This window comes from Delphinus delphis, chromosome 10 (assembly GCF_949987515.2).
Source record: "Delphinus delphis chromosome 10, mDelDel1.2, whole genome shotgun sequence".
Taxonomy (NCBI): domain Eukaryota; kingdom Metazoa; phylum Chordata; class Mammalia; order Artiodactyla; family Delphinidae; genus Delphinus; species Delphinus delphis.
The window spans coordinates 39933633-40077811 of NC_082692.2; the positions used below are offsets into that span (position 1 = coordinate 39933633).

Sequence of the window (144179 nt, forward strand, 5' to 3'; positions counted from 1 at the left end):
CAGCCAACATCTGACTGCAACCTTATGAGAGACACCACACCAGAACCACTCAGCCAAGCCACTCCAGGATTCTTACCCCATAGAAACCATGAGAAATTAGAAATGATTCATGTTTTAAGCTACTACATTTTGGGGAGCAAAAGGTAACAAATACAAAAGCAAAGATCAGAAACAGAAGGTGCTCCTGGGGGACTTAATGGGATGGACAAGGTAGTCCTGGGAGGCGGGAGGAGTGAGAGGCATGTTAAGGGAGCAGGGTGGAGTAAGGAATCTGTGAAAACCAGTTTTCTGTTTTATTTGCCATTTCATCCAGGATTGGCTCTAAAAAGTTGCTACAGATGATCTCCAAAATGTGTAATCAGGAGAATGCTGTGTGATCTTCATTCAGAAGACTGATTTTAGGTGTGTCATAGGGGATATTCCTATAGACAGGTGAGTGTCATTCCATACTGGGCAAGTGACTGAGCTCTCTACTAAAGGTCAGGTTCTAGAAGGGCAACAGCTGTTCTTCCATTAACAATTTTGTTTTTTTTTTGAGATGTGTCTGTGTCAGGTCCTGGGATAACTGCTGAGCAAGATAAGCAATGATAGGTGAGACACAGACCCTGCCTTCAAGAAATCTGAAATATGAGATTGGCAAGAAAACAATGACAACAGTATGTGACAAATAATGTAACAAAGCAGGACAAACCTAGACCAGTAGGAAGCATAAAGGCAGTTAGGAGGGCTTTTAACCTGCGTTCTGAAGAATATAAATAAATATAATTTGGTCTCTGGGTGGGAGTAGAGGGACAATGGAATGTGTGAGGGTTTTGGAAGACGAGTCCTCCAGACAGCAAGGAAGCATGTTCAAAAACTTGCAAGGTTGTCTGGAGGTTCAAGAAACCATAGTTAGTTCAAAAAAAAAAAAAAAAAAGAAACCACAGGTAGTTCAGAATGACTATAGAGTAAGGTCGGCAGGGGCCAGCTCTTGCAGGGTCTTGTATTTCCTGGTAGAATTTGGATTTTATCTTCTTCAGATCACTGAGGAGCAACTGTAGGTGTTTCTTTTTTTGTTTGGTTGGTTTTTTTTGGCCTTGCCACATGGCTTGAGGGATCTTATTTCCCTGAACAGGGATAGAACCCATGTCCCCTGCAGTGGAAGCGTGGAATCCAAACCACTGGACCACCAAGGAATTCCCCAAAATAGACTTTTTTTTCCTTATTTTATTTGTTTATTTTTTGGCCGCACTGCGCGGCTTGCAAATGTAGGTGTTTAATCAAGGCCATGACTTACTCAGATCTTCATTTGGGAAGGATTCCTCTTGCTGCAGTGGGTGAATGGGGCTGAACAGGGCTGGATGGGAGCCACGAAGAACACTGTTTAAGCAAGAGGGAGAGTCCTAATGAAGTAATGGCAGAGGGCAAAGAGGGAAGGGGTTGAGGATGTCCAGAAGGCAGAAGCATTGGAGTTTATTATCAATGGGATGGAAGGTAGGAGTTATATTGACTCCCAGCTTTCTGGCTTAGGCACCTGAAGAGTTACCTTACTCTTTACTATGGTCATAGTGAAACAAGCAACATTTTACATATTAATTTTTTCTTATAGGACTTTCAGAGAAGAATTTAACTGGAATAACGTTAATAAGTACAATTATTTTATGAATTTAAATCTAGTATTTACCCATTATCTTCCAGGAAAGGGTGCAATTCTTTGGTTAATGTTTCCTTTTTTTTTTAAATTAATTAATTTTATTTTTGGCTGCACTGGGTCTTCGTTGCGGTGCGCGAGCTTCTCATTGCAATGGCTTCTCTTGTTGCAGAGGACGGACTCTAGGTGCACAGGCTTCAGTAGTTGTGGCGTGAGGGCTCAGTAGTTGTGGCACACAGGCTTAGTTGCTCCACGGCATGTGGAACCTTCCTGGACCAGGGCTCGAACCTGTGTCCCCTGCATTGGCAGGAGGATTCTTAACCACTGTGCCACCAGGGAAGTCCTGGTTAATGTTTCCTGAATGAAGAAAAATTAATTATTACTATTAAGGATCTGGGAGCAATCTAGTGAGTTCTTGCAACTAAAGAGGCCCACAAAAGGTGGAGAAGGAATTAGAAACCAACAGAAAACCTCCATCCATCTAGTCAATCAACATTTACTGAGCTCTTATTGTGGACAAAGCCCTGTGCTAGGAGGTGGAGATATCCAGGTAAATGAGACACAGTGCCTGCCTTCAAAGATGTGACAATTTAACTTGCTTATTATCTTTACTCTGGTGTGCTGAAACCTGGAATGCCATTTGCAATTCTGCTCTCTACCTTATGAAAGTGGCAGACGGTATGGTGTAGCTCTCTAGCCACTGGTGTAATTGTACTCATACAACTTTTCTGGGAAGCCTTTGACGAAAAGCAGCAAGAGCCATAAGTGTGTTCCTACCCCCTTATCCGCCTCTGGGAAATTATCTTGAGGAACTATCTGAGTCAGAGACAAGAATTTATGTGCAGGGATGTTTGTTGCTGTTCTAATGAAACAGAGGATACAACCTAAGCTTCTAACAGGAGGGAAATGGTAAAATTGATGGTTCATCCCTATGATGGACTATTGGATAGTAATTAGAAATGGTATTTAAAAAAAACCCCTTAATGACATGGAAAAGACCAGAAAAAAAGCAGGATACAAATCTCTACAGAATGTGCTCAAAGATGTCCATAATTTAGGTTTTTTTTTTAAGTCAAGTGTCATTCCCCTCACATACCCCCCCATAAGTTAGTTTTTTTTAATTAAAAAAATACTATGGGGACTTCCCTGGTGGTGCAGTGATTAAGAATCTGCCTGCCAATTCAGGGGACATGGGTTTGATCCCTGATCTGGGAAGATCCCACATGCCACGGAGCAACTAAGCCTGTGCGCCACAACTACTGAGCCTGCGCTCTAGATCCCGTGAGCCACAACTACTGAAGCCTGCCCGCCTAGACCCCGTGCTCTGCAACAAGAGAAGCCACCACAATGAGAAGCCTGCACACTGCAACGAAGAGTAGCTCCTGCTTGCCTCAACGAGAGAAAGCCCACGCGCAGTAACAGAAACCCAGTGCAGCCAAAAATAAATAAAATAAAATAAAAATACTATGTTTTTTTCAAATTTTTGACAGTGGGCATGTTACAGTATTTCTACAATCAGAACTTTGGGCTTTATCTTTCTTTTTTTAAAATTAGAGACATATGGCAGAGAAGGCTAGAAAGACAAGCAAAATGACCAAGATTTTTGGAATTCTGTCGCATGAAGATTGACTAAAACTAACTGAAATTCCATATCTTATGTGTCAAGGGCTTAGTGAAATGTCAATAACATTACAGGCATACCTTGAAGATATTGCTGGTTCAGTTCCAGACCATGCAATAAAGCAAATATTGCAATAAAGCAGGTCACAGGAATTTTTGGTTTCCTATGGCATGTGTTTATACTATACTGTAATCTATTAAGTGTGCGATAGCATTATGTCTAAAAAAAATGTATATATCAATTTTAAAATACTTCATTACTAAAAAATGCTAACCATCTTCTGAGCCTTCAGCAAGTTGTGGTAGTAACTTCAAAGATCACTGCTCATAGGATAATGAAAAAGTTTGAAATATTTCAAGAATTACCAAAATGTGACACAGAGACAAGAAGTGAGCAAATACTGTTGGAAAAATTGCAATTGGATAAAAGTTGCTCAGTGCAGGGTTGCCACAGACCTTCAATTTGTAAAAAACAAAGCAAAGCACAATAAATTGAGGTATGCCTTTAGTTACAATGTATCGAGTGAGTACTATGTGCCAGGTGCAAAGTGAGTTTATTATCTCTATTTTACAGGGGTAAATAAATTATGTAAATGAGATTCCAACCTAGGTTTGTTTGGTTTCAAATCCTGATCTTTTCTGACTATGCTAAATATAAGCAAATTCAAAAAAGGATAATAAGCAATTCACAGACAAATCCTGCACTTGATTTTCAGCATGTCCAGGACATCGGCATGGTACTAGGTTTGGTCTGGGCTGCTGAGAACTTTCACAAGTCATACTCCCTTTTCCTTGCTGGAGGGCATCTGGCTGTATATCCTTCCCTGGAGAATGTTTGACACCACAATATATCCTCCTCCTTTACTGCCCAAAATGATGATGCCTTATGATTTGCATTGTGTGTACACACACATACTCTCTCACTCTTTTCTGGCCCTCCTGTATACCTAAAGAGGAAGCATTTGCTTTTTTGCACCAATAAAGGAATGCAGGATAAACATCTGTTCTTTCAATGTACTACATGCCCCAGCCCATAAGACGTCCAGAGCTTCTGGATGTCAATGCACACACACACACACCCCCGCCCCGTTTCCCTGCAGTGCTTAATCCAGGCATCTCAGGTTGCGCTCTCCGTTGCGTTTAACTGCATCCCACCTTTACCTCTAGACCTTCCCCCTCACCCGCTCCCAAATGGATGGGCAAAGCCAAGGCCCGGGCGCCGTGACCCTGGGCAAATCCTCGCTTCCCCCTCCTCAGCGGAGCTGGGCGGCCCTGTACCCGCATCCCTTTTCCCCCGGCTGTCTTCAAGCGCGCCTCACCGTCCCCACCTCTACGCTATTGGCGTAAAAGCCACCTCCAATCGCGCGGCCCCCTCATTCCATACGCTCGTTTACGCTGCGCGGAATGGGAGGGCGCGATTCCCGAACGCGGCCTGCGCTGCGAGCGCGCGGCCGTCCGGCAGGCCGGCGCGGCTTTACGCCCCTGACGTAGCGCGCCCAAGATGGCGACGCAGTCGTCGTCCGGGGTGGCGGCGGCAGAGGGGGCGGCGGCCGTGGCGGCAACGGCGACGGCAGCCGTGACAGCGGCGACGGCGCGGGGCCTGGGCTGGGGGAAATGAGGCGGCCGCGGCGGGCCAGCGGCGGAGCCGTGTAGCTGAGAAGCGGCACCCCTTCCCTGCTTCCCTTGGCCGAGCCGGGGGCGCGCGCGCGCGCGGCCGTCTGGAGCGGACTCCCCACCCTCGACTCCAGCGACCCGCACCTCACCCCCACCGGGCCCGGAGGATGATGAAGCTCAAGTCGAACCAGACCCGCACCTATGACGGCGACGGCTACAAGAAGCGGGCCGCGTGCCTATGTTTCCGTAGCGAGAGTGAGGAGGAGGTGAGGCGCCGGGCCGGGCGGGCCTGGGGTCCCCGGGGTCGGTGGCCGCCCCGGGCCGAGGCGCGGGGGGCGCGGCCGCTGGAGAGGGTTTGCCCGGGCCCCGGGTTGGGCCGCTCCTCTCGGCCCCAATGAAGTTCCGACGGAATTTCCTGAGGCGAGGAAGAGGAAGAAGGAAAGAGGACGGTGGGCGGAGGGGAAGTGTGTCTGATCGTGGCCATGCGGCACGGGCCGGGCGGGCGGGCGGCTGGGGCACTTCGGAGCGGGCCGCCTGTCATTGGGGAGAGTGGCGGCGGGTAGAAGGCAGTGGGTGGGAAGAGCGTGTGGCTTTCGGTCCAGGCCTGCAGCTTTGGATCCAGAAAGGGCAGCTCCGCACTTGTCAGACCAGCACATGTGTGTAGAGGCCTCCGTGCACGAGGCGCGGGCCGGCCCTTTGTGACAGAGAAAGAGTCCACTTCATTGGCAGGTTGGGGGTTTGCCGAGGGATTATGTGCGTCTGTGAGCCGGAGTGGGGGTGTCTTAGGATTTAGGGCGTTGTGCAAAAGCCAAAGCCAGTTGTTTATTTTACACTGCTCTGGGCAGCCCTTAGGGTGTAGCCTGAGAAGAAAGGACATTTGATTAGATAATCTTTGTGTGTTGAAAATTTTTCATTTTAATTGGGAAGGCCAAAAGCGGTATTTAAGATCTTTGCCCTGACATTCCTCCACTGCCCTATAGGAAGGCCTTTAGGATTAAATTTGCTTGCAGAAGAGAAATGCTTAAAATCAGTTTCTTTTTGCATAGGGTACTTAAAAAAATCTCAGCTCCTCACAGCCGTTTCTGTGGTGATAAAGGGAATTCAGAGAAGGCAAATGTTTTGTAAATCCTCACAGAATAGCTGCTTCGGAAATTCATAAGATGCCTGTGGGAACGCGTTTCTCTCGTGTGTATGCTGGTAAAATGGCAGTTAAACTGGAAACAATAAAGGACAGTGAAATTCAATATGCTGTATTCCGGCATTCAGCAGTGGGCTATCGTGGCAGGGCTGCAAGTACAGTACATCGTGTTGAAATGGGGAGAAAAGAACTTGACCCGTTAGTTATGAAAAGAAGTTGTGATGAAAGACACAGATGGGTTGCCAGAAGTTGCTGTCCAAAGATATTTAGGAGGAAGTGGGAATTTATTGCCTGAAAAAAAAAAACTTAAAAGCACTGTAATTGTGCTGTTGAGAGATTTTGTGTGTTCCCTTTCAGCAAAACAGTAGGAAACTGCATTTGGAAATGTATACTTGTGTCCTAGAATATATTGTAAAAGTCCTCAAAACAGATGCATTGTAATAGCCTGTTAAGCAGGGCCTTGCTGTAAATTATGTACTTGTTTTGGAATATATGCTTGAGTTAAGTAGAATTATTGGCGATGTTTACTGCTCCAGAGGCTTTGTTCTCTTCATTGTCATATCATATTATGGGAAATCAGATGAGATGACAGGCTGTTAACTAGAGGGAAAACTAATTAGCATAATAGCATGTCTTACTATAACACTATGGTTAAATCTGTGAGCACCCCAATTATAAGTAGAAGGGTGTATAATTTACTTGTATGAATGATGCAAGACTTTGTTAAAAAATCATACTAGAAATTGAGAACACATGAGTATTTTGGGTAAGTTGGAAACCCTTTATAGATCATAAGCAAAGTAATGAAGACTTGATTTTCCATTTTCTGTTAAAGTTTTATGTACTGGTACAAGCAGCATCATTGTTAAAACACTTGACTGATCATGGAGTTTGCTGAATTTCTTTTTGAACATTGGTTAATGAGCAGAAGATTGATGCAGATCTTTCATTCAAATTCAGTAGATGTTACAGCTAAAGCCTAGGAAGAATAAGAAAATAATGAAATGGAACCTATTTTAGATTTGTTCAGTTAAGCAAATATGTATTAAGAGCCTACTGTATAGGCTCTTTTGTGTGTTCCTATACAGAATGCTGTATAGGTGCAGCATTCTGTAATGTGGGATTTAAAGATTTACATCCCTCCCTGCCCCCAAAAGTTGAGTAGTTATCGATTGGAACCCTTAATTGGGAGGGATTTTGGACCACAAAATAATCTCTAGGGTGCCATTCAACTCTCAGATTATATAATTGTGTTGGAAGGGAAGTAATTTGTTAGTTCCCGGAGAACTTTTATGTTCTCAATAGTAGTGCTAGAAACTGGAAGTATTAGCTGCCACACATTGTGGGAATGTGAAATTGAAACTCAATAGGACATTCAACCCAATTTTATTTTTTAATGAGCACTAATGGCTTTAATCAAGATAGAATAGGTTACAGAATACTATTAGCATTAATACAACAATAATGTAAGTATGAATAGGACCCTGATTTATAAATTTAGTTAACCAATGTCAGGAAACGTACTTACAATGTAAAGAAAAAGAGATGGAAAGTATTAGCAGATAACAGACCATGAGTCAAACCTTCTAACATTCCATTTTTCCAGCCCCAGAAAATTTTATTTATAGGCCAGCAGTGATAGCAGCTATAATACTGATCCAGGTTAGGGTGTGTGAACATATCCAGCAAGTTTACTGAGCAAGTTTATTGAGCACTCACCAAGTGTCAGGTTCTGTGATACAGTTAAAAGGAGACAGACAGTGAGGGAGCTTAGAGGCTAGTGGGACAGACTAAACAACATGATGAAAATGAGTTCCCTTTCCTTCAAACCTCTGGCTGCTTTTCCTGTTGATAAGCAAGCATCAACTGCAGGAAAATCCCCCTCCTTAGATGTTTTACTAATTATGGTGACACATTTTGATAAATTAATATCTTTAGGTTGGGGCAATCCTGATAACATTTCTTTTTTTTGTTGTTAAATAAGTTTATTTATTTATTTATGGCTGTGTTGGGTCTTTGTTGCACGGGCTTTCTCTAGTTGTGGCGAGTGGGGGCTACTCTTCGTTGTGGTACATGGGCTTCTCATTGCGGTGGCTTCTCTTGTTGCGGAGCACGGGCTCTAGGCGCGCACGCTTCAGTAGTTGTGGCTCGCGGGCTCTAGAGCGCAGGCTCAGTAGTTGTGGTGCACGGGCTTAGTTGCTCCGCAGCATGTGGGATCTTCCCGGGCCAGGGCTCGAACCCGTGTCCCCTGCATTGGCAGGTGGGTTCTTAACCACTACGCCACCAGGGAAGTCCAACTAACATTTCTTACAGTGCTTTGAACCTGATGTACTGTGGACAGTCTCTTGCCCAGCCTCTGTTTTAACCACTTGGTGCCCTGAACACTTGCTTTTACTCTGTAAGCTGCTGGGCCTGACAGGCCCCGGAGCATGTGGCCTGCCAGCCAATCATGTGCTTACAAAGACTCAGTTATAGTTATCCCTATATCTGTTTATGTTCGTTGTACTTGTTATTGTAGTTATGCAGTGTAATTAAATATGACGTCAGCTGGTGAAATTTGAGTTCAAAAAGAATGGTTTTGTGAGAAGTGTTTCAAATGCTTTGGAATGGTTTTGTGAAAAGTATTTCAAATGTTTTGGAATAATTTCAAGTCACTAAAAAAATTGCTGCTCAATTAATATGGATTAGTATACTGAAAAAGATGGAGAGGGAAGGAGTCTTAAAAGTCTAGAAGGACTCTGCACATAGATAACTTCATGAATGTTTTCAGGTTTTTCTTTTTTAAAAAATATTTATTTATTTATTTGGTTGCGTTGGGTCTTAGTTGCGGCACGTGGGCTCCTTAGTTGTGGCATGTGAATTCTTAGTCGTGGCATGCATGTGGGATGCAGTTCCTGGACCAGGGATTGAACCTGGGTCCCTTGCATTGGGAGCGCGGAGTCTTAACCACTGTACCACGAGGGAAGTCCCAGGTTTTTTTTTTTCTTCATAGAAACTAAGTTGGGTGATACGACATTCATCTTTGTCATGTTATTCACCTTGGGCCTTCCTAAAGCACTTCCAGTGAAATTTTCCCTCTTCCTCCATTCCTTTCCTTTGGAGCCTCCGTGCTTACAGAAAGTGAGAGATACTAGGGGTGGGATTGCTTGTACTCTGTGTGCCCTCCCTGGACTGGGGGTAGGGGAGGTAACACAGGCATTTTTGACAGTTGGAGTATCTAGCAATGTGCAGTACTCTTAGAAAGTCTGGTGGTACTGACTGTACATTGGATGGCATCACAGTGCCTGGGAAAGTTGAAGTTGCTCCTAAGGGGTCTGTGTTTACTGAGGGAGAAAAGTGAGTACTGATAGGATCATCTCAGTTAGATTTCCCTGTGCATTACAACTGTTTCTAAAAGGAGAGGACAAGTGTCCTTAAAGGTCTTAGTTTTGCTTGTTGAGCTTTTCCATCAGGAGCCCTGCATCTCTTGGCATGGGGCTCCTGGTTCTCATTTTCTCAGATCCTTAAGCTCACTAGGTTGGATGAGAAGATGATTGACATCGAAGATCCTCAGTGAGTGGAGTCTCTGGTGGCCTGAGTGTCAGTAAAAATGCCCAGAGGAGCAGGTGGAAGGACGTCTCTGCTGAGTATACCTTCCCCCGGGCTCTAGAGTGGGGAGTAAGGCTCAGGTGGCAATCCCAGGGGCGAAAACCATGACGAAGGGCTTCTAGTGGATCCCAGGCTGGTTGGGGAGTCATTTTTCAGCATATCTTGGTCGTGTACAGTATTACATTGTTCTAGGATCACCATGTGTGCATGGATCCAGTCATCTGACTGGACACTTCTGATCCTCATTTCTTTAAATCTTTTCTGGGCTTTGTGTGCGTGCGTGCACACGCGTGCACACACACACACGCCCTTTCCCTTGTGTCTGCCTAATAAATATGGGTTAGTCAGATGTTTTTCCCATTACCTCCTTTTCTACCTACTTCCCAAGATGTGAATTCTGGTCTGAAATTGTACTGCAGTCTTCATTCTTCTTTTCCACTCCTTGCCCCAATCTTTTGCTTTTGGGTGATTCTCATTTCTCAATAAACAGAGTGTTATGTATATACTGGGTGTGAAGCAGTCTATATTCTTTTTCATAAAATAGTACAAAAAGGAAGGGCTCTTGTTCAAGAATGCATTTGTTTATTCATTCCTTCAGCACACTTTTTTTTCTTTTTTGGCTGCACAGCTTCCGGGGTCTTAGTTCCCCAACCAGCGATGGAACTCGTGCCGCCTGCAGTGGAAGCGTGGCGTCCTAACCACTGGACTGCCAGGGAAGTCCCTCCACTGTACTATTTTAGCCTAACCCATTATTGCCTCTTTCCTGGATTATTGCTTTATCTTCCTAACTTGTCTCCCTGCTTCTGCCCTTACCCCTCTAGTCTTCACTACTACAGCTGGTGGAGTGATTCTTCTGACACAGAAGTCAGGTCATGTCACTCCTCTGCTCCAGTGGTGTTCTGTCTCAGTAAATCCAAAGTCTTAACCATGATCTTCAGCACTCTGGATGGTCTGGTCCCCTGCCATAGCTCTGACCTCATCTCTCACCACTCTCCCTCTTACTCATCCCTCTCTTCCAGCCCACTGGCTTCTGTGCTGTTTCTCCCCCATATTATCTGCATGGCTCGCTCCTTCACTTTAGGTCTTTGTTTAATTTTCATCTTATCAGACAGGTCTTTAATGATCACCACATATAAGATAACACCAGTCCACTGTGCATCTCTTATGCTTTTTTTCTTGGCATCACATGTCACCATCAAGACATGCTATGCATTCAGCTATATATTGTCTGTTTCCTTTCAAGTGAATGCAAGCTAGTCCCTGAGGATAGGAATTTTTGTCTCTTTTGTCTGTTTTATTCACTTCCGTGTCCTCAGTGGTTAGAACAGTAGTAGATGCTCAATATTATTTGTTGACTGTGTGAATGAATGAATGAACACATAGTCCCTACTTTGAAGAAGCTTGCAGTCTAGTGGAGGAACTGAAAATAACCAAAATATACCGAATGCTAGTGTCTACCAATAATGTGTTGGTATGTAGGTTTCAGAGAAGTCTCCCAGTTCTTTTCTTATTTCCAGTCTTAGTGACAGGGTGTCTGATAATCTTGAGTATCAGCGCATCGAACGTATGTGTGTATTTGGTTGTAAATACTTTCAGAATCTTATTGGATCATCCCATCATAGGGCATTTAGGATTTCTTTCAGATGCTGAACTTGAGAGTCTGTGCCATCTCACAGGATTTGTGTTGGCTAACTGATATAATGTGCTGATCCCCAGCCCTAGTGGTGCAGTACCCGAGGGAAAAGGATTTTCATTTTGCTCATAGCCTGGAACCCTTTATTAATAAGTAAATAAATGCACCAACAGACTACAATCAAGTAGTGGATACTGTTTTAATGACTTGTTGGTAGTGGTTCATAGTCAACAATGTATGTCAAATCGGTATTCTAAAGTTTAGTTAATATTAACGTAATTAATTTGAAGATGAAGGTTGATAGGGATGCCCATTAAATTTTCCTGTCATTATTGCTTTGTTCTTTATGTAGGTCAGAGTAAGAGAAACACAATGTAAAGTTTATGGGTGCTGAGTCTAAAGCATTTGATTGATGGTGGTTAACGTGAAACAGAACAAAGAAACCATCATAGGCAAAAAAGATAATAAGATGTTATGCGGTTAAAAGAAGAATAAAGAATTGAATTTGGAAATAAGGTTCAAACTTAAAATTTAGTAATAAAACATATGCACCTGAGTTTCTGAGTAAAATCCTCGTAACACCCAAGAAAACTTCTTGAATCCAGTTTGAGAATTTCTGCCTTAAAGTAACATGGGTGCTCGAGTGTTCACAATGTTTTTCCAAGCCTTCTTGAAGCCTTTGCTTCCTCACCCTTTGAATAGGGAAAAGTGTTTATTCTTATATTCATTCATTCATTTACTCATTTGTTCTACAGACTTTTACTGAGTGCCTACTTCCAGGTTTGACACTGTTCTGGGGACACAGTGATGAACAAGGTGGAATGGAAGTCATTGCTTTTGTGAAGCATCTGATATAAATGCCAGGAGACAGTAAATGAGCAAAAATATCAGTGAACTTGATGATTTTAGGCAGTGGCGGGTGCTGAGCAGAAAGTAAGTGTAGGATGTGGCTGAGATTGGTGTGTGTGGGGGGGAATTGGCAAATTTTGATAGGGTGGTCCCTGAAAGGCAAGGTAGATGGAAGAGCAATTACAGAGGCCCCAAGTGGAGAATGAGCTTGGGAAGGAGGAAGAACTGGAAGCCAGCCAGTATAGCTGGAGATGTTAGAGAGGTGGGAGGGAACCAGATCCTGTGGGGCCTTTGTCACCTTTCCAGTTTTCCTGGCTCTCCTTTACCCCGTTCTGCAAAGCCAGCCAGCAAACAAACCAGTAACATCCCGTGAAACCACCTTCCTTCCTTTGAATATGAGGTGTAAAGTGAATAGCATGGTAAAAGAGTTTATGAGAAAAAGCTGTATTTAAGTAATATCCAGGTGGAGATAAAATAAAGTACTGTAATCTTTTCAAGAGATAAGTCTGAAAGGACACGAAGTAGAGACCCTAAAGTTTCTTTACACTCTTTTCAGGGTAGTTTACTCAGAAAGACTATCTTGAATAGGTAATATATATGCACACACTACAAAATTCAGAAGGTACAAAGGATATGGAGTGAAAGGTAAATCTTCCCACCCGTCTTCTGTAGCCACACCGTTTCTCACCCTCAGTTCTTCTTTCAGAGGTTGTGTGTGTGTGTGTGTGTAGTAGGCAGTTGCACACAAGTCAGGTAGTTAGCTTATAAAAGTTAGTACTGCAATGCATTGCTAATAAAAGGTTGGAGGACATTTTTTGTTTAATAGAACAAAGGCTTGCCAGTTTTTCTTAGAAATGTATTTGAACCCAGGCCACTCGAGTATGTATGACTTTTCAACACTTACCTAGTCTTATTGAGGGTTTGGTTACCTTAAGTGCCAGGGATTCTTCTAGAGTGGGGAACTGCTGGGAATGGAGTGGTGTGTGTGTGTGTGGGGGGGGGGTTCAGTTCTTGCGAGGCTGGGGATGTGTTGGCAGTGGGCTGTGTGTGTTAGGAGAGTGCTGTCACGGGGAAGCTACTTGCCTTCAAGCTCCTGAAAAGCAGCTGAGCAGTCGTCCGAGTCAGACTGGGTTTACTGATTTCTGAACTCTCATCGTTTAGACTACTCAGAGTTGATTAAGCCATAGTACCTTCCTTCTCAAGGTAATGTATGAGCCTAAATATAGGGTGCTGTTCGCTTTAGCCATGTGCCTTTGTCCCCAACTGTGGAATGGGGAGCAAGTAGAATTCTGAATGGAATTGTGGCTTTTCAGCTCTTCTTGAGACAGGCTGTGAGATAACAGAAAATATATATTGATCTCTGTCCCCGGTTCCTGGCATAGAGCTCCTTAAACCCTTGTAATTTCCTAAGTGACAAGAACAGTTAGGAGTGTCTCTTAATCTAATATTAGTCTTTGACCTCTGTTCCTGACACAGGGCTCCTGAAACTCTTGTAATTTCCTGGGTGATAGGAGTGTCTTTTGTTCTGACGAGGCAACTCTGGGTGGGCACCTGGATGGCTCCTGGATGAGGACTGGTCACTGGAAAGACCAAGCCATGATTAGAAGCTTGGAATTTTCAGCCCTACCCCCCATTCTCTTGAGAAGGGAGATAAGCTGAAAATGGAGTTAATGATTGATCATGCCTATGTAATGAAGCCTCTGTGGGGTTCGGTGAACTTCCAGTGGGCAAACACATCCACACTGGGAGGGTGGTGTACCCAAACTCCATGGGAACAGAAGCTCCTGCACTTCAGGGTCCTTCCTGACCTCACCCTATGTATCTCTTCATCTAGCTGTTCATCTGTATCCTTTAATAAACTGGTAAATGTAAGCAAGTGTTCCCTGAGTTCTGTGAGCCGCTCTGGCAAATTAATGGAACCCAAGGAGTGGGGGTGATTGGAACTTTCGAGCTATAGCTGGTTGGTCAGAAGCACCTGGGCTTGTGACTGGCGTCTGAAGGGGGAGAGGGACAGTCCTGTAGGACTGAGCCCTTAATCTGTGGGATCTTCAGGTAGACACTTCCTCTGGGTAGATAGTGACAAAATTGAGTTAAATTGTAGGACACCCAGCTGGTGTTGCAGAGACTTGCTTGGTGTGGAAAACCCCACACGTATTTGGTAATCAGAAGTCTTAGAAGTCAAGCATTCTTTTTTTTTTTTTTTTTTTGGCTGTGTTGGGTCTTTGTTGCTGCACGCGGGCTTTCTTTAGTTGCCGCGAGCAGGGGCTACTCTTCACTGTGGTGCACAGGCTTCTCATTGCAGTGGCTTCTCTTGTTGTGGAGCGCGGGCTGAGCAGTTCTGGCTCGTGGGCTCTAGAGCACAGGCTCAGTAGTTGTGGCTCATGGGCTTAATTGCTCCACGGCATGTGGGATCTTCCTGGACCAGGGCTTGAACCCATGTCCCCTGCATTGGCAGGCGGATTCTTAACCTCTGTGCCACCAAGGAAGTCCCAGAAGTGAAGCATTCTGTGTGAGTAGTAAAGGAGACTCACAGGGAAGAAATACACAGCAGGGAAGAACTAGGTTCTTCCCTACTCAAGAAGGAAGAAAACTGGATTTTTTTCCTTCTCATAGACCATGCCTTAAACTTCTTTTCTCTCTCTTCCTAACACTCCCCACAAAGTGCCAACCCAGAGCTGGGTATGGGAGGACTTGACAGAAAAAGGTCATCACAGTGCAACCTCCTGATTTAATTGGAAGTAAAAACAAGTTACTGAATGATACACCTATATTCAAATGTAAGCACCAAAAGTATTTCAGAGCAAACATGAGTGGGTTTTTTCCTTTTTTTTTGGACATCTTATCGTTTATTTATTTTATTATTTTTTAAAATTTATATTTTTGTTTATTATTTTTTTTTTTGGCTGTGTTGGGTCTTCGTGTTGCACGCAGGCTTTCTCTAGTTGCAGAGAGCGGGGACCACTCTTTGTTGCAGTGCACAGGCTGCTCATAGCGGTGGCTTCTCTTGTTGCGGAGCATGGGCTGTAGGCGTGCAGGCTTCAGTAGTTGTGGCTTACTGGCTCTAGAGCGCAGGCTCAGTAGTTGTGGCGCATGGGCTTAGCTGCTCTGCGGCATGTGGGATCTTCCCGGACCAGGGCTCATACCGGTGTCCCCTGCATTGGCAGGCGGATTCTTAACCACTGCGCCACCAGGGAAGCCCTGACATCTTATTTTTAAATTGTGTTCTGCTGCTGCTTTCTTAGTGTAACCAGATTCGTAGAAACAGTCCACTTTTGGTTAGGTATCCGAGGCAGGGTAAGAGCATGGTTTTTGTGTGCTTTGTCCAAATATACTTTAAAAAATTGGTAAGCAGTGTAGGATGCTTTTTAACTCCTTTTAAAGTGGAAAATTAGTAACTCAAGTGTCATAAAGCATTATCTTATGGGGAGGGTGGGAGGAAGGGTGATGCAGGAGGGAGGAGATGTGGGGACATATGTATATGTATAACTGATTCACTTTGTTATAAAGCAGAAACTGACACACCATTGTAAAGCAATTATACTCTAATAAAGATGTTAAAAAAAGCATTATCTTATGTTGTGGTAAGTATTTTGTGAGCACTTCCAAAAGGAGATAAAGACAGTGAATTTCTACTCCATATTAAAAAATTATTACAAAAAGAATAAAAATTTAAAGCAAGTAGAAACAAAATGTTGTAAAGAGAAGAAGAGTAACATAAACAAAAAAGAAATGATCCCTTAGGTAGACTTTCTTTGTATACAGTTAGTTGATGTCTTTGTTCATAAAAGGGTAAAGTCCTTTTAAAGAACTGCCTGGAGGGCTTCCCTGGTGGTGCAGTGGTTGAGAGTCCGCCTGCCAGTGCAGGGGACACGGGTTCGTGTCCTGGTCAAGGAAGATCCTACATGCCGCGGAGCGGCTGGGCCCGTGAGCCATGGCCGCTGAGCCTGCGCATCCGGAGCCTGTGCTCCGCAACGGGAGAGGCCACAACAGTGAGAGGCCCGTGTACCGCAAAAAAAAAAAAAAAAAAAAGAACTGCCTGGAAAATCTTTTTTGAGTCTGTTATTTAACACTTCTCTCATTTGCTTTATGAGAGCAGCTTAGCAATGATGAACAGAAATGGATGTGAACTTAGACATACAGTGCTTCTACTTCTATAAGAAGGAGGAAGGCTGGTGATGTTTCTTTGAATATTTAAGAATCCTAGTAAAATATGCTAAAAGAAAAGTTATATGCTTTTATAAAACACTTTTTATAGTGAGTAGTATGAACTAATATATTTTAAGTAATGGGAACTTTTGATTATTTAATTTTTCATTTTCTTCTTTGCAGAAATGACTCATTTACTAGACTTATATTCAGTCATCATTTACTGAGTGTGTGGAGCCCTGACTCAGGGTTTTTATACCTATCACTGCAATGCTTATTTCTTCCCAGTAGGTTTTGTAGTTTGAGTAGACTGCCTTTAATAATTATAAGACGAGGGACTTCCCTGGTGGTCCAGTGGCTAAGACTCCACGCTCCCAATGCAGGGGGCACGGGTTTGATCCTTGGTCAGGAAGTTAGATCCCGAATGCCACAACGAAGATCCCGAGTGCTGCAATTAAGAGCCGGCGCAGCCAATCAATCAATCAATAAATAAAATTAAATAAATAAATAAAATAATAAGACGGAACCTTTATATATATATATATTTTTTATTTTTATTTTTTTTGCGGTATGCAGGCCTCTCACTGTTGTGGCCTCTCCCGTTGCGGAGCAACAGGCTCCGGATGCGCAGGCTCAGCGGCCATGGCTCACAGGCCCAGCCGCTCCGCGGCATGTGGGATCTTCCCTGACCAGGGCGCAAACCTGTGTCCCCTGCATCGGCAGGCGGACTCTCAACCACTGTGCCACCAGGGAAGCCCAAGACGGAACCTTTAGATTTCATTGGTAAAATGAGTTAGGAGGTCTCTGTATGTAATAACTATATTTCTGTGGTATTGTCATGGTGTTGACACTGTTTAATAAGGAGCAAGCTTAGTATCATCCTTCAGCCAGGCACTCTGAGTGACTTTTTCTTTCAAAAAGGAATTTTTTTGTTTAGTACAAAAGTAATTGTATCTATAAAGAATACTTCAAACTGAGGGGTTTAAGATGTGTAGAATACAGAATCCGAGCTCTTGAGGAGCTTTAAACTTTTGCAAGATGCAGTTTAGATTATAAAATGTAAAATACAAAAGTGATGGAGAGGAATTTGAAGGAGTCTGTGAAGATGAGATGGAATATTAGGGACAATTTTATGGGGTGTGTGGCACCACACCTAAATGTCTTGGTTGGATTTGAGTACCTGACAAAGAATATTCCAGGTGGGAGACATGGGGCCAGGTAGGCCATGGAAAGTCAGAGGCCTGGATATATAGCCCTTGAAAGCCTGTTTGTCCTAAAGTGTTGTGAGGACCACAGATTGTTGGCTTGTGGCTGTGTTTGGGCTGCAAGATGATTAAAGAATTTTTTTTTTTTTTTTTTTTTTTTTTTTTTTTGGCAGTACACGGGCCTCTCACTGTTGTGGCCTCTCCCGTTGCGGAGCACAGGCTCCGGACGCGCAGCCTCGGCGGCCATGGCTCACGGGCCCAGCCGCTCCGCGGCATGTGGGATCCTCCTGGACCGGGGCACGAACCCGTGTCCCCTGCATCGGCAGGCATACTCTCAACCACTGCGCCACCAGGGAAGCCCAAGAATTTTAAAAAATTAGTAGCCAACATACTAATATTGAAAAATTTCAAATAAGAAATCTGGTCTTTAGGGTTTTCTTGAAAAATCAGAAGATCCAGCAGCACGGGGCTAGCATTCCTATGTGAGGACTATGGCCAGAGCTGAGTGGTGGCTGCTCTTTGGACTCTCCGCCCCCTTCAGTTGGCCAACAGCCCTTATCCCATTCCCTGTGGTCTCTGTGATACCAGGGCCCAGGGTCAGCTGCCATTTATTGTGGTGGCTGAGATGTTCTTGCCTTCTGAAGGTAGAGTTCAGAGGAAGGTCAAATATTTCTCGTACCCTTGTAAATTTCTCTCAAAAGTGGGAAGATGGAAGATAAAAAAGGCTACATGTTTAAAGAAAAATGGGAGAGTGCTGATTTCTTTGTGGAGGTGAAAATATTCTTCTTACCTCTTTACTTTGGAAACATGATGTGTCTCTGTGAGAATAATCTGATGGACTTCACACACTTATACCCTGCCCAGGCCCCATATGGTGGCATTTGAGTTTTGGTGTCTGTGGTGGTGAAGAGCTTGGGCCCTGGAGTCAGTCAGGGAGGGAGCCCTGGCTCTTACACTCACTAGTCTGTGATCTTGAGCCAATTACTTTACATCTCTACATGTCATTTCCTCCCGTGTAATAATAGTACCTTCCTATTTCATTGTAGTGTGGGAAAATGAAGTGAAATTATTTATTATATAGAACACTTAGTCCAGGGGCTGGCACAAGTTAATATTCAGTGTTAGCTATGTAAATATAAAACCAAGAAAAAGGCAATTTCTACTTCTAACTTGGGGTTGTAGTAAATTGTGATAAGAAAATGGTTTGGGGAGTTTCTGAACCTCAGTTGTTTGTATTTGTTTGTTAATTTAGCTAGTGCTTCTTGAGCTGTAGGCACTGTTCTGTGTTCAGTGAACAAGGCCCCGACCTTCACATTGTTTACAATCTGACAGTGGAGATAGATAAGCCAGCAATCGCAATATAGTGCGGTATTTGGAGTAGAAGATCTTACAGTAAGTTCAGTGATCCTCTGGTTTCATCTTTTGTGGCAATTTTAGTGTTAGAAAAGGTACCAGACAGGGCAGACAGAGTACTTGGTGATGGTGAGCCCTGTTCATAGGAGCATGGCACTGCAAGTGGTCCACCATCTTTCCTTCTTCACTTAGATCATCATTTATGGAGCAGCTACCATTGATAAGGCAGAAAAAAGGGAAAGAGAAGCCTTTCTCTGGATAAAGAAAGCTCTTATCCTCTGCCTGCCTCCCTGCTCTGCCCCCAGTCTGTGCTGGGAGAGAGAGAAGTTAAGAGGGACCAACCCAACCAATATCTGGGGTGGGGGGAAAGATACTTTTCCTCCTCATCCCCACGGACTTGAAAACAAAAAGCTCAGCAGAGAACCCTACCAGTTTTGAACTTTGGAGCCGCTGCTGGAACCAGGAAAATCTTTCAAAATTTAACTTATTTTTATTTCATGATGTTAATACGATGTACCATTAAAAATTAGTACTTTGTTGCATGTCTAAGAAATAATTTTAAATGCATGAAAGAAAACCAATGTGACAACTTATATTTATTTAAAATAATTCCTGTGGATTGCTTTGCTTTTATAATTAAACTTTTTTTTTTTTAAGTAGAAATACAGTGCTGTGGGAGAAAGAAGAAGGGAGATGAATTCTTCTTGGGTTTGAGAAGGTGTGTGGCTTGGAAGGACTTGGCAGAGAACTTGATCAGGAGACTTGGGGGAGAGTATGCTGTGGTCAGACTGAGCAGAAGAGGCCAAGGGCAGTTGAGGCAATGGCATACACTGGAGAGCCTCTGGAGAAGAGTTTGGGGCTATGGTGCAGGGATTTGGAGTGTACTGAATGATTGATTTTTCTGGCAGAAAATCAGAGAGCATAGAATAATGTTTCTGGAGTCGTTCTGTGAATAACTTTGGAAGTGGGTGCGTCTCTGGAGAGAGGGGTAAGTGTTTATTATTTCTAGGGTCTCTGGCCCACTCTTCCTTCCTCAGAGCATTCTCTGCTTTTTGGAGAAAGCCCCTCTTGGAGAGGAAGAAGAGCCCACTTACCACCCCAGAAACCAAATGGGCCGGTGTGCTAGCTCCCTTCTCTGATGGGCCTGTGTGGGTATAGGATTCAGGCTCCACTAGTTGGCTGCTCAGTGCTTGGAGGCTGGGTTCTGAGGAGGCTACTGGAGGGCGAGTGGAGGGCAATGGCTGTATGCTGACCAGATGTCTGTGTTGTAGACCCAGGCTGTGCCTCTTGCTGCCAGCCCTGGAGTGCCCGTGGTATGGGCCCATCTTCCAAACCTGGCCCTATAGTCCCTGCCACTCCAGTTTTCTGAGCCTTTGATGTTTCTTCCACTACATTCCTTTTGGCTACAGACAGCCAGACTTGGTTTCTGTTCTAGCAACCCAAGAACCCTGTCTAATATACCCCCTGGGTCGTTTTTTAAGGTAACCTCCTTACTAATCCAGTGTACCAGACAGATGTCTGTGTCTTGAGTCAGAATTTTCATTTATTTGTTTTTCTGGGAGAGCTTTTCCGTTTTATTTATGGAGCAGACTTTAACATCCCCCCTCCCTTTTTTGTGGTAAAAATTTTTTCATGCTAAAGTTTGTAAAATTTAAATGGCCAAAAAATAATCCAGTCAAATTAGAGCAAATGTAACTAACACTGACCTGAACTGATATTTTTATGAAACGCTTACCAGCATCATACCCTCCTACCCTTGATGCTTATGGTTTCTCTTTTTAGAGTTGACCTATAGAATATTTGGGAATGTGTGATTTTTTTTTTTTTTTTTTGTGGTACGCGGGCCTCTCACTGTTGTGGCCTCTCCCGCTGCAGAGCACAGGCTCCAGACGCGCAGACTCAGTGGCCATGGCTCACGGGCCCAGCCGCTCCGCGGCATGTGGGATCTTCCCGGACCGGGGCACAAACCCGTGTCCAGTCGGCAGGCAGACTCTCAACCACTGCGCCACCAGGGAAGCCCCATGAGAATGTGTGAATTTTTAATATTTTAAAACTTATGGGTGTCAAGGTTCAGATAAAAAATGAATTTTAAAAATGCAAGCTTATGAAAACTGTAGGATGCTTCTTTTTTATTTTTTAATAAATTTATTTATTTGCAGCTGCGTTGGGTCTTCATTGCTGCGCACGGGCTTTCTCTAGCTGCAGTGAGCTGGGGCTATTCTTTGTTGTGGTATGCGGGCTTCTCATTGCCATGGCTTCTCTTGTGGAGCACGGGCTCTAGGGCGCGTGGGCTTCAGTAGTTGTGGGTCGTGGGCTCTAGAGTGCAGGCTCAGTAGTTGTGGCACACGGGTCCAGTTGCTTTGCAGCATGTGGGATCTTCCCAGACCAGGGCTCAAACCTGTGTCCCCTGCATTGGCAGGAGGATTCTTAACCACTGCGCCACCAGGGAAGCCCTGTAGGATGCTTCTTAAAATGCACATCGTAACCAAGTTCTATATTGGTTAACAAGAATTTATTGAGTCCTTACTTTATACAAAGCACTATTCTAGGTGCAGTGATGATTTTTAAAACTGTGGACATGTTCCCTAGTCTCCAGGAAGATACTTTTCTAAACTGATGAATTAAATTTCCTTTAGCCATTTCAGTACAGTTGAACATGTGGCTACTGTGGGTCTTGTGTGGGGTCAGATAGAAAAATTGAAAAGGCAAGACTTAACAGTACTTGGAGCAAATAGAAAAATATGTAGGAAATTCCCTGGTGGTCTAGTGGTTAGGACTTGGCGCTTTCACTGCTGGGGCCCAGGTTCAATCCCTGGTTGGGGAACTAAGATCCCACAAGCTGCGAGGTACCTCCAAAAAAAAAAAAAAGAGCTGTGTTTTGGAGGTACATCAGGTTGGAGGCAAAATACTGAAAGAGTCAATCTTGGGCTTTAAGAAATGGATGGAATTTAGATAGGAAGGAGGGGAAAGGGTATGTTAGGAGAAGGGGGCTCACTATGATTGGGGTTGGGAATGAGCTTGTTGCATGCTCGAGACTGAGCTCCTGAGCCTGGGGTGGGGCTAGTGGTGTGGCAGGGTGAAGGGGGAGGTTTATGGTGTAGAACCTTGATTTCAGAGGATGAGGACTTTGGTTTGATCCCACAGTGGGGAACCATAATTGTCCTTCAAAGGGTTGTTGTGGAAAGGCTTGGGATTGGAATGTAGGATAAACGCTGGGCTTTTCACCACAAGGAACTGTTGGGAGAATGCTACTCTGTGCTAGAATTGAGAGCCATAGCAGCAGGGGAATGAAGTGAAGGACTGAAGTAGGAGGAGTTGCAATCAAAGGAATGGACAGATTTAGTGAAGGATGGTATGTTAAAGATGAAGGGGGGTTTGTTTTTGTTTTTAATATTTATTTATTATTGGCTGTGTCAGGTCCTAGCTGCGGCATGCGGGATCCTTCGCTGTGGTGTGCGGGCTCCAGAGCGTACAGGCTCTCTGGTTGTGGCGCACGGTCTTAGTAGTTGAGGCAAGTGGGCTTAGTTGCCCCGTGGCATGTGGGATCCTAGTTCCCCGATCAGGGATCGAACCTGTGTGCCCTGCATTGGAAGGCAGATTCTCAACCACTGGGCCACCAGGGAAATCCCTGAAGGGGGTTTTGGTTAAAGATGACTTTAAAATTTTGATCCTGGGTGACAGGAAAAATGGAAATTTAGAAGAGAGGTTGGTTTTGGAGAGAAGATGAGACTTTGGTTTTTGTCATGTCAAATTGGAAGTAATGCAGTGAACTGATGTTGTGGGATTAGAGGAGTGAGAAGTCAAGACTATGGGTAGAGAGTTGAGTGTCAGGGACTTAGATGGGGAGAATGGAGAGTTAACATAAGAGAAAATGCACAAGGAGAAAAGCTGAGGGCAGGGCCTGAGCTTGGGGCCCCATAGCAGCCAGAGAGGGAAGAGAACATTTCAGAAGGGAATGGTGGACGATAGTGTCAGACCTAGAGCAGTCAAATAGTGTGAACGTGAGATGGAGTAATGGAATGAACGATGGCTCTCGAAAGCTGTTCCAGTAAAATGGTAAGATGGACTCATAGATTTGGGTTGATTAGGACAGGTTTTAGGAAAGAAATGCACTTTCTACTGAGACTGGAGGGTGGATAAAAGAAAAAAACCTAGGGACCTCCCTGGTGGTCCAGTGGCTAAGCCTCTGGACTCCCAATGCAGGGGGCCTGGGCTTGATCCCTGGTCAGGGAACTAGATCCCGCGTGCTGCAATTAAGAGTTTGCATGCTGCAAGTAAAGATCCCGCATGCCGCAGCTAAAGATCCTCCACTCAGCAACAAAGATCCCATGTGCCTCAACTAAAAAGACCCAGTGCGGCCAAATAAATAAAGGAAAAGAAAAAGAAAAGAAAAAAGGAAACAAACCTAGAGCCTGAATTATACTGATGCGAATTTGAGAAAACTCCTTCCAGATGACCCCATCCTTCTGAGAAAGAGAAGTGAAGTATATTTACTGGAAGTGGTCTGGTGATAGGAATTTGAGAGGCAAGAAGTCTGGCAGAGTTGCAGTGGTTTGGTTGGGATTGAAATGATAGTTTCTAAGGTTGGGGGTTGAATGGTATGTATCCTTAGAAACAGTTGTGGGCCTACTGTGTATAGAGCACCATGGAGGGTAAACTATGAGCAGGAGAGACACTTGTAGAACTCTGGTAACTTATAATCTATTGGGCTCAAAAGAGGATAGAGTTGATGGTGTTTAACTTTTGTATGTTTCCTTATCCCTTTTCACATAGGAGCTGGAGAGGGGAAGGGGAACAGTGGAGATGTTCCAAGGTCTGGGACTGATTTGGGAGTATCGTGTAAGATCAGAAGAGTGGGAGGCTTAGAGTCAGTTTTTTCATCTGTGAAATGGGAATAAGTCGTGCCTAATTCCTATAGTTGCTATGAAACCTGAGTGAAGAAAGATAGATAAAGTGCCTCCCGGTCCATCTTGAGCACTCAGGAATTGTTAGCCATTGTTACTAAGGCCTGAATCACAATGGTCAACAGATAGTTGTAAGTATTGTAAGAAAACCCTTTCCCGAAGGCTTTAGGCTACAGAGGAGTGACTAGTGCTGAATTGGGAAGTTGGAAACAGCGGGAAAGAAGTAAATCTGGGTATTGAAGGGTGAGTAGAATTTTGTTGTCATTACATTAATGCAAATTGTGCAGGCATAAAAAAAGTCAGATCCTGATCATGACAGCCTAACACAGCTGCACAAAGATAGACTTCGGTGTGGACTGTGATCCAAAAATATAGGAACTGGGAAAGAAAGGACTTAATGCATAAATGGAGCTGTGTGGGTTTACTTTGAAAGGGCTTTATATGGAAGGAGGTAGGACCTAAGTTTATAGAATCTTTAAATTTGTAGAAGTAAACTAAGACATGGTCTTTCTAGTCACTTCAGGGAGATAAGGGACCTGAAACCAGAAGGGTGTTCATACCCGTCTACTGTGATATTTCTGGTAAAATAATGTACAGAGGTAGAAAGAATATAAATTTCTTTTGACAGATCCACAAAAGGAGTTAAATGAGTGGAATGGAGAAATTTGAATAAAGATATGTTTCTAAAACTGACTCCCCACACTAGCATTCAAAACAAAACACAACAAAGCAGGTGGAATGAGAGGCTGTGATACAATTATAGGAGCATAATCTGTACCAACTTCAGCAGCATCTGTTGCTCATTGTCACCCTTAGCTGCAGCTGATCATGCATCCAGAGGTAGCATGTGTGTATTGTGGGAAGAAGTTGAATTTATCAGAAACATGGATTTTTTGGGCATATTTTGAATACCAAAGCGAAATATTTTTGAAGGCAGTTTTATTAGTTTTCTTCCATTATAAAGATATTTCACACTCACTGTAGCAAATGTGGGAAAAACACCCCCTCTTTTGAGCCCACTAGATTATAAATTACCAGAGTTCTAATGTGTCTCTCATAGTTTATTCTCCATGGTGCTCTTCACATAGTAGGCCCACAGTTGTTGTGCGGATAAATACCATTCAACCTCCAAATAATTTCTTCTAAAACATAAGGAGGAAATTCTTTTCTTTAATCATTATGGTTTTTTAGTTTTTATAACTTTGTGATTTATTTAAATACAATTTTATAATCTGTTTTTTCCTGTATAATAAACATTTTTTATAATCTGAACTCTGCATACACATTTTAATGTTTATGTACCCATTGAGTGGATGAAAAATTTACTTAAATGTTCCACTCTTGTTGTAAATGACATTGTTAAATCACAAAAGAAGATAATATTTGGCAACTTTAATAATTATTGGCTTATCTTTCTCCAGTCTCATGAAGTACACATTTTTTTGGAATATGGCAACCAACCATCTTAAAGAATTACCACCCTCCGTTTACCACCCTCTTCCCCTAGTGCTCATTAATAAGAAGCAAATGTGAGATTAGTGAAAAGAGTGGTGGTATTTTACAGGTTTTACAAATCTCTTTAATGTCTGAATTAATTGAAGATAGCTGGGTTTTCATTACTGCATTCAGAATCTTTCAATATAAGTATCTGAAGAAAATTGAGTCTCACACAGAGTATGTAGTGAGTTATTTTGCAGAATGTTCCTTAACTTGTGTCTAATGGTGGTTTCTCATGATTAAATTGAGGTCATGCATTTTTGGCAATAATATCACAGAAGTGATGTGCCCTTGTCATTGCATCATATCAAAGGGTACATGATGGGGACTTCCCTGATGGGACAGTGGTTAAGAATCCACCTGCCAATGCGGGGGACATGGGTTCGATCCCTGGTCTGGGAAGATCCCACATGCTGCAGAGCAACTAAGCCAGTGTGCCACAACTACTGAGCCCACAGGCCACAACTACTGAAGCCCGCGCGCCTAGAGCCCATGCTCTGCAACAAGAGAGGCCACTGCAAGGAAAAGCCCGTGCACCGCAGCGAAGAGTAGCCCCCGCTCGCTGCAACTAGAGAAAGTCTGTGCGCAGCAATGAAGACCCAACACAGCCAAAAATAAATAAATAAATAAAAATAAATCAATAAAAGACAAAACCACCATAAAAAAAAAGGGTACATGATGTCAGTGTGTCTTATTACTGGTGATATTAACCTTGATTGCTTGGTTAAGGTGAAGTCTTTCTGGTTTCTGCACTGTAGCATGTTTTTTCTTGTGATGAGCACTTTTAAGATTTACTCTCTTAGAAACTTTCAAATATATAATACAATATTGTTAACTGTAGTCACCATCCTGTACATTACATCCCTAGAACTTATTGATATTTCTCTTAAAACTGAAAGTTTGGGGAGTTCCCTGTTGCCTAGTGGTTAGCCACGTAGTTCCCTGGTAGCTTTCACTGCTGTGGTCTGGGTTCAATCCCTGGTCGGTGAACCGAGATCCCACAAGCCATGCAGCGTGGCAAAAAACCCCCCCAAAATCCGAAAGTTTGTACCTTTTGACCATGGGCACACCACCCCACCCCCACCTTTGTCAGCCACCAATCTGTTCTCTGTTTTTATGAGTTCAGTTTTTTTAGATTTCACCTATAATCGAGATCATACAGTATTTGTCTCTCTCTGTCTTATTTCACAAAGCATAATTCCCTGAGGTTCCATCAGTGTTACAAAGAGCAGGGTTTCCTTTTAATGGCTGAATAATATTGCATTGTGTGTGGGGGTGTGTATCACATTTTTTTTTCTCGTTCATCCATTCATGGACTCTTAGTTTGTTTCTATGTCTTGGCCATTGTAAATAATGCTGCATTGAACACGGGTGTGCAGGTATCTCTCAAGATAGTGATTTTGTTTGCGTGGGATATATACCCAGAAATGGGATTGTTGGGTCATATGGTAGTTCTATCTTTAATTTTTTGAGGAACCTCCATACTGTTTTCCATAGTGGTTAAACCAATTTACATTCCCACCAGCAGTGCACAAAGTTCCCTTTTCTCCATATCCAGTACTTGTTATCTCTTGTCTTTTTAATGACAGCCATTCTGACAGGTCTGAACTGATATCTCATTGTGGTTTTGACTTGCATTTCCCTGATAATTAGTGATTAGTGATGTTTTCTTGATGATTAGCACCTTTTCACGTACCTGTTGGCCATTTGGATGTCACCTTGAAAAAAATGTTTATTTAGTTCCTCTTCCTGTTTTTAAAATCAGATCTTTTATTGCTGTTGAGTTGTATGACTTCTTTATATATTTTGGATATTACCCCTTATCAGATATATGATTTTTTAAAAATATTTATTTGGCTGCACTGGGTCTTAGTTGTTGCATGGGGGACCTAGTTCCCTGACCAGGGATTGAACCTGGGCCCGCTGCATTGGGAGCGTGGAGTCTTAACCATTGGACCACCAGGGAAGTCCCCAGATACATGATTTACAAGTATTTTCTCCCATTGAATAGATCACCTTTTCATTTTGTTGATGATTTCTTTTGCTGTGCAGAAGCTTTTTAGTTTGATATAGTCCCATTTGTTTATTTTTGCATTTGTTGCCTTTATTTTTGGTATCTAATCTAAAAAATCATCACTAAGATTGATGCGAAGGAGCTACCCCCTATGTTTTCTTCTAGGAGTTTTATGGTTTCAGATCTTATGTTCAAATCTTTAATCCATTTTGAGTTGATTTTTGTGTATGGGGTAAGATGGTAGCCCAGTTTTATTCTTTTGCATGTGGCTGTCCAGTTTTCTCAACACCATTTATTGAAGAGACTATCCTTACCCCATTGTATATTCTTGGCTCCTTTGTCATTAATTGGCCATAAATGCAGGGGTTTATTTCTGTACTTTGTATTCTTTCCTGTTGATCTGTGTCTGTTTTGATGCCAGTACCATATTCTTTTGATTACTATAGCTTTGTAATATAGTTTGAAATTGGAAGCATGATGCCTCCAGCTTTGTTCTTCTTTCTCAAGATTGCTTTGGCTATTTGGAGTCTTTTGTGGTTTCATACACATTTTAGGATTGTTGTTTTCTATTGCTGTGAAAAGTGCCATTGGAATTTTAATAGGCATTGCATTGAATCTGTAGATTGCTTTGGGTAATATGGACATTTTAACAATATTCTTCTAATCCTTGAGCATGGAATAACTGTCCATTTATTTGGGTCTTCTTCAGTTTCTTTCTCTTTTTTTTTTTGGCTGCATTGGTTCTTCATTGCTGCACTCAGGCTTTCTCTAGTTGTGGTGAATGGGGGCTAGTCTTTATTGTGGTGTACAGCCTTCTCATTGCAGTGGCTTCTCTTGTTGCAGAGCATGGGTTCTAGGTGTGTGGGCTTCAGTAGTTGTGGCACACAGACTCAGTAGTTGTGGCTCACAGGCTCTAGAGCGCAGGTTCAGTAGTTGTGCACAGGCTTAGTTGCTCCGTGGCATGTGGGATCTTCCTGGACTAGGGCTTGAACCCATATTCCCTGCATCAGCAGGCGGATTCTTAACCACTGTGCCACCAGAGAAGCCCTTCTTCAGTTTCTTATAGTTTTTATCTCCTTAGTTAAATTATTCCTAGGTATTTTATTCTTTTTGATGCAGTCATAAATGGGATTTTTTTCTTAATTTCTCTTTCTGATAGTTCATTGTTAGTGTATAGAAATGCAACTGATTTTTATATATTGATTTTGGACCCTACAACTTTACTGAATTTGTTTAACTTTGGTGGATAGAGTGTTCTGTAAGGTCATGTCATCTGCAAATAGTGACAGTTTTTCTTCTTCCTTTCCGACTTGGATGCTTTTTATTTCTTTTTCTTGCCTAATTGCTCTGGCTAGGATTCCCAGTACTATGTTGAAAATAAGTGGTGAGAGTAGGCATCCTTGTCTTGTTTCTGATCTTAAAATAAAAGCTTTCAGTTTTTTGGCCTTCAGTATGATGTTACCTGTGAGTTTGTCATATGTGTCCTTTATTATGTTGAGGTATGTTTCCTCTATACCCACTAAGTTGAGCTTTTTTTTTTTTTTTTTTTTTTTGCGGTATGCAGGCCTCTCACTGTTGTGGCCTCTCACGTTGCAGAGCACAGGCTCCGGATGCACAGGCTCAGCAGCCATGGCTCACGGGCCCAGCTGCTCCACGGCACGTGGAATCTTCCCGGACCGGGGCACGAAGCTGTGTCCCCTGCCTCAGCAGGTGGACTCTCAACCACTGCGCCACCAGGGAAGCCCCTCATTGAGCATTTTTATCATAAATGATGTTGAATTTTGTCAGAAGCTTTTTCTGCATCTATTGAGATGATTATATAAATTTTTATCCTTCATTTTGTTAATGTGATGTATCGCATTCATCGATATGCAGACGTTGAACTATCCTTGCATCCTTGGAATAAATCCTGCTTAATCACTGTGTATGAAATATTATTTTTTAAAAAACTTTGAGGGACTTCCCTGGCAGTCCAGTGGTTAAGACTCTGCCTTCCAGTGTAGGGGGTGCAGGTTCAATCCCTGGTCAGAGAGCTAAGGTCCCACATGCCTTGGGGCCAAAAAACCAAAAAACATAAAACAGTAGCAATATTGTAACAAATTCAATAAAGACTTTTTAAGTGGCCCACATCAAAAAATCTAAAATAAATAAATAGCAGTAAAACAAACAAACAAAACAAAAAAAACTTTGAAATGATTAGCCTCAGAATGGTACCTCAGTAATAATATTAGAAAATGTCATTGCGTAAGACACAATAAGGTAAATAATTAACATCATCAAGCCATCATATTTTTGTTTCTTATTTCAGTTTCATCCAGTTTTCTTGGCATAGACTCCTCTTTCATGAATCAGACAACTCCCTGCTATGGTCAGTTTCATCTTTTTCATCATCTTTTGACGTGGATGGTACAGCTGTGGTTTGAGAAATCATGTCTTCTAACCTTCCTTTTTTAAGGAAACAATTCATTTTTAAATCTAAAAAAGTTATTATAGACACATTTTCTTTTATTTGGGAATAAAATGTTGTTACAGGCATAAAATGTTAAAATAGCAGTTTTAGATAAAATTTTAAAATTTAGAAAAGTTTAAAAAATTTAAAAACATTGCAAAATAAAACAAAATGTACTGCTTGTGTTTTTGTGTAGGCATAAGCAAAGCTTCAGAATTGAAGTTATCGATATGTATATTAGACAATATTCAGTTTATAGGAATAGCATGTGTAAGTGATGATAGCTGGTAAGAGTGCAGAACTGAGATGAAACTGAGTTAATCTCTGAAAAACGTATTTGTACCCTAAACCTGTTATCTTAGAAAATTCCAGATAACACAAGACTATACAAGCACACATTCCATTAGTTGTCAGAGTGATGGCATGTAGCCTCTGGAAAACTCCACTGTATACACCTGAGAGAATAAGAGTGGAAAAGGCAGATAACATCTTAGTATTAATATGAAAATAGTACCGGCCCCTCAGAGGCCTGTGGCCCTTCAGGAGTCTTTGAGAACTGCTGCACTAAGTGACTGTAACTGCAGCCGGATGTGAAACTCTGATGGGAGGAAGGGCATTGTTATTAGTCAAGTGCTTTTTTGCCTGGTACTGTGTTAGGAGCTTTACAAGATATAATCTCGTTTAATCAGAGTCTTTATAAGGACTTTGGCAGTGAAATATGAGGATGTGGATCTGGAGTGAGATGGGGAGTCATTAGAGGGTTTTGAGCAGAAGAAGGATATGATCTGAGTTTTTTTTTTTTTTTTTTTTTTTGTGGTACACGGGCCTCTCACTGTTGTGGCCTCTCCCGTCGCGGAGCACAGGCTTCGGACACGCAGGCTCAGCGGCCATGGCTTACGGGCCCAGCCGCTCCGCGGCATGTGGGATCTTCCCGGACCGGGGCACGAACCCGTGTCCCCTGCATCGGCAGGCGGACTCTCAACCACTGCGCCACCAGGGAAGCCCATGATCTGAGTTTAAAAGGGGTTTCCCTTCTTTCTGTGTTGAGAATAGCCTATGTCAGCAAAGGGGCAATGATGGGAGCAGAGAGACCAGTTAGGGAGCTGCTACTTTAATCAAAGTAAGAGCTAAGAATTGCTTAGATCAGGATGCTGGCAGAGGAGGTGGTATGAGGTCACAATTGGATTATATTTGAAGGTGAGATTTTGTTAATTGGTTGAGTGTGAAATGGGAGTTGGGTCAAGGATGGCCCTAAGGTTTTTGACCAAAGTAACTGGAAGGGTGGAGCTGCCATTTCCTGGGATGGAGAAGACTACTGAAGGAGCAGGTTTGGGATGGGGAGAAATAGCTGTACATAGAAATTGGTGTTCAGGGGAGAAGTATGGGTTAGAGATATAAATTTGGAAGTTGTCAGCCTGTCAGTGGTATTTTAAGTCACAAGCCTGGACAAGATCACAAAGAGAGTGTAGGTATAGAAGAGAAGACAACTTGAGGACCAAGTCCCTCAGCACTGCATGATTTAGAGGCAAGGAGTTAAAGAAAGAGTAGCACGCAAGGGGGCAACAAAACCAGAAGAGTATGTGTCTTGGAAGCCAAGGAAAGATTGATTCAACGCAGAGTGAATGTCACCATGACAAGGCTACTGATGCGTCAAGTGGGATGAAGATTGAGAGTTGACCATTGGAGGTCATTAATTGGTGACCTTGATAAGGGAATGAAATTCTGTTTGTGGTGGGTTCAGGAGAGAATGGGTAAAGGAGAATATACATCGGTTATTGTAGACAATTTTATTGAATAACTTTGCTATAAAGAGGAGCAGTAGATAGACGGGGGATGTAGAGTCGAGAGGGTTTTGTTTTTTCTTAAGGGAGAAATTAAAGCATGTTTTATGATGATGGAAATGATTTGATCTGGGAGAAAGGTAAAATGTTATGGTGCAGAAGAGGGGGGGAGAATTGTTGGAGCAATGTCCTTAAGTAGGGCAGAGAGAAGATCTAATGCACAGGTGGAGGGTTTGATTTTCACCTGGAGCACAGATAGTGCCTCTGTAGTACCAGAAGGAGAGGCAGGGTATGTGGGTGTGGATGTAGGTGGGTAGGTGAATGTAGAGATGGAAACATGTGGGTGTTCTATATTCTCAGCAAAACAAAAACCAAGAGATTGAGGGTGGGGCAATTAAGGGTAATACACAATGTCAAATACAGCTGTGAAAATGGCAAAGAAGCTGCAAAAGGACAGTCTGGGGTAATGTAATATAGCAACAAATTAGCCTACTTGTGAGTTTCACATCTGGTTATCTCAAGTGAATTCTAGGATTAACCATTACAGAACTTCCCATTTTGGTTCAAGGTTCTCACTAAATGAGGTATACTTAAATTTATTTTTTTTTAATTTATTTTATTTTTGGCTGCGTTGGGTCTTCATCGTGGTGCGCACGCTTCTCATTGCAGTGGCTTCTCTTGTTGCGGAGCACAGGCTCTAGGCGCACAGGCTTCAGTAGTTGTGGCTCGCGGGCTCTAGATTGCAGGCTCAATAGTTGTGGCTCTCAGGCTCTAGAGTGCAGGCTCAGTAGTTGTGGTGCACGGGGCTTAGTTGCTCCGCAGCATGTGGGATCTTTCCGGACCAGGGCTTGAACCCATGTCCCCTGCATTGGCAGGCGGATTCTTATCCACTGTGCTACATGGGAAGCCCTTAAATTTCTTTAAGTTTATTTAAATTTATAACATCTTATCCTCCATGTCAAGGAATATTTTTAAGTGTACTGTCTGATTAGGGTGCAATGTTTTATATGTGCTCCAATGATTAGCTTTCACAGTCAGGTTTTACCCTAGAATTATCCTTGTTTTAATGGTCATATTATAACTTACAGGTTTTTTTATAGGTAATGTATAAAAATGTTAGAAAAATTTATTAATAGGAAATCAAAAGGGTAAAAACAGTTGATTAATCAGGTCTGTTTTATATGCTAATAACACTAATGAACACAACCATCAGTTATATAAAATATGTTTATTAACTTTTTAAAAAATATTTAAATATGTATTTGGCTGCGCTGGGTCTTAGTTGCTGCTTGCAGGATCTTCGTTGCTGTGTGCAAGATCTTCGTTGGTGGCACGCGGGATCTTTAGTTGCAGGATGCGGGATCTAGTTCCCTGACCAGGGATGGAACCCGGGCTCCCGGTGCACGGAGTCTTAATCACTGGACCACCAGGGAAGTCCATAAATGTGTTTATTAACTTTGATATAAAACGCAGATCTGTAAAACCAGTGGCCAAATGATTTCTTTTTTTTTTTTGGCCATGCCCCGCAGTTTGTGGGATCTCAGTTCCTGACCAGGGATCGAACCCAGGACACGGCAGTGAAAGCGCCGAATACTAACCGCTAGACCACCGGGAACTCCCCCAAATGATTCCTAATGAAGGAAGAAATGCAAACAGATTCATAACTCACATTTTTGTCAAGTCATCCATTCCTAGAACTGTTTAAGGACTTCGCCTAATCAATGATTTTTTTATGCATTTGAAAGTATGTTGCTTAATATTTACTCTTTTGAATGAAATCCAAATTTAGGTTCATTATTAAAGTGTATAATCAAAGTCAAAGCCTTTAAACAGTTAACTTTAGGAGAAGCAGCAAAATAAACAAAAACCAGTGCTGCCTCTTCCATGCTTTTGCAGTTCTTTCTTTGCTCTTGATCCTTAGCATGTCATATATTATCACGGTTTTTTTGTGTTTAAAAATGATGTTGTAGACTGGTGTTATTTCATATGTAAGTTTGAAAAGACAATACATAGATGATTACCCCTTTTTTCTTTTTTCTTTCTTTTTTTTTTTTTTTTTGCGGTACGCGGACCTCTCACTCCTGTGGCCTCTCCCGTTGCAAGCACAGGCTCCGGATGCGCAGGCTCAGCGGCCATGGCTCACGGGCCGAGCCGCTCCGCGGCATGTGGGATCTTCCCGGACCAGGGCACGAACCCGTGTCCCCTGTATCGTCAGGCGGACTCTCAACCACTGCGCCACCAGGGAAGCCCCCTTTTTTCTTATTTGGAGAGAATTTTACTGTCTGGCTGAGACCAGGATTTATGGATCTCGTCTTGGTTGGTGTCACCTCTTAAAGGTAGCACAGTGACCATGCTAGGAAAGAGCTGGCTATCCCTGCTGAAGTGATCAGGCTGATCAGCTTACTGTTGCAGTTGTTTCCCTGCCTGCCCCAGCTGTTACATTGTTGTAGGTTGAGTTCTAGTGTCCTTATTAACCTGTTTCTTTTGCATTCTGGATTGATGATCTAGGAGCTTCTTGATAATGATAATTGTCTTGGTTGTGCTCAGGAAGATCACAGCCCTTTCTGCAGAATTGGCACTATATTTTGGACTGAGTAATTCTGAAGCTGGCTGGGGTTAAAGCTCAGACTTCACAGAAAGAGAAAAACAAATATTGTATATTAACGCATATATGTGGAATCTGAAAAAATTGGTGTAGACGATCTTATTTACAAAGCAGAAATAGAGACACAGACCTAGACGCAGACGTACTAGGTATAAAATAGATAACTAATGAGAACTACTGTATACCACAGGGAAGTCTACTCAGTGCTCTGTAGTGAACTAAATGAGAGGGAAATCCAAAAAAGAGGGGATATAGGGACTTCTCTGGTGGTGCAGTGGTTAAGAATCCACCTGCCAATGCAGGGGTCATGGGTTCGAGCCCTGGTCCAGGAAGATCCCACATGCCGCGGAGCAACTAAGCCCATGCGCCACAACTACTGACCCTGTGCGCTAGAGCCCGTGAGCCACAACTACTGAAGCCCACGTGCCTAGAGCCTGTGCTCTGCAACAAGAGAAGCCACTGCAATGAGAAGCCCGTGTACTATAACAAAGAGTAGCCCCTGCTCACCGCAACTAGAGAAAGCCCGCATGCAGCAACAAAGACCCAACGCAGCCAAAAATAAATAAAATAAAATAATTTAAAAAAACAAGAGGGGATATATGTATACGTATAGCTGATTCACTTTGCTGTACAGTGTAAACTAACACAATATTGTAAAGCAACTATACTCCAATAAAAAAAAAAAGCTCAAACTTTACCAGAAGAATCATGTGTACAGGCAAAGCTTTTCCCTGGTTCCCTGGGAGTTCAGAACTGGAAGCTGTCATCTAATTCCACCCATAGGCATTATGCTGACAGACAAAGAAATAGAAGACTGATTAAAAAAAAATGTCTATACACATTTTAAGATATGGCAGGCAAATTGTATTGATACAATGAATTTGACACCAAGTTCTCTACCAAAGAAGTTAGCTCTGTGGAGTGATAGACATGAACAGCCTTCTCAAGGGCTCTGATACTTGAGGCTGGTGTAGACACACTGAATGGCTTACTTAAACATTTGGTCAGTGCCACCATGCATACAATTAATTGGCAGTACAGGATACCTAAGTCTTCTAGTAACTACCAGAGGAAGAGCCACAGAAGAGGGATTACTTAATAAGTGGTCTGGTATATGTAAGCAGGTTACTCAACATCCAGTAAACACCAGAATGGGACTAATGATAGCAGGGGGAGTTAGTTAAATACAAGGGCAAACATCTGACACCAGTGACAATCAGCAAATAAACACTGTAATAGGCTATTAAGTCTTTCCTTAAAGATGGGCTCCATCTGTCTAAAATTGAAATGCAGCCTTACCTGCAGGAAGAGAATGATCTAGTTTTCAGAAGGTTTCTCCTCTAGCACTGGTTTTATAATTAGCAAATGATAAAGCAGTCTTAACTCTCCTTTCTAGATAAAAAGATAATTTCTGTTAAACTTTTTTTATTTACTGAACTTGGCAAAAAAGTTTTTAAAAATGCATGAAGGTCTTTAAGTACCCTTATTCAGCTTTTGAGTAGACAGTCTTATTCTTATAATTTTAGTAATTATTTATTTAGCTGTGCCGTGCAGCATGCAGGATCTTAGTCCCCCGACCAGGGATTGAACCCATGCCCCCTGTAGTGGAAGCGCGGAGTCTTAACCACTGGACCTCCAGGGATGTCCTGGTAATTACTTAATTTATGAAGAATGGTTGCCTCAAAGAAATTCCTTAAGAGGAATTCTAAAATTTGCTTACTTTCCTGCTCTGGTGTTAGAAGCCAATTTTGTGTTCAAAAATATGATTTAAAAGTATAATGGGACCTCTTTTTTTTTTTAAAAGAACCTTCTTAATTCAGATTTATCTACCAGTAATAATGCCAGTTAGCAGTTTGAACAACATATTGTGGAGCTTTCTTGATTCACAGATACATATTTACATAGCATTAGAGTGTTCCCTGTCAGCGGGGTGGGGGGGGGGGGGTCCTCCCTGTTTAGCCTTACCTGACAAGAGTGATTTGTAGTTAACACGGATTATTTTCATATGAACAAGTACTTGAGGATGTTCACATTTTTTTTTTTGACTCTACTGTTGATTTACTTCATAGGTCATAGATAGACTAAAGTTAAATTTTTACTTGGTTCCTCAATTATAAATTTGGATTAATGATGTCTGAATTAATTCATGAAGCCTGTGCCAGATGCTTCATGTGCTTTTTTGTCTAGAAGATATTTTGATAAATTTAGTCTCCTTGCTGGCCATTTATTTCTTAGGGTCTTAATGGCCCTGTAGTTCTAAGAAATATTGAATTAATGTTCAGGATGTCACTCTCTAGTTACATGAATTGTTACACTGAATGTTAACATGATAAAATAAAATCATTTAAATCAGATTTAGTTTCTAGCTTCTGTTTTATGCCTGTCTCCTAGAAGTTTTGATAAAATGAAAAGATAAGCCCTTTTAATGTCAATTTACCACATGATACAAAGTAAATGGCCCTGTGATGATGCCTGGAATATATTGCAGAAGGAGTGTTAGTGGTAATCACAAGGGAAGCAGAACGGAGCGAAGTCCTGGGGCCTCTGCTGAAGCATCCCTAAGGGATATCTGCTTGCCAGCCATCTGGAGCAGGAACTGAAAGGAAGTTTCTGGGGTCTGTTAGGGAATTTATCTGCAAGTGTCTTCTAGTCCTTTGATGTTGATTTGGGTGAGGGAGGAGGAGAAGCAACTATGAAGAAGAGTGAGACAAGACCAGGGTGTGGATTTGTGTGGTTATTTTTGGTTGGTAATCATGATACTTCCATCACAGGAATGTTGAGTACTCCAATATCTCAAAGGAAAGACTCTCCAAAGGGAATAAATAAGAACGATTTCTCTGTAGCAACTTGAGGGAAACTGAGACCAAAATAACAAATAATTTTTTATAAATTTAGAATGTGTTTTGTTATAAAAATTTGAAAGCGATTCCCTTGGTAGTCTTAGATAGTAATCATTCAACAACCACTTTTAAAGTGCTGGCTCTCTTCCAGGTCCTGTGCTAAATGCTTAGTATTCACTGATAAGCAAAAATACAGACTCCGCTCTTATGAAGTTTACAGTTAACCACATTCAGAAATATTTGCTCACAAACTGAGGTGACATTGTCTAGGAAAAAGGAACATCAATTAATAGCACCATTTGACAAAAGACCTTGATATGGACATAGTGGGCAGGGGTGTCTCAGGGAGGCTGCCCTGATCTCTGAGTAGGAGTTAATGAAAGCGTTCCAGATAGAGGGAACAGCATGTGCAAACACTCTGTAGTAAGAAGGAGCTTAGAGCAGTTGAAGAATGAAATTAGGCCAGTGCTGCAGAGGTGCAGAGTACAAGCATGAAGTGAGGTAGGTGGGACCAGACCATGGAATCCTTGTCAGCCATGGTCTTTCTTTGTTTTTTTGGTTGTTCATTATTTTTAAACTTTTTATTGTGGAAAATTTCAAACATATACAGAAGAGAGACACTCAGCGTACTTATCATCTAGCTTTCATCAGTACTTGGTCAATCTTGTTTCATCTGATTATAGTTGTGATTTTAAAAGTAATGGAAGGCATTTGAAGGGTTTTAATAAAAGCAGGAGTAGGTGGGAAACTTGAGTTTTGTTTTGAAAGATAATTTGGACTGCAGAGAGTGAGTAGACTGGAGCGGGGAGAGTACATATATTGGGAGACGAGTTAGGCAGTCACTATAGTAATTCTGTTCAGGTAAATGCCTTGAATCAAGTTAGTGGCAGAGGAGCTGAGAGAAGTGGACAGATTTCAGAGATGTAGAGAGGAAGATCCCAGAATTGGTAACAGGTCGGATATGAGAGGTCAAGGAGAGGGAGAAGTTGACTCTGGTGACTCCTAGGTTTCTGACTTGAATCTAGGATGGCTGAAGGATCCTGAACTTGAAGGATGGTTGGTGGTATCACAGTGTGAAGACCAAGCACAGGAAGAAGGAAGGCAGCCAGTTTCACCATCTTACCAACTCCTTAAACTTCAAATTCTGTGCCTTTCTCCAGGTTACGTGACAGCATGGTTTCTCACACTGAGGCCAAAGAACTAAGCTGAATTGGAACTGTGCTCTCTTAACCCTCTTCAGAGCAAAGGATATGGTCATGTTTGGGTTCAGAGAACATCCCGAAGATGTCTTGTAGAATGGGGCCAGGAAGGCAGCAAAGCAAAGTCTGTCCTTATGGACAGGTGCAAGTAGTCAGAAACATTTTCTTTGGACTTTGAGTAACATTTGCCATGTTCTTTGAGGAGTCATCAATTCTTTAAAATAAACCAGAAAAAAATGTAACACTTTCTAAATATTGTTTCAGGGTCTTATTCAACAATTTCCTTTCTTTTTAATCTTTCAGGTAATAGACTTATAATAAACTGCCTCTAGGAAATCTTGGCTTTGTCTCCAAGATTATGAGTATTACATGTCTTAGCAGAGGCACTTGTGTTAGTCCTTTTAGGGAGAAGTCAGGATTAGTCTCCTGTCTCTGGAGTCTCTACCAGCTAGCTGCTTGTGCTGCTTACGGTTCCTGAGAAGACCCTCTTGGCCCCTGCTCAGCTCATGGCTAGCTGTAATCGTCTGTAGAAATTTTTAAAAAATCTCTTCACCATCCTGGGGTGGCATGTGATAAACAAATGATTTTAAGTAAAAGATGAATCACTTTAGATCAATTTATTGGTTTTTCTCAGAGAGGTCTTCCCTGGCTCTCTTTAACATAGCTCTCCAAGTCACACACTGTCACATCATGCTCTTTCATCTTCTTCCTAGCACCTATCACTGTCTAATATTACCATATTTCCCCTTTACATGGCTCCCTCCCTTAACACTGAGTCCGCGACAGCAGCAGTCTCCTCTGTCTTGCTTACCAGTGTAGCCCAGTGCCTAGACAAGACAAATACACATTCCCAAGAGATAGTTTTTGAATGAATCAGTGAATGTCAATATATATTTCTACCTTTCTCATTCACATAGTTTAAAATAATCACATAAGAGAAGTGATTTGTCAACAGGTAAATTGTTTAGTACTTAATGCATATTAAAACGCACAGTGAGATGTAGCTGTGCATTATGGTTTACAAAACAGACAAAAGTTGCTAACATGAAGTTTGGAATTTTTACCATTAAATTAAACTACTAGTTTATTTCATTATTTTAGAATAATTTTATTTCTAACTGATGAAAAATGAGAGATTTCAGGATGCTTTTTGCAAGTACAGTATCTTTCAGTATATAACATTGAAGGTGTGAGTAACCTTTAATTCCCACTAGTAAAAAGTCAAGATGGAGATATTACTCATCATTATATTTTTTCTTTTGCTATTAGCTTTTGAAGTATGGGGACATATTCATGTCACATACAGATTTTGATCCGTTGAATGCAACTTACAGATCTCGTAGAAATAATTTTGAAAGAAATTTACATAAATATATTTATGTTCCTTGTAAACTTACATTTTTATACTAGTGTTCCTTCTCTATCCTGTATTCAACTATAATAGATTCAATGATCTATTATAGGTTGTGACATGATAATCATTTGTTTTGATAGTATCTCAAAGGATGGGTAGGATTTACATATTGATTTTTTTGTTGTTTAGATTTAGGTGCTGTCATCAATTTCGAAATTGTTGTTAGTAAAAATACATATTTAAAAATATAAGCATTTTTAAAAAAGCTTCTCCAGAAGGGAAACAACAGGTTAAACTCTTGTTGGAAACATTGAAAATGATGCAGGAGTCTTTTCAGTGCTAGAGAACAAAAGGCTTGAGCTTCTATGTGAGAGCAAAACCTTAGTTCATTTAAATTTAGTTATATTTGCAGTGACTGACAATAAGGACAACTTAAGAGCTATTACAATTTCCTATGCCAGTCTTGTTTTCTGACTTTTTACAATCATCTAAACATGTTTCTTGATGTCCAACAGAGGTAGATAAAAACAGTCTTCGTAATATTGTAATTTGACAGCAGTAGAAAATACCAGCAGAGAAATTTGTGACCTGAAACAAAGTGTGGTCAAGTTTGAGAACTTAACTCAATCTGGTTAGTTAGCAAATGGATTCCTTGTGTAGCTTCCCAAGGATGAAGCTGGGAACAGATATTGGGAGACAACCAGGAGTCTCTGCCACATTTCTCTTCTTCCTGCTTTCCCTAGGCTGCCACACCATCACCCCCACCCACAAATCAAGCATGGAGGGTAGAGGAAGTTCCTTTTGACTGGAGGCAGGGGTGCAGGGTGAGTAAAGGTGAATGGTGGGAGTGACAGTTGTAACTGTCAAGATGGGTTACAAGGTTCCATCCAGCGCAGCGGCAGAATCAGTGCTGGGCTTTGACTACATGATTTTTTCCTTTGTGAGGATGCCTGTGGAGTAGGAATCATTTTTCTGGCATTTCAAGAGACTGATAGCTAGACTAATTTTGAACTGGACATGTGAAAGTTATAAATGTGCAATTACTAAAAATATGTGCTGATCGGAACTCTCACCTAGTGGTGTTTAATACGTCTATTTTGGGCCCACTTCCCACTGCCAAGACTCCCTAATCTCCCACAGCTGCTGAGTTTGCTACCTACCCTTAAATGAGAAGCCTGCTTCCCTCCCTCCTTTTAATGGGCTAGGATAAAAATTCAGTTATTTATCAATGCTGCAGGTGAATGAGGAGTTAAGTCTGCCCTTTGTGTTTTTATTTCTCTTGTTTGTCACTTCTGCTAATATATTTTGCATAGCTACCTTCCTCTAGTGGAAGTGACTAAAAGCCAGTACTTGTTAACTTGCAAAGGGACCTAAGTAACCCCTTATCCTTCTTGAGGTGAGTGTGTGAATCTGGAGGACTCCCAAGCTCTGCTGGCTTGGAACCGAAGGAACCTTGGCACGCCTGCTAGTGTATAATACAGCCTCACAGATCATAAACCAGTTATAAACATCTGTTGGCTTTTGGTTACCCAGAAAAGTGGAGAGGAAGATGATATTCTTGCTAGCTTTGAGTGTTGTGATTGTTACTGTATATGCTGAGCATGTTTTGCAAATTTAAACCACTTGCTGTAGAACTGAAGCTGCAACAAGTGTTATTTGCCCTTTATTCAGCTGCAGACTCCCAGGACTCTCACGAGTGTTAGCTAATGGATAGTGCTACAGCCGTCAAATGGAGTCGGGTGTGGAGGAAAGAACATGTTTTTTGTTTGTTTTTTTAATTTTTAATTTTTTTTAATTGGAGTAAAATTGCTTTACAATGTTGTGTTAGTTTCTGCTGTACAATGAAGTGAATCAGCTATATGTATACCTATATCCCCTCCCTCTTGGACCTCCCCCGCTCCGCCGCCATCTAGGTCATAACATAGCACTGAGCTGAGCTCCCTGTGCTATACAGCAGGTTCCCACTAGCTATGTATTTTACACATGGCAATGTATTTATGTCAAACCTAATCTCCCAATTCGGCCCACCCTCCCCTTCCCCCGCCGTGTCCACATGTCTGTTCTCTACGTCTGCGTTTCTATTCCTGCCCCACAAATAGGTTCATCTGTACCATTTTTCTAGATTCCACATATATGAGTTAATAGACGATATTTGCTTTTCTCTTTCTGGCTTACTTCACTCTGTATGACAGACTCTGGGTCCATCCACATCTCTACAAATGACCCAATTTCGTTCCTTTTTATGGCTGAGTAATATTCCATTGTATATATGTATCACATCTTCTTTATCCATTCATCTGTCATTGGACATTTAAGTTGTTTCCATGTCCTGACTATTGTGAATAGTGCTGCAATGAACACTGGGGTACGTGTCCTTTTTTTTTTTTTTTTGGCCGTATGCGGGCCTCTTACTGCTGTGGCCTCTCCCGTTGCGGAGCACAGGCTCCGGACACACAGGCTCAGCGGCCATGGCTCACGGGCCCAGCCGCTCCGCGGCATGTGGGATCTTCCCGGACCGGGGTACAAACCCATGTCCCCTGCATCAGCAGGCGGACTCTCAACCACTGTGCCACCAGGGAAGCCCACATGTGTCCTTTTGAATTATGGTTTTCTCAGGGTATATGCCCAGTTGTGGCATATACTATGGTCATATGGTAGTTCTATTTTTAGTTTATTAAGGAACCCCCATAGTGGCTGTATCAATTTACATTCCCACTAACAGTGCAGAAGGGTTCCCTTTTCTCCACACCCTCTCCAGCACTTATTGTTTGTAGATTTTTTGATGATGGCCATTCTGCCCTGTATGAGGTGATACCTCATTGTAGTTTTGATTTGCATTTCTCTAATAATTAGTGATGTTGAGCATCTTTTCATGTGCCTCTTGACCATCTGTATATCTTCTTTGGTGAAATGTCTATTTAGTTCTTCCGCCCATTTTTTAATTGAATTGTTTGTTTTTTTGATGTTGAGCTCCATGAGCTGTTTGTATATTTTGGAGTTTTATCCTTTGTCAGTTGCTTCATTTGCAAATATTTTCTCCCATTCTGAGGGCTGTCTTTTCATCCTGTTTATGGTTTTCTTTGCTGTGCAAAAGCTTGTAAGTTTCATTAGGTCCCATTTGTTTATTTTTGGTTTTATTTTCATTACTCTAGGAGGTGGGTCAAAAAAGATCTTGCTGTAGTTTGTGTCAAAGAGTGTTTTTCCTCTAAGAGTTCTATAGTATCTGGTCTTACATTTAGGTCTTTAATCCATCTGGAGTTTATTTTTGTGTATGGTGTTAGATAGTGTTCTGATTTCATTCTTTTACATGTAGCTGTCCAGTTTTCCCAGCACCATTTATTGAAGAGGCTTCCTTTTCTCCATTGTATATTCTTGCCTCCTTTGTCAAAGGTAAGGTGACCATATATTCGTGGGTTTATCTCTGGGCTTTCTATCCTGTTACATTGATCTGTATTTCTGTTTTTGTGCCAGTACCACACCGTCTTGATTACTGTAGTCATGTGTGTACTTCAGGTTTGTACCCTCTTGAAACCACAGTTTCTTCAAGTGTAAAATAGAAATATGTCCACTAACATCATCTCATTCCTAGGGTCATTGTGAGAATTAAGTTAGATTATATTTACATGCATAGCACTTGGGACATTCTAAATTGCTATAAAAATGTTAGTTACAACTGTTACTAATAATCCTGTGAGTTCAGATTGAGCCTTTACTAGTCCTTTAAAGGAATCCAGCAATAACTTTTAAAAATATATTCAATACCTTTAAAAAAATATTTTAATACTTTTTTTTTTTTTGGCCACACCGCACAGCATGTGGGGTCTTGGTTCCCCAACCAGGGATCACACCCGTGCCCCCTGCAGTGGAAGCACAGAGTCTTAACCACTGGACCACCAGGGAAGTCCCTAATACTTTTTTTTTTAATAGACTTTATTTTCTAGAGCAATTTTAGGTTCACAGCAAAACTGAGTGGAAGTACAGAGTACTCATATATGTCCTCTGCCCCCACGCACTTATAACCTTCCCCACTATCAACATCACCCACCAGAGTGATGCGTGTGTTACGATCAGTGATTCCACATTGATATGTCATTATCACCCAAAGTTCATAGTTTATATTAGGATTCACTTTTGGTGTTGTATGTACATCCTGTGGATTTTGACAAATGTGTAATGACATGTGTCTGTCATTAGAGTATCATACAGAATAGTTTCACTGCCCTAAAAATGTTCCATGCTCTGCCTATTCATCTCTCCCTTCCTGTAGTCCCTGGTAGCCACTGATCTTTTTTACCGTCTCCATAGTTTTGCCTTTTCTAAAATGTCATAGTTGGAATCATACAGTATGTAGCTTTTTCAGATTGGCTTCTTTCCTTTAGTAGTATGCATTTAAGGTTCCTCCATGTCTTTTCATGGCTTAATAGTTAGCACTGAATAATATTCCGTTGTCTGGATATTTATCCATTAACCTGCTGAAGGACACCTGGTTGCTTCCAAGTTTTGGTAATCATGAATAAAGCTGCTATAAATGTTTGTGTATAGGTTTTTGTATGGACACAAGTTTTCAACTCCTTTGGGTAAACACAAAGGAGCATGATTGCTGAACCCTTTGGTAAGAGTATGTTTAGTTTTGTAAGAAACCACCAAACTGTCTTCCAAAGTAGCTGTACAATTTACATTCCCACCAGCAGTGAATGAGAATTCCTGTTGCTCTGCATTCTTACCAGCCTTTGGTGTTTTCGTGTTCTGGATTTTGGCCATTCTAATAGGTGTGTAACGGTATCGCCTTTTTTTTTTTTTTTTTTTTAATTTGCAATTCCCTAATGCCAAATGAGGTTGAGCATCTTTTCATATGTTTATTTACCATCTGTATATCTTCTTTGGTGAGGTGACTGTTCAGGTCTTTTACCTGTTTTTTAATTAGGTTGGTCATTTTCTTATTGTGAGGTTTTTTGGTTTTTGGTGTTTTTTTTGCTGTACGTGGGCCTCTCACTGTTGTGACCTCTCCCGTTGCGGAGCACAGGCTCCCGACGCGCAGGCTCAGCGGCCACGGCTCACGGGCCCAGCCGCTCCGCTGCATGTGGGATCTTCCCCGACCAGGGCATTCGCGCATCCCCTGCATCGGCAGGCGGACTCTCAACCACTGCGCCACCAGGGAAGACCTCTTATTGTGAGTTTTAAGAGTTCTTTGTATATTTTGGATAAGTTCTTTATTGGATATGTCTTTTGCAAGTGTTATCTCCCAGTCTGTGCCTTGTCTTCTCATTCTCCTGATATCCGGTAAATTTTTACTTTCTGGGAGAAAGAGTCTAGTTAGTTGAGGTTTTTCTTGGGGTTAAGGGGGGAATAAGAGTTTACTATTTACCATTCTTACTGGTCAGGCATTCTACCTTCCTTCAGAAGTTAAGTAATTATTAGGACATTCTTTTTTTTTTTTTTTTTTTGCGGTAGGCGGGCCTCTCACTGTTGTGGCCTCTCCCGTTGCGGAGCACAGGCTCCGGACGCACAGGCTCAGCGGCCATGGCTCATGGGCCCAGCCGCTCTGCGGTATGTGGGATCTTCCCGGACCGGGACACGAACCTGTGTCCCCTGCATCAGCAGGCGGACTCTCAACCACTGCGCCACCAGGGAAGCCCTAGGACATTCTTAAAACTAATTTTACCACCTCACACCCACTTTAAGAAAGTGGAAAATAACAAGTCTTAGGATGTGGAGAAATTGGATACCTGTATGCTGTTGATGTGAAAGTAAAACGGTTCAGTCGCTATGGAAATAGTTTGGTGGTTCTTGAAAGTTAAACAGAATTATGTTTGATCCTGCAATTCCACTCCTGGATATATATGGAAAACAATTGAAAACAGGTATTCAAATATTTGTATACAGTGTTCAACACTATTCATGATAGCCAAAGGTAGAAACAACCAAATGTCCATCAATAAATGAATAGATAAAACAATTGTAATATATGCATAAAATGGACTGTTATTAGCCATAAAAAGGAATGAAGTACTGATACATGCTACATTGTGGATGAACCTCAGAAACATGCTGAGTAAATGAAGCCAGACCCTTTGATCACATGTTGTATGATTCCATTTATATGAAATATGCAAAATAGGCAAATCCATACGTGCAGAAAACAGATTGATGGTTACCAGGGGCTGGAGGTCTGGGGTCTGGAATGAGGAGTAACTAACTGTTTAATGGTTATGAGGTTTTATTTTGGGGTGACAAGAGTGTTTTGGAGCTAGAGGTGGTGGTTTCACAGCATTGTAAATGTACTAAATTCCACCTAATTATTCACTTTAAAATGGTTAATTTTGTTATATGTACTTCACCTCAATTTTTTTAAAAAGCTGTTTTTTTAAAAGCAATTTTTTTAAGACTGTAGTAACTTAAAAGTATTCTCTTAAAAATTTTCCTTTTAGAGTGGTCTGTTTTAAATAGCAGTTTATAATTTCATGGGTAAAAAGGCTTTGTTTTCTGCATACTTCATTGGGTGGGTGTTGTGAGGCCATTTCATTCTCCAAATGCTTTGAAGTATAATTGAAAGACGAATTTTGCATCAAATTGTTAAAGTTTTAGAGGCACTGCAAAAATATGTTCAGAAGTGCTTTTCCAGAGTAGGGTAGAGTAATTATTGACTTGGCCTTTTGGTGGTTGAAAAAAAGACTGTCAAGGTTAATTTATTTATTTTTTTATTTTTTATTTTTTTGTGGTATGTGGGCCTCTCACTGTTGTGGCCTCTCCCGTTGCGGAGCCCAGGCTCCGGATGCGCAGGCTCAGCAGCCATGGCTCCCGGGCCCAGCCTCTCCGCGGCATGTGGAATCTTCCTGGACCAGGGCACGAACCCGTGTCCCCTGCATCGGCAGGTGGACTCTCAACCACTGCGCCACCAGGGAAGCCCTAATTTATAATTTTGATATTCTTTACTTTAAGAAAAAGATTTGAGAGAGCTTGCATTAAAAATATATGAAACAGGGACTTCCCCGGCAGTCCAGCGGTTAAGACTCTGCGCTTCCGCTGCAGAGGGCGTGGGTTTGATCCCTGGTTGGGGAACTAAGATCCTGCATGCCCTGTGGTGTGGCCAAAAAAATTAAAAAAATAATAAATAAAAAATATATGAAACAGATCAGCTAAAAATTAAGAAAGATCTGTGGAAGAGATGTTCCAAGAATGAACAGTTGTCTGCTAAATCTAGTTCTCCCATGCATTAGCTAAAAAGAAAGAAGAAAAGATGATAGGAGTAATGGCTTTTTAATGTCTGATAAAAGAACACATACAAGTTAATATAGAAATAGACTTTTCCTGACATTACATTTTAAGATGCATTATAGAGCAAATTATCATATGTAGGGAATTTGAACATATGATAATGCCTTTAAATGTGGTTTGTACCACAATGAGGTATCACCTCACACCAGTCAGAATGGCCATCATCAAAAAATCTACAAACAATAAATGCTGGAGAGGGTGTGGAGGAAAGGGAACCCTCCTGCACTGTTGGTGGGAATGTAAATTGATACAGCCACTATGGAGAACAGTATGGACGTTCCTTAAAAAACTAAAAATAGAGCTACCATATGACCCAGCAATCCCACTACTGGGCGTATACCCTGAGAAAACCATAATTCAAAAAGAATCATGTACCACAGTGTTCACTGCAGCACTATTTACAATAGCCAGGACATGGAAGCAACCCAAATGTCTATCAACAGATGAATGGATAAAGAAGATGTGGTACCTATATACAATGGAATATTACTCGGCCATAAAATGGAATGAAATTGAGTTATTTGTAGTGAGGTGGTTGGACCCAGAGTCTGTCATACCGAGTGAAGTAAGTCAGGAAGAGAAAAACAAATACCATATGCTAACGCATATATATGGAATTATAAAAAGCGGTACTGATGAACCTAGTAGCAGGGCAGGAATAAAGACGCAGATGTAGAGAATGGACTTGAGGGCACGGGGTTGGGGGGCGGAGAAGAAGCTGGGATGAAGTGAGAGAGAGCACTGACATATATACACTACCAAATGTAAAATGGATGGCTAGTGGGAAGCTGCTGCATAGCACAGGGAGATCAGCTCCGTGTTTTGTGACAACCTAGAGGGATGGGATAGGGAGGGTGGGAGGGAGGGGATATGGGGATATATGTATACATATAGCTGATTCACTTTGTTATACAGCAGAAACTAACACAACGTTGTAAAGCATTTATACTCCAATAAAGATGTGAAAAAAAAATGTGGTTCGTAGAAGATTCAGAATTGTTCTTCATTTGGTCATTTATAATGTTTAATGAGCTCTTAAGTTAAATTTACTTTTGAATAGGCAGTACATTTACATGGTTCAAAATTTAAAAGGCACAAGTGGGATACAGTGAAAATTCTCCCTTCCATACTATTCCCCCAGTTACCCAGTTTCTTTCCGCATAAGACAACCTGTGTTATCAGTTTCTTGTGACTCTTACAGTAGTTGTTTAATTATATAAGATTTATTTAGGGCTTTCCTGGTGGCGCAGTGGTTGAGCGTCCGCCTGCCGATGCAGGGGACACGGGTTTGTGCCCCGGTCTGGGAAGATCCCACATGCCGAGGAGCGGCTGGGCCTGTGAGCCATGGCCGCTGAGCCTATGCGACCGGAGCCTGTGCTCCGCAACGGGAGAGGCCACAACAGTGAGAGGCCTGCGCACTGCAAAAAAAAAGATTTATTAATACTCATTTTCTATGGATTTGGAGTAATTAAAACATCTTGGGTCTGTAATAAACCCCCTCTTCCTACATTTACTTCTGTCTATTCTGAGTCTTAGAGCACTGGATTGTCTTCAAGTAAAGAACTCTTAGCCAAGAATTCTCAATCTTAATGCAGTTGCTACCTAGTTTTCTTCTGTGATTTCTAGTGATACTCCCCCATCTTCCTTTCTATGTTGTTGTTCTTATTTTATTTACTTAGTTTTTTATAGATCTTTATTGGAGTATAATTGCTTCACAATACCGTGTTAGTTTCTGTTGTACAACAAAGTGAATCAGCCATATGCATACATATATCCCCATGTCCCCTCCTTTTTGAGCCTCCCGCATCTTCCTAAATAGAGTAAATAAAGTGTAATTTGAGGTAAAATGAAAGTTTGACAGTTAAATTTAGTTCAGTTAGGAACACAAAAATTTGTGAAATATAGTACTTGAAATTACATAAAACTGTTTTCCTTTTTAAAACTATCTTTCTATCTTAACTCTTGTATAGTTAAATGTTTGTTTTGTTCCTGGTGCACATGTATATCTGGCCCAGTTTTTGTTCTTATTTTTTGTAAGAACGGTAAGCTGGAGTTCACACACATGTGGTCAGAATTGCAAAAGAACAGTTGTTTATGACCTGCCTGCCCCTGCTTATTGCTCTTCTGGCCCCACCATAAGGCCTGCCTTTCCTGTACATCTGGTTGTGTCTATCTATATCTGATCAATATAGTTTAGCTGGGCAAACTATAGCCATGAAATAAACCGTCATGGTTTAGAATACACTGGTGTAAAGTAAAAATTTCTTTTTTGCTTTTAAAAATAATTTCTCTTAGTCCTGTGATTGTGCTTATGTATGGAATTAAGATTATTTAATAGTAAAAATTTGTTATGACTTCTTTTAAATAATAAGCAATAGGATAGAGTTATATCAGTAACAAAAAACAGTAAACTTAAGAAATGGGCGAGATCTGTGCAAAGGAAACTTTAAAAATGTTATTGAGAGGACTTGAACATAAAGGTAGTTTATGGATGTCAGGAATGCTGTTCCTGTGGCATTGTTTTAATGACCTGAAGAAACTTGAGCATTCTGAATATTTCATTCACTCCGTTTGGCTTTCAGAAATTTCCTAGGGAATAATGCTTGGCATTCTTCTTGCTCAATTATAAAAGTCCGAAATGCTTGTTCTAAAATATTCAAGCTATACACAAGGTTTTAAAGTGAAATGCCTCCTCCTCCTCAGTGCCACCAATTGCACTGTACAGAGGCAACCACTGTTTCTTGGGTGAATGCTTTCAAATGGACGTTTAAATTGAGATTTTAGAAGTTCCCATAATATACGGAAAGTGTAGGAAACTTAAGTTTTCCTGTAGTATCTCAAACTGTTTTTTCCTTTCCCACCTGCTTCTCTCCTGTATTTCTCTCTCTTGAGAAATGGATATCTCTGTCCACCTACTGACCCCAGTTAGAAGACATAGCCTCTGCATCCCTTTCACGGCGCCCTAATTTCTGTTTAATTACCAGTTCCTATCATTGCTGTCTCCTAAATATGACTTGAATCCACTTGCTGCTCCCCTTCTCCAGGGACGCGGATTACATCCAGCTCCCTTATCCTCTCTAACTGAACTCTGTCCTACCTCCCACCCATCACTCATTCAGCCTCCAGATTCAAGCTTCTGAAACACAGGTGAGATAGCCTTCTTCCTCCTCAGAAACCAAGGAGGATTCCCAGTTGCCTTCAGTTGCCATAACTCTTTGATGTACTTATATGAACTTTTTATACTGGTCTCAGTTAATTTATCAGCTCCTCTGTTGCCCTCTTCTTCCTTCCCATCATGTACCCTTCACCATATCAAACTACTTGAATTTCTCAGCATTCTCTGGATGTAATATACTGTTTCCTGCATCTGTGGCTTTGTGTTTGCAGTGCCTCTTGCCTGAACACCTCTCCTTTCTGGGCTCAGTAAATTTCTCCTCTAGGCCCAACTCAAATGTTCCCTCTTGAGAGGTATTCTGGGACCCTCTCAGAATCTTCTTTCCTTCATAATAGTCCTTATCAACATGATGTTGTGGCTGCTTGGGCCCTTCATTAGATCAAGGGTTGGCAAACTTTTTCCATAAAGGATTAGATAGTAAATATTTTTGATCTCTGTGAGGACTACTCAGCTTTGCCATTGTAGCTTGAAAGTAGCCGTAGACTGTTGGTAAATGAATGAGCATGGATGTGTTTTAATAAACTTTATCTATGGACACTGAAACTTGAATTTCATATCAGGTCACATGTCACAATATTCTTCTTATGATTTTTTTCAACCTTTTGAAAATGTAAAAACCATTCTTAAGTCATGGGCCATACAGAAACAGGTGGTAGGCTAGATTTGACCCAGGGGCCATAGTTTGCATTAGGGGGTGGGCCGTTCAAGGGTAGGCTTTGTATATTTTTGTACATCACCCCCACCCCAACCCCCCATGCCTCAATTCATTTCTAAGCAAGTAATGACTGAATAGCATTTTTTTGTGGAATAAATGCTTAAGTAAAGAATCACTTGAGATATGTAGTTTCTTTTTTTTCCAATATTTTTTAACTTGAAGTATAGTTGATTTACAATGTTGTGCCAGTCTCTGCTGTGCAGCAAAGTTACTCAGTTATACACATATATATATTCTTTTTTTATGTAGTTTCTAAACAAATGTGAAGATTAATGGAACTTCACATTGAGAATTACTAGTCATTTTTTATATTTATTAATAAACATTTTCAGAAAAGAAAGTGTTAAAAAGTTGCATAATATAGAGGAGCTCGTAGTGCCTCTCTATGTAGAAGACAGCTCTGGCCAGGAAAGATATAATAAGTAAGCAAATAGTCTCTGTTCACAGAAGAGAATAGTGGAAAGTGCTCCAAATTCTTGATTTGAATCAGAGATTAGATTAAAATACCTTCTCCATCCTTTCCTTGTACCTGGCCCGGAGAAAATCATGTCATGGCTTTTACCCAGTGGTGGCTAAGTTTTCAGAAGGTTTTTCATATGCTGCTAGCTACATCATGGATGTAACAGGCTCTCAGTCGTCTGGCTGTCAGTCAGACCTATAGCCTGTGGTTTGAATCCTGGCTCAGTGCTATCCTTTCTATGTCCTTCACCACATCACCAAATCATCTAAGGCTTGGTTTCCTCATCAGTATAATGGCAAGAATTACATAATGCCTGGTTTGTATGATTGTTTGAAAATTAGGGATAGTATATTAAAAACACATGTAAAACGGCAGCACCTAGCACAAAGTAGGCACTGAATAAATACTACCTGCTGTTGTTTTTGTTTGTTTCCCCCAGTATTAGTCTTTTTTTTGTTGTTGTCTTTTTTTTTTGGTCTTTTTTTTCATTATTTACAAGAGTTGTGGGAGGGAGTTAAGGTTTACAGGAACAACTCAATCGTTCCAGTAAGTTATGTTCAGACAGTGTGATCCAGCAACTTTAAGTCTTTGTTTTTATTTTTATATAACCTGCAAATACAGCCAAGTTTACTGGGTTTCTTTTCTTTTTCAAGATTTTTTTTTGATATGGACCATTTTTAAAGTCTTTATTGAATTTATTATAATATTGCTTCTGTTTCATGTTTTGGTTTTTTGGCCGTGAGGCATGTGGGATCTTAGCTCCCCGACCAGGGATTGAACCCTCACCCCCTGCACTGGAAGGTGAAGTCCTAACCACTGGACTGCCAGGGAAGTCCCTTTACTGGGTTTCTTTAGTCGTCTTTTTAGAAATTAAAAAAGTCATTGAATACCAGGTAATATAAAGTGCTGTGTGTGGTTATCTTAACATTTGGACGTTCATTTGGAAAGACAGGGCAGGACACTCAATCACATAGACCTCTAGCAGTTTACGCCATACCCTGGGATATCTGTTCTTAAAATACCTTGTTCCTCCCAAAGTGAAAACTGTGCAGAATATCTGGTCATATCACAGTCTGTGTACTAGGCAGAGAATTTCCTCTTTTGTTAAATAAACAACCTGATTAGCTAGATAAAATGAAGGGATTTTGTAAACTGTTTATGTCTACTTGTTCCTCCTTTTTAGCAGTATTCTGAGCTCCTGTGTAGGGAAAAAAAATAGCTAAAGGGTAAAATGGCTTTAAAACTCTAAGAACTGAAACTGCTATTGGTTGGCCCTGTGATAATTTATTGATTTAATTTGAACAAGTTATTTCACCTCATACTCAGCATTATTCATCTTTTAGACATTTTATAGGGTCCTTGTGTCCAAGAACTTGTGGCAGCTGTTCTTTAAAACATTCTGTAAAAAATGGTAAATTTGGGGAATTCCCTGGCAGTCCAGTGGTTAGGACTCCACGCTTCCACTGCAAGGGACACGGGTTCGATCCCTGGTTGGAGAGCTAAGATCCCACGAGCCAGAGAACGCAGCCAAAAAAAAAGGTAAATTTATCTGGAATCCAAACAAGTGCAGATAATTATTCACTATTATGGATCTGTTTTTTTAAAGTAATTAATTAATTAATTAATTTTTTGGCTGTGTTGGGTCTTCATTGCTGAGCGTGGGCTTTCTCTAGTTGCGGCAAGCGGGGGCTACTCTTCGTTGCAGTGCGTGAGCTTCTCTTGTTGTGGAGCACGGGCTCTAGGCACGCGGGCTCAGTAGTTGTGGTGCACGGGCTTAGTTGCTCCGCAACATGTAGGATATTCCCGGACCAGGGCTCGAACCCGTGGCCCCTGCATTGGCAGGAGGATTCTTAACCACTGAGCCACCAGGGAAGTCTTCTTGTTTTTAAGAAGGGACACATAAACGGTTAGAATGGGCTTAACTGTAAAAGCAGTTTGCAGAGCATGTCACAGATCTGATAGGGTACAGCCCTTGTGCCATCTGGGCTACCAGCAGAGCTATCTGGCAGTAATGGCATTGTTAAGGGGCTGTCGAATGCCAGGGGCATTGTGTTGTTGGAAATGAGATTATGTTAGGTGCGTTACTGCCTGCAATTTTCTGGAAATTAGTAATGTGTCTAAGATATATAGCTTGCTAATCAGGATTTTCCATGTTGTAGATTATCACCATAGATAATTGATTTTTTAAGAAAAATATTTCCAGAACTTTAACTTGGAATACCTAGAATATATCTACCCCTACTATACTGTTGGCAGTTGAGATTGGAAACTTGCTGGACACCACAGGGAGTGGAGGGTAAGTAGGGGGAATGGGGATAACTCCTCCAGCTAGAGCTTTGCAAATGCACATTTTCTCCCTTGTGTTTGTCTCTTCCCCTCTTTTTAGTGCCTGTCCAACATTTATATGATTATCTACTAGAAATATCCGTTAGACATCTTATTGAACTCTCAAATTCATATGTTCGGGGACAGCTTCCCTGTGGTTCCTTCCTCCCCCCACCCTTCCACATTCTTCTTGGAGGGCAGCTTCACCATTGACCTGGCCTACATCCTGTCAGTCACCTGGTCCTGTGGACTTTTCCCTTCTGTATATCTGGAAATCTGTCCCTTCCTTCCAACTCCCACTTTTGTCCTCGTTCTTTCTCTGAATCAACTGCAGAAATGTATTTCTGCAGGTCTGCCCATATCCATCCCAAGTCAGAGTGACCTTTCTAAAACCCAAATTGGGTTATGTCATTTCTTCTGACAACCTCAGTGACTTACCCATTGCCTTCAGGTTTCGATCCAAACTCTTTATAATTGGACCTCTGCCTTTTTGTTCAACTTCCCTCATTAACCTTGTCTATTTGCTCTCTGCATTCCTTTTTTAAAATAGTTTCTTCCCTCAGTCAATGGTCCATTCTTTCATTTGCTCATCAAACATTTATTGGCCACCTATATGGGTCAGGCACTAAGCTTAAGTATGAGGCAATCAACGGAACCAATCCTTAGACCTTTCACTGATCTTTCACACTCTTAATCAGGATCAACTAGGTTATATTGCCGTGACATTTATCCTGAAATCTCACTGTTTTAACACAACAGAGTTTTATTATTTGTGATGATGCTTATCAGTCATGGGTTTTCAGAGGCTCTGCTCCACACAGGAACTCTCTTCCATTCAAGGGGTTCAGGCTTGTAGCTACACCAGCTGGAACTCACAATGTTCTTGGGCACTGTAACAGAGGAGGAAGGAGACTGGATGGGCTTCTCCCTGTCTCAGCCCAAAAGTGACACGTGTCCCTTCTGCTCATATTTCATTACGCAAAACTAGTCAAATGGTCCCACCTAACAGCAAGGGGAGGCTGGGTACCGTAGGCAAGAGCATGCAATATCTAGTGAGCATTGTGGTCTGTAGCACAGTCACTGAAATATAATTGGTCACCTGACTTATTGTCAATCTCATCCATTGAACTTTATTTATTGGCTGAGTTGGGTCTTCATTGCTGCATGCAGGCTTTCTCTAGTTGCAGCGAGCAGGGGCTATTCTTTGTTGTGGTGCGCGGGCTTCTCATTGCAGTGGCTTCTCTTGGGGAGCACGGGCTCTAGGCACGCGGGCTTCAGTAGTTGCAGCATGCGGGCTCAGTAGTTGTGGCTCGCGGGCTCTAGAGCGCAGCCTCAGTAGTTGTGGTGCTTGGGCTTAGTTGCTCCACGGCATGTGGATCTTCCTGGACCAGGGATCGAACCCACGTCCCCTGCATTGGCAGGCAGATTCTTAACCACTGTGCCACCAGGGAAGTCCCTCATCCGTTGAACTTTAAGTTTCTCAAGAGCTGAGGCTGTATCTGCCTTGCTTTGTATCCTAAGCACAGGGTCATACAGTAGGCTTCTGATGATTTTTTTGTTGAATGAGTGTCCTTGAACTTGGATTCAACTCACGTCACTTCCTTTAAGAAACCTTCCCTTACCATCCCCCCTGCCAACCTGGGTTAGGTGTCTCTTCCCATTGTCATTGTGGTATCCTGTGCATACCTCAGCCATAGCACTCCTCACCCTGTATTAGTACTTTTTTTTTTTTTTCTCCTCTGTCCACTAGATAATCAGTTTCTCTAGGTCAGGGACTATGGCTTTCTTTTAGAAATTCATATTTCTAAAAGAAATATGAATTTTATATTCTTTTGAAAATTCGTATTAAACAATTTTAAAGCAATTTTTTAAAACCTAAAAAATAAAACATTGGGCTTCCCTAGTGGTGGGAAGTGGTGGAATCTGGGAAGATTCCACATGCCACAGAGCAGCTAAGCCTGTGCGCCACAACTACTGAGCCTGCGCTCTAGAGCCCGTGAGCCACAACCACTGAGCCCACTGCCACAACTACTGAAGCCCGTGAGCCTAGAGCCTGTGCTCTGCAACAAGAGAAGCCACCGCAACGAGACGCCCACGCACTGCAACGAAGAGTAGCCCCTGCTCGCTGCAACTAGAGAAAAGCCCGTGCACAGCAACAAAGGCCCAACGCAGCCTAATTAATTAATTAATTAATTAATTAAAAAATTACTGAGAATTCCCTGGCGGTCCAGTGGTTATGACTCAGTGCTTTCACTGCAGTGGCCTGGGTTCAATCCCTGGTCGGGGGACTAAGATCTGGCAAGCTGCGTGGTGCAGGCAAAAAAAAGAAAAAGAAAAAAGAAATAAAATATTACTGTTTTAGCTGAAGCCCTTTATGTAAATCTCCCCACATTTCTTTATTTTTTCACTACACCCTTGTCCCTAATCAATATAATGATTTTTCTGTGTCCATGAGGATATTAAGTTGTCCGAGGAGGACCACCTAATGTCATGAATCCAAGAGTTCATATATGAATGGGTGTGTTCTGTGGGTTCGTTTCTCCATCTCTGCAGGGATATCACCTATCTTGATGAAAAGAGCTTCACAAGAGGTCTGATACACTTGGTTGGCTAGTCCCCCAGTTTGATCTGCCTCAAAATTGCAGAGGTTCTAACCTCTGCATCTCCTGTTCCTGGCTCATTGTAATGCCTAATGAATATTTGTTGAATAAATGACAAAATTTTTTTTCTTAGTGTGTCATTTTCAGAATCTCTTAGGAGCTTTGCCATTTATTTCTTTTTAGATAATTTGTATTTAAAAATCAAGCTTCAGAATAAGAATTTACTGACCAGAACACCACTTACTGTTTTGTAAGGTAGGAGGGAGTAAACCCTCTGGCTAAAATAAAGAATATTTTGTTTTGGTTTTTGCAGTAAATTTTCAATGGGTTGTCAAGGAAACTTACTGAGGAGAAGAACTATTTGCTGGTAATAGTGTTTGCTTTGAAGTATGACTACAAAGTAATGCAGCTCTCTTCCTCCAGCTGCAGTGTTATATGTAGTCTTACCTCATATAGTCATGCTTTGAATGTACAAAGCAATAACACTGGCTAGATTTACTCATTAATATTGCACATTTACTGATATTTAGAAATTAAATTATACTCTGTGGTACAAGTTTGCTTTTCTTTGCTTTAGCTTTGAAATGTCCCTTTAAAGGTCTTTCATTTGGACTATAACCTAATTGGATGGCCCTAGTCAGGCTTTGAAGCAAATGCTTAGGTTTAGAATGGCTGGTAAACACTTTGCCAAGAAGTGGGAAATCTCTAGGAAGAAAGACTACATGTGTTATTTATATAACAAATCAGTGAAGGATTAACCCATTTTTCTACTTTTTCTTCTTGAATCTCCCTTACAGATTAGATAGATATGACTTAAATGCCATTGTCTAGAGAGTCTTTGGAGGACTTTTTAAAAACTTTTTGGCTTGAATTAACAAAGATGGTTATATTTGGGTTTATTTTTCTTTTGATAAGGAATTTTTGAAAATGTAAAATTGGCCACAGTTATCGAGGAGAATGGATATGGCAGTGATCCCCTTTTTCCTTTATGGAAATGATTTAATATAGTAAAACTAAGGGTAACCTGAGAGGCCACTCCTCTGGAGTGTAGACTCTGAAGAAGATAGTGATGACACTGACTACTTTAGCTTTTAAAAAATTACTGTGATCTTAAAACTAGTTTTATTTTATTGAGCTGAAGTTCACATAACATTAACCATTTTAAAGTAAGTCTGTGGCATTTAGCAACCACCACTTATGTCTAGTTTCAAAACACTTTTCATCATTCCAAAATAAAACCTGTATCCATTAAGCAGTTACTCCCTATTCTTCCCTTCCTCCAGTCCCTGGCAACCACCAATCTCCTTTCTGTCTCTATGGATTTACCTATTCTGCATATTTTATATAAGTGGAATTATACAACATGTGACTTTTTGAGTCTGGCTTTCACTTACCGTAATGTTCTCAAGCGTAACATTTATGTTCCTTTTTATGGCTGAAAACTAATCCTTGTATGTATATGCCATGTTTTGTTTATCCATTCATCCATTGTTGGACATTTGAATTATTTCTGCTTTTTGGTTATTGTGAATAATACTTCTAGGAGCATTTGTGTCCAAGTGTTAGAGTACCCGTTTTCAATTCTTTGGGGTATGGCGTATACCTGGGAGTGGAATTGCTAGATCATATGGTAATTTTATGTTTAACTTTTTGAGGAACAGCCTAACTTCCACAGTGCCTAAACTATTTTACATTCCTACCAGCAGTGTATGAAGGTTCCTGTTTCTCTACATTCTTGTCAGTACTTATTATTTAAAAAATTGTAACCATTCTAGTGGGTGTTAAGTGGTATCTCGTGGTGGTTTTACTTTATACTTCTCTAGTGACTAATGGTGTTGATCATCTTTTCATGTGCCTGTTGGCTATTTGTATATCTTGTTTGGAGAAATGCTGTTTGTCATTTTGTCCTTGAGTTGTATGAGTTCTTTATATATTTTGGATACTAGACCCTTATCAGATGATTTGCAAATATTTTCTCCCATTCTGTAGGTTGTCTTTTCACATCCTTGATAATGCCCTTCGATGCACAGAAGATTTTAATTTTGATGAAGTCTAATTTATCAAAAATTTTTTGGTTTTGTTTCTCAGGCTTTTGTTGTCATGTCTAAGAATTTGGCCTATGTTACCAAATCCAGGGTCATTAAGATTTACCGCTGTTTATTGTTTTAGCTCTTACGTTTAGGTTGTTGGTCCACTATGAGTTAATTTTTGTATATGGCATGAAGTAGGAGTCCAACAAAGACTCTTATTTAAAAGCATAATTTCATGAAACCTCCACATTGTACTTTTTAAAAATTAATTATTTGGCCGCACCCTGTGGCTTGCGGGCTCTTAGTTCCTCAGCCAGGGATTGAACCCAGGCCATTGCAGTGAAAGTGCCGAGTCCTAACCACTGGACCGCCAGGGAATTCCCTCACATGGTACTTTTAATATCCCTTGATTAAATATATATACACACCAACCTAAAACTACTGTGGATTTTATATTATTTTAAGCTATTCCATGTTCTATTAATCAAAGCAGAGTTTATATATATTTTTTAAAAATAGTGCTTGTAAGTTTAAGACATTATTTTCTCAGTCCATGGGCTATATATTGGTGACTGTATATGGATTCATGGATTTCCTTCTTATATCTTTTTTTTTTTTTCGGTACGCGGGCCTCTCACTGTTGTGGCCTCTCCTGTTGCGGAGCACAGGCTCCGGACGCGCAGGCTCAGCGGCCATGGCTCACGGGCACAGCCGCTCCGTGGCGTGTGGGATCCTCCCAGACCGGGGCACGAACCCGTGTCCCCTGCATCGGCAGGCGGACTCTCAACCACTGCGCCACCAGGATGGCCCACCTTCTTATATGTTGTGGTCCCCTCTAAGTCTGCAGATCATAGATTTTGTAGAAGAGCATCAGGAGAATCTATCATGGCAAGAAGAAAAGGGATTAAAGATGAAGAAAAAGGTAGAATTTGCAAGGGCTCATAGTTGCAGAGACCTTAAGTGGGAGAGAGAATACTGGAAGGTAGGTAACTGGAAGTTAGTGGTGGGATCTGTGAGTGCCAGAGAGGAAGGAGTGATTTCTTTCAGGCAACAAAGATGACTGCAGAGTAGAAGTTAAGTGCTGGGGAGTGGAGGGGTGGGTGGGGAATACGGTTTGGAATAGGGCCTGAAGCCCAAAAGACATCATCAGAAAGTGATTGTTTAGGGAGCAATTGAGGATTCCTTTAGTTTTGGAAATAATGCCAACCCAATGCTACCTCCGAATTAGGAGTAAAGCTAACTTTATTTAACATCTGTCCTAGGGAGGGTTAAGGAAAAGAAACTAAGGAAATTCTAGATTTTATTTCAACCATGACTCCAGTACTGGTTAAGTTTGAATTAGTAACCTATATTCTGTATCAATATTTTGTGTTTGTTTGGTTTCTTTTCATTTCTTTTTTTAAAATTAATTTTATTGCAGTATAGTTGCTTTACAATGTTGTGTTAATTTCTGCTGTACAGCAAAGTGACTCAGTTATATATATATTCTTTTTCATATTCTTTTTCATTATGGTTTATCACATGATATTGAATATGGTTCTCTGTGCTATACAGTAGGACCTTGTTGTTTATCCATCCTATATATACTAGTTTTCATCTGCTAGTCCCAAACTCCCAATCCTTCCCTCTGCCACTGCTCCCCCCCACCCTGCCCTTGGCAACCACAAGTCTGTTCTCTGTGTCTGTGAGTCTGTTTCTGTTTCATAGATATGTTCAGTTGTGTCATATTTTAGATTCCACATATAGGTGATATCATACGGTATTTGTCTTTCTTTCTGACTTACTTCGCTAAGTATGATAATCTCTAGGTCCATCCATGTTGCTGCAAATAGCATTATTTCATTCTTTTTTATGGCTGAGTAGTATTCCATTGTATATATATGTACCACCTCTTCTTTATCCATTCATCTGTTGATGGACATTTAGATTGTTTCCTTGTTTTGGCTATTGCAAATAGTGCTGCTGTGAACATAGGGGTGCATGTATCCTTTTGGTTTTGTCTGGGTATATGTCCAGGAGTGGGATTGCTGGATCATATGGCAACACTATTTTTAGTTTTTTGAAGAACCTCCATACTGTTTTCCATAGTGGCTGCACCAATTTACATTCCCACCAACAGTTTAAGAGGGTTCCCTTCTCTCCACATCCTCTCCAGCATTATTATTTGTAGACATTTTAATCATGGCCATTAAATGTCATTTCTTGATAAAGTTTCCTAGTAAAGGAATTCCAGGTTTATCTCAGCTGAAAGAATGACGAAAAGAAATCTTTCTAGTCCTCATGTCAGTGAGAGAGTTAGGTTCTCAGCACATACTTAGAGCTTAGGGTGATGTGTAGTATTGGCCTATGGCCATCTAATGGAGCAGGAACTGGGGCACACAGGAGTGAGAACCTTGGAGGGAAAGTTGTGACTGTGGTGCCAACTAGGGCCAAGGCCAGCTCTTCATAGCACTCACAGGCTCATCAGTGACAATCTTTGTTTTTTGTGTTTTTTTGAGTGTCTTTGTCAGCTGTGTGTTCAAAGGGCTTTAGAGAAACGAACAAAGGAGAGGATAGATTGGACAACTGAGTGAGAGTCCGAGGGGGGAACACATAATGGCCACTGGTTCAGATGCCCTTCTGCTTTTACTAGGCAGATTGTCTGCTTTTTCATACAGAAATGAAAGCTACTTTTCAAGAAGTGATTTGGAGAGGTATCAACAAAGAATGGATCTTAGGTATTTTTTTGTGGTGTTTAAACTCTGAATTTGTATGAATGTGTCTTTTTGAGTTTTTAACTACCCATGTGACCTCTGTGACTTTCAGGTGCTACTCGTGAGCAGTAGTCGCCATCCAGACCGATGGATTGTCCCTGGAGGAGGCATGGAGCCCGAGGAGGAGCCAAGTGTGGCAGCAGTCCGTGAAGTCTGTGAGGAGGTGTGCACTGCAAACAAAGGGCGTGGCTGTACCTTGTCATCATGAACCTGTCATGTCTGTGTAGTTCATTAATTTATCACCACTCACTGAATGAACAGACTCATGATCACAGAAAGAAAGCACTTAACAGTTACCACATGCCTCCTTGATTAAAGGGGCAGTCAGGTTGTGACATGGTGATGTTTATCAGGCACTCTGTGCAAGGGGAGGGCTCATAGTAGTGACCGTATGTGATTATACCAGACAGGCCTTTGTGATTTCCTATGGATCTCTTCCCACACTGTCTCTGTTACCTGTGGCAGAAGATCAAGAATCAAATAGTTCATCAGCCCATAGAAATAAGAGGAGTAAGCAGTATTGGTATTAATGGCTTATTCTCATTAACCTTTGGGTGAGGAGGAGGCAGCCCTTGTTCTCCTGTGCTCCTTGGGTCCTGGCAATAGAGCAGTGGCTAAAGCAATACTTCTGTTAGCCAGAAGTTGTTAATGGTGCACCTTGAGAGACAATAGTATCTTCTTTTTTATTTGGTCACATGATATTCAACATATATATATTGAGTTCTTGGGCCATGCCCAGTATATCTTACTAGATACTCTAGAATAAACAGTCAGAAGTCAAATCTCTTGGTTCCCTTACTTCAAGGGCTTACAATTTCGTTGGGGAAACTGAGAAACAAATTGCAATTCAAAACCAGGAGGAAGGAACTAGTGTTTCTCCATAGCCTCTTGTGGCAATACCACGCTCTGCTCTGCTTATGCTAATCTCCTTTAGGAGTCCTAACTCAGTGGTGTGAGTTTTACCACCTCCATTTACTTGCCTTGACTACATAGTGCTTTTTAGATCCATTTCCTTGTTCCAGAAGGGACTTAAGACTGATTCTAAGGACATAAAGTAGAGTTTAGAAAAAGTCTAAATTCTGCATTTCTTTTGGGTCAAGCCCTTGCTGAAGTCTTCTTCGACTAATTTTACTTTGGAATACCCAAGGAATTCTTTCCTTGCTCTGAAGTCCTGCAAACTTGTGTTGACTTGTGCCACTCTCATTTTATCATATATCTGTGTATCTATAACTAGATTGTAACCTCTAAGGGCAAAGATTATATTGCCCATTTTAAATCCTCCCTTCTTGTGCCTAGTACACAGCTGGGTGAATAGAAAGTAATTAATACATGCTTCTATGACAGATGGAACATAAAAGTCCTGAAGAAATACCCCAATTGGAAATTATCAGAGTTCTATCTGGAGGATCTCAAAGGTTTGACTGTTCAAATAAGTGTGGTAGGGCCAATTGGTGGACCTAAGCTACATAATTTTGATTTCAATCCAGTTGGCTTCTGTGAGTTCTGAGGCACCTAAGGCAAAAGTGATGTTTGACAGTTATTGCGGCTCTGTGGATTCAGACAGGTTGTTGGAAGACCTGAAATAGACTGATGGTTCTAGAATAGAGAGGAAGGAAAAAATTCAGAGATCTTTGGGCAAAACTTGCTGCCTGGTTTAGAAGTTTTGGGTGAAGTGTGACAGCTTTACCTCTGCAGAGCACATTTGGATTTGGCATCTGTCTCAGGAAAACTTATACCCGTTGTTGTTACTATTGTTTCGTTGAGTGCTACAGTCGAATTGTCCTTGGGTTATATAAGTGCAACTAAGATGTAGAAAACTAGATGATTGCAATAGGAAGTACGTGAGGGAGTTGAAAAGGATATAGGGTTACCCTTTTGTTTCCTGGAAATTACATACCATCCTTCAGTAGGTAAAAGGGGGAATAAAGTGGAGAATAAAGTGGAGTTGGGACATGAGAAGGTGAACAATGCAGCACAAATAATTAAAGTATGCTTTTCATATGGTCAGTATCTTACCTACCTCCTGTCTTAAAGGGAATCCCAAGCTTGAAATTAAATGCTGCCTGCCATTCTCAGCCCTGAAGAATCCTGCCTGACTTTGAGCAGATTTTTTACTCTCCAGTCAAGAGTGATATCATACCCTGTTCTTTATTCCAGCATTATTGAGAGGATAAAGAATAAGGTACCAAATAAACCAAATATTCGTACAAACACTATAAATTAGAGAAATGTGTCATTATAAAGACAGACATTTCCATGGCTTACATCAAAATAAAATGGAGGGGGTGGCTTTTCTAATTCCACGTCTATCAAGAGAGAATAAGACTTGAATCAGAGAGGATGTAGGTAGATGTTTTTTATTACCCTTGAAGGGTAGCTTTTGTAAGCAGAAACCACTGTTCAGGGGTTTATTTAGTTTTCAAAATGTTATGACTTTTTAAAAGCACACATTCAAAAACTTTGTTCTTTCCTAATGCTTGCAGATCTGATTGCTATATTTATAAGCATAGGAGATTTTTAAGGGGCCTTTGGATAATGTCATTTTTAAGGGGCCTTTGGATAATGCTTAGGCCAGTTCATTGAAGACTTTTAGATGTTTCAAATTACATTTATAAATTTAATTAATTTGATTGCTTTTTAAAGAACGTCAGTTGTCTGACTTTAAAAAAATGAAAACCTTATGAGGCTCTTCAGCAAAAAGTCCTGTGAATGTCATGTATTAAACTTATAAATCAGATGAATCTTAAATATTCCCATAGTGTATATAAACTTACTGAGATTTCCAACTTAAAATCACAAGTCAGAAATAAGTTATTCAGTTATACTTTCAAAGTTGAGGTTACCGTCTAATAGGCCAAATTCTTTTAAACATTAGAAAATCATAAAATATGTCTGGTCTCCTTCATCTTTCCTGTTAAATGAGGCCAGGACTCAGGGGTGGCCTGTTAGGAAAGGTCGATCCAGTTCACTGCAGCTCAGTCAAGACTATAACTTCACAAGGCTGACTAGCGGTCATGGAATCCACGTGGGTGGTGATGGGTACTGAGTGAGCCATCTGTAGTATCTGGCATACTAGGCTAACTTTGTGCTTCACCCTGAAGGTCTCTTCCTCCATGCAGTCTTCATGATTCCTCCCTGTAGTCTTCATGATTCCTCCCTGCAGACTTGTTCTCCGTATGTGTTTCCATTGCAGTCTGTACTTCTAGCATCGTATTTATCATGTTTTATTCATATCGCTTGTCTAGTTGTCTTCTGTGCTAGACTTTACACTCTGTGTAGCCAGGTACCATTCTTTCTTGCTCACTGTTGAATCCCCAATGCTTAACTCATAACAAGTGCTGAACAAAATAAGTGCTGCAGTTTTTGGCGTGACCGCTAGAGCGGCCACATAAATGCAATTGAGGTAGGCCCTTTTGGGTTGTCAGGAGTAGACATAACATCTACAGGCCCCTCAGTTAATTGAGGGAGAAGAATATGGCAGTATCACAGCAGCTGTCCAGCCAGGCTGTGCAGAACTGGAAACTTAGGTCACAGAGCACAGGCAGGCCTTGCTCGCAGTGGGTGGATGGATGTGGGAACGCACTGTAGCTCAAGAGCCTGGTCACCATACCAGAGGCCCAGCGCCTCTCTTCCACTGTGGAGCGCTGCCTTTCTAATGTCTTCTTAGCCTCCCAGCTTCTGCTTACCACTTTTTTTTTTTTAATTTATATTATTTATTTATTTTTGGCTGCGTTGGGTCTTCATTGCTGCAAGCGGGGTTTCTCTAGTTGCAGTGAGTGGGGGCTACTCTTCGTGGCGGTGCACGGGCTTCGCATTGCGGTGGCTTCTCTTGTTGCAGAGCACGGGCTCTAGGTGCGAGGGCCCAGTAGTTGTAGCACGTGGGCTCGGTAGTTGTGGCTCGCGGTCTCTAGAGCGCAGGCTCAGTAGTTGTGGCGCACGGACTTAGTTGCTCCGCGGCATGTGGGGTCTTCCCGGCCAGGGCTCAAACCCATGTCCCCTGCATTGGCAGGCGGATTCTCAACCACTGCGCCACCAGGGAAGTCCCAGCTTACTACTTTTTGTTTGGTGTTTTTCATCCCTTGTGCATCACTAACCTGTCTGTTGACTCACTCTGTCTGTGTATCTCACATTCAGCCTTCCTGAGAGAGGACTTGATCGGTTTTGCCTACTTACAACCTTCAGAGCTGCCAGGCCACATCAGTTTCTAGCCATTTTGAAGATGTCTGCTTTACCTTTGCATCAGTTGCTGATTTCTTATTCCTCTAACTGAGCTCGGAGTGGCAAGGTCATGTGCTATAAAACATGACAGCCTGGGGCTTCCCTGGTGGCTCAGTGGTTGAGAGTCTGCCAGCCCACGCAGGGGACACGGGTTCGTGCCCCAGTCCGGGAAGATCCGACATGCCGCGGAGCGGCTGGGCCCGTGAACCATGACCGCTGAGCCTGTGCGTCCGGAGCCTGTGCTCCGCAACGAGAGAGGCCACAACAGTGAGAGGCCCATGTACCGCAAAAAAAAACACAAAAAAAACCATGACAGCCTGTGCTTAAGTACTGCCTGCAGCAGCTGTACCAATGGTATGTAGTAAAAAGATATTTAATAACACAGGGAAATATTTGTAGCACATTCCTAAGTGATCAAAGCAGGTTATGAAACAATATTTATGATAGAAAACCATTTAGTGGGGAAGAAGTATGTGTGTCTATTTGTACAGAAAGAATAGATAACACTACTTGTACACTTACTATGTGCCAAGCTGTGTTTAAGGGTTTTGCATATGTCGCCTCATTTCCTCACCAGATCCAATAAGGTAGGAACTGTTATTATCTACATTTTACAGGTTGAGATTCAATGAGATCAAGTAATTTGTCCTGGCACACCAGGACAAATTGTGCCCAGCTAAATGTGCTCAAGTGCTCAAGGTAAGATTTGAATCCAGAACATCTAGTCTTAGCACCCACACTCCTAATGCCTTGAAAGAATGCCCATCAGATGTTCACAGTGGTTATCTTTGGGTTAGCTCTTAGATTATCAAGTTTTCTACATTGAACATATATTTGTTACTATAAAAATTTTCTGTATAAACGTGAATGGAATGAGGTTATTAAGTAGTTTATCATGGCATTGTCAGTCCTAGATACCATAAAACTCAACCTGTTCTGAAGCTTTGTTCAACCCAGCTTAAAACTTTTAGCATATTGGCTGAATCTCAGAAACAGATAAATCTGTAGCACTTGAAACATTACCAGTCACATTTAAAGGGCTGAACTTCCGTGGCAGTCCAGTGGTTAAGACTTCACCTTCCAATGCAGGGGGTGCAGTTCTTCCCTAGTCAGGGAGCTAAGATCCCACGTGCCTCTCAGCCAAAAAACCAAAACATAAAACAGAAACAATATTGTAACAAATTCAGTAAAGACTTTAAAAAAGGTCCACATTAAAGAAAAAAAAAACCAAAATCTTTAAAGGGCTGAAATATTCCCTTTTGGAAACTAGCTTCCATTTTTTAGCTGCTTCTAGTTAAAGTCCTATTGTAGTGACCCCTCAAAGGGATGAGGCTTTCTCCCAGGACTGACCATGGGCCTTGGTAACAGTGCATCTCTAGCAAAGGCTAGTATGAGCCAGCCATGTGATGCTCTCTCTGTAATAAAAAAGAAAAGCACTTCTTTGTGAGGTTTTCAGAGCTATTCTTTCTTGCTAATTCAATGGGAAAGGTAAAACTGCTGGCTGACAGGGAAGAAGAGACGCTGGATCTGAAACTGTTCTGTCCTCTGTTCAGCTGTTATGTTTCCATTTCTTTCATCCATTCTGACCTCAGCCAAACCAGGAATGTTATCACAAAGATACAGTACATCTGAAAACAGAAACAGGAAAATATTATGTGCAAACTTCAGCTGCATTCTCTTCAAGGGTGACAAAGATGGGTACCTTCTGCCTTTAGAGAAATGTAGCCAGTGATAACTGAGAGTGTGGCCAAATGCCAGTTCCTTTTATCTGCTGCCTCATGTCTGGACAAGGTCCATATCCATATCCATTTCTAGCATATAAATTATAAAGATTTTGTAGGCAGACTGATAATTAACCTGTGACATAGGCCTAGCTTTAAAAAAAAAAAAAAAAGGAACTTGTTCTCTGACTTCCTCACTTGTGTCCTAATATCACACTTCTCTGCTGCTCCTTTGTCTCCTACCACCTGTTGCTTTGCCACATAAATTCACCATCATGGAAATTTTTTCAAGTCAGTGATGTCGCCTTAAACTTCCCTGTACCTTGCTGCCCTCCCTCAAGTTTTTGGGTTTTTTTGTTTTGTTTTGGCCTCACCGCACAGCTCATGGCTTATATTTCCTCGACCAGGGATCGAACCTGCACTGCCTGCAGTGGAAGCATGGTGTCTTAACCATTGGACCGCCAGGGGAGAATTCCGTTAAGTTTTTGATACACTGTCTTATGTAAACATTTCACAGCATGTTTGACTGAATTCACCTTCATTTAAGATAGTTTTTTGAACATCTAGATGCTTTAATATAGTATCAAGGATCTGGTTGCCTTGAGCCCAGAGCTGCTTCCTGATTATCTCTAGCCTTACTAATCTTATTTATGTCAGCCTATCAAGAATTTATTGTAACCCTTCTTGATCTCATTTGTATTTTCAGATAAGACCAGGGAAAATGCCATAGTGAACTTTATTTTTAAAATCTATATCTTCTTATCCCAATTCCTGTACTATGTGTTCCCTGTCCCTGCAAAAAAAAAAAGGTTGTACTCTCTTTTTTATGTAACATAGCAACCAGAAGGCTCCCGTTGGTATCTCAGAACTGTCTCTGACAGGGAAGCAGTGTTTCATGTCTCTTGTTATATGCAAGTAGAACATTTGAAAAGCCTGTGACTACTGGGGAATAATTTGAAATACAGTTTTGTCAGCCTTTTTCTTAGCTCATAGTGTTAGACTCTGTTTGGAGTGGAGAAAAAAGTGAAGGCTCTGGGGCTTCCCTGGTGGCGCAGTGGTTAAGAGTCCGCCTGCCGATGCAGGGGACACAGGTTCGTGCCCCGGTCTGGGAAGATCCCACATGCCGCAGAGCGGCTGGGCCCGTGAGCCATGGCCGCTGAGCCTGCGCGTCCGGAGCCTGTGCTCCGCAATGGGAGAGGCCACAACAGTGAGAGGCCCGCGTACTGCAAAAAAAAAAAAAAAAAAAAAAAGTGAAAGCTCTGTGTGACTGTGTTGTATTTTCATCTTTACTTTTTGGCCCAGCCTAAACAGTTATGAATGGAAGATGGGGATAGTGTATCACAGAATTTATTAGGGAAATAAGTTAATTTTTTTTTATTTAGAACTTTAACCACAAAATATATATCATAATATATTAAGAATAATTTCAGTCATTTCAACATGATAAATAAAACAGGGGGAAGTAATGTAGACCAGGGGTCTCCAGCTCATAAGCTTGTAGGGAAGCAGTCAGGCAGTTGACGGTGGGTGTAGCTCTGGTAAAGTGGGGAGAGCCTACCCTAGACCAGAGACGGTCCTCTTCAGGCCCAGCCGGTAGTTTTCATGTGGCAGTTAAGACGCAGTGTGACTCTGCTGTTTTAAGAGAAGCATGAAAGCTGGATTTATTTTTTAATATATATATATATTTATAAATTTATTTTATTTTTGGCTGCATTGGGTCTTCGTTGCTACACGCGGGCTTTCTCTACTTGCGGCGAGCGGGGGCCACTCTTTGTTGCAGTGAGCGGGCTTCTCACTGCGGTGGCTTCTCGTTGCGGAGCACAGGGTCTAGGCCCGTGGGCTTCAGTAGCTGTGGCTCGTGGGCTGTAGAGCGCAGACTCAGTAGTTGTGGCACACGGGCTTAGTTGCTCCGCGGCATGTGGGATCTTCCCGGACCAGGGCTCGAACCCGTGTGCCCTGCATTGGCAGGGGGATTCTTAACCACTGCACCACCAGGGAAGCCCCAAAAACTGGATTCTTATGTGAGATCTCCTGATCTTTCAACATAAGCAACTAATTTTTTAAAATTCATTTTTAAAATGTCAATCAAATAATATACACATAGTAGATTAAAACAACAGCAGTAGTAGTACTAAAAGGCTCATAATGGAAAACAACCAAAAGATGTGTTCTTAATTAGGTGGATGATCTGTTTTGCAGATTTTTACTTTATTTTGAACTGTAAACTGAGAAGCTCCAAGCTCTTGGAAGAAGGTAGTTTTATTTTTTAGTCTCCTAAATGATAAATGAAGGCAAATAAAGGTTTTTAACCTTGGGAATACTGCATTGTTTAATAGAAATGTTAATATGAGAAAATATATCCAGATGTAAATTACTGTAAATCAAGAGAGATCACAAACCAACCCCATTTGTTTGTTGAAAAGCAGGCTTTATTTAGGTAGCATTTTCTGAATTTCTGTTATTTAATTTTTAATTTTAAAAACCACATGAAAATGAATTATTAATAATGATGTACATGTATGTTATATGCACCTATAGATTTATCTTTAAAATTGATTTAAGGGAATTCCCTGGTGGTCCAGTGATTTGAATTCTGTGCTTCCACTGCAGGGGACCCAGGTTCGATACCAGCCAGGGAACTAGAACCCCACAAGCCACGTGCCAAAAAATTAATAATAATAAATTTAAAAAATTTTTTTCAAAAGTAGGCAAAGGATTTTTCTATGGTTGAAATTTTTCAAAATAAAAAGTTCGGAAGAAAATAAGCTTAAACACTTATCATTTGCCACCTACACTCAAAGTCTTCAGGTGGAAACCACGAAATACAACAATGATGGATGCTACTTTCCCCAAGAAAAATTGTGTTTTTATAAGTACTACCATGTCTTTAGTTTTACTTGGTAAAAAGATATTTTTAGCTTCTTTGGTCAAAGCATTATAAAATGTAAGAGTCATGTCTCTTAATGCATTATATTTAATTATCTTATCCTGGTAATTTATTCTTTTTTAAGAATTTAATGGGAAATGTGCCTCAGTGGTAAAACATTTCAGGAAAACCTTTGTTCACCTAACATGGGGATATATGTTTGTGTGTGGCAACATGTTTATTCCGTGGTCCTAGAAAAGCATATACACAGAAATATAGCAAAAGAAGTTAAGAGCTTTTCCTTAGAAAAAGTCATTTTGAATATATAAAATGATCAGGGAAAACATACCATGTCTTAGGTGGAAAACCGTTGGTGTGAGGCCGTTTTATGTTAGAGTACAGATTGAATCCCGCGGATCTCTGGCAAAGGCCCTTAAGTAAATCCGTATTGAATCTCCTGTTTCTGGCAGCTGAGAACTTAGAAAGGGCCTTTCCTCTCAGTTACAGTTCAGGGATGAAAGGAGACCTTGGCATAGACACTGCCTCCAGTGAAGGGCTTGGCTGAGGCAGCTGTGATAATCCCTGTGCTCAGTTTTTGCTCTGTGCTCACATGACCGAGAATGTAATTCAACTCTGGCCCCAGAGCAAGGGAGGCCTCTTTCTCCTTTCAGAGGAGGACTCCTCTCTGCTCCTAGGCTGCCTCGAAATGGTAAATGGCTACTCCTAGGTTACTTCCACGATGACTTCTGGACTCAACCTTAAAATGATTGAGAATTTTTAGTGACTGTCATTTTGGCTTTTGTAAAAATACTTAATGGATACTCTTGGCTTTATGAAAAGTGTTATTCAAAATGTTATTACATATTTGTGTTACTGACCTTGTTTAAATACACAGGTGCTTTTTTTTTAAAGTTTATTATTTATTTATTTTATTTTTGGCTGTGTTGGGTCTTCGTTGCTGCACACGGGGTTTCCTTAGTTGCGGTGAGAGGGGGCTACCCTTCGTTGCAGTACGTGGGCTTCTCATTACAGTGGCCTCTCTTGTTGCGGAGCACAGGCTCTAGGCGCGTGGGCTTCAGTAGTTGTGGCGTGTGGGCTCAGTTGTGGTGCATGGGCTTAGTTGCTCCGCGGCATGTGGGATCTTCCTGGACCAGGGATTGAACCCGTGTCCCCTGCATTGGCAGGTGGCACTGCACCACCAGGGAAGTCCTACACAGCTGTTTTTGACTAGGAATTTCCATTAGAGCTATTTGTAAAAATTTTAATATTAAGAATAGAAACAATATAATCTGAACAGGACTGTTATTCTGAGGGCTTTTAAGTGCTCACTCTAGCATTTAGTGATGCAATTAGTGTAGCCAGTTTGATTACTTAAGTAATTAAGCTGGTGACTACTTCAGCTCACCATTTTTCTGGTTATAAAAGTAATACATGCTCCTAGCAGAATGAAAAGCCAGACAGTGCAAAGATGATGGTATGTTACCATAGTTCCTTGGCTGATTAGTTTTTCTCCAACTGTTTAATTAAGAAATTTTACAAACACGTAAGTAATATTTTAAAAGAGTGAAACAAACACTGTATATCTTCTTCTAGGTATAATATCTGTTGACTTGTTGTATATTTGCTTTATCTCTCTGTGTTTATATCCATACCCTTTTTTTGGCCATTCCGTTTGAAAATAAGTTGTAGCTATCATGGCACATTACCTCTAAGTTCTGTTCTTTATTTAGCATGCATCTCTTTAGAATAAGGCCAGTCCCCTACATAACTATATACCATTGTCACACCTAAGAAAATTCATAATAATTCCATAACATCATCTAATATTTACTCCGTATTCAAATGTCCCCAACTATCATGAAATGTCTATTATATCTGTTTGTTTCCTCACACATTACAATTGGAGGTATGTCGTTTCAGGCTAAATGATATAGATATATTTATACAATAAATAGAACCATAATCTCAGCCTTTTCACACCCTGATCACTATGATGCTGACTTTTTAAAAGAGTCCAGGATCATTGTCTGATAGAATGTCTCATATTATGGTTTTGTTTGATTGTTTCTACCAGGTGTCTTTTAACTTATTTCCTTATCCTCTGTACTTCCAGCAACTTAGTCTAGAGCAGTGTTGTCCAGTGGAATATTCTGAAATGATGGAAGTGTTCTATATCTGTGGTGTTCAGTGTGGTAGCCACTAGCCATATATGCCTATTTAAATGAATGAAAATTAAATAAAATTTAAAATTCAGTTCCTTAGTCACACTAGGCATATTTTAAGTTCAGTAGCTACATTTTGAATAGCACACGTCTAGAGGCTTGATTAGATTTAGGGTAAGCATTTTTGACAAGTTGCTGCATAGGTGATGTCAAGTACTTCCTAATACTTAATGTCATGAGGCACATAATGTCAGGTTGCCTTGCCATTCGTGATAAAACGTTTGATCAGGTTATAACTGACAGTCTCTCCATTGTAGAAGTACATTTCTCCTTATGTAGCAAAATTGGTAAGTAATCTGTTGAACAGTTCTTCCAGGCTATATGAATCTCTTGTCTCCCAACAACCCAACATTTTTTTTTTAATTTATTTATTTTTGGCTGTGTTGAGTCTTTGTTGCTACACGTGCGGGCTCTCTCTAAGTTGCAGAGAGCAGGGGCTACTCTTCATGGCGGTGCACCAGCTTCTCACCTCAGAAGCTTCTCTTGTTGCGGAGCACGGGCTCTAGGCACGCGGGCTTCAGTAGTTGTGGCACGCAGGCTCAGTAGTTGTGGCTTGCGGGCTGTAGAGCGCAGGCTTAGTAGTGGCACACGGGCTTATGTGGCACATGTTGCTCCGCGGCATGTGGGATCTTCCCGGACCAGAGCTTGAACCCGTGTCCCCTGCATTGGCAGGCGGATTCTTAACCACTGAACCACCAGGGAAGCCCCCAGCAGTCTTTCAACTAACAGTTTTAGCATCTACTGCTGAACCTTACCAAATCAGATAAAAGAGCAGACTGAAGAACAGTGACTTTCTAATTCTTTTTTTTTTTTAAGCTGAAATTCTTCTTTAAAAGAAAGCCCTCTTCCTCCTCCCTCCCCACCCCCCTTTTTCCTTATTTTAAATAACCCCACTGGAGTAATGGATTGGTTGGTTAGGACTCCACACTTCCACTGCAGGGACACGCGTTCAGTCCCTGGTCGGGGAACTGAAATCCCATGTGCTGTGTGGCACGGCCAAAAATATATAAATAAATAAAGTCATTGGAGAGAGAGTGATCATATAAGTAAATAAATAAGTAAATAAATAGCCTTGGGGGAACGAAGTTGGACTGGAAGGAAGCCCCTGGGAAATTTTATCTAAATTTTTTTTAGTTTTTTACAACCCCAGAGTCTGGGCAGAAACGTGAAGAGATCAAGCAGTTGAAAAAGTCAGTATTTAAAGTGCTTAATGGCATAGCCATAATCCCCCAAGGAATTCTAAGGGGATATATTTGGGTTCGGAAAGATCAAAATTAGCATTGCTGAAATTTTGTTCTGTGTTGTCTTCTTGGGTGCAAGGAAATGAAAGCAAAGCCATCGCTGGGGGCAGATGACAAAGCTTCAGTTACATTTTTTGTTTTTATTTTTGCTTTTTTTTTAGGCTTGAGACTTGATCTTGTTCTTCAAAGAATTTTTTTTTTTAATTTAAGTTAGAATGATTGATGAAGATAATGTTATTGGGGCAAGGGATGGTTCACATGGAGATCATCAAGACAGTTTACTGTTTCCAGATGACTAGATTAATCCTTAAAGGAGTATGAATAGAAGTAATCCATGAAGAATCGTCAAATGTGCTAATCTCCCTGAGAACTAAAGACTATTGCAGTTGGATAGATTTATGTGAACTCTTTTATTGGTGATGCTGACACAGTTGTGTATTTAGAAACAGTTATTGCTGCCTCACAAAACCTAAAACAAGAATAATCATGTTATCTCATAGTTTCTGTGAGACATGAATTCAGACAGCATGCAGCAGGGATGGCTTGTCCATGATGTCTGGCGCCTCAGCGGGAAGAATCAAAGACTGGGAACAGAATACTGTTGAGAAAAAAGCTTGAATAACTTTTTCTACTAGGCTTCCAGGACTCAACACTTTTCTGATTTTTCCCCTCCATCTGAGTTGTCTGCTGATTCCTCCCTGAAGGCTGAATGTCCTGAAGTTCAGTTCTTTGTCTTTTCTTTCCTTGTCTCTCATCTGCTCCTTGGTGGTCTCATCCAATCTCAAGGATTTAAATATAGTAGGTGGGTAGTTGGGTTAGTGGGTAGGTAGGTTGGTGGATGGGTGGATGGATGACCCATCCATCCCCAACCACAGCTCTCCTTAACCTGCCTATTTGGTATTTCCATTGGGATGTCCAGTAGGCATCTGAAACTTAAGATGTATAAAACTAAACTTGTGATCCCATTATCTTCTCCCAAGACTGCTGCTCCTCCAGCAGTCTTCTCCATCTCAGTAAATGTCACCTCCATCCTTCCAGTTGCTTAACTCAAAAAACTAAGAGTCATCCCTGATTTCTTTCTTTTCTCACACCTAGTATTTAGTTCATCAGCCAATTCTGTTGGGTCTGCCTTCAAAATACATATATGCAGAATCTAACCACTTCTCACTATCTCTGTCCTTACCACCTTGGTCCAAGCCACTATCACCTCTCACCTCAATTCCTCTGCTCCCCCCTGTACTCTTACCCCTTTAGGTTTATTTTCAGCACAGCAGGCAGAATGATCCTATTTTAAAAACCTGGTCAGATGATGTCACTAGAAGGCCTTCTAAGCCTTAGAGTGGCCTGTGATCTGGCTTCCTCTGGCACCTCATCTCTCACTCCTCTCTCTTGATCACTGTGCTTCACCCACCATGGTAGCACCCTTGCTGCTCCTCCAGCAACAGATTTGCTGTTCCTTCTGCCTGTAATCACCGTGGTATATACAGTCTTAGACATTGAATCTAGAGTAGAGAGCCTCCATCCTGCTGGTTTTTCCAAATGGTTTATATAGTAATTGCCCTTTATTGGTGAAGAAATACCATAGTATTGAAGATGGGAAATAAACAGTTTCAAAAAACAGATACAATGTGTTTGTACTATACCCAGCAGGTCTACACATTTACACCTGTGCCAAATGAAATACCTTTTCCACCTATCTACCTGCCATTCTTGCTCATTTAGAGCTCTTCCATACTAAACAATCCAGATGAGGTGGCAGTTGTTCATTTCATTTGGCTTGATTTTTCTTTCTCTTTACTCCCTTTTGGGGTTGAGGAGTGACTTGAGGACATAAATGGGCTGTCTAGGATGCCATCTGAACAGCCAGTTTTATCAGTTTAGAGATTTGGTAGGGTTCCATGTCAGGCCCTAGAACAGATATGGTTTTGGTTTCAAAGTAAGTCATAAAAACACTAAAAAGGGCTGAGCTTTTGAAGTAGATTTTTAGAGTGGAGAGGGAGGCAGTTAAAGAAGGGAAGAGTATCATTTTCAACCAAGAGCTCCTCCATGACATGGTTTCACTGAGATTTATGAGAGCTGAAAAAAAGACGATCAACTATTTATGCCTGTATGACCAGCAAAGTTCTGGGTGCGAAACTGAATGAGGACCTTGCTGAGAAGATCTGTAGACAGCGGGTGTGCCTGTCTATATAAGGACTATGATGTTAAGTGGAATTTATTTTTATAGGGTTATGGAAGCACGTTGTTGAAAAGGACATCAAGAGGTTATCTGGTTTAAATCTACACTTTTAGTCAAGCATAGCTAACATTCAAGCCTTCATTTTTTTCTTTTGAATATGTATGTTTGAAATATACTAACTCTTGTACATTATCTTAATGAGTTAACCTTTAATGCCATCCAGCAATGAAACAACCACTACACACCTATTAGAATGGCTAAAATTTTTAAATGCATGCCATTCAACAGCAGATGGAGAGTAAGAAATGCAATTATAGTTTCTTGCTGCTTTCAAATAAACTGTTCATCCCTGTTGAGTGAATTAAATATATGCAGTTTTAAATGTTTCAGAAATAGCAAGATCACCTTTACAGTGATACTTGGCAACATGAAGTTTTTTGTCATTTCAAACTGAAATTGCCAGTTCTGCCTTTAAAATAAAACCTAGATTATTGGTAAGAAAATTGAGGGGCCTATCAGGTAAAGAACACCAGAATCACTTAAAATTGCTAGACCAGCTTCTCTTAAGCCCCTCCTTTTTAAAATTGATCCTCATACTATTTTTTCAGATTCTCAGGTAGTCTAGAGGGCAGATTTATGTAATACACCCTCAGTTATTGCAAACTCAAAAAATTTAAGATTTCCGTTTATATAACGGAAGATTTAAGATTCCGTTTTTAAGATTTAAAATTCCGTTTAAGATTCCGTTTCTATAAGATAACGTTTATATAATTTTGCCTGCCCTCCAGAAGGTGTCCTAATTTATTCTCTCAGCAGCAGAGATGAGGAGGGCATTGGTATGGTTGGTAGGTACACGGACTGTGGAATCAAAAGACCCCTACGTCCAAATCCTGGTGCTGCCGCGTAACTGCGTGGCATTGGCAAATTATTTATCATCTCTAAGCATCGGTTTTCTTTTCTGGAACATAGGAATCATGATAATACCTGCTTCATAGGTAGACATTTAGTAAGAACTCAAATACTAGTTGTTATTATTATTGGAAAAGATGAATGATTTGACCTGAATCACACAGCAAAGCATGACTTGACCACTCAGGTGTATTTGATTCCAAAGCCTGTACACATACCAACCATATTAAAGCCCTCATCTCCCCCACTCCCATTCCCGATACCCTCATCAGGAGGATGCTAGTGAGATTATTGAACTATATGAGCATTTTAGGTTGCTTTGAATATATATTTAGGAAAGAAAATTGATTTATATTTTTGGCATTGGGTTTATTTAAATTGTTTTATTGTTGCATTTTTTAAAATGCTCATATGATTGGCAAAAATGCTGCCACCACCACCTTTTAGAGTTTTCTGTAGCATATTTTGTGAAGTGTCAAAAAGATTGAAGTGCAAAGGGGGATACTTTATTTTTCGATTTTAAAATGATTTTTTGTCCTGTAATTTTTCAAGATTGAAAATTTTTCCAGTATTTTATTATAAAAATTTTCAGACATATTGCCACACAGAAAAAATTTCATTGTAAACGTCCATATAACTCACTACCTAGATTCTATCTACCATTAGCACTTTACTGTACTTGCTTTATCACTTAACTTACATCTGTTATTGAAACCTTAAGAAATAACCAATACACAACAACAAAAAGTCATTTATATTTCCATCACCTAAAGACAACCTTTGTTAACATTTTAGTAATTTCATACATGCTTACACATCTAAAAATATGTGTATTTCTTTTTAAAAATAATACGGGAATTTAGCCATTTCATTAGCTCATTATATTGTGGACATCCTTTTGTGGTAATAGGCTTACATGTGAATGATTATTTTGAAAGACTATATAATAGTCCATGTTTAAATATACCATAGTTTGCTTGATCATTTTTTGTTGAGCATTTAGTTTGATTGTAATTTTTCATTATTCTAGACTTTATCCTAGTACTTCCAATAAAATGTTGAAGAGGAATCATGGGAGGGGACATCCTTGCCTTGTTCTTGATCTCAGTGGGAAAGCTTTTTTAGATTCTCACCATTCATTTTGATGTTAACTGTAGATTTTTTTTTTTAGATGTTCTTTACCAAGTTTTATCAAGTTCTAGTCTTTGTTTACTGAGAGGTTTTTTTTATCATAAATAGGTGAACTTTTTCATGTGGTTTTTCTGCAACTATTCATATGATCATGTGATTTTTCTTCCTTAGCCTGTTGATGTGATGGATTATATTAATTGATTTTTATATGGAACCAGCCTTGCATACATGGGATAAATCCCACTTGCTTGTGGTGTATACTTTTTTTAATATCAGTACATTGTTGGATTCAACTTGCTAACATTTAGTTGAGGATTTTTACATCTGTGTTCATGAGAGACATTACCTATAGTTTTCTTTTCTTGTAATGTCTTTGTCTGGTTTTGGTATTAGGGTAATGATGGCTTCATAGAATGAGTTTGGAAGTATTTTCTCTGCTTCTATCTTCTGGAAGAGATTATAGAGAATTGGTATGATTTCTTCCTTAAATGTTTGGTAGAATTCATCAGTGTACCCATCTGGGCCTGATGCTTTTCTGTTTTGGAAGATTATTAATTATTGATTCAATTTCTTTAATAGACATAGGCCTATTTAGGTTGTCCTTTGTGTGAGTTTTGGCAGATTGTATCTTTCAAGGGCTTGGTCTGTTTCATCTAGGTTATTGAATTGTGGATATAGTATTCCTTGGTTTATTTTATTCCTTTATTATCCTTTTGATGTCCATGGGATTTGTAGTGATGTCCTCTCTTTAATTTCTGATATTAGTAATTTGTGTCTTCTTTTTTCCTTGGTTTGCCCTGTTAGAAACTTGGTTGTATTGATCTTTCCAAAGAATCAGCTTTTAGTTTTTTTGTTTTTTCTCTGTTGATCTTCTGTTTTGAAATTCATTGATTTCTACCGAATTTTATTGCTTATTTTCTTTTGCTTTCTTTGGATTTAATTTGCTCTTCATTTTCTAAAGTGGAAGCTTAGATTATTGGTTTTAGATTTTTTTTTTTACCTAATATATGCATTCAGTGCTATAAATTTACCTTTAAGCACTGTTACTTGTTGCCTCCCACAAATTTTGGTAAGCTGTGTGTTTATGTTCATTTAATTCAGAGTGTTTTAAAATTTCCCTGCGATTTCTTCTTTGACCTATGTGTTTTTTAGAATTGTGTCGTTTAATTTCCAAGTATTTTGGATTTTCCAGCTACCTTTCCTGTTAAAGATTTCTCACATAATCCCATTGTGACCTGAAAACATATATTGTATGATTTCCATACTTTTTAATTTGTTAAGGTGTCATTTATGGCCCATAATGCTGTCTATCTTGGTGACTGTGCCATGTGAAATTGAGAAGAATGTGTATTCTGCTGTTATTGGATTAAGTAGTCTATAAATATCAATTATATCTGATTGCCTGTCTGCCTGCTGATCTGTCCATTTCTGGTAGAGGAGTGTTGAAGTCACCCAACAGTACTAGTGGATTCATCTGCTTCTCCTTGCAGTTCTGTCAGTTTTTGCCTCACATATTTTGATGCTCTGTTGTTAGATGCATGTACTTTTAAGGATCATTATGCTCTTTTGCTGGAGAATCGACCCCTTATGTAACACTCTTATGAAGCATTATGTAAATACTCTTTATCCTTGATAATTTTCCTTGCTCTGAAATCTGCTCTCTCTGAAATTAATATACTTATGTTTTCCTTAGATTTGTGTTAGCATGGTATATCTTTCTCCATCCCTTTACTTTTAATCTATATGTGTTTTTATATTTAAAGTGGGTTTCTTGGAGACAACAGATTATTTTTTTGTCCCCCCTGACAATCTGTCTTTTAATTGATATATTTAGGTCATTGATGCTTAAAGTGATTATTGATATACTTGAATTAATAGCTACCATGTTTGATACTGTTTTCTATTTGTTACCCTTATTTTTTGTTTCTGTTTTTGTCTTCCACCCTTTTCTGCCTTTTGTGTGTATTATAAAGTTGAGTACTTTAGAATAAATTATTCCATTTTCTCACCTTTCTTAACATAACAGTTATGCTTCTTTTTTAGTGATTGCCCTAGAGCTTGCAATATACATTTACAACTGATCCAAGTCCACTTTCAAATAACACTATACCACTTTACAGGTTATGCAAGTACCTTATAATACAAAATAGTCCTAATGCTTCCCTCCCCTCCCTTCTGTCGTTGCTGTCATTCATTTCACTTATCCTCATGCATATGTCTGTGCATACATAGTTGAATACAGTGTTGCTGTTATTTTTTTTAATTATTTATTTTTTGACTGTGTCAGGTCTTAGTTGCAACACATGGGATCTTTCGTTGCAGCATTGCCGGCTCTTTGTTGCAATGTGCGGGCTTCTCTCTAGTTGTGTCGCCCGTGGGCTCTGTAACTGTGGCACGCTTGCTCTCTAGTTGTGGCATGCTTGCTCTCTAGTTGTGGCACACAGGCTTAGTTGCCCTGCGGCATGTGGGATCTTAGTTCCCCAACCAGAGATCGAACCGGCGTCCCCTGAATTGCAAGATGGATTCTTAACCACTGGACCACCAGGGAAGTCCCGCTGTTATTATTTTTAACAAACTATTGTCTGTTAGCACAATTAAGAGTAAGAAAAATAAAGATTTTATTTTACTTTCTTATTCCATCTCTAATGCTTTTCCTTTCTTTGTGTACATCTGAGTCTCTAATCTCTGTCGTTTTCCTTCTCGCTAAAGAACTTTTAACACTTCTTTCAAGACAGGTCTGTTGGCAACAAGTTCTCTCGACTTTGGTTTGTCTGAGAAAGTCTTTATTTTGTCTTCACTTTAAAGAGTACCTAGGTTGATGGTTTTTTCTTTTCAACATGTTAAAATATTTCACTCCATTCTCTTCTTGTTTGGATGGTTTCTGAGGAGAAGTTGGATATAATTATAAGCTTTGTTCCTCTATAGGTAAGCTGTTTCCCACCCTCCTCTGGCTTCTTTTGAGATTTTTTTTCTTTATGTTTGATTTTCTGCAATTTGAATATAGTATGTCCAGCTAGATATAACTTTTTGTGTATTTATCCTGATTGAGTTTTCTAGATCTGTGGTTTTGTGTCTGACATTGATTTGGGGAAATTCTTAGTCGTTATTGCTTCAGATATTGCTTCTGTTCCTTTGTCTTCTTCTGGTATTGCCATTATACAGTGTTATACTTTTTATAGTTGTCCCACAGTGCTTGGACATTCTGTTCTGTGTGCTTTTTTTCCCCAGTATTTTTTCTCTTTGCATTTCAGTTTTGAAAGTTTCTCTTGACATATCCTCAAGTTCAAGGTTTCTTTTCTCAGCCATGTCTAGTCTGCTAATGAGCCCATCAACGATATTCTTCCTTTCTGTTGACAGTGTGTGTTTGATCTGTAGCATTACTTTTTTATTCGTTCTTAGAATTTCTCTCTGCTTGTGTTAGCCATTATTTCTTACTTTTTCCTTTAGAATCCTTAGCATATTAATCATGGTTCTTTTTCATGGCCTGATAATTTTAGCATCCCTGTCATATCTAAGTCTGCTTCTGATGCTTTTCTGTGTCTTCAAAATGTGTTTTTTCCTTTTAGTAAGAGTAATTTTTTGTTGAAAGCTGAACGTGATGACTGGATGTAAGGAGCTGTGGTAATAGGCCTTTAGTAGTATAGTGGTAAGTTGTGCATTCTGTAGTCCTGTGATGATTAGGTCTCCGTCTTTCAGTGAGCCTGTGTCCTTGGGCTATGAACTTCAGAAGTGCTTCGTAGTAGTTCCAGCTCCTCGCCCTCCCACCCCCACTTAAGATGGGACAGGATGGATGGTGGGGCTATAATTGGGTATTTCCCTTCTCCCAAGTTGGCTAGACTCTGATAAAACCCCAATAGATTAGGCTCTGGTAAAATAGTTTCTCTTGAAGTCCGCCTTTGTTAAGAGCAAAATGTTACGGAGTATTTAAAAATGGCTATTTTTCTCCTCTCCAGAAGCAGGAGGGGATTTTTGTCCAGTATTCACTATGAAAACCTGGTTAGAGCTCCTGGAGGTAAAACACACAAAAAGCATGGTGGCCCCCCTTGAAGATTTTAGGCTTGTCCTTGAACCTCCAGTGATTGATCAGTTACAGTTTAGGTTTTCTTCCACCCCGCCCCTCACTCCCTTCCCTTGGTGGTTTCTGCTCTGGTAAATTGAGATTCTCTGATTTGGCTGTCTCTCCAATTTGAGGGCAGTGGTTTGCCCTTTGGCTTCACTTTTCTGATAAATCTAAGAATAGTTGTTATTTTTTCAGTTTGTTCAGCTTTTTATTTGTTGTTGTGACAGTGTGGGACCTTCTAAGCTCCTTACATGCTGGACCAGAAACTAGAAGTCTCCTTTACATTTAAATAACACATTTGAACAGGTATTTATTTTTCCAACCAGATAAAACAGTCTACTCACACACACACATAACTAGTATCCTTTTATTGCCCAGCTCTCATTTGTTTCAGTTTGTAACTTTGGGTATAGATTATCATTATTAATAAGATAGTATTCTTGAAAATACAAAAAGTTATTTGTTACATTGATAACAACCATAACAATAATTATTTAAATTTAAGACCAATAATTTTTATTGCTTTCATTAATCACAGCTTTTTCTTGCTTTGCCTCCAATATATTCTTCTTTCTTGTGTGCTTTTTTTCTCATGCATTATTGGTTGACTAATGACTTATTGGCCAATGATAATGCTCCAGAGCATGCTTTGAGACCTGGTTTCTTGTCTACGTTTGCCCTTGCAATAGATCAAGGAAGCAAACTTGGAATTTCAAAAAATAAAAGTATTGGACTTCCCTGGTGATGCAGTGATTAAGAATCCGCCTGCCAATGCAGGGGACACGGGTCCAAGCCCTGGTCCGGGAAGATCCCACATGCCACGGAGCAACTAAGCTCGTGCGCCACAACAACTGAGCCTGTGCTCTAGAGCCCGCGAGCCATAACTACTGAGCCCATGCTCTGCAACAAGAGGAGCCACCGCAATGAGAAGCCCAAGCACTGCAACAAAGAGTAGCCCCTCCTCAACGCAACCAGAGAAAACCCGCACACAGCAACGAAGACCCAACGCAGCCAAAAATAAATAAATAAATTTATTTAAAAATAATAATAGATAAAAGTATTATCTGTTACTGTAACACCGACCAGGTGGTTCAGTTCAATTGTTTACCTTTGGTGGTGAGTTATAATGAGGACTATAGTCAACCAGTTGGTAATTCTTTTTTTTAATAAATTTATTTATTTTATTATTTTTGGCTGTGTTGGGTCTTCGTTGCTGCTCACGGGCTTTCTCTAGTTGAGGAGAACGGGGGCTATTCTTTTTTTGGGGGGGTGCTATTCTTCATTGCAGTGTGCGGGCTTCTCATTGCGGTAACTTCTCTTGTTGCAGAGCAGGGGCTCTGTGCACACGGGCTTCAGTAGTTGCAGCACGCGGGCTCAATAGTTGTGGCTCGCAGGCTCTAGAGCATAAGCTCAGTAGTTGTGGCACACGGGCTTATTTGCTCCGTGGCATGTGGGATCTTCCCAGACCAGGGCTCGAACCTGTGTCCCCTGCATTAGCAGGTGGATTCTGAACCACTGTGCCACCAGGGAAGCCCCAGTTGGTAATTATTTATAAGAAAAATATGAGAGTCATTAAATGTTTGATAAAAAATTTTTTTCTTCACACATGAATGGTTTGCCTAATTATTAGACTCCTTGCATAATCTTTTTCCTCAGGACTCTTGACTTCAGGCATTGGGTGTTATAGAGGAAAAGTCTGGTATCAAAAAAATTTTCACCTATGTAAACACATGAAAACTTTTCTTCTTATTCTTGGCGCAGAGATGTCACTGGAGTATGCCTCCTATTTGGCAAGCCCTTTTGGTATGGAGATTCATATCTTTTCTTCTTCAATTATTACCCCATCTTCATCAGTTTCATTTTTTTCTGCTGAAACTCCTATGACATTATATTCCCTTATCTTTTTTTAAATTTATTTTTTATTTTTATTTATTTATTTTTGGCTGCATTGGGTCTTCATTGCTGAGCACAAGCTTTCTCTAGTTGTGGCGAGCGGGGGCTACTTTTCTTTGCAATGTGCAGGCTTCTCATTGCAGTAGCTTCTCTTGTTGTGGAGCATGGCCTCTGGGTGTGCGGGCTTCAGTAGTTGTGGCATGTGGGCTCGGTAGTTGTGGTGCGTGGCTTAGTTGCTCTGTGGCACGTGGGATCTTCCCAGACCAGGGATCAAACCCATCTCCCCTGCGCTGGCAGGCGGATTCTTAACCTGCACCACCAGGGAAGTCCCCCTTATCTTTTGTGATAATTTTGATCTCTGCGTTTTTACTCTGTGTGCTGGGAGAATTCTTCAAATTTTGGCCTTCTATATCTCTAGTTTTCTGCTGTATCCGGTTAACCGTTGATTGCCTTTTTAGGGTTATTAGTTTGTTAATAATAATGGTGATGTTATTTAAGAACTGTTTTCTGATTTCACATTGCTCTGTATTTGTGACAGCTTGCCTTTTTTTTTTTTTTTCTAATTGTAACATCTTGAATCTTACTGAATAAGAATTAGTTTTTTCTTGGAATAACCTTGTTTCTTAAATCATCAGATTGGTTCCCTTTTTTTGAACTAGTATCTTTCCATACGTTTAACTTTTCTCTGAGTACTCATTTTTAGAGTGAAGTCTGAGTTTGTTTGGTAGTTAATAACTGAAATAAATGCTTCTGATGATTATGAATCTTCTCCTTAGAAACAGTCTCTTCTTCATGACAATAGCTTCTCCAGCTCATCTGCCTCAGGAGTGACCCATGCTAAACCAGCCTGCCAAGCTCGCTCCTTATAAACTGATTCATCTTACAGGACCCCTGTTCCCCATACCCTACAAGGTTAGAGTTCTGCTGAATGTTTAACCTCTGCTTCATGCATGCAGAGTTTAGTAGGACTGTGTATGTGTGTGTCAGGGGCGTTTACAGGGAGTGTGTCGGGGGCCTGGGCAGAGATTCCTTTACTTTCCTCACAGGTTTCACTTCCTCTTGTTGATGCTTTTCCATTCACTCCACTCTTATCTGCCCAGTAGTTTGCTAAGATTCAGTGTTTCCTTATGTGTTGGTTATTACAGAAGGAAATTAAGACTGAGGGAGTCAAGCATAATAAATACACCTATCCATCTATTAATAGAATGTCTTAAAAGATATTTTTCCCCCTTGAGTTCTAAAATTGTATCAAAATAATATTTGTTCATGGTACATGGCTCAAAAATAAAATAGGGCTGGAAGACTTTGAATGAAAAGAAATATTCCTTAAGTAATTCCCTAAGGAAAAACACCCAGTAGGTAATATCTTATTTCTTGCTTCACACTTTCACTGTCTCACTGTAGGTTTTGCTAAATAGAATTTTTTTATTGAAAATCACTGTTGTGGGCTTCCCTGGTGGCGCAGTGGTTGAGAGTCCGCCTGCCGATGCAGGGGACACGGGTTTGTGCCCCGGTCCGGGAAGATCCCACGTGCCGTGGAACGGCTGGGCCCGTGAGCCATGGCCGCTGAGCCTGCACGTCCGGAGCCTGTGCTCCGCAACGGGAGAGGCCACAACAGTGAGAGGCCCACGTACCAAAAAAAAAAAAAAAGAAAGAAAGAAAATCACTGTTGCTTAAAATTAAGAGTATTATTATCAATATTATGGATATAAGTCTGATACCAGTTTGGTTCTTATTCCTCTGGAGATAACCTATTTTTTCTCTCTCTTTACCCCTGAGGTTTTGAAATATCTCATTGATTTGTCTGTAATTTCTATTAATTAAATATTAGAACCTCTAGACTGAGCCTTTACTCTTATTCTTTTTTGGTCATATTTTTCATCTCCTTGTTTCTTCTATATGTTTTGGGAAGTTTCGTTGACTTATCTTCTAACTCTTCTAATCAGTGTTTTATTTCAGCAGTCATATTTTTAAGGTCTAAGATATCATTTTTATTCTTGTTTGCTTTTACATACACTTTGTGCTTGTTTAGCATGCCATAGCTTCTCTAATTTCTTTAAAGGATAACTAATATTCCCCAAGTTTTCTTCTGTTTCTTGAATTTTTCTTTTGACCAGAGCCAATTTTCATTAACTTATTTTGATCTTTCTTTTGGCAACTTTCCTTGTATGTCTCGTGACCCATGGTTGTCTCATCACAGTTAGGGTTGAGGCAGTAGCAGCGCTGAGTGGGAGCTCTGTGTAAATGGGTGGGCATATAGAGTGACCTGGAGGGAAGTGGAGCAGTTGTGCCAGGACCTTTCTAAAAGAGTGCCACAATAGGAGGGATTTATTCTGGGGATGTGTATAGACATATAAGCTACAGTAGTTCTTTCCAGTTTTTCTGTTTTTCTGCTTCGATTAGAGCCCTCAGAGTTGTCTGGGTGATAGATGCCTGGGTCCAGACCATTCTCCATGTATGGGCATAGTTGTTTGGTATTTAGACCTTTGGCTTTCAGGACCCCTTCTCATTCTCTGTGTTCCTGCCATATCCTATCCTTGAATCTCTCCAGAGTCTGGAAGCTAAGCTGGCTTCTTTTGCTTTTCTTCATCTTTCAACCCTCATTCATCACTTTGCACATTCTTGGAATTTTTTTTGAAATCTCCTTTCTTCCAGTACCTGCTTTCCAGTCGTATTCCTCTACTTCCATTTTAATGAGGTCTTAGGAGAAAGAAGAGATACTATGCTTAGTCAGTATACCACTACAGGCACACCTCGGAGATGTTGTGGATTTGATTCTGGACCATGCAGTAAAGCAAATAGCACAGTAGAGCGAGTCACACAAATTTTTGGTTTCCCAGTGCATGTAAAAGTTATATTTATACTATACTGTAGTCTGTTAAGTGTACAGTGGCATTGTGCCTAAAACAATGTACACGCCTTAAATATTTTATTGCTAAAAGATGCTAACATCTGAGCCTTCAGCGAGTTGCAGAAGTAACATCAAAGATCACAGATCACCATAACAAATATAATAATAATGAAAAAGTTTGTAATATTTTGAGAATTACCAAAATGTGACACAGAGACACAAAGTGAGCAAATGCTCTTGAAAAATGGTACTGATAGTCTTGCTTGACGCAGGGTTGCCAACAAACCTTCAGTTTGTAAAGAAAACACATCTGCAAAGCACAATAAAACAAGGTGTGCCTGCACGTTAACAAGTTTTAAAATTATTTTTAGGGGGCTTCTCTGGTGGCGCGGTGGTTGAGAGTCCGCCTGCCGATGCAGGGGACACAGGTTCGTGCCCCGGTCCGGGAGGATCCCACATGCAGCAGAGCGGCTGGCCCCGTGAGCCATGGCCACTGGGCCTGCGCGTCCGGAGCCTGTGCTCCGCAACGGGAGAGACCACGGCAGTGAGAGGCCCGTGTATCGAAAAAAAAAAAATTTTTTTTAGAATTATATCTCCTCTTTGCCTTTGACTCTGAAGTAATGCTATAAATATTTTTATTTGTTTAAGCTAATCATCTAAGATACTAAATAGGAGTATCTTTCTTTCAATAGATATATCCCCCATCAAAAATAACGCAGGTAGGGCTTCCCTGGTGGCGCAGTGGTTGGGAGTCCGCCTGCCGATGCAGGGGACACAGGTTCGTGCCCTGGTCCGGGGGGATCCCACGTGCCGCGGAGCGGCTGGGCCCGTGAGCCATGGCTGCAGAGCCTGCGCGTCCGGAGCCTGTGCTCCGTGACGGGAGAGGCCACAACAGTGAGAGGCCCGCGTACCGCAAGAAAAAATAAAAAAATAACGCAGGTAGGTCATGTGTTTATAAATTGAATCATTTTTATTTCTGATTTATCTTAAACACTAGCAGCTTTTTAAAAGAATCACTTTTTAAATCAAGGAATTGATATTTTATTTATTTTAAGCTTATTAGGAGAACCGAATTTAAAGGTTAGCTCTCTTACTGCAAGTAACTACTCCTAAATTATCTTTCAGCTGTTGTTTTTAAACATTGGAATTTAAAGAAGATATCTTTTTACTCAGTTTATCTGTCTACATTATCACACATAATTGAATGCTACACATTGATGAATAGTTAATTCAGTGGTCTAATGTGGAGATTAGAATCTGCCCAGTTAGAGACTATAGTACTGTATTTGAGCTGGTTTCTATTGGAAACCTGAGTAGAGACTGAATTACTGGGATAGGAGCCAGTTCCCTTCTGCTAAATGAATTGATTCCAGATGACTCTTCCAAAACAGATGTATTTGCTTTCCCATCCAGCTCCACATTCCAGGAAAGGATTTTTAGTCATCAGGAAGTATATTCCGTTGACTCCAATACAATTCACAGTGGCTTCAGCAAATACTAAGTGCAATCCTTGCCTCTAGAGACTCCTCAGTCTTTAAACTACTAACAGCCACAGGACCTGGACAGGTCTAACTTATCTGGCTAAAGTGCCACTTAACAGCTTCCTCTTAATTCAGTGAACTTACAAACGCAAACTGCCTAGTGCAGAGCTTGCTACACAGGAAGTAAATTCAAGGATTCTCATTCTAACTTATCTCCAAGGGACCCCATGTGGCTCAGTATTAAAGCTAAGTTTCCAGGTTAAATCACAATAAATGTAACTTGATTATATTTAGTTACACTGACTAATTAATAGACACGTACTTAGACTTAAAAAAAAAATAAAACTTGCCATATGCTGTTTTCAAACACAGTAATACTGAATGACTAAGAATGAACGGCTGGTAAAAGATATATCAGGCAAATACTAACCATAAGAAAACTGAGATAGTAATTATAATATCAGGCAAAACAGAGTTTAGGTGAAAAACATTAAAGGGACAAGAGGAACATTTAATATTGATAAAAGGAACAATCTGCCAGGACAAGATAGCAGTCACGAACTTGTGTGTACCTGGCAAGCTCTTCATCGGCATAAAGCAAAACTGACAGAGTTATGGGGAAAAGCTGACAAATCTCCAGCCATATTGAAGACTAAAACATCTCATTTAGAAACTGATAGGAAAAGCAGCAAAAAAAGAAAGGATTGAGTAACAATTAATAGGGTTGATCAAATAGCTATATTGAGGAATAATCTTGCATCCAAGAAAGAATATGTAAATTTTTAAGCACACATGAAAGAATTATAAAAAAGTAACCCTATGTTAAGCCATAAAAGAGGTATTAAAAATCCCAGAGGGCTTCCCTGGTGGCGCAGCGGTTGAGAGTCCGCCTGCCGATGCAGGGGACACGGGTTCGTGCCCCGGTCCGGGAGGATCCCGCATGCCGCGGAGCGGCTGGGCCCGTGAGCCATGGCTGCTGAGCCTGCGCGTCCGGAGCCTGTGCTCCGCAACGGAAGAGGCCACGACAGTGAGAGGCCCGCGTACCAAAAAAAAAAAAAAAAAAAAAAAAAAAAATCCCAGAGCATCCATAATATAGACTATACATACTGTGATATAGTGCAGTAAAATTAGAAATCAATAATAGAGCCAGCTTGATGGAGAAACATACTTGGAAACAGAAGAAAATGTTCTAAATAATCCTTGAGTTAAAGCACAAATCACAAAAACTAGTAAGCAAATAGAGCTGAACAATTATGAAAGTTCATATCATGAAACTTCATATCATGACCTATGGATGCAGCTCATTCACTTTGAGCCCTAGATGATTTTATTAGAAAGCAAAATAGACATTAAATAAACTAAGCAGTCAATTCAAGAAACTAGCATAAAAACAACAGGATACTCTCAAAGGAAGTAAAAGGATGAAAATAACAAGGAAAAGAGCATGAATTAATGGGGGAAAACAGAAATGATCAGCAAAACCAAAAGTGGGTTATTTTTATTTGTCTAATAAAATACACAAACCTCTCACTGAATCCATAAAGGAAACAAGAGAGAAGGCAACAAATAAGCAATAAAAAAGGAAATAACCACAGATATAATAGAGATTTTTAAATTAAGAGAATGCTATGAAAAGCTGCAAACAAAAAAATTTGAAAACTTCGATAAAAATTTTCTAGGAGAAACTACCCAAATTTACTTAAGAAAAATTAGAAAGCCTATATGTAGATCATTAATCCTTACAGAAATTAAGTGGTAATCGCCAATCTCCCCAGCAAAAAGATTCCAAGATCAGACGAGGTGAATTTTACCAAAACTTCCAAAAATATATATTCTTACCTTAAAGAACTATTCCAGAGAAGGATAACTACACACCTCTTCTAAGGCAAGTATGATCTTGATTCAGCAAGCGGCATACTTTTTCTATAAAGGGCCAGATAATAAATACTTGAGATATAGAAGCCATATGGTCTCTGTCACAAATGTTCAACTCTGCTGTTGTAATGCGAACACCCTCATAGACAATACTTAAATGAATTACTGTGGCTATGTTCCAATAAAACTTCATTTACAAAAACCGATGGAAGGGCAGATTTGGCCTGTGGGCCATAGTTTGCTGACCCCTGATCTTGATACTTAAAAGTAGAAAGAACAGTAAATTCTGAACTATGAACATGGATATGAAAATCCTAAGTAAAATAACAGCAAATAGAATCTAATGCTTTGTCAAAATATCATACAACTGGGTTATCCCAAGGGTACAAGGATAGTTCAGTCTTGGAAAATATGTTTATGTAATTTACTTCAGTAAGAGTTTAAAACAGATAAAATTATCATCTCAGTAAATGAAGAAAAATTATTTATTAAAATTCAGTACCCTTTCATCTTAAAAACTGTCAGCAAACATAAAATAAAAGGAAATTCCTTAACTTGATAGAGTAATAAAACCTACAGCAAACATTATATTTTTGAAATTTTCAAAGCATTCCTATGGCAGACAGGAATAAGACAGTTATGATTGCTATCATGCTGCCATTTGTTATTGAACTGGGGTCCTAGCCACTGCAGTAAGACAAAAATAAAGATTCAAAAGGAAGAAGCAAATTGTCATTATTTGCAGATGGTGTGACCATTAATTATAAAAAACCAAAGAAACACAACAGAAACTAGTAGAACTAGTAAAAGCATTTAAAAAGGTTACAAGATAAAGGATCAGTATGCAGAAACCAGCAATGTTTCTTTAAACAAGTGACAATCAACTAGAAAATACGCAACTTTAAAAAATATACATTATTCACAATAGCAACAAAACTATACTAAAACTGAAATACCTTGCTGTAGACTAACAGAATGCAGAATCTTTACAATAAAAATAATAAAACTTCATTAAAGGAATTTAAAAAGACCTGAATAAATGGAGAGAGTCTATTCTTGAATGAAAAAACTATTGTAAAGATGTGAGTTTTTCTCGAATTAACACCAAAATTCAAAAATAAAAGTAAACATCCCCGAAGGATTTTTCAAGAGATCTGAAAAACTGATTTTTGAAATTCGCATAGAAGAATAAAGGTGCAAAAATGGCTTTGAAATTTTTGAAAAAGAACAGAGGCAGAGACTACTCTTCCAGGTATTAAGATAAAGCTATATTAGTACACAAATTAACAACTATATTAGTAAAACAAAGTAATATCCATGGGACTCTTCTGGCTACTTGGGAATAAATTCCCAAATTTATTTTGCTGGATCATAGAAAACATACGGGAGACCAACTTTATGCCATGGGGACGGGGACATGTTTCTTAAAAAGACATTAAGCACACACACAAAGGAAAAAAGAAGTAAAATCAGCAATGTCTGGTAAAAACATGTTTAGCAAAGGACATTCAAAAGTAACGATAAAAGACAAATGCCAGATTGGGAGAAAATATTTACCACAGAGGATAAGATACAAATAATTTCTGAAGATCATTAAGATGGTCAATGAACACATAAGAAAAATGGATAAAGAGTATGAAATCCCAGACGAAGAAATCTGAATGTTCATTAAACATAGGAAAAGTGCACGATTTCAATTTTAAAATTATGCATTATAATTTTACACTCACTATATTGACCCACAATTTAAAAAAAGCTGATAACAAGCACCAGTGTTAAAGAGGAACAAGAGGTACAAGGTACAAGAACTTGTATACTGCCTCTAAACTGGGAGAATATGTCAGTTAGTTGTTGCTGTAAAACAAACTATCCCAAAATTCATTGGCTTAAAAAGTAAGTATTGGCTTCCCTGGTGGCGCAATGGTTAAGAATCCACCTACCAATGCAGGGGACATGGGTTTGAGCCCTGGTCCGGGAAGATCCCACATGCCACGGAACAACTAAGACCATGTGCCACAACTACTGAGATTGTGCTCTAGAGCCCATGAGCCACAACTACTGAGCCCGTGTGCCACAACTACTGAGTCTTGCTCTAGAGCCCGTGCTCCGCCACAAGAGAAGCCACCGCAGTGAGAAACCCATGCACCACAATGAAGAGTAGCCCCCACCCTCCGCAACTAGAGAAAGCCCGCGCACAGCAGCGAAGACCCAATACAGCCAAAAATAAATAAAATAAATTAAATTTTTTTTTAAAAAAGCAAGTATTGCTCACAAGCCCATGGGTCAGCTTCTCGTGTCAGCTGGACTACTCAGTTATCTATAGCCAGCTCTGCGTTGAGTTGGCAGCTGTGCTGATCTTGGCTAGGCTATCTCACTTTGGAGGTCAGCTGGCTGTAGGCTGCTTTGTGATATCCTCAGCTGAGACTGGTCTTTCATCCTTTAGGAGACTAGCTCACATGGCAGTGGCAGAGTTCCAAGAGAAAAAGTGGAAACTGTAAGGCCTCTTGAGGCCAAGACTTGGAACTGGTATACCATCCTTCTGCATTTTGTTGGCCAAAGCAAGTCACAAGGCCAGGGGTGGGAAAATAGATTCTATCTCTTGATAGGAAGAACTGCAAAATTACACTTCAAAGGATATGGGTACAGGGAGTTAGTTCCCTAGTGGTCCAGTGGTTAGGACTCTGCACTTTCACTGCTGAGGGCAGTGAAACTAAACTTAGATCCCACAAGCTGCGCGGCACAGCCAGAAAAAAAAAGGACATGGATACAAGGAGAGAATTGCAGCCATTTCTGCAGCTGATCTACTGCAGAGAGCAACGTGATAATAAGTGGGAAAATTGGAGGTACTTTTACCCTGTGATTCAGAAATTTGACATTTAGTTATAGATCTTGGAGAAACTCCCACACATGGTAAGTAACAAGGATATCTGTAAGAGAAGTTCTTTTTTTGGCAATTTTTTTTTTTTCGTGGTACACGGGCCTCTCACTGCTGTGGCCTCTCCCGTTGCGGAGCACAGGCTCCAGACGCGCAGGCTCAGCGGCCGTGGCTCACGGGCCTAGCCGCTTTGCAGCATATGGGATCTTCCCGGACCGGGGCACAAACCCGTGTCCCCTGCATCGGCAGGCAGACTCTCAACCACTGCACCACCAGGGAAGCCCGGCGATGTTTTTTATAATAGCATGACTAAATGTCTACCAACAAGTGAACAGATTAATAAATTGTGATAAATTCTTAAAATTATTGATCAAGAGTTAGAATGAATTAACTAAAACCACATGTATTAATATAGCTAAAAGTCAGAAACATGATATTGAAGAGGAAAACGTTGCAGACTTTATAATCCTTTTTTTTAATCAAGTAGAGAAACATGCAGGAAATACTATATACCATTACTAGTGGATATATACCTAAGTAGTAGAAGTGTAAAAACATACAGTCGAATGATAAAAACCAAATTTAGGTGAGTAGTAGTTAGTTACTTCTGGCAGGAGGTGGGGAATACACAAGAGGCTTCTGTTGTACTAGTAGTTTTATTTCTTAAGAAAAAAAATGACATAGAATGATACACTACTATTTGACAAAGCTGGTTAGTGACTACCTGACTACCTGAATGTTTATTTTATTATTTTCTTTACTTTTTTGATATTTGAAATGTTTCATTTAAAAAGCAAAACAAAAAACCTTGGGATGGGATTTCAGTGGACTTAAACTGTCTTCTCATCTACTTCCATCTGTCTTCACTGTGATTCTTTCCTTCTATAATTGACAAGTTTGGTGGATACCAGAAAGTTATGTGTATTGAAGACCATATATTTTTGTTCATAGGTTTCCTCATATAGACACTTGCATTAGAGTTGTTCCCCTGAGCTCCTTTTGCACCTGGGCTTACTGCTTTAATAGAGGAAGATTTTACACTACAGCTCCCTGAATGTACAGAATTTTTCTTTTGGGATATGCAGTCTTCCTCAGAGAGCTGCCGTTTAAATCAAGGGAAGTAGCAGGAAGCTTTCAGATACAGGTGCCAGCGTATCTGACTAAAAGTGGCTTTAACATCACTAATTATTTTTCTCACATAAGAGGTCCAGGGGTTGGCCATTACCCTGTTGCTTCAGCAGCTCAGCCGTCAGGACTTTGGTTCACTTCTTATTGATTTTCTAGGCCTTACCCTTATGATCACAAGATGACTGTTGCAGTTCCAAGTTTCAGGTCCCCACCTGACAAGCAAGGAGGTATAGGGTTTCTTTTTGTACAGCTCTTTTATCATGATGGGAAATCTTTTTTAGAAGCCTCCAAGAAACGTCCTCTCAGGAACCACTGACCCAGAATTGGGTCATACACAGCACCCCTAAACCTGTCACTGCAGAGGGCAGCAGAACTCCCTATGCGGTTCCAAGTGTGCCATAGCTCTCACCTGAACAGAATCTGAGTCTTACTGGTAGCAAGGAGGAAGGGAGAATTCTTGTGGACTAGACAGCCATCTGTGTCTGCCACCATATCCACCTGAGAGTGAAAAAATTGGTTTCAGAAGGTGATGGTCCACTTTATGCCCATCCAAACTAAGCAGCAAAGCCAGGGATCTTTGTGGTAGGAGATCATTTTAGGGGCAGGTTCAAAGGCCCATCACATCAGTGCCTCTGCCTAGACCTCAACTACACACCCCGGGAGACTGCTAGAGGGAAAGAGGGGGTACTGGAGTGTCCCTGATCAGTCCAGCCCTTTACAGATAAATATAGGTTTGGCCAAAAAGTTCGGTTTTTTCTGTAAGATGACTGTAGTAGCACTTAGTTATCTTTAACTTCATTCAAAACAATTTTGTTGGGATTTCCCTGGTGGTCCAGTGGTAAAGAATCTGCCTTGCAATGCAGGGGATGCAGGTTCAATCCCTGGTCAGGGACTTAAGATCCCACATGTCACGGGGCAACTAAGCTCGCGTGCCACAACTACTGAGCTCACGTGCCTCAACTAGAGCCTGTGTGCTGCAAACTACAGAGCCTACATGCTCTGGAACCCGTGTGCCACAACTATAGAGCCCACACGCCCTGGAGCCTGTACGCCATAACTAGAGAAGAGAAAACCCGCACACCACAACTAGAGAGAAGCCCACGCACCACAATGAAGATCCTGCATGCCTCAACAAAGATGCCATGTGCCGCAACTAAGACCCAGCACAGCCAAAAATAAATAAATAAAAAATAAATTGTTTAAAAAAAAATTTGTTAGATTGTATTCTGACAGCTGTCATATCAGCGTGCATTTAAAAAAAAACATCGAAATTGGTGAATTTTGTGTAGCCATTTTAATATTGAAGATGGAAGAAAAAAAGCAACATTTCTGGCATATTATGCATTATTATTTCAAGAAAGGTAAAAACACAACTGAAACACAAAAAAAGATTTGTGCAGTGTATGGAGAAGGTGCTGTGACTGATTGAACGTGTCAAAAGTGGTTTGCGAAGTTTCATGCTGGAGATTTCTCGCTGGACGATGCTCCACGGTCGGGTAGACCAGTTGAAGTTGGTAGTGATCAAATCGAGACATTAACTGAGAACAATCAACGTTATACCATGGGGGAGATAGCCGACATACTCAAAATGCCCAAATCAAGCGTTGAAAATCATTTGCACCAGTTTGGTTATGTTAATTGCTTTGATGTTTGGGTTCCACATAAGCTAACCGATAAAAACCTTCTTGACCATATTTCCACATGCTTCTCTACCTAAACATAACGAAAACACTCTGTTTTTAAACAAACAAATTTTGATGGGCTTTGAAAAGTGGATACTGTACAATAATGTGGAATGGAAGAGATCTTGGGGCAAGTGAAATGAACCACCAGCAACCACACCAAAAGCCAGTCTTCATCCAAAGAAGGTGATGTGTATATGGTGGGATTGGAAGGGAGTCCTCTATTATAAGCTCCTTCCGGAAAACCAAACGATTAATTTCAACAAGTACTGCTCCCAGTTAGACCAACTGAAAGCGGCACTCAATGAAAAGCATCCGGAATTAGTCAACAGAAAACGCATAATCTTCCATCAGGATAACGCAAGACTGCGTGTTTCTTTGACGACCAGGCAAAAACTGTTACAGCTTGGCTGGGAAGTTCTGATTCATCCACCATATTCACCAGACATTGCACGTTCATGTTTCTGTTTATTTCGGTCTTTACATAATTCTCTTAATGGAAAAAAATTCAATTCCCTGAAAGACTGTAAAAGGCACGTAGAACAGTTCTTTGCTCAAAAAGATAAAAAGTTTTGGGAAACCCCAATAAAGATGTTAAAAAAAAAAAAAGTTTTGGGAAGATAGAATTACAAAGTTGCCTGAAAAATGGCAGAAGGTAGTGAAACAACATGGTGAGTACATTATTCAATAAAGTTCTTGGTGAGAATGAAAAATGTGTCTTTTATTTTTACTTAAAAACCGAAGGAACTTTTTGGCCAACCCAATACTTCCAATCTCAGTAAAACACCCCGAAAGGAAAAAAGACGTTTGTGTTTTTTCCTTTTTAAAAAGTAGCCAGTTACTCAGGTAATTTTTGTCAACTAGACCTCAAGTATTAGAATTGATACTGTATACTTTGAAGCTCAAGAAAGCACTCATCTGCATATGGTTGAATAATGAAGGGTAGTAGATATTTTATTTGGAATTCTTACTACTAGCTAAGATGGGCTTTTAAATAAAGACTTCTCTGGATTAGGGGCTTTTGACAATACAGACAGAAATTGTAACTGCTTTCATATGATTTTTAGAAAAACAGGTCTATACCAGTAACCTGACGGGACCAAACTTACATATACCCTGAATCAAATCTTATCCCCAAATGTCTGAGCCAAATATCTGTCAGATGTGACCCTGACACCTACCCCATCCTGCGTGCAAGAATCATATGAGAGGTAAAAATATCTCTCTCCAGTTGCTTGTGGCAGCATTTGAGAGAGAGCTAGGATATGAAAGTTGGACTGTGGAAGATTGTGAAAAGGAAAATGGTTACAGTGAACTCTGTCTCAGAGAAACTTTGCCTATGAGGAATCTTCCTCTTATCGGCACTATGGCTTTAAAGAACTGAAATCCATTTTCTTACAAAAGAGGAGCCTCCTCCTAAGAAAACTGCTAAAGCCCAGTTTTAAAAACTGGTAAATATAGGAATATTTCTTTGCTTTTTACCATAGATAATCATTGGTAGAATCACCTTTGATAGAATTCTCCCAAGTAGATCTTTCAAGATAAAACTTGAAAGAAACATTTAAGAAATAAAACTAGTGTTGAGTTCGTGCCCCGGTCTGGGAAGATCCCACATGCCGCGGAGCGGCTGGGCCTGTGAGCCATGGTTGCTGGGCCTGTGAGCCATGGTTGCTGAGCCTGCGCGTCCGGAGCCCGTGCTCCGCAACGGGAGAGGCCACAACAGTGAGAGGCCCGCGTACTGCAAAACAGAAAAAAACAAAAACAAACAAAAAACACTAGTGTTGATTAGAAGTGATTAATTAGATTAATTAGAAGTGAAAAGGCCAGTGTATTTCAGTGTACGGATGACAGCATTATTTGATTTACTCTAGACTATAAAAATGCATCTATTTCATTAAGAAAAATGTTTTTATACTTTGCCCAACTGCCTCTGACACAGAGTAAATCATAGATACATGTTGGTGTTGAATGCAGAAATTACTATAATTAAAAGTTTTAAGTAAATTGTATTGTCATAATATTAAGTTGATTTATGCCTTTAAAATTTGGAGATTATTTCCTTTTCTGCATTTCTGTTTTCTTTTAAGAAAAGTAAATAATTGAACAGTAACTGCTGAAGATAACTTTCTCCACTTTGCAGAAGAGAAATGTGAATGATGTCTTTTGTGAACCTCTATGAATCTTTCCTTGTGCCGCCTCCCCTCTGCCAACCCACCGCGGGCCTCCTTCCCCCAAAGCCTGACGGCTCTATTCCCAGGCCCTGTCAGTGGAGGCCTGTGGCAAGAGCACAGGTGACACATCTCAGGAGCTGATCTGAGCATGTTTGGGCTGCCTAGGATCAGAGTACAGCATTGGCTTTCCAGATGAGGACAGCCTGCCAGCTCGTCCCACTTGTTCAGGCAGCTTCATTGGTTAATTCATGAAGTACAGTCTAGCTAGTGTTAGCTGGCTGTGGAGTGCAATTATTTCTAAAAACATAGAAAAGCAATTTAAATAAGGAAAGGTACACACTTCCATTGAAGTAGACCAAAAGCCACATGGGGAAAAGAATAGATGGGAAAAGAATAGGAAAAGAAATAGGCATGTTGGCAAGAGAAAGGAAAGTAATTCCTTGACAGATAATTAGCAAAAATTAATTTCAAAATAGAGCTCATTTAGGAATCTAGGCCTTTAAATTGGCTTCTGTTGTTTCTATTATTGAATATCTCTAAGGAACTTTTGGAGTACTTATTTTAAATTTTTATTCATTCTGTACAAACTTATTGAGCACCTACTGTCTTTAGAAAGTATATATATATATATATATATATATATATTTTTTTTTTTTTTTTTTGCAGTACGCGGGCCTCTCACTGTTGTGGCTTCTCCCCTTGCGGAGCACAGGCTCCGGATGCGCAGGCTCAGCGACCATGGCTCACGGGCCCAGCCGCTCCGCGGCATGTGGGATCTTCGTGGACCGGGGCACGAACCCGTGTCCCCTGCATCGGCAGGCGGACTCTCAACCACTGCGCCACCAGGGAAGCCCAGAAAGTATATTTGCCTTGATTTTTAATGTATTGTACAAAATAACATGGCAGTTGTAATAGAAAAGAAGTTACTGCATCCCCCAGGCATTTCCAGGGAAATCTTTCCCTCACTTCTCACCCCCTCTACTCCTAGCAGAGACAGATATAAAAGGCAAAAGCTAAAAAGACTGCCTGACTCAAAGCAAAGTGGATACCTCCGTAGATCAGTAACAGAGCAGAATTGCAGAACAGCAGAGGAAAGTTTCAGCCTCCATGGCCTTGCATGGCTGGTGGTTGGAGCCCTTGGAGTAAGGGGGAGGCCAAGTACCCAATGGAAAGGACACCAGGAGCTGAGACTTTTAGAAAGATATGGGCCAACAAGAGGCACATGAAAAGCTGCTCAACATCAATAATTATTAGAGAAATGCAAATCAAAACTACAATGAGGTATCACCTCACACTGGTTAGAATGGGCGTCATCAGAAAATCTGCAAACCACAAATGCTGGAGAGGGTGTGGAGAAAAGGGAACCCTCTTGCACTGTTGGTGGGAATGTAAATTGATACAGTCACTATGGAGAACAGTATGGAGGTTCCTTGAGAAACTAAAAATAGAATTACCATATGACCCAGCAATCCCACTACTGGGCATATACCCTGAGAAAACCATAATTCAAAAAGACACATGTACCCCAGTGTTCATTACACCACTGTTTACAATAGCCAGGACATGGAAGCAACCTAAATGCCCATCGACAGACAAATAGATAAAGATGTGGTACATATATACCAATGGAATAGTACTCAGCCATAAAAAGGAACGAAATTGGGTCATTTGCAGAGACCTGGATGGACGTAGAGACTGTCATACAGAGTGAAGTAAGAGAGAGAAATATCATATATTAATGCATATATGTGGAATCTAGAAAAATGGTACAGCTGAACCCGTTTGCAAGGCAGAAATAGAGACGCAGATATAGAGAACAAATGTATGGACACCAAGGGGGGAAAGCGGGGTGGGGGGTGATGGTGGGATGAACTGGGAGATTGGGATTGACATATATACACTAATATGTATAAAATAGATAACTAATAAGAATCTGCTGTATAAAAAAAAGATATGGGCCTAGGTAGGGAGAGGATGCAGATGCAGTGCACAGTAAAGGATGGGGCTCTATCTACAGTATTCACTATATGACCTTGAAGCAGGACCCCTAAATTTTCACTTTAAGACCTGGCTCTGGAGAGCCTGGTGAAAGCAGCGTCACAAGTAAGCCCTTCACCAGTTGGAACGTGAATTTACTTCAGGTAAAATGAATTTTATAGCATGACCTGACAAAGAAGTTAAATATTTTCAGAATGTTCAAAACGTAAATAAAGGAATAACTTTTATTTTAAAAGAACAACAACAACAAAAATCATGGAAGGGCTTCCCTGGTGGTGCAGTGGTTAAGAATACACCTGCCAATGCAGGGGACACGGGTTCAAGCCCTGGTCCGGGAAGATCCCATATGTCACGGAGCAGCTAAGCCTGTGTGCCACAACTACTGAGCCTGTGCTCTAGAGCCCGCAAGCCACAACTACTGAGCCCACATGCCACAACTACTGAAGCCCGCACACCTAGAGCCCATGCTCTGCAACGAGAGAAGCCACCACAATGAGAAGCCCGCTCGCTGCAACTAGAGAAAGCCTGCGCGCAGCAACAAAGACCCAACACAGAAATGAATGAATGAATGAATAAATAAGTAAATAAATATTTTTTAAATCATGGAAACAGAGCTGTATGTAATGGAAGCAGGTAGATATGTAAAGAACAAGTAAAGATGAAAAAATCAAATAAAAAGTGGACCAGAAATGGATAACTCTAACCAGGATATGGCTGAAAAGAAAATTAGTAAGTTGGAATAGAGTGAAAAAGTCACCTATAATGCCTCAGAAAGACACAGATCTAAAAAAAAAATACTAAAGGGCTGATGGGATAAACAGAGTATATACTACAAAGTCCTAATCACTGTGTAAAGTTGCCCCTCTCGCCTAATTCTCTGTCCATCACATGCTCTGTGCATTCCTGTCATAAAACCTATCATTTAGCAGAATTACCAGATCTTTTTTTTTTTTTTAAATTTTTGTCTGTGTTGGGTCTTAGTTGCAGCACACAGGATCTTCGTTGTGGCGCGTGGGCTTCTCTCTAGTTGCAATGTGCAGGCTCTAGAGCGCATGGGCTCTCCAGTTGAGGCATGCGGGCTCAGTTGCCCCTCAGCATGTGGGATCTTAGTTCTGTGACCAGGGATCGAACCTGCATCTCCTGCACTGGAAGGCAGACTCCTAACCACTGGACCACCAGGGAAGTCCCACCAGGTCTATGTTTTTATTGACTTATTCTTTATAAAGCTCCTGCCAGGTGCTGAGCTCTTTTCTAGTCATGCTGGGTACAGACAGCCAAGAACGAGTCAGATAGGGGTCTTGCTCTCATGGACTTTGTGTTCTAGCCTATTCATCACTATACCTCTGGCATCTACACCATTGTCTGGCTCAGATTAGGCATTCAGGGTATATTGGTTCAATCAGTGGGTAAATGAAAGAAGTAATTCATACCTCAAAATATCTTTTGTATGGCTATGGCCTTGATTATCTTTCTCTGTTTGGCCAGTTTTGCATTGGTGAGAGAGACAGGGAAGAGATGAGAGGAATTTCTCTCCCTAGAGCATACCCTGCTGTTATCAGTCTGTGACACAGACAACACTCTGGTATGACCCCCACAGACCTGGAGTCTACCTGAGCTGTGTCCTCTCGTTTTTTTACTTCTGTTTTACAAATTGGTCAAGAAGATTCAGAATGAGGGTTTCCCTGGTGGTGCAGTGCTTAAGAATCCTCCTGCCAATGCAGGGGACACGGGTTCGAGCCCTGGTCTGGGAAAATCTCACATGCCGCGGAGCAGCTAAGCCTGTGCGCCACAACTACTGAGCCTGTGCTATAGAGCCCGCAAGCCACAACTACTGAAGCCTGTGCGCCTAGAGCCCACGCACCTCAAGGAAGAGTAGCCCCCGCTCGCTGCAACTAGAGAAAGCCCGCACACAGCAACGAAGACCCAACGCAGCCAAAAATAATAAATAAATTTATTTTAAAAAAAAAGAAAAAGAAGATTCAGAATGAGACCAGCCAGCAATGTAAGCAATGTCAATGTATGAATCTTTCCTTTTTATTTTTCAGGCTGGAGTGAAAGGGACATTGGGAAGATTAGTCGGAATTTTTGAGGTAAGTCTGTTAAAATCTTTGGTGCAATTGGTATCATATTAATAACCACGTATATCTTCACCATGGGCCATTCAGGCTTCCGTAACAAAATACCAGAAATTGAGTGGCTTATAAACAATAGAAATTGATTTCTCATAGTTCTAGAAGCTAGGAAGTCCAAGATCAAGATGCCAGCAGATTCAGTGTCTGGTGAGGACCCACTTCCTGGTTCATAGACAGCGGTTTCTCTCTGTGTTCTCACATGGCAGAAGAGGGAATGTCTCTGGGGTCTCTTTTATAAGAGCACTAATTCTATTCATGAGGGTCTTCTGTCATAACCCAGTCACCTCCCACTGTCCCCTACCTGCTAATACTATTACCTTGGTGGTTAGGATTTCAACATATGAATTGGGGGGGGCGGGGGAGGACATAAACATTGTCCATTGCAGTCTTAATCTAGGAAAGATGCCATCTTTGTTTCACCAAGTTTTCACAACAGTGCAGCACCAGCAGAGAATAACATGCGTTCTTTTTAAAATCCCATAATCTCCTCCAATTAACTAGAATTATTTGTTAGAATTGTTTTTCCCGTGTCTACCTCTCTTCCTCTCCTCCCAAGATGTGAGGAGGGATAGATAAGTGTAAAGGAGACAGAGGAGAAGTGGAAGATAAGTAGCTATAGCACAAGAGACAAACAAGGACATAGTCTGGACTAGAGATTTGGAGAAAGTAGGAAATCAGGGAATAAAGATGAGCAGGGTTAGTAGGAGGAGGGGAGATGTGTGAGATAATCAGCTTGCTCACATTGATGGGACCCCTGCCCACCACAGTCTCTTCTCTTTCTGGTGTTCTAGCTAGTTAAATTTACCTGGTGCCTTTTTCTCAAGAGGTCCCAAATCCTTTTCTCAGTATTGAGAAGTTGCGCAGAAAAAAGAGGGTAAAGCCTTGGCTTTGGAAGCCCAGGCAAAGAGCTCACCCTCAGATTCAAGTGTGGCATGTTTTAAATAGGCCAGTTGGTGCTATTCCATATCTGATTGTAGGACGATAAAAAGTGAAAGGAATCCTTGGGTCTAAGCTCTCTGGACGTTTACATAATCTCAGCTCTCTAAGGAAAAACTCTCTCTGTCCCTCTTTGCCCTTCAGAACCAGGAGAGGAAGCACAGAACGTATGTCTATGTGCTCATTGTCACAGAAGTGCTGGAAGACTGGGAAGACTCAGTTAACATTGGTAAGTTATCCCCAGATGGCCTCCAAAGAGCTCCCCACAACCGGCCCTGGCCGTGCCGTAGGTCATTACCCACAACCACAAATGAGAGCCTGATAAAGAAAAGAAATAACAGAAGGATGTCCATTTCTGAACTTGTGAAAGGTACTATTTTGCAATGTTTAAGAGGAAGCCAGAGTTGGGTACATAGTCAACATTTAGAAATGCGGCCCATAAAAATAAGACCTGTTGATTCTAAAACCAAATTGGATCCTCCCAAGCAGGTATTGATCAAGGCCTCCGCAATGCTAGGCCCGCTGCTGGCCATGAACCTTAGGCGGGAGCACGGCTGTGGCTGTTCCTTGCAGTGCTTATTCATACTGTTAGAGAAAACTGTCGGTTTGGTTGTGTGAGCCCCTCCCTCCAGAGCTGTATAGTAGGTGTAGAGTGATGGGAGTAGTTTCCAGTTATATTCATGTTACCCTTCAGGTGCACGTGACTTTCTCCTAAGGAGCCATTTTCTTTGATCTCAGATCACTATTGCATGTATATGTCCTTTTTTTTTGTTTTGGCTGTGTTGGGTCTTTGTTGCTGCACATGGGCTTTCTCTAGTTGAGGCAAGTGGAGGCTACTCTTTGTTGCAGTGTGCGGGCTTCTCATTGCTGTGGCTTCTCTTGTTGCGGAGCACAGGCTCTAGGCGTGTGGGCTCAGTAGTTGTGGTGCGTGGACTTAGTTACTCTGTGGCATGTGGGATCTTCCTGGACCAGGGATCGAACCCATCCATGTACCCCGCATTGGCAGGCGGATTCTTAACCACTGCGCCACCAGGGAAGTCTGTATATATGTCTTTTGACCTAAAAATTGAGGTGATTTTAATGATTGGCTCATGGTTTAATCTTTTAGCTCTGAAAGAAAGTATATTCTAGAAAAGTATAATATTATTATCTTCTGTTGTAAATTGGCAAACAGATATAATTCATTTACCAAAGCCTCTCCCTTTATTGTTAGTATATGCTTTGCCATCATGCCTCTCACATTGTTGATCTGGGCATTTCATAGCTCTTCAGCTTTTAATGGCTTTGTGTTTGGTAAGAATGCAATAAACTTAAGTATAAATAAATTCAGTGTGGGGGGTATTAAAAATAGACTCCTTGACAGCCGGTGCTGGGGCCTGAAAAAGAAACAGAGGTGAGTGGTGTGGCTGGCCCTGTCCTCAGAGTACTCTGTCTGGTGGGAGTCACACACTTGTGATACTAATTTTTAAGGTACCATTGCTCTATTAATATCCAAACAAGCCTTTCACCTGTACTCCCACTGCTGAGAATTGACTCTAATGAAACAATCTGAATATGGAAATAAGCCTATGAGCCTTCCTTCAGATGAGCCTTTTTCAGATGAAAAATTGGGTCTTAAAATGTACAGGTCAGCAAATGTTAAGTGATCTAAGGTCCATTCATCTGATGGAACGTTAGGCAGTTAAACGCATACTTATGAAAGCTCTACACCATGGGAAAGTGCTTATGAGATCGTGTTGGTGACTGAAAACAGGATACAGAATTGTATATACACTCATTAGAACTACATTAAAATATGAATTTGAAGTGAAAACAAAGATGAGGTACTGGTTTTCACCTAAAGAATTGGCAATGCCAAACAAAAGTTAACAGTGCTGGCAGGAGTGTGGTAAGACTGACATTCCAACACACAAAAGCAGGATTGGGGATCAGTACATCCTTCTGGAAAGCTGTTTGACAGTATCACAAGCCCTATAGTGTTCAAATTTTTTTTAAGTGTAGCATTATTTATAATAACTAAAATTGCAGACTGTTGATGTCCAATGATAGGGAAATGGTTAAGTGAATGACATTATATCCATGCTAGATATTATGATGTAATGCAGCCATTAAATATCATACTTTTACAACAGAGAAGAATGCTTAAGAAACAATGTGAAGTGGAAAAGAAGCAATAACAACAGTAATAGTAAAGCAAACTCTTACAGCATGTACTCTGTCCCAGGTATTGTTCAAATGCTTTACATATTAGCCCTCACAACAGACTTGTGAGATAGGCATTATTTATTATCTCTATTTTATAGATGAAGAAAGTGGGGCCCAGAGAGGTTCAGTAACTTGCCCAAAGCTGTGCAGCTCATTAGAGCCATTGATGTGATTGGAGCCCAGCATATTAGCTTCAGTGTCCATGTTCCTAACAACAGCACTCCATCAGGGCCTCTGAGGATTCCGAGCACCTTAAAGCATGATCCCAATTATAGTTGCTCAAATAACTGTGTCTTTTTCAAATAAGATGAAAGAAAAGCAAATGCACTAAGGTATTAAGAGTAGTTACTTCTGGTTTATAAGATTACAGGTAATTATCTTATTTATGCTTTCTTCTGTTTTCCCAATTTTAACCAATGATCTTTTGTTATTTTTGTAAGAGAAAAAATAATGGAGGATTTTAAAACATGCATTTGAAAAAAATGTAAATACACTGAAAAGTTAATAATGATTGTGTTGAGATTATATTTTCCTCTTTTTGAGAAAATATTTTCTTTTTTGTAGATATATCACTCTTATACAAAAATTTTAAAATAAATAACTGATTACAAGTCAGCCATCCTGGTAATTCTGGAAGCTGATGCTCATGTCTGTTTCTGCAGGAGATGGGGTTGCTGGCGGGCTTCAGGCACTTATGTACAAGCCGAGGAAGCCAGAGGCCCCGGAGCTCAAGAGGAAACCACTAGCAGTGGTTCTCTTTAGAGGGCAGGTTTCACACAATGACTTTCAGCTCTTCAGTTTCCAGATTTCTTACCTGTTTTCTGCATTAGACATTTGTGTAATATTTGAAGCATATAAAGTGCTTGCATCACCCTTGTAGGAAAAGAAAATAAGGAAAAATAAACTTACATGTTTTTTAAATGTTGATAACCATCGTGGTCATTTTGTAATGTATAGAAATATCAAATCACTATGTTGTACGCCTGGAACTAACATAGTGTTGTAGGTCAGTTATACTTCAATGTGAAAAAGAAAAGAAAAACACTGATAACCATTGCTTCCATGTTTTTTTCTACATTTTCTCAAAAGTTTTAGGGTCAGAAACCTGCTGCTTTCCTTTTGTACTGATTTCTTTTTCTCTCTGCCTCGACAGGAAGGAAGCGGGAATGGTTTAAAATAGAAGATGCCATAAAAGTGCTGCAGTATCACAAACCGGTGCAAGCATCGTATTTTGAAACGTTGAGGCAAGGCTACTCAGCCAACAATGGCACCCCGCTCGTGGCCACCACTTACTCAGTTTCTGCTCAGAGCTCGATGCCAGGCATCAGATGACTGAAGATTTCCTGTAAGAGAAATGGAAATTGGAAACTAGACTGAAGTGCAGGTCTTCCCTCTCACCCTTGCTCTTTCACCTCTCCTCACAGGCCGCCTCTTTCAACTAAGGCATGATGGGCAGCAGAGAAAGGGTTTATTGATAATGTTGCTGTTTGGTGTTAAGTGATGGGGCTTTTTCTTCTCTTTTTATTGAGGGGGTGGGGGGTGGGTGTGTAATTTGTCAGTACTTTTGTGCATGATCTGTCTCTCCCTTTTCACACCCCTACAATTCTCTAAAGAGGCAAACAGCCTTCCCTCTGCCTTGGATTCTGAAGTGTTCCTGTCTGTTTCATCCCAGCCCTGGCCAGATTTTTTTTTTAATTTTTTTTTTTTTTATTAAAAGATACCAATATGAGATGAAATCTTTCAAGAATTTGTCCTGTAATGTGCTGTTAAGTCTGGTAGGCTGGTCACTTTCACTGCAAGATACATTTATCTACACATTATATACTGGGCATATAATATGTAAATAAATGACTTTTAGAAGAGGGATTTAACTGTTTAATTTTTCAAAGTTTTGTTTTTTAAATTCAGGGTGTTTCTGAAGTGGAGAGCCTCACAATTAATTTACTTTTTGTTTCTGATGCTAGTGGCTAGGTAAAGTTCCCTGTCCTCTCTCTTTTCCCAGTCATCGACTGTAGTTATGTAGGGTATGGGAAGAGTTTAGCTACCTTCATAGTGCTCCCAGGACTCATGGCCTTCTCTTCTCAAAGCTGTGTTTCCATGCCAAGAAAGAAACAGGAAGAAACCTATTTTCTTTTTTATTACCAAGCCAGGAGCAAATGGCCTCAGCTCAGATCTGGAGAAACAATGCTAGAAATTGAATTCCTCCCTACATGTTGACAATAGGGATTTGAACTGGATTCTTGGGATTACTATCTAAAAAACTGGAGCGTCGAGCACTGTTTCTATCCTGCTGGTTTGGAGTTTTTTCCATAATGCTACTTATCGCCGACAAAGGCCTCTCTCCCTGTGCATCCATGCCTTACACCGTGCTGAACTGGATATTGTCCTTGTGCTCTGAAGCATCCAACTATACTTGGCAAGTGCAGCTGTACAGTCCTGTCCCTGTTCTGGGTAACCATGTTACGTTCCTGAAAAGTACACAGGAGGAAAATTCAGATGTTTGCTTGTCTTTGTAATGTTATAGCACTTGTAATTGCACCATGGAGCATGCTCAGAAATATTAAATATGTCTCCCACTGGGATGTGAAAGGTCCATCGTCCGCTGAGAAGTGGTATGGGAGAATGCTTAATCAGTTATTAGAACAGCAACATAATGCATTGGCTCCCTGCAAACTGTCTTGTTGGGTTTTGATACAGGTTTGATGCTGGCTTCATTTGCCAATTGTGTTGTTTAGTCGAGAAGTAGGCAGAAAAGGGTCTTGAGACCGGGGCTGGGGGTGGGGGGCACTGATCAATCCCTGGCTTGGGACAGGAGTTTGTTGCTATACTCTTGGTGGCATCTCCTTTGTCAAAACATAGCCAAGATGTGAAATTAAAATCGTAGTTCTCTTTATTTAAAAATTCTAATAAATACTCAAACTTTGAAAAGCTTTTGCTCTTCCCTCCCACTAAAAGAAATATAGTATCTGGTAGGCCTGTGTCATTTAATGTTCAGTGTTTTAGGGTACATCAGTTGATGAACTTAAATTTTTGCTATCTATTCTCGGTTTGCATCTTCTCTCCCAGTCTTAAAACACGGAGCCAAAAAGCAGTGCCGGCAGTTTCCTTAGGAGACCGCTCTACCTCTGGGAAAGGAATCCTGTCCCTAAGTAAGGGTCCCAGTGGATAGAAAGCACCATGGGATTTGAATCTAAATGCCAACTCACTGTTCATGTGTCCTACTTAAAAACGAACACACTGCTGCTTATTACCTGATTTAGAGCATTCTGAGGTTCTGTGCAAATAAATAAAGGGGACAATAAAATAAGTTCAGCTCAGCACTAAATGGAGTCCCCAAAACAATCTTCAAAATAAATTCTACCTTTATGATACAGATTGAAAGAGCTTTGCAGGAAAACGATTAGTACTCTTGAAACAGGAACTGCATTTGTTAATAGTATTTGTGCAGTTTTTAGTGACCTGAAGATGTTTTCACTGGGTTGGTATAATAATACACTACCCTACAAAGTCCTGTTTGGATGGTTGTTGGCGTCTTTGGGTCAGGAAAGTGAACTGTGCCAAGAAGTATTTGTCAGTGACATGAATGGATCCCATTAATGCAGTTAACTGGCGAGGTTGTGCTGATGCTTCCTTAACTGACAAAAGGAGGCTTTGTCCAACACCAGAATTGTTGAAATTGATGCGGTTATCTGTTGCACTGGGATTCTGGTGAGCAGGGGTCGGTGTTTTTCCCTCCCTGGCATCATAAACACCATGGCTATCTCCTGACGTGTAGTCACAGCCCTTTTGTGATACATTACTTAGACACATGGTTGCAGTAACCTTTCTATCTCCCCCAAAGAAAGCAAGGAAAAACAGAGGAAAGCTCAAAGTTTACCCTGCTTGCAGAATATTTAGACAACACTGATTTGCCATTAATTCTGCAAGTACTCGCCTTATTCAGGCTTGGCAGAAACAGGTTCCTGTGTTCAGGGCAGATATCGAGTCTCTCTCACAGTGAACGGGCACATCTTAGATTCTGATTATTACCAGAGTGCCCATCAGAGTCCACCATACTCAGGATGGAGAAAGATAGCAATGGCTTTTTTTAAATTAAAATTTGTTTTTGGTTTATAAATTGCAGCCCTTGGGGAAACAACAGTGAGATCATGCCGTTTTTTTGGACCAGGACTGTGTGTGAGTGAGTGAGTGAGTGTGTGTGTGTGTTTGTGTGTGTGTGTGTGTGTGTGTGAGAGAGAGAGAGAGAGAGAGAGAGAGAGAGAGAGAGAGAGAAAGAGGACTACCAGGAGTCGGCCACGTTAGGTTTTCTGGTCGCCTCTCAGAACAGTGCAGCCCATGAAAGAGGAGTCTTGATTTTTCTCATGGTAAACAAAACAGGAACTGACCGTTTTATTTTTACAAGTGTCTGCTGCCCCATCTGCCCTGTGAGGAGAGGGTTTCCTCACTGCTGAGTCTGAGCTGAGGCCATCTGGAGGGATCAGAGAGTGTGGGAGTATCACCCTGCTAAGGCTGAGCAAGGCCTAGAAGGTGGCTTCGCCACAGGATTTCCGCCCTCTGCATTGCGTTGCCAGTGCTGTGGAAAGTGAGGCACTGGAGGCCTTGCTTCCCGCAGCCTCTGGGGAGCAGAGTGGGTCACTGCCCTCTGAGAGCGTTTGCAGTTTTTTGTACACTGTTGCTACATAGTCAAGTTCCTTCGTGGCAGAGAAATATTTTCTGTTTCAGTGTTAGGAGTCAGCCCATGTAAAGTCTCTTAGACTTGCTTAGAAGAAAAAAAAAGTCACCTTTTGTTTTGAGAATTCTAGGAGGAAGAAGTTCCCCATAGAACCATGCTTCCTCCTTCTCCTTCCCCTTTCTCTTCTCCACGTACAGTGCTTATTGGGGGCTTCTTCTAAACCTCTTCAACAGAGGGGAGTGATCGGTCTTCTGATGGACATGGATGTGCGTTTCATACCTTGTACTTAACATATTTGTCATTTCCATCTAGTGCTGTGTTAATATCTTTGTTGATCTCCCCACCTGATCTTTTTTTTTAAACAGCTTAGCCTGAGCCATATTTTTGTTCATTTACAAAAAGGATTTAATAACCACAATGTGATTTTTGCCACAACTGTATAATTTTTAATATTTCTGAAGTGTTCTCTAAGCCCATCCTAGTTGAGAGTGGATTTAGCATTAGAAGAAATACCTGGAGAAATCTCCACAGTGGGATGAATTTTTGCTTAAAGAGAAATGAGGGTTGATAATATAACTCTATATCCTGGTCCCACCTGCATTTCACATCTACATCTTTACAAAAAATAGGAGACATGCAGGATAGTCAACTCAAGCATTTCTAGGGAGAGGAGATTGTTTAATGGTGATTAAATAATGCAGATGGCTCTTTGAGTTCTTATTCTTGAAGACTCTAAAAGAAGTCAGACCTGAGGCTGTGCAGTTTATACTGCCCAGTTGGGGTGGCAGTCGTTTCTTCTGAGCACTGCTGGGATGGAACCTATTTCCCCAAGGCTCTGCAGCTGTCAACCTTAGTGGCGTCAGCCTTGCTCCATCAGGGCACCCCCCCCCTCACTTGGGGTAGGTGGGAAAGCACCCGAGTCAGCCTCTGCACTCTGGGGTGAGCTTGCAACAGAGACCACACCATCCAGAAGAGCTGTGTATTCCACGTCACCTGACATGTCACCTAAAGCAGTAAGACATTTTGAGATTTTCAAGTAAATTGTGAATTGCTAAATACTGCAATCTATAGAATATACTACATCAGGTTGACTTGAGGTCATCACAGGCCCTGGGAACCTCCTTTTAGGCAGACTCTCCTTTGGAAGCCAGGAGCCTTCCACTCCTGTCTCTGAAAAGGCGGCTTCACACTTCGACAATGTTTTTGCATTAGCTTGATAACCTTTCAGGGATGGGTGAAGCCTAATCAGGACATTTAAAAAATGATATCTCTCACCTTCAGAGTAATCCAATAGTTTGTCCTCCTAATCCCCTTAAAAATTAATAAATAAAAAGAGAAATAAAGAATCCCATTTGGTGTTGATTATAACAGACTCCTTGAGCTGAGGCTGGCAGTCACGTGATTTGATTTTGTGTGTCTGCTACGTGAAGCTTTTGAAGTGAAAAGGGCATGTCTCTCCCCTAAATCTTTGTTGATAGTAATGATCTGTGAGCCTGAGCTTGTCCTAGAAAATGAGACTGTCCACCTGGCAAGGGGAGCGCAAAGAAAAGCCTCCTTAACTCAGAATTGAGCACAACAGGAGGGCCTCTGCGGAAGAAGGAAGTGCTTTTGGCTGAAAAAGCAAGATTAATATCTAGAAGGTGGCGAGTCATTGCTTCTGTTCCTCCAGCAATTAGGTTGTTGAATTAAATAGGTTTCCTTCAGTTTACATTCTGAGTTCTTAACCCCAAACAGGGGCCACTAGAACAGCAAAAAAAGGCATTTAACCCCCTGGAGATAGGCTTTAAAAGATACAAAAGCAGCAGCCTTGTCATTTTCCAGGTTCATCACCATTTTGATGTGCTACCCGCCCTTCCACCCCCACTGCAGCCAGGCCAGATGTGAAGATTCTATAAATATTTGAGTTGGGGAACATAAATTCTGGTTCTGGAACAATTACCTACTAAATTGCTCACCATCTGTGGACGTTATCCATGGGATGCGCCTTTCAGGGAACCTTTCACCAATACAGTAAAATCACTCTTCTGGGCTTGAGGCCCTAATCAGGCATTAAGATCAAAATCTTAAGTCTTTGGAACTTCTCAGGAAGAAAGCAAGATACCCATTCCCGATGCTGGGCCTTGAGACTGGACTCCCTGTCTGTACAGTGGGGTGGAGTGGCTCACCTTCAGGAAGTCATTTCTCCAGTAATACTGGAAGTAATACTGATACGAGCCTGGCTTTCTGAACACTTTTGTGCTGAATTGAAAATGTTAACCTAAAGCAATAGATCCATGTAGCCTCTTCTACCTCATTACTGTCCCATTGGAAAAAAACAGCATTTCAGTGTTAAGGCTTGGTCTTAACATAATAGATATGACTTATGCCAGGGAAGGTAGAGGCTGATTATGGAGACACCCACAACCGGAATAGATAGGCCTGCTCCACGTAAGGCCTCCACGGGGGCAGGTTGAAGTTAGGTCTTGGAGAGCTTCCAAAGCACTGGGGGGAGGGGAGGACTTCAAGGGCCTTCGCCCAGCCAGCAACTGGCCTGTGCTCCTCCTGAGGACATGAAGGATTCGAGGGAGCTGCAGGCACCTAAGCCACGGTGCGCAGACACAAACCTGCCCTTTTGCCTCCTCCCACGTGACTGAGAGCATTTTTTGCTCAGAATCCAAAGGGATTCTGTCCTCCAAAATCCAGTTTGCTTCAGGTGTTTTGTTCTGCTCTGAGAACCTCACCCTTGCACTCACCCATTCATGGCCATAGAAGTGCTGCTCAGGGCACAGATTCACGAGGGAGTCCAGGGCCCAGCAGTTGCACAGTGTTGCATTTTGTAGTTAGAAAAACAGTTGGTCCACTCTATTATAAAAGAGACACAGTGTGGGGTGCAGTTTTATAAATGTCAGGTCCGTTTTTATTGTCTCATGGTCTGAAAACATTCAAACTGATTTATAATTGAAGAAAAAGTTGGTGGTTAAAATGAATAAAATGTCAGTTAGTGCATCTATCTTAAAGATAACTACCAGTGTACACCACGTGTTTAAGGAAGTAGGAGCATTTGAGGATGTTGTAAAAGTAAAGCAGGTATCTCTGGCCTACCCAAGTGTTTCAGAGGGAGGATGTGGAAGCCTGTTAGTAGCATCTTTATATTTGATTTTGTATAAAGAGGCCAGTCTTTATTTCAAGGACCTTTTTCCCACCTACTCAATCACCTTGGTAGGGGATGGGCTCTAAGGAAGAAGCAGTGAGACCCCAGCTCTATTTGCTGAGCTACAGGGTATGATCTCCAAACAGCATGAGGCGTATTTGAGGGGTTTCCCAACTCTGCTCACCTCCACTCCACTCATCTACCATCAGCACCAGAAGGGTTAAACTCCCTGGGACCATTCCAGTTCTGAAACAGATGAACTAGAGGTGCTTCTGAACCCTGTCTTCTCAAGTGTATCGCACAGGTGCAGTCTCCCTTTGGCCAAGTTCAACAGGTGTTTCCAGGGAACCCTTTGGATGGAGATAAAGTAGCCAAGATGTATTGAGTTTAACTTTTTCTGAAGGACAAAGTCTTTGTCCCTTTCCCTTCATGTTTTAGCTGAGGCCTAAATGACAAAGTCTCCAGAACTGAGACAGAGCCAGGGGCCCATGTACCCAGGGACCAGTCCCCTGGGGATCACACAGACTCAAACCAGACTATTCAGATTCCACCAGAACTCCACTGCTGTCCCCTTCCATCAGGACCACCCAGAAAAGCAAACAACTTAGCCTTTCCACCCCTAGGTCACCTGGTTCCTTGGTGACCATTCTGCAGAGTGAGAATGGATCACCTGTTTAGGCAGTGTGCTGTATATTTCTAGAAAGGGTAAAAAGTGGAGTGGCCAATGGGCTGAGTACTCATCCTTGGAGAGGGTAGCAGAATAACCCCAGATGAGCTCAACAAAACCCCAGGGAATCCAAGGAAAGGCGCTTGTGTGGGAGGAGGGGTTGGTTATGGTCCCTTAGCCTCTTGCGACCTTTCACAACTGGGGTTTGGAATAACGTCGCCCTTACCCCTATCCAAATGTGCTCCAGGACGTAGGAGCTCCTGACCCAGGGGTGCATGGTCTTGTTTTCCATTTTTTCGTTTGCAAAACAACCTTGCTTGGTATTGTATGGAAAAGCGAGTTTTCCTCCCTGCCCACTTGGAGCCGCCTGCCCAGGCCTGGCTTCTTCCCCAGTCTCTCAGTGCTCTTAGGAGCTGAGGGGAGCAGAATGGGTCCAGAGGAGGTGGAAGGAAACTGAGTTTTCCTGCACCCTTTCTCTAGGAGGCTGTTCTTAGGCTTCCTTCATACCTCTCTTTCCCATGGGGGCAGGCGGGTTGTGGGGGAGGGCTGAAAAGAAAGTTCAGGTTTGGGTCTGAGACAGGTGCACAGCAGATGCAAGTCCCCCTTTTCCCCCTTTAATAGCCAGCCAGCCGTGTGTAACTGTCCCCTTACTAAAGCATCCCCTCATGTGTGCCGGCAGCAGAGGACAGCAAAGCCCTCCCCCATAGTCTAGCTGGAGCTCTGGTACTATCCCTAAAATCCCACCACCCCTATATCTGACTCCTTTTTGTAAAAACAAATGCTTAAACCTGTGAGTGTGCTGTTCCTTTCTGTGTGTTAATCAGTTTCTTTCCACTTGAACTGTGTGGGAGGGAAGGGCATTGGAACTGTAGGTTGTAATATTGTGCCAACCAATAAAAACCAGTATTTCACACACATCCCTGCTTAGTCTCTGGTTTCTTTCTAAAAGTTTTCTTCGAGTCCTTCTCATCAGTCTTCTTTTGATTTTACCACCACCCTCTGCTGGACTCTTGAGAGTTGCCCCAGAGGTCAGAGGTGGCCGCATGGAAGATTTGCTGTTCAGGGAGTTCAAGTAAGGAATGAAGTGAAGCCCAGGAAGGTAGTGAGAGTCAGTGCCAGGGACCCCCCGGCAGACACCCAGTGCTTCACTAGGAGCCCAGAGGGGCATGAGGGGACAGAGGTGAGCCACATCCAGGACAACAAGGGAGCACAGCAAGGGGTGCTCTCCTGTGTGGAAGCAGAAGTTGGGCCTGGTGGAGTCAGGATGGGCTGGAGCGGCGTTTTGAAGATGCATGCTGGTAGGACTTGCAGGCAGAGAACAGGCAGGGCACCGCCAGGGGGAGAGCAACATGAAGTTAGCTGTGCCCCTCCGGCTGAAGACAGATGACAAGCATTATGGGCTGAAAAATAAAGCATGATGAGGCCAATTTAGGGAAAGCCGCAAAAGCCAGGCCAAGGAGTTTGGCTGCGTACGTGTGAAGTGCTCTTGAGCAGGGCAGTCGTGTAGAATCAGCCATGTTTGAAGAGGAGGCAGGAGAGGTTGGAAAGGAGCCACCTGGAAACTTGTGATGCCAGGCCTTACAGACTCAAGGAGTGGACCTGGGGATGGAGAGAGGGCTGGAGAAGCAAGAATAAAGAGCGTATCACAATCAGATAAACGTGTTCATCCACTGAGGGCCCCTGGCCTCTCTGGGACTCTGGTGGCATCACCACTTCGTTCAGCCCCAGGGCAAATTCCCAGTCAACTGGTCAGAGCACCCTTTCCTCCTAAAATTCTGATTCTGCAGGCCTCCTTTATCCCATGATGATCACCGTCCCTTCCTCTATCAAAGAATTCTTTTGCCAGATTTAGTGTGTGTGATGAGGCTGTGAGCTTATGAACGCCGATGCAAGTGCTACATGCAGGAAACCACCAAATGGCCACCTCTAATTGGGATCTGGGGTTCCGGAAACTCTCCGCTCGCCCACATCAGATCATGATGGGCCATTCTAAAGGTGACCCATCCCCATCACATTCGCTACATGTTGATTGTTCTTCATTCTCAGGGTAAATGCAAACTTTGGGATTACCTTGCTGCAGCCCAGTCTCCTAATAGTCTGCAGGACTTGTGGCAGGAGGGAGGGCGAGTGGGAGAGAAATCTCAAAAGGCCCCAAAACTTTGAGCATGAGTGACCAGAGGAAATCAGCCCAAAGAACACGAATGCCACCCTGACATTGCTGAAACCAGCACTGGGGACAGTGCTGCGACACGCATTGCACTTCCTACGCCCTTTGTTATTCTGAGGTTGCAGCTTTGACCAACTCAAGCCAGACTGAGTTGGCAGAATTCCTGCCCAAACCCCAGTCAGGCTGGCTCCCATCCTCTCTGGAGACCTGATAACCATGCTGAAGAAACCCTGTTGTTATAAACCATGGACTTGTTTGCTTTGTGGTTTCAAACACATTTGAGGTGTGAAAGGTTTCTTTTATCTCCTTGGTCTTGTGACACCCAGCTAACATCTCAGCATCTGCGATGCAGCCATGAGGCTCCATGTTCTATGGCCTGAATTCCAGCAATGTGCTCAAGCCAGGACATGCAGTCCTCACAGAGGCACCTGCTGGGGTGCCTGGAGGTGGGGTGAGGGGCCGATGGAGAGAGCTTGGGCAGGGGGACCATGGAAGGGTAGGATGAGTAAGGGATTCGGAAAAGGGAGGGAGGATAGGGCAGGCTGCCTGCTATAATAGAAGGTGTGAGCTTTGGAATTAGACCAGGGTTCAGGTCTCCGCTGAGCCGTTGACAAGCTCTGTGATCTTGGGCAAGTTACCGTCTGTGTTCCTTCCTATTCACTGGGGGAGAAGTCTACTTTGTGGGGTCGTCGTGAGCGTTAAGTAAGTGAAGGAGTGTATGTGATGCCAGAGTTGGTGTGTGATCATTAAATAGTGGCTGTGAGTGAACACCTGTTTGGAAAATGCCAAGGACTGTGCTGAGTTCACTAAATAAGACAAGTCACAACAGACACAATCACAATGCAAAGTGACAAATGCAATAAAAAGAAGGCAGAGAGAGTGACTGACTCCATCCCAGTGGAGCCACCGTCTGAGAGGATTCATGAAGGGTAAAGGAATTCTCGACCAAGGGGACAGCATGTGCAAGGGTGCTGTGCTCGGTTAACAGCGAGTTTGCGGGGGCTGGAACATGATAGCCGTGATGGGGAGGGAGGAGGGAGAGCCAGGAGGTGCCACGGGAAAGGTCAGCTGGGGTCAGGTGGCTTGGCTGGCTGTTTGAACTTTACTCCGCATGACTGGGAAGCCAACAAAGGTTTTAAAACAGCAGTGACTACATCGGGTTGGGCATTTGTGGACGATGATACTACTCTCTCCTGAGTGCTCCTGGGTTGTTGTTCCAGGCCTTTATACCAGGTGGTGTGTTCTCTGCTTTACAATTTCATCTTTGCCATCCTTGTGACACATAGGACCTTTGGTCATCACCTTCGTGATGGTAAAGGAAATGGCAGCCTAGGGAAGCAAACTACTTTTTAAAAGAATTGGAGAAACCAATTCTAAAAATCACAAGGTAGAGTGCCAAGGATGTCTAAGACAGTTTTGAAAAACTACAAGGAAAAACACAGGACTACAGGGAAGTCCTGTGTTCTATCAGTATCAAGACTTTAAAGATAAAGTAACTGAAGCAATGTGATAAATGGGAATAGCTAGATAGAGAAGTGAATTAGGAAACTGAATAGAACAGGGGACCGAGAAACAGACCTATGCGTATGTGGGAATATGGTAAGAGCCAGAGGAGACATACACCCGAGGGAGGAAAGGATTGGTCCTTCAGTAAATGGTGTTGGAACAATTGGCTAGACAAATGAAAAAAAAAAAATTTAGATCCCTACCTCACACCATACAATGAAAATAAACTTGCAAATGTGTAAAATGAGTCATAAAGCTTTTAGAAGAAAATACAGAGGTTAAGTAATACATCCAAGGTCACACAGGTAATAAATGGAAGAACTGTAGTCAAACCCAGGGGGTCTGACTCCAGAACCTGCCTTCTCACCCACTTAGTAGTACTCTCTCCTGGTCACTTCAGAGTGCAAGATGGACCAGAGCAAGCAGAAACTGAAATCAGGGAGGTGGTGAATGAATTTGCATCTGGTCCCCAAACACCTGACATGAAAGGTTGCTGAGGAGGCAGAGGGAGAGACTTCCTCATGTCCTCATGTAATCACCATCACTCAGACAACAGGCTGGGCACTGCTGAGGTGCCAGCACACTGCCAGGTGTCTGTGAGGGAGATCATCAGGAACTCCACGAATAGGTATTGAGAGTGTATGGGTAGCCATGACACTTAAGTAGGTGTGAAGAAGTTAAAAATAAGGGAACAGTGGTGAATCATTATGTGGTTAGGCCTGGAAGGATTTTAGGGATCATCTAATCCTCTCATTTTACAGATTGGGAGATAGGCACAGTGAGAAGGGACTTTTCACCAGTATTCGAGTTTGGAACCCTGAGCAAAGAATACATATCTCTGGCCATGCTGTAAATAGGCAGCTCTTCTGGCTCTGTGGACATGAAAGTATATCTTTTAATGGTTATCCCATTCTTGGCCACCAAACTCTATCTAAGCCGGTGCCAAGTCTAAACCCACGTCCATCACTTCATCACTCACTCACCATTATTTACTTGGTATTTCTTGTCCCCATCTCCTCCCCCTGCAGCCCCCCAATCCTGAATTCACCCCTCCTATGCAAGAGCTGAGCCTGCCCAGAGAAAACCATGTCCTGTGGGGTCACTACGGGTTTATGCGTCCCCTCTAGTGAGCCTCCAGTGCCGCCCATCAATGGCTACTGACTGGCACACTGACAAATCCAAAGGCCACTTATCTTCTCCCTGACTTCACTGACCCCTCCCTGCCACCTGCCCCCACCACCACCACAGTGTCCTGGCTACACTTCTGGTTCTCCTCCTACCCATAGCTTTCAGAGTAAAGTTCTAATACCCTAGAGTAGTACCCAATATCTTTTGTGATTTGGCCCCTGCCCACCTCTGCAGACTCATTTCTTGCCACCCACCTTGCCCTTCTTTTTCCCTGGCCTCATAGAACATTTTGCAGTTCTTCAAAGGTACCATGTACCATTGCACTGCTTCACAATTCACATGTGCTGTGCTATTCTTTGAGAAAGATGTCCAAGATTCTCTCCCCTAGGAGGAGCTTAGTGACTCCTGTGCATGCCCCCATTCTGAAGGCCGGGAAATATCTCTGTTCTTTGCATGCAGCTGAGTGGTTCAGAGCAGGTACCTAGGAAATGCAGGTTGGAAGAAGCAAAGAGCCATGGCATTTGGGGATGTCCACAGCACAAAGAATGTCTGCCTAGTGTCACTCTGTTCTCTCAACAACACACACACACACACACACACACACACACACACACACACACACACACACACACACACACACACACACACACACACACACACACACACACACACACACACACACACACACACACACACACACACACACACACACACACCCTTCACTTTCCCCGCCCCACACACACACACACCCTTCACTTTCCCCCAGACCTGGAAGCAAATGTAGAACTGCCCTCAGGGATGGGGAGAGAGAAGTTTGGAACAGGTGGAGGTGGGGGTAGTTAAGGGTGATATTCAACCAGCGTGGTGCCCACCAGCAAATCAGAACAAACACCCTATTGAACCCTGTCCTCTGAGACCCCTTCCCCAGCTTCCTCTTCTTGCCTTGAACTTGGGAGTTAGAGGGAAAGCGGGGAGGAAACCCCCAGTTCCTGCTACTCCGCTTACCTCTCAGCCCAGGATCCTGTGAACTTTCCCAGGTGGAGAGCAGGAGCTAAATGGAAGGCTGGTCACTTTCAGCACAGCCTGTGTCTGAAACAGGCAAGGAAAGCCAAGTTAGGATTCAGACTGGAGAAGGGAGGGGTGGTTATGGGGATTTGCAGTTTGGGGGGTGGAGTCGAGGGAAATTTGTTTTATTTGGAGGGAACTTGATCTGAGGAAATTGAGTGGACCGATTATAACAGCTAATATTTGACTGTGCTTTCCAGTTTACCAAGTACTTTCCCATCAGTTCAGACAATTCCTTGAACACTTACTGCCTGTACAAGACTAAGGGCTAAGGGCCAGGACACTGACCTTCACATCTACCCTGAGAGGCAGGTGCTTTGATCCCCAGCTCACTGTCGATGGAGCTGGAGCCTGGAGGAGACTGAAGGACAAGGGAAAGTAGATTGGGTGTGGGTAAGATTTAGAAGGTGAAGGAAAGCTGCGGGGAAGCAAATACCTTGAAGTCAGGTCTCTGGTGCTGTCAGGGGCTGGCCAGTAGGGACCCCGAAGTGGAGGGAGCCCCAAACCTCCACTCCTCAGGCTGCCAGTGATGTCACAATGGCAGGTGCGGGAACTGTGGAGTCCCTCTCCACCTCAACCCCACTGATCTTTATCCCGGAATGGGGTGAGGGCTGGCTCCACTAGGCAGCGTCTCAGAAGCTCGTTTTCCACTCCTTCCGGGGCAGCCCTCTGCTCCGCCCTCCAGAAAGAGGCCAATGGGCTTCTGGAAGGTGGAGAAGAACAGCGGAAGTAAAGGTATGGAGGTGGGAAAATGGGATGCATGCAGAAAACCAGGTAACTGCACAAAAATAGATGAGCCAATGTAAGAAAGAGCCAGGAAGAAAATACCCTCTGAAAGTGGGATTATGAGTCATTTAATTTTCTTCTTTGTGACTTTGTATATTTTCCAACTCTTGGTAGTAATTTGTTTTTGCAATCAAAAACAATCAGATTGTTTTGTAATCCCTTACGTTTATGGAGCATGTTATTATTTACCTAATGCTTAAGCCCATAAATTTTTTTTTGGCCACGCCATGCACAGCTTGCAGGATCTTAGTTCCCCGACCAGGGATTGAACCCAGCCCTTGGTAGTGAAAGTGCGGAGTCCTAACCACTGGATCTCCAGAGAATCCCCCATAAATGTAATTTCTTTCAATCAACAATAATCTTATTTATGAGGTGGGCATTATTAGTTACGTTTTGGAGTCAGGGACTCAGGTTCCAAGGTGTTGAGTGACTTAGTTGAAGCCACAAGGATAGCCAGTAGTGCGGGCAGGGCACTTTGGGCCAGCCTGGCAAGGTTGAGCCTGGGCAATGTGATGGTGGCCAACAAGATTCTGCTACAGTCTTGGTTCCTTTTTCTTTGTATGTCTCCCCCTTCCCAATCCCTGGGCATTGGCCTATTGACTCATCTGTCATTAACTCCATTAACTCATTTATAAAATAAATATGCATTGATCCATATTTATTGAGTCATTCTTTACTCATCATATTTTTAAAAACTGTATTGAGGGGCTTCCCTGGTGGTGCAGTGGTTAAGCATCTGCCTGCCAATGCAGGGGACACGGGTTTGAGCCCTGGTTCAGGAAGATCCCACATGCTGCAGAGCAACTAAGCCCGTGCGCCACAAATACTGAGCCTGTGCTCTAGAGTCCGTGAGCCACAACTACTGAGCCCATGTGCCACGGCTTCTGAAGCCCGCGTGCCTAGAGCCTGTGCTCTGCAACAAGAGAAGCCACTGCAACGAGAAGCCTGCACACTGCAACGAAGAGTAGCCCCCCACTCACCGCAACTAGAGAAAGCCCACATGCAGCAATGAAGACCCAATTCAGCCAAAAATAAATAAAAATAAATTAATTTTTAAAAACTGTATTGAGCTACAATTAACATAAGCTGCACACATTTAGAGTGTACAATTTAATACATCTTGACATATGTGTTCAAATGAAACTATCATAACCAAGGTAATAGACCTATCCCTCACCCCCAAAAGTTCCTTCGTGCCTCTTTGTGACCCCTCTCACCTGACCCTCACACATCCTTCTTCAAGTAAACACTAATCTGCTTTCTGTCACTATAGTTTAGTCTGCATTTTCTAGAGTTTCATATAATAGAATCATACATTAGAATTTGTATATATTGCAAGGTATGGATTCAAGGTGATAATTTTTGCATCTAGATAACCAGTTGTTCCAGTACCATTTCCTAAAAAGTCTATCCTATTCTTAGTTTGTTGTGTTTTTGGTTTTGGTTTTGGTTTTTTGTTTTCTTTTGTTTTGGCCATGCCGTGTGGCATGTGGGATCTTAGTCCCCCAACCAGGGATCGAAACCATGTTCCCTGCACTGGGAGCACGGATTCTTTTTTTTTTTTTTAATCATGAAAATGTCATTTAATGCAAGTTTCTATCAATATGTACCTCCCATGCTTGATTTCCTAATAGTGTATTTTTTTTTAATAAATTTATTTAGGCTGTGTTGGGTCTCCATTTCTGTGTGAGGGCTTTCTCTAGTTGCGGCGAGTGGAGGCCACTCTTCATCGCGGTGCGCGGGCCTCTCATTGTCGCGGCCTCTCCTGTTGCGGAGCACAAGCTGCAGACGCACAGGCCCAGTAGCTGTGGCTCACGGGCCCAGTTGCTCCCCGGCATGTAGGATCTTCCCAGACCAGGGCTCGAACCCGTGTCCCCTGCATTGGCAGGCAGATTCTGAACCATTGCGCCACCAGGGAAGCCCTATAGTGTATTTTTGTTTGTTTTATGAATGTTTGAAGATGTCTTTATCTTCATTCTTTTTTTAATCATGAAAATATCATTTAATTCAAGTTTCTATCAATATGTACCTGCCATGCTTGATTTCCTAATAGTGTATTTTTGTTTGTTTTTTGAATGTTTGAAGATGTCTTTATTTTATCTTTTTTTTTTTACATCTTTATTGGAGTATAATTGCTTTACAATGGTGTGTTAGTTTCTGCTTTATAACAAAGTGAATCAGCTAGACATATACATATGTTCCCATATCTCTTTCCCCCTGTGTCTCCCTCCCTCCCCCACTCCCTATACCACCCCTCTAGGTGGTCACAAAGCACCGAGCTGGTCTCCCTGTGCTATGTGACTGCTTCCCACTAGCTATCGGTTCTACATTTGGTAGTGTATATATGTCCATGCCACTCTCTCACTTTGTCCCAGCTTACCCTTCCCACTCCCTGTGTCCTCAAGTCCATTCTCTAGGTCTACGTCTTTATTCCTGTCCTGCCCCTAGGTTCTTCAGAACCTTTTTTTTTTTTTTTACATTCCATATATATGTGTTAGCATATGGTATTTGTTTTTCTCTTTCTGACTTACTTCACTCTTCACTCTAGGTCCATCCACCTCACTACAAATAACTCAATTTCATTTCTTTTTATGGCTTAGTAATATTGCATTGTATGTATGTGCCACATCTTCTTTATCCATTCATCTGTCGATGGACACTTAGGTTGCGTCCATCTCCTGGCTATTGTAAATAGAGCTGCAATGAACATTGTGGTACATTACCTTTTTGAATTATGGTTTACTCAGGGTATATGCCCAGTAGTGGGATTGCTGGGTCGTATGGTAGTTCTATTTTTAGTTTTATAAGGAACCTCCATACTGTTTTCCATAGTGGCTGTATCAATTTACATTCCCACCAACAGTGCAAGAGGGTTCCCCTTTCTCCACACCCTCTCCAGAATTTATTGTTTGTAGATTTTTTGATGATGGCCATTCTGACTGGTGGGAGGTGATACCTCATTGTAGTTTTGATTTGCATTTCTCTAATGATTAGTGATGTTGAGCATTCCTTCATGTGTTTGTTGGCAATCTGTATATCTTCTTTAGAGAAATGTCTATTTGGGTCTTCTGCCCATTTTTGGATTGAGTTGTTTGTTTTTTTGATATTGAACTGCTTGTAAATTTTGGAGATTAATCCTTTGTCTGTTGCTTCATTTGCAAATATTTTCTCCCATTCTGGGGGTTGTCTTTTCATATTGTTTATGTTTTCCTTTGCTGCGCAAAAGATTTTAAGTTTCATTAGGTCCCATTTGTTTATTTTTGTTTTTATTTCCATTTCTCTAGGAGGTGGGTCAGAAAGGATCTTGTTGTGATTTATGTCATAGAGTGTTCTGCCTATGTTTTCCTCTAAGAGGTTTATAGTGTCTGGCCTTACTTTTAGGTCTTTAATCCATTTTGAGTTTATTTTTGTGTATGGTGTTAGGGAGTGTTCTAATTTCATTCTTTTACATGTAGCTGTCCAGTTTTCCCAGCACCACTTATTGAAGGGGCTGTCTTTTCTCCACTGTATATTCTTGCCTCCTTTATCAAAAATAAGGTGACCATATGTGCATGGGTTTATCTGGGCTTTCTATCCTGTTCCATTGATCTATATTTCTGTTTTTGTGCCAGTACCATACTGTCTTGATTACTGTAGCTTTGTGGTCTAGTCTGAATTCCGGGAGCCTGATTCCTCCAGCTCCGTTTTTCTTTCTCAAGGTTGCTTTGGCTCTTCGGGGTCTTTTGTGTTTCCATACAAATTGTGAAATTCTTTGTTCTAGTTCTGTGAAAAATGCCATTGGTAGTTTGATAGAGATTGCACTGAATCTGTAGATTGCTTTGGGTAATATAGTCATTTTCACAATGTTGATTCTTCCAATCCAAAAACATGGTATATCTTTCCATCTGTTTGTATCATCTTTCATTTCTTTCATCAGTGTCTTATAGTTTTCTGCATACAGGTCTTTTGTCTCCTTAGGTAGGTTTATTCCTAGGTATTTTATTCTTTTTGTTGCAATGGTAAATGGGAGTGTTTCCTTAATTTCTCTTTCAGATTTTTCATCATTAGTGTATAGGAATGCAAGAGATTTCTGTGCATTAATTTTGTATCCTGCTACTTTACCAAATTCATTGATTAGCTCTAGTAGTTTTCTGGTAGCATCTTTAGGATTCTTTATGTATAGTATCATGTCATCTGCAAACAGTGACAGCTTTACTTCTTCTTTTCCCATTTGGATTCCTTTTATTTCTTTTTCTTCTCTGATTGCTGTGGCTAAAACTTCCAAAACTATGTTGAATAATAGTGGTGAGAGTGGACAATCTTGTCTTGTTCCTGATTTTAGAGGTAACGGTTTCAGTTTTTCACCATTGAGAACGATGTTGACTGAGGGTTTGTCATATATGGCCTTTATCATGTTGAGGTAAGTTCCCTCTATGCCTACTTTCTGGAGGGTTTTTATCATAAATCGCTGTTGAATTTTGTCAAAAGCTTTTTCTGCATCTATTGAGATGATGTGGTTTTTCTCCTTCAATTTGTTAATATGGTCTATCACATTGATTGATTTGCGTATATTGAAGAATCCTTGCATTCCTGGGATAAACCCCACTTGATCATGGTGTATGATTCTTTTAATGTGCTGTTGGATTCTGTTTGTTAGTATTTTGTTGAGGATTTTTGCATCTATGTTCATTAGTGATATTAGCCTGTAGTTTTCTTTCTTTGTGACATCTTTGTCTGGTTTCGGTATCAGGGTGATGGTGGCCTCATTGAATGACTTTGGTAGTGTTCTTCCCTCTGCTATATTTTGGAAGAGTTTGAGAAGGATGGGTGTTAGCTCTTCTCTAAATGTTTGATAGAATTCACCTGTGAAGCCATCTGGTCCTGGGCTTTTGTTTGTTGGAAGATTTTTAATCACAGTCTCAATTTCAGTGCTTGTGCTTGGTCTGTTTATATTTTCTATTTCTTCCTTGTTCAGTCTTGGCAGGTTGTGCATTTCTAAGAATTTGTCCATTTCTTCTAGGTTGTCCATTTTATTGGCATATAGTTTCTTGTAGTAATCTCTCATGATCCTTTGTATTTCTGCAGTATCAGTTGTTACTTCTCTTTTTTCATTTATAATTATATAGATTTGAGTCTTCTCCCTTTTTTTCTTGATGAGTCTGGCTAATTGTTTATCAATTTTGTTTATCTTCTCAAAGAACCAGCTTTTAGTTTTATTGATCTTTTGTTTATCTTCTCAAAGAACCAGCTTTTAGTTTTATTGATCTTTTATTGATCTTTGCTATTTTTTTCCTTCATTTATTTCTGATCTTATCTTTATGATTTCTTTCCTTCTGCTAACTTTGGGGGTTTTTTTGTTCTTCTTTCTCTAATTGCTTTAGGTGTAAGGTTAGGTTATTTATTTGAGATGTTTCTTGTTTCTTGAGGTAGGATTGTATTGCTGTAAATTCCCCTCTTAGAACTGCTTTTGCTGCATCCCATAGGTTTTGGGTCATCGTGTTTTCATTGTCATTTGTTTCTAGGTATTTTTTGATTTCCTCTTTGATTTCTTCAGTGATCTCTTGGTTATTTAGTAGTGTATTGTTTAGCCTCCATGTGTTTGTATTTTTTTACAGATTTTTTTCCTGTAATTGATATCTAGTCTGATGGCATTGTGGTCGGAAAAGATACTTGATATGATTTCAATTTTCTTAAATTTACCAAGGCTTGATTTGTGACCCAATATATGATCTATCCTGGAGAATGTTCCATGAGCACTTGAGAAGAAAGTGTATTCTGTTGTTTTTGGATGAATGTCCTGTAAATATCAATTAAGTCCATCTTGTTTAATGTATCATTTAAAGCTTGTGTTTCCTTATTTATTTTCATTTTGGATGATCTGTCCATTGGTGAACGTGGGGTGTTAAAGTCCCCTACTATGATTGTGTTACTGTCAATTTCCCCTTTTCTTGCTGTTAGCATTTGCCTTATGTATTGAGGTGCTCCTATGTTGGGTGCATAAATATTTACAATTGTTATATCTTCTTCTTGGATTGATCCCTTGATCATTATGTAGTGTCCTTCTTTGTCTCTTGTAATAATCTTTATTTTAAAGTCTGTCTTGTCTGATATGAGAATTGCTACTCCAGCTTTCTTTTGATTTACATTTGCATGGAATATCTTTTTCCATCCCCTCACTTTTAGTCTGTATGTGTCCCTAGGTCTGAAGTGGGTCTCTTGTAGACAGCATATATATGGGTCTTGTTTTTGTATCCATTCAGCCAGTCTGTGTCTTTTGTTTGGAGCATTTAATCCATTTACATTTAAGGTAGTTATCGATATGTATGTTCCTATTACCATTTTCTTAATTGTTTTGGGTTTGTTATTTTAGGTCTCTTCCTTCTCTTGTGTTTCCTGCCTAGAGAAGTTCCTTTAGCATTTGTTGTAAAGTTGATTTGGTGGTGCTGAATTCACTTAGATTTTGCTTGTCTGTAAAGTTTTGAATTTCTCTGTCGAATCTGAATGAGATCCTTGCTGGGTAGAGTAATCTTGGTTGTAGGTTTTTCCCTTTCATCACTTTAAATATGTCCTGCCACACCCTTCAGGCTGCAGAATTTGTGCTGAAAGATCAGCTGTTAGCCTTATAGGGATTCCCTTGTATGTTATTTGTTGTTTTTCCCTTGCTGCTTTTAATATTTTTTCTTTGTATTTAAGTTTTGATAGTTTGATTAATATGTGTCTTGGTGTGTTTCTCCTTGGATTTATCCTGTATGGGACTCTCTGTGCTTCCTGTACTTGATTATTTCCTTTCCCATATTAGGAAAGTTTTCAACTGTAATCTCGTCAAATATTTTCTCAGCCCCTTTCTTTTTCTCTTCTTCTTCTGGGACCCCTATAATTTGAATGTTGGTGTGTTTAATGTTGTCCCAGAGGTCTCTGAGACTGTCCTCAATTCTTTTCATTCTTTTTTATTTGTTCTGCTCTTTGGTAGTTATTTCTACTGTTTTCTCTTCCAGGTCACTTATCTGTTCTTCTGCCTCAGTTATTCTGCTATTGATTCCTTCTAGAGAATTTTAAATTTCATTTATTGTGTTGTTCATCATTGTTTGTTTGCTCTTTAATTCTTCTAAGTACTTGTTAAACATTTCTTGTATTTTCTCCATTCCATTTCTAAGATTTTGGATCATCTTTACTATCATTACTCTGAATTCTTTTTCAGGTAGACTGCCTATTTCCTCTTCATTTGTTTGGTCTGGTGGGTTTTTACCTTGCTTCTTCATCTGCTGTGTGTTTCTCTGTCTCCTCATTTGGCTTAACTTACTGTGTTTGGGGTCTCCTTTTTGCAGGATTCAGGTTCGTAGTTCCCGTTATTTTTAGTTTCTGCCCCTAGTGGCTAACGTTTGTTCAGTAGGTTGTGTAGGCTTCCTGGTGGAGTGGACTGTTGCGCGTTCTGGTGGATGAGGCTGGATCTTGTCTTTCTGGTGGGCAGGACCACGTCCAGTAGTGTGTTTTGGGGTGTCTGTGACCTTATTATGATTTTAGACAGCCTCTCTGCTAATGTGTGGGGTTCTGTTCCTGTCTTGCTAGTTTTTTGGCATAGGGTCTCCAGCAGTGTAGCTTGCTGGTCGTTGAGTGGAGTTGGGTTTTAGTGATGAGATGGAGATCTCTGGGAGAGATTTTGCCATTTGATATTACATGGAGCCATGAGGTCTCTGGGGGACCAATGTCCTGAACTCTGGGAGCACGGATTCTTAACCACTGTGCCACCAGGGAAGCCCTCAGCTGTGTTTTTATCATGAAAGGATGTTGAATTTTTATCAGATGCTTTTCTGCATCTATTGAGTTATGTGGTTGTTTTCCTTTGTCCTGTTAGGGCTGTATGACATTGATTTTCCTATAGTTGAAACACCCCTTCTATTCCTAGGGTAAATCCCATTTGGTCATTGTGTATAATCCTTTTTCATGTGCTATTGGATTTGGTCTGCTAGTATATTATTGAAGATTTTTGTCTATGTTTATAAGGAATATTGATCTATACTTTTCTTATGGAATCTTTCTCTGGCTTTGGTATCAGGATAAAGTTGGCCTCAAGGAATGTGTTAGAAAGTGTTCCCCTCCTCTAATTTTTGGTAGAGTTGATGTTAGGATTGATGAATTGGATTGATGTTAATTCTTCTTTAAATGTTTGGTAGAATTGGCCAGTGAAGACATCTAGTCCTGACTCTTCTTTCTTGGGAGGTTATTGATTCCTGATGTAATCTTCTTGCTTATTACAGGTCTGTTGAGAACTTCTATTTCCTCTTGAATAAGTTTTAATAATTTGCATGTCTTTAGGAATTTGTTGATTCATCCAGATTATCTTGTTTGCATATAATAGTTCATAGTGTTCTCTTATAATCCTTTTAATTTCTGTTTTCATTTCCGGTTTTAGTTATTTTCATCTTCCATTTTTTTAGTCAGTCTAACTAAAGTTTTGCTATCTTTTCAAAGAACCAACTTTTGATTTTGTTGATTCTATTGTTCCCCCCCCCATTTAATTTATTTGTGCTCTATATTATTTCCTTCCTTCCTTTAGTTTGCCCTACTTTTTCTAGTTCCTTAGGGTTTTTTTTTTTTAAGCTACTGAACTATTTTATTTTTCTTTATTTTTTTGGCTGCATCGGGTCTTAGTTGCAGCATGCATGATCTTTGTTGAGGCATGTGGGATCTTTTTGTTGTGGCATGCAGGCTTCTCTCTAATTGTGGCATGTGGGATCTCTCTCTAGTTGCAGCGTGCAGGCTCCAGGGTGCATGGGCTCTGTAGTTTACCACATGTGGGCCCTCTCACTGAGGCACACGAGGTCAGTAGTTGTGGCACACAGGCTTAGTTTCCCAGTGGCATGTGGGATCTTACTTCCCTGATCAGGGATCAAACCCATGTCCCCTGCACTGGAAGGTGGATTATTTACCACTGGACCACCAGGGAAGTCCCTCTAATTCCTTAAGGTTTAAAGTTTGGTTGTTTATCTGAGATCTTCTATTAATGTAGGCATTTACAACTGTAAATTTCCCACTGAGTACTGCTTTTACTATATCCCATAAGTTTTTGGTATGTCTCAAAGTATTTTCTATTTCCCTAGTGGTCTTCTTTAATCCACTGTTTTTTTAAGAGTGTGTTGTTTACTTTCTGCATATTTGCTAATTTTCCAGTTTTCCTTCTGCTACTGATTTCTAGATTAATTCCATTGTGGTCAGGGAAGATGCTTTGTATGATTTTAATCCTTTTTAATTTATTGAGAGTTCTTTTATTACCTTACATTTATATTAATAAGAGATATTGATCTGTAGTTTCCTTTTGTGTGTTTGTCTGGCTTTGGTATGAGGGCAATGCTGAGTTAGAATGAGTTAGGAAGTGTTCCTTTTCTTTCAATTTTTTGGAAGAATTTGAGAAGCATTGGTATTAATTCTCCTTTAGATTTTTGGTAGAATTAATCAGTGAAGCCATCTGGTCCTGGTCTTTTCTTTGTTAGGAGGTTTTAAAATGTATTAAAATTTGTTTTGTGGCCTAATATATGATCTGTCCTGGAGAATACTCCACGTGTACTTGAGAACAATGTATATTCTTTAGGACGAGTGTTCTTTATGTCTTTTAGGTCTAGTTGGTTTATAGTGTTTTTCAAGTACTCTATTTCCTTATTGATCTTCTGTATAGGATATTCTTTCCATTATTGAAAGTAAGGTATTGAAGTCTCCAACTATTAGTGTAGAACTGTCAATTTCTCCCTTCAGTTTTGTCAATATTTGCTTCATATATCTTGGGACTGTGTTGTTTGGTGCATATATAATTGTCATAACTTCTTCATGATTTTCCCTTTTTATCAATATAAAATGTCCTCCTTTGTCTCTTGTAAGAGTTTTTGACTTAAAATCTATTTTGTCCAATATTAATATAGCCACCCTAGTCTCTTTTGGTTATTCTTTACATAGAATATCTTTTTCATCCTTTCACTTTCAACTTATTTGTGTCTTTGGGTCTAAAGTGAGTCTCTTGCCAGCAGCATATACTTGGATTGGATCTCTCTCTCTCTCTCTCTCTCTTTTTTTTTTTAACATTTTAAACTGTTTCTAAGTGTACAGTTCAGTGGCATTAAATACACTGTTATGCAAGCATTACTACCATCCATCTCCAAAAAGTTTTTCATCTTCTCAAGCTGAAACCCCGTACCCATTAAACAATAGCTCTTTATTCCCTCCCACCCAGCCCCCCCGCCCCAGCCCCTGGCAACTACCATTCTACTTTTTATCTATATGAATTTGACTACTCTAGGTACCTCATATAAGTGAAATCATACCTTATTTGTTCTTTCGTGGCTGGTTTCTTTCACTTAGCATAATGTCTTCAAGGTTCATCTATGTTGTAGGTGTGTCAATATCCCATTGTACATATGTACCATATTTTGTTTATCCACTTACCTGTCGATGGGCACTTGGGTTGCTTCCACATTTTGACTATTGTGGAGAATGATGCTATGTACTTGAGTATACAGATATCTGTCTGAATCCCTGCTTTCCATTCTTTGCAGTATATACCCAAAAGTGTAATTGCTGGATCATATAGTAATTCTATTTTCAATTTTTTGAGGAACCACCATACTGTTTTCTGTAGTGGCTGCACCATTTTATTCACACCAGCAGTACACAAGAGTTCTTTTTTCTCTACATCCTCACCAACAATTGTTATTTTCTGTTTTGTTTTGTTTTAAATAATAGCCATCCTAATGGATATGAAGTGGTATCTCATTGTAGTATGATTTGCATTTCCCTAATAAGTAGTGATGTTGAGCATCTTTTCATGTACTTATTTGGCCATTTGCATGTCTTCTCTGGAGAAATTTTTTTTCAAATCCTGTTAGATCATTTTAAAATCCATTCTGCCTTTTTTTGTGATAGAATATACATAAAATTTACCATTTTAATCATTTTGAAATATACAAATCAGTGGCATTAAATACATTCATAATATTGTGCACCTATCACCAATCTCTGTCTTTTAATTGGTGAGTTTAATCCATTTACATTTAAAGTGATTACTGATATTGAAGGACTTACTTCTGCTATAGTACTGTTTTCTGTGTGTGATATCTTTTTCGTTCCTTAATCCTTCCAGTACTGACTTCTTTTGTGTTTGATTTTTCTCCTAGTATGTACCATTTTGATTTCCTCTTCATTTCCTTTTCTATATATTTCCTACTTGTTTTTGTAGTGGTTACCATGGAGATTACAATTAACATCCTAAGATTAACAGTTGATTTATCATCAGAAACCCCAAAGGCTAGAAACCAGTAGAATGATATATTTAAAGAACTGACAGGAAAACACAAACAAAAACCTGTCAACCAGTAATTCTATATCCAGAAAAATTGTCCTTCACAATTAAGGAGAAGTTCAGACATTCCCCGATTAACAAAAACTAACAGCATTTGTTTAGTAGACCTGCCCTACAAGAAATGCTACAGGGAGTCATTCAGACTGAAACAAAAAGGCACTAGATAAAAGTTCACTGATAAAGGTAAGTACAAGGTAAATATAAAAGCCAGTATTATTGTATTCTGGGTATGTAACTCTTTTCTGATTCTTACATGGTTTAAAAGACAGATGCATAAAACAATAATTATAAATCTATGTTAATACGCATGCAATATATAAAGATGTATTTGTAACAATACCAACTTCAAGGGGGACATAGAATTGAATAGGAGGAATTAATGTATGCTATTGAAGCTTAAATTGAAGCTATAAATTTAACCTAGATTCCTATACATTTATCTATTTCTTAGGTGAGCTTTGGTAATTCGTGTCTTTCCATCTATTCTTCATTTCAACTAAGTTATTGAATTTATTGGCAAAAAGTTGTTCCTAATATTCCCTTATTATTCTTTTATTATCTGTAGAAACTGTTGTGATCTTACCTCTTTCATTCCTAATATTGGTGATTTGTATTTTCTCTCTTTTTTCCTGATCAGTCTGGCTACAGGTTTATCAATTTTGTTGATCTTCTCAAGAAGCAGCTTATGGTTTCATTGATTTTCTGTTTTCTATTACATGGATTTCAGCATTGATCTTTGTTATTTTCTTCTGTACACTTTGGTTTCAGGTGGACGCTGAGGTCGTTGACATATCTTTCTTTTTTTAAATAGATATTTAGTGCTATAGATTTCTCTAACAGAGATGTCCCACAAATTCTGATACACTGCATTTGCATTTTCATTCAGTTCAAAATAATTCCTAATTGATCCAGAGGTGTGTTATTCATTTTCCAAATAGCTGGGAATTTTCCAAGGATCTTTTTGTTATTGATTTCTAATATAATTCCACTGTGATCAGAACACACACTTCGTTATGACTTGAATCCTTTTTAATTTATTGAGACTTGTTTTATGGCCCATAATATGATCTGTCTTGATAAATCTTCTGTGTACACTTAAGAATATGTATTCTGCTAGTGTTAGGTGGAGGATTCTATAAAGGTCAAGTTGGTTGATAGTGTTGTTCTAGTTTACTACATCCTGGCTGATTATTTGCTTGTTTCATCTATTATTCAGAGGGTAGTACTGAAATCTCTGACTAAAACTGTGATTGTTTTTTCTTGGAGCTCTATCCATTTTTGTGTCATATATTTTGAAGCTTGCTTATTGGGCACATGAACATTTAGAATTGTTATGTCCTCAATTAATCAACCCCTTTGTCATTACAAACTGAACTTTTTTTCATCTCTGGTAATATTCTCTGCTCTGAAATCAACTTTGCCTGATTTTATTATAGCCTTCCCAGCTTTCTTTTGACAAGCATAAACATGGTGTATCTTTTCCCATCTTTTTGCTTTTACCCTATTGGAGTCTTTATATTCAGAGTACATTTCTTATGGGCAACATGTAATTGTGTCTTACTATTTTATCCATTCTGATAGTCTCTGCCTTTTAATTGGGTTATTTTATTATTATTATTACTATTATTTTGGCCATGCTGTGCAGCATGCGGGATCTTAGTTCCCCGACCAGGGATCAAACCCGTGTCCCCTGCAATGAAAGGATGGAGTCTTAATCACCGGACTGCCAGGGAAGTCCCTTAATTGGGTTGTTTAGACCATTTACTTTTAATGTGATTATTGATATATTTAGGTTTCAGTTTATCCTCTTATTTGTTTTCTGGTTGTCTCATCTCTTCTTTGTTACCCTTTTTCTCCCTTATTTTGGATTACTTGAGAGTTTTTAATTCTATTTTATCTCTTTTGTTGACTTACCTAAAATAACTCTGTTATTTTAAGGTTTACATTATGTGGATTTAACTTATAACAGTTCATCTCATCACAGGAACAACCCAGGCCTCAAATGCAGTCCCAGAGTAGCTGCCAGAACACAGCTGTCCAAGGAAGAGGGGCCCGCCCATCATCCCATTCTGCCTTACCCTTGGTGATCACACCAAGGGCCTTGGGAAGTCATTACACCACTCAGGGCCTCAGCTTACTCACTGTAAACTGAGGTCGTCCCAGCTGCCCTGCCTACCTTGGAATGGTGTTCTGTCCTAGGAGTAAAGACCCTGTGCCTTTCCACACACTGGCCTAGCTAATGCAATCACTAGGCCTGCTCCAAGGACCACTAGACCCTCTAGATATGTGGTTGGAAGTCCTGAGGATGGGAACAACAGTTGGGTGTGTGGTCAGCCAAGGGGGCCTGGGTCTAAAACATACTACTTGATCCCTACTTCCTTGTGGAAGGTGAGGGAGGCCCTGCCTGGGGAGGTGCCTCCTTCCTCTGCCCTCAGGTCTAATAGAAGACTCTTATGGGTGGTCTCCCTACTCTCCAGACTCAAAGGCAGAGAATACCAGGACATCTACCTGGAGCCTTCAGACCCAAGCTTTTCTCTCATTCCTTTCCCTTTATCTGATTCCCCAGTCAGATGGTGGTGTCTGGAGGCAAGAGGCAAGTTCCCACCTGCCCTCTGGTTCCTAATTGGGTCATCTCTGCACCAGACCTGCTCTCATCTAACCACCTCTGGAAGGACTTGAGGAAACTGAGGCCTGACCAGACAAAGTAGCTCAACCACATCCATGCCATTGGCTGTCTCTGGCAAGAATAGGGTGACCCAGGAAATTCCCTGGCGGTCCAGTGGTTAGGACTCCAGGTCCAGTGGCAGGGGGCATGGGTTCGATCCCTGGTGGGGGAACTAAGATCCTGCATGCTGGGGCGGCACAGCCAAAAAAAAAAAAAAAAAAAAAAAGAATAGGGTGACTCACAGCACCCCTGTATCTCCAGTAGCACTTGAGGACCCAGGAGGGCCTCAACCTAGTTCGGCTGCCACAACCTTTATGTTCTTGGGTGTTTTCTATCGCCTGCCAATCTGGAGTTTTCCCAATTGTGTGTGATTCTGGTGACAGAAAGGTAGGTGTGGTACGAAACTATACACACACAATTCGAGGTAACTAGATTCACATGCAGTTGTAAGAAATAACAGAGATCCCTTGTACACTTTGCTTAGCTTCCCCCAATGCTAACTTTTGCAAAACTATAGTATAACATCACAACCAGGATACTGACATTGGTAAAACCCACTAATCTTATTCAAATTTCCCCAATAAGTGTGTGACATTTTTAATTATCAGACGACCGAAGCTTCAACTCAAGCTTACTTGGCAAGTTACCTATGACCCAGAGGAACTTCACCTCGCTGCTCAGTCTGTGCCCTGGAAAACCGGAAAGAGGCTAACAGGGAATTTAAAATTCTGGATATGCTACGTGCTAGGCTCTACCCATGTCATGGTTTAATCCTTACAGCAGCCTGTTTTACCAATATTAAGAGTGAGGCGCAGAGAAGGTGGCTAGGTGGGTGGACCTGAGGTCCAAGGCTGGGCAGGGGCTACCCCAGGCCTGCCTACACACTCTGAGCACTGCACAGAGGGCCAGTCTGCGCCGCTAGGAGGTCTAGAGGGCCCAACAAAGCCCTTGCGGGGCTTTGGAGGCCTTGTGGGGCCTGGGCTAAACGTTAGAGCGTGACTGGGCTCCAACCAGAAGTGCGAGTAAAGCGGACGCCAGGCCTCTCCCTGGAATGTGAGCTCCCAAGCGCGGCCGCATAGCAGGGGTCCGCCCCGGGGTACGCCGGGAAGCCGCGCGCGCCCCTCCCCTCTCCGCCCCTCCCCGCTGCGCAGCCCTCGGCTGCCCCCTGCCGTCACAGGGTGGACCCCGCAGCCCAGGCCGTCTCGGCTCGGCGCCGCCAGCACCCCCGGCCTCCGGATTGGCCCCTCCCGAAGCCTCCGGGCCTTCTGCCTGCCGCCATCGGATTGGCTGCACCCTGATACTGTGGCCCCGCCCATTTCCCCGGGTCCTTTGATCACGCGCCTGACGGCTCTTCCGGGGCCCGGGAGCCAACCGAGGGCGTTCCTTTCCGGGCTGCATCGGCGGGAGGTAAGGCTTGGCCGGGTTGGATGGGCTGCAAAGCGCGGGTACAGGTCCACGCCTCGGGGTGTTGGGATGCCAGGAGGCCCGGGCCCCTCTGTGCTCCCCCTAAGTTCCCTTCCCCTGGCCTGAGCCTCCCAGCGCCGTGGGAACTACCTCCCGCTCTCCGTTGCTGGTCCGCATCCTAGGAACGGCCTGTCACCCTCCCTACCTCGGCATGTCCCCTCTACTATGGGACGGGCATGCGACTGGGTAAGCCCGGAGCCTCCACGGGTAGCGGGACGGGTAGTTCATACCTTGCCCTCCGATAGAAGCCCAGGAGAACCGGGGTCAAGGACCTGGGTGTATCTGCGTGCAGCCACCCGTGGACAGTCTCCTTGCATCTGTCATGGGAGCTGACCCTCTCCACTTCCTTCTGTCATTCCAGGCCAGGAGGGGAGGGACCCGGGCGGAGCCCCGAGTGGGGACCAGGGGGCGGTGACATCACCTCGCAGATGCAGTCCAGCCCTGCCCACTTGTGTCCACCCTGGCACATGAGACCGATGGGGGAGACGGTGCCCAGGCTATGCCTGGCGTGACTCCAGGGACAAAGAGGGCATAGGACCTATATAGACCGAAGTGTGGGCACTGGACCCGGGCCGAGATGGTCTCCTTCAGATGCTCCCACCTCACCCCTAGGCTGCAATGCAGGACCCTCATGTTTTAACCTAATATCCCCATTTTGCTCCACTGGATAGCTGCTGGCAGTCCAGTACCCCGGAGGCTGGGGCAGGAGCTGGGAACCTACATCTAACCTCTCCTCAGGAATTGATATCTGCAAATGTTTGGCCAGCACCTGAGCTGAGCACCCCACCCCCCCCGATGTGGGGATAGGAGCTGGGCAGGACTCAGGCCCTGGTCTGGGCCTCCCTTTGGTGCCGTTTACACCCAGGACTTGCTGAGAGTCCCTGGAGGGTTAAACCCAGCACATTGACCTGGAAGATCCCTCTTCCCAGTGCCTGACCTAAGTTTTCATATATTACTAGCTCTTGGGGAGGAATCCGGAGCCTGAGTGGAATTGACAACCTCCTTCCTCCTCCCCAGGGAGCCCAGTGGAGGCGCCCTCCCGAGGCAGTACTACTGCCCATGCTGACTACCCAGCCCTCTGGCTGCCGATGTCATGAGTAACACCACAGTGCCCAATGCCCCACAGGCCAGCAGCGACTCCATGGTGGGCTATGTGTTGGGGCCCTTCTTCCTCATCACCCTGGTCGGGGTGGTGGTGGCCGTGGTAAGGAACCCCCCACATACATACATACCTACCCACACCTTTGCGAAGGCAGGGCTGGGTGGGCCTGGTCCAGCCTGCACACAGCATCTCAGCTGTCCTGCTGTTACGGGAGAGGAGGGTGTGGAGGTAAACCCCTGTCACTTGTGGGCCATCCTGGGCTCAGCGGCCTCCACAGTGCTGTGTCTCTGTTACAGGTAATGTATGTCCAGAAGAAAAAGCGGTGAGTGTCCCTGCCCCCCCGCACCCCCTCCCCCGAATTGTGCTTAAAGTTCTTCCCACAGGATCTGAGATCCCTGCATACATGTAAGATGCTCCTCAGCCATTCAGACACAAACCTGAAATTCCCTGCACTCCCGTTAGGTTTTCCTGCCCAGACATGTCTCGTTAGAGCTCTAGTGTGCCCCTGCCAGGGGGAGTAGAGACAGGGCAGTCAGGTGTCTGAAGAAGGGGAGTGGGTCCCCTGGGCTGAGCCCCCTCCCATGCTCCCCAGGGTGGACCGGCTTCGCCATCACCTGCTCCCTGTGTACAGCTACGACCCTGCTGAGGAGCTGCACGAGGCTGAGCAGGAGCTCCTCTCTGACGTGGGAGACCCCAAGGTGAGCACTCTGGGGACAGCGAGAATCAGCAGAGGTGGGCCTGCTCTATTGATACCCCTGAAGACAGAGCCTGGTTCTGCTCTCAGCCTTCCCCATGTGGGCCGTGGCTAGTGGGGTGCCTCCTCCCAAGTTGTGCTGCGGACTGTGCCCTGTGGTGCGGGTCTCCTCCCCTACAGGTGGTCCATGGCTGGCAGAGTGGCTACCAGCACAAGCGGATGCCCTTGCTGGATGTCAAGACATGACTTGAGCCCCCTGCCCTGCTCTTCAGAACCATGGGGTCCTGGAACGTCCAGGGCCCTGCAGCCTGCTGCTTCCCCCAGCTCCCCCTCCCGGGTACTGGGTCTCCATTCCTCCTCCCATCTGTCTCCAGTCCTAAGCCCTGCATAGCAGTCAGCCCCCACTGTCACCTCACTCCCTGCTAGGCCTTCAGTCCTTTGTGGGCTGAGCCTACCAGCCACTCCCAGGAGCTAATGGGAATTTTTCCTTCTGGGGTGGAAGGGTGGCTGGGAGACAGGGTGGAGCTTTGCCCTTCCACAGGCACCACCTTTCTCTAGCCCTCCCTGACTTGGCTTTGGAGCTGTTCCCATGGTGACAGGGCCTAATGTATAATATTCGGTATATATATTTTGTAAATAAAACGTTTTGTGGCTAGGGGTGTAGTTGACTTCTTCAAGAGGGGCTTAAGTTACCTTCCCTGGAGCTGACGCCAATGCTTTTTCTTCTTCCTCCCCCACCCACTAGAGCCTTGGTTTCCACCCTTCCCTATTCCAGGCACCCATCACAGAAAGACTCAGTCCAGAAAAGGATATTTTTTTATTCAAGTAACTGCAAATAGGAAACCAGAGGGGGGGCCCCAGGCTGGGACAAATAATGGCTACCTCCTCCCTGACAGAACAGGGGGAGAAGGTGGCCCCTACACCCGACGGTCAACACAGGCCCCCCTCCTTACTCTGCTGCAGCATCCTAGGGGCAGGGCCCCACCTTCCCTGGGACTGGGGTAGTCGGTAACCCAGCCTGCTTTGCCCCAGGCCCCTTCCCCTAAGAGCATCTTGGAGGAGGGGAATGTGGGCAGAACAGGAGGCAATGAGGATGAACATTTGGCGCTGGTAGCAGCAGCAATGACGGATGTCTAAGAATGAAACATTGAACAAAAAACAACACAACTGTCCAGAGGTAGTTTGTGAACAGAGGAAAGATGGAACCAGAACCTTGGGGGTTGGGGAGGAGCAGAAGGATGGGAGTGGGCAAGGCTAGCTCCTTGTTATTAGTGCCCCGAGTGAGGGAAGGAAGGGGAAACCGAGGTCTAGAGTGGAAGCAGACAGGGACAGGGAGTGGCTCTAGCCCGCCTTAAGTGGCTGCCACCGGGAGCCCAGGCCTCCTGGGCCTCACCTGGATAAAGGTGACTTTGCATTTTCATCACTGCACTGGATTCCAGGGTGAGGGCAAGGTAGATTGGAGCCTGCTTAGAGGGGGGAGGGGGCTTAAACCCCTCCTGCCTGCCTTCCTGTGCCCCCAAGGGGGCGGCCCAACCTACTGCAGGGACTAGGCAAGGTGGGAAGGAAGCAAAGGGCGTGCGAGCCACCCCTGGTGAGACACAGCTTGGTTGGGGGCATCTGGGGCCCATCACCCCTCTCCAGTGGCCACGCCTGCTGCCGCTAGTACAGTGGGAGTGGGGCATGTCAGAATGAGATGGGGCTTGGGCCCCTTTTTAAGGCCAGGGGAGCCCTCCCAGGCCCCTTAATGGGAAGCCAGAGGAAAGAGTCGGGGATTAGAAGGGACCCCGAAACCAAGAGCCCAGCCAGCAAGGTCCCCACGCTGAGGGAGTGGGGATGCAGCAGCACGGGAGCAGCTCGGTGGGAAGTCAGGTGCGTGGGTCAGGGGTCGCTGGGACCCGAAATCAAAGGAAACTGCTCCCGACTCGGGCCCCCGGGGGCCCTGCGGCGGCGGCTGGTGTGCTGTGTAGTGTGGTGGTGAGGGCGCAGGTGGGTGGCGGTGACACGAGAGCCTGGGGGAAGGGGTGGGGGCAGTGGGAGCGGAGCGGAGCTGTCCAGTCCCAGAAGGAAACTGCTCCTCGGTGAGGGAGCTGGCGGCGCGGCACGGTCACTGCTCCTCCTCTGAGGACTCCTGCGAGATGCCCTCCTCTTCCTCCTTCTCCTGCAGGGTGGGCAGGGCCATCAGCAGGAATGCCAGGCCTGTCCCCCTCCCTCCTCCACCGCCCAGGGGCCAAGCTCGCCCCCAACCCCTCCCCGCACTCCCTGGCTCTCCAGAAGGGGGATGAGTCAGGGCTGAGTGTGTGGGTGACTCAGCAACCTCCACGGCCCAGTTTCATTCATAAAAAAGGAAGAATTTAAAGGGAGGGAAAAAAAACCACACACATGCTGCGCTCACACAGAGCCAGGCCCCCTGGCCCCCAGGCCCATGGCAGGGGTACCTGGCAGAGCTCGGGGCACCACTGAGCTCGAGGAAGCGAGGACGTGATTGGTTCTCGGGCAGGGGAGGAGAGGAGGCAGCCAGGGAGAGGAAATGAGGAGGGAAGGGGTGGCTGGAGGCTGCATGAGCCCCCCTGGTGGGTGGCCTTGGCCGAGTGGCCTTGGCCTGCAGGGGCAGCTGCTGGGCTGCGGAGCAGTGGCCACAGGCTGACCCCAGGCCAGGGCGGGGAGGAAGGGGAAGTGTGTGCCGCCGGGGCTCACTCACTGGGCGGGAATGTCGGGACACCACACGGGGCCCCCGTGCCAGGCACAAACTCCAAAACAACTTGTTTCCTGTTACTCACTCCTGGGTCCCGGCCAGCACCCAGAGCTCCCCTCACCCGGTGGTGGCTCGAGGAATGAACGCCTCAGGGAAGACAGGTTGGGGACAGTAAAGGGCTGGGAGGGCCCTCACTGCAGTGGACCCCCTGGCAGCATCTCCCGGCTCAACCCGCCTACTTCCATTACCAGCTATCGGGGCCTAGAGATGGACGGCGCCTCCCTGAGGAGGTAGCTCCCTGCGGCATCGCACCTCAACCCCCACCCAACGTGACCCCCTCACCCGCCCGCCTGCCAAGGCCTGAGCTCCCTTGCTGCTCCTTAAACCTCTTCATTCTCGTTTCTATAATGGCAGCGGAGGAGAAACACTAGTAGTTGACCTCCAAGTTCACCCAAGAAGTTCTGAGTCTGTTCTAAAAGCAGAGGAAGGAGAGACAGGGACCACCCCCAGTAGGGCAGCGCAGGGTGTCTGGTCTGGTTTGTACCTGGGACCCCTCAGGTCTCGTGGACACAGCCCTTTAAAAGCCCTGGGCTGGGTGCCAGGAACCCTAAGCCCTGGACAAGTCCCTTCCCCTCTCCGGGCCTGGGTAAAACATGAAGTCTCACCATTCCTGGCCCTGCGGGTCAGGGAGAGCCATGTTCCTATGCGGGATTAGGATGGGGGCATCTCCCGCTCTTAACAGCCTCCCCAGAAAAGCCAAGCTGCCGCCACCTGTTCACCTACCAGTTTTTTGGGTCTGCCCCTTGGTTTCCTCCCTGGAGTTGTGGTGGTTTTCTAGATGGTCAGAGAAAAGATCCACTAAGTCAAAGATGTTCCTGACAGTGCCCTGGATGGTGAGGGAGAGCAGGGAGGGGCAGAACTACCTTCCTCTGCTCGGGGCAGCCCAGGACTCTCAGCCCAGCAGGCCCACCCGAGTCCAGCTGGTGATGACTGGCCAGCCACACTGCCCCCCCACCCCAACATACACACACGCCCCCCACTCCCTCCTCCACCCATGACTCAGAGGATATGAGTCGTGTCTTAGAAAAAATAAAATAAAAAACAAAACAACTTCTCTGAAAGGCTGATGCCACTGTAGATCTGGCCTTCCCTGCTTCTCCCCACTCCCTCAGGAGCCCGGGGGGCCTCCGGGAGAAAAGGTGACATTCTCAGCCCAGGAGCTGCCCCTTCGCTCCTCCTAACTCGCCTCTCTCCAGACCAGGAAAGCTGCGGGACATCTGACTCGATTTCCCCAGTGTCCTGGGCAGGACCAAGGCCCCAGAAGTGAGACCTCAGTCATTGCCCCACTCTCTTCAATTAGCAAAGACACATCGTCCCCCATATGCCAGAGAAAAAGAGGGTGCCAAGAATAAGGACAAGCCGGCCCTTTCCCAGACCTCCTATGGCTGCTGTCGTGGGGAGAGGGCCCTCCTCAAGCCTCACCCGGGTCTTGGCAGCGCCCTTGTTTTTGCTCCCCTTCGGTCGGCCCCGAGGTCTCTTAGGCGTTGGCACTTCGCTGGGCTCCTTCTGCAAAGACAGACAGGGCAGTCAGGGACACAGAAGCCACCTGTCCCCCCCTTTTCAGGACAGAGCCCTCTGCCCCAGCCCAGCAGAATTAAGTCTGCAAGCCATCCTCCAACTCTGGAATCCACAGGAATCATGGAATCATGGCAGGCAGCCCTTGGGATTCAGGTTCTCCGTCTGAATATCTTTTGCAAAGTCTCTCCCGTTGCTTCCCTATGACAGCTAAATGACAAGAGGCCAGAAGGCCTCTGGGAAGGGTGTCACAGAGGCAGAAAGACACTCTTAGGCAGCTCTGTCCTCATGCCAGCTCGGCCACTGACTAGCTCTAAGGTCTCGGGCAAGACACTTAATGCTCGAGCCTCAGTTTCCCTCATCTGTAAATGGTGACAAGACTTACCTTGTAGAGTGTCACGAAAACTAAATGAAAAATGTACAAGTGTCCAGCACTGGGCTGTGATCATTGCCCACCCCCTCAGATGATGCAGAAGAGGGGAAGGGATCCCCCTTCCCCCTAGAGGGAACCTACTGCCTCTACCTGCAAACCAGACTCCCTTCAGGCTGCCTCCTAGGGAGAAGGAGTTATGTCCAGATCTCGGAACCCCAGAGATCCCTGCCCACTGGTGCCGCTGAAATTTTAATAAGCCTGAGACAGAATAAAAAACTGCTACATAATGCATAGAAGCTGGGCAGCAAAGGCACGTCAGCTATGGTTTCCCAAGGCGGCTGCCTAGGGGCTCTTCATGGTCCAGTAACCCAACACCCCTTCTCTGACCCCCCCACTGACCACAAGCTAACAGGCGGCAGGGGTGGGCCTAGGGAATGAGACTAAGAGGATGAGCTCCCCACACACAAACTGTGGGCTCTGAAAGAGGCAGTTGAATTCCACCACCCGTCAGACTCCTCACGGGTCCTGAGGGTCAGTACAGGCCTCTCCACCTACAGATGGGGGGCGGCACCCGGGGCCCGGTGGACACAAGCTGCCTGATGTGTAAAGAGCAAGGATCGACCTCAACCGCTTTCCTCTCCTCTGCCCCACGAAAGGGAAGTAATGGGGCTTCGCCAACAGCTGCCCCTTACGTGGGGATAGATGCCCCTCTGTGAGAGAAACCCAAGATCTCCGCCATGTAACAGGTGGTCCCCACAGCCCGACTGGCCAAGCTCCCTGGGGTGCCCACAGTGCCAAGCTGGCCTTTTAATCCCACGGGACCTTTGTGAGGGGCAGAACCAGGGCTCTCAGTCACTCTGCCACCAACTCCCCAACATTTTAAGCTTCTTGGGCTTCCACTTCCTTTCACAGAGCTGGGGCAAAGCCCAATCCAGGGCCACTCAAGGAGGCCCGTGAACAGGTGCTGGCCCAGAAACTGTGACTGTCCTGGGATGAGGAACTACAGAAACGTACAGTAAGTATTTAGAAACCTTCATAGTAAATTTCACAGTAAATTAACAAAGTACTATCACATGCAGTGAATATAATAACAAAAAACGCTGGGCTTCCGTATGTAAACGTTCACGTTTCTACAATTCATCTTTACTGTTTCATAATGCACTGGTCCACGATGGACTGGAAATAAAGGGTGGGTGGTTTATCACAGTGTATAAGCACTGACTGGCCTGCGTGACTACAGGGTCACTTCTGGCTCGGACTTTCGGGCTCGGGCTCAGGGCTCCCTCGGGCTGCACTTCTCTCCCAGACTCTCAGGCACCAGGGATGCATGTGTGGGGTGCACGGGTGTGTGGGGAGAACACACATGTACAGGAATGACGCTGCGCCCTGCCAGTCCTGCTTTCACCTGCCAAGACGCCTGGCACCTCCCTAGCCCAAAGAGGTAAACTGAGGCAAAGGTTTGGACACCCACCTGACTCCCTACCAGCGCCGTCCCGGGACTCACCGGAGGCTGCTTGCGCGGCCTGCCCCGCCCTCGCTTCTCAGTGCCGTCCTTTTCCTGCTTGGAGGCCAAGGGCTGGCTGGACTTCGAGCTCGACTCGCTCATCTTCCCTTATCGGCAGAGCAGGTGGAGGAGCGACGGCTGGGATGCTAGGAGGCGGGAAAAGTTGTTTTAAACAAAACCTCTTGCTTTAGCCGCCTCCTACCCCCTCACCACTCCCACCCTCCAAATGCCCGGCAGGAAACTGCCTGCTCCCAGGGGTCCCCGCGATTCCCACCTGGGCCGATGGGGGCATCTGCCCAGCCCAGCTTGCAGCCACAGGGCGGGGCTGGGCCGTTGGGCCTAATCAGCTCCTTATCTCCTCTTCAGAACGGCTCTTTGTCGTCCTGCCAGCCCCACAGGGCCCGGGGCCCAAGGGCCCAGCCAGCCCAGTCCTGCCTGTGGGTAAGGCCGCCCTGGCAACGGTGTGGGTGAGATGGGGGTCCTCACACTGCCAAGGCCCCCTCCCTCCACCAAACTGCCCCTTCCCTTCAAGAGAAAACCAAGCCTGGGTAGCTCGCAGGGAACAAGGGCGGAAAGGTAAGCAGAGAATGAGCCCTGGGCATCTGGCAGCCATAGACATCAATCCCTGGCCCACCTGCCAGAGCCCCACCAGTTCCTTCCGCTGCTGTCTCCCTGGGTAAGAGCCTTGGGGGTTCAAAGATGGGGACGATTTGGGAAGAAGGGTGAAGGGGGTTAAAACCGCAGTGGGTGAGGTGGGAGGAGGAAAAGAAACCCAAAGCTGAAAGGTGAGTCTCCTCTTCCCCCTTGCCCGCCCCCACCCACCTGGAGTCAGATGAGATCTTTCTCTTTGATGCCTCCTTACATGAGGGGCAGGGACTTGTCCAACTGAGAGGGGCCCACGTAACAGATGCTAGCTGACGCCCTGAAGCCCCAACAGGGCTGAGCCTAAAAGCTCCTTGGTCCTTTTCTAACATCTCCCCTCTCCTTAGAGGCCTGTTTGGGCTTCATCAGCCCTACTAATATAGAATTTACCTGAAACCCCCCTCTGCAAGGAGCATTTGGGAGTCTGTTCCAGAGGCTGAGAAAGGACAGTGAGGGCCCTCGCACCCCCATCCCTGTCCTGCCCGTTATTATCCCCCA

The 144179-nt window shown here is 42.3% G+C and overlaps 3 protein-coding genes across 7 annotated transcripts in view; 2 read left to right on the plus strand and 1 right to left on the minus strand.

Annotated features, from left to right (window-relative positions):
• Nucleotides 1–4733: 4733 nt before the first annotated feature.
• On the plus strand, nt 4734–113910 carry NUDT3 (nudix hydrolase 3). The gene is made up of 5 exons (XM_060021990.1): nt 4734–5130; nt 60805–60915; nt 101299–101343; nt 102466–102550; nt 105680–113910. Exons 1-5 carry the CDS (start codon nt 5032–5034, stop codon nt 105856–105858), a joined length of 519 nt encoding a protein of 172 aa, XP_059877973.1. The 5' UTR covers nt 4734–5031; the 3' UTR covers nt 105859–113910.
• A 21059-nt stretch (nt 113911–134969) lies between these two features.
• SMIM29 (small integral membrane protein 29) lies at nt 134970–137287 on the plus strand. Of its 3 annotated transcripts, XM_069541069.1 has the most exons (5): nt 134970–135042; nt 136117–136303; nt 136498–136523; nt 136794–136899; nt 137076–137287. In XM_069541069.1, the coding sequence occupies exons 2-5, from the start codon at nt 136193–136195 to the stop codon at nt 137139–137141; spliced, it is 309 nt and encodes a 102-aa protein (XP_069397170.1). In that variant the 5' UTR covers nt 134970–135042; nt 136117–136192; the 3' UTR covers nt 137142–137287. The 3 variants fall into 3 exon arrangements, with proteins under 3 accessions (XP_069397170.1, XP_059877304.1, XP_059877303.1); XM_060021321.1 differs by lacking the exon at nt 137076–137287 and having other exon boundaries at nt 136794–137064; XM_060021320.1 differs by lacking the exons at nt 134970–135042; nt 137076–137287 and adding an exon at nt 135142–135285 and having other exon boundaries at nt 136794–137064.
• A 412-nt stretch (nt 137288–137699) lies between these two features.
• HMGA1 (high mobility group AT-hook 1) overlaps nt 137700–144179 on the minus strand; it is a 9166-nt gene continuing 2686 nt past the window's right edge. For 2 of the 3 annotated variants that reach the window (XM_060021993.1, XM_069541131.1), the window contains 4 exons: nt 143007–143185; nt 141070–141153; nt 140371–140421; nt 137700–139053 (listed from right to left, as the gene is read on the minus strand). In XM_060021993.1, coding sequence (XP_059877976.1) covers nt 139000–139053; nt 140371–140421; nt 141070–141153; nt 143007–143141 — 324 coding nt within the window. In that variant the 5' untranslated portion in view covers nt 143142–143185 and the 3' untranslated portion in view covers nt 137700–138999. The remainder of the gene's footprint in view (nt 139054–140370; nt 140422–141069; nt 141154–143006; nt 143186–144179) is intronic. The other variant, XM_060021994.1, reaches the window with a different exon arrangement.

Coding starts and splice junctions, on each gene's coding strand:
- NUDT3 (XM_060021990.1), top strand. CDS start 5,032: ATGATGAAGCTCAAGTCGAACCAGACCCGCACCTATGACGGCGACGGC. Junction 5,131..60,804: donor GTAGCGAGAGTGAGGAGGAG/GTGAGGCGCCGG, acceptor TGTGACTTTCAG/GTGCTACTCGTGAGCAGTAG. Junction 101,344..102,465: donor GATTAGTCGGAATTTTTGAG/GTAAGTCTGTTA, acceptor TTTGCCCTTCAG/AACCAGGAGAGGAAGCACAG.
- SMIM29 (XM_060021321.1), top strand. CDS start 136,193: ATGAGTAACACCACAGTGCCCAATGCCCCACAGGCCAGCAGCGACTCC. Junction 136,304..136,497: donor TCGGGGTGGTGGTGGCCGTG/GTAAGGAACCCC, acceptor TCTCTGTTACAG/GTAATGTATGTCCAGAAGAA. Junction 136,524..136,793: donor TATGTCCAGAAGAAAAAGCG/GTGAGTGTCCCT, acceptor CATGCTCCCCAG/GGTGGACCGGCTTCGCCATC.